General features: G+C 38.3%; 9 protein-coding genes across 16 annotated transcripts; 5 read left to right on the forward strand and 4 right to left on the reverse strand.

The window, feature by feature from the left end:
* Window positions 1-826: 826 nt before the first annotated feature.
* Window positions 827-6,213, forward strand: LOC108433610 (SH2 domain-containing protein 7). Of its 4 annotated transcripts, none has more exons than XM_017708293.2 (9): window positions 827-915; window positions 1,001-1,070; window positions 1,542-1,678; window positions 2,438-2,604; window positions 3,125-3,214; window positions 3,438-3,603; window positions 4,003-4,167; window positions 4,771-5,484; window positions 5,984-6,213. In XM_017708293.2, the coding sequence occupies exons 2-9, from the start codon at window positions 1,028-1,030 to the stop codon at window positions 6,026-6,028; spliced, it is 1,527 nt and encodes a 508-aa protein (XP_017563782.1). In that variant the 5' UTR covers window positions 827-915; window positions 1,001-1,027; the 3' UTR covers window positions 6,029-6,213. The 4 variants fall into 4 exon arrangements, with proteins under 4 accessions (XP_017563782.1, XP_017563781.1, XP_017563780.1 ...); XM_017708292.2 differs by having other exon boundaries at window positions 840-915; window positions 998-1,070; XM_017708291.2 differs by lacking the exon at window positions 827-915 and having other exon boundaries at window positions 929-1,070.
* An 11,520-nt stretch (window positions 6,214-17,733) lies between these two features.
* cib2 (calcium and integrin binding family member 2) lies at window positions 17,734-46,857 on the reverse strand. 2 transcript variants are annotated; one of them, XM_017708353.2, is made up of 7 exons: window positions 46,728-46,857; window positions 45,603-46,135; window positions 42,053-42,087; window positions 31,348-31,459; window positions 28,476-28,623; window positions 28,080-28,275; window positions 17,734-18,704 (listed from the first exon to the last, which is right to left on the reverse strand). In XM_017708353.2, the coding sequence occupies exons 2-7, from the start codon at window positions 45,651-45,653 to the stop codon at window positions 18,683-18,685; spliced, it is 564 nt and encodes a 187-aa protein (XP_017563842.1). In that variant the 5' UTR covers window positions 45,654-46,135; window positions 46,728-46,857; the 3' UTR covers window positions 17,734-18,682. The 2 variants fall into 2 exon arrangements, with proteins under 2 accessions (XP_017563842.1, XP_037398741.1); XM_037542844.1 differs by adding an exon at window positions 38,591-38,655 and having other exon boundaries at window positions 45,603-46,804.
* A 169-nt stretch (window positions 46,858-47,026) lies between these two features.
* Window positions 47,027-51,000, forward strand: lrrc61 (leucine rich repeat containing 61). Of its 2 annotated transcripts, none has more exons than XM_017708351.2 (9): window positions 47,027-47,166; window positions 48,546-48,641; window positions 48,912-49,058; window positions 49,179-49,239; window positions 49,356-49,441; window positions 49,523-49,588; window positions 49,690-49,758; window positions 49,969-50,094; window positions 50,225-51,000. In XM_017708351.2, exons 1-9 carry the CDS (start codon window positions 47,139-47,141, stop codon window positions 50,329-50,331), a joined length of 786 nt encoding a protein of 261 aa, XP_017563840.1. In that variant the 5' UTR covers window positions 47,027-47,138; the 3' UTR covers window positions 50,332-51,000. The 2 variants fall into 2 exon arrangements, with proteins under 2 accessions (XP_017563840.1, XP_017563841.1); XM_017708352.2 differs by having other exon boundaries at window positions 49,972-50,094.
* A 1,676-nt stretch (window positions 51,001-52,676) lies between these two features.
* idh3a (isocitrate dehydrogenase (NAD(+)) 3 catalytic subunit alpha) lies at window positions 52,677-63,448 on the forward strand. Its single transcript, XM_017708350.2, has 11 exons — window positions 52,677-52,818; window positions 55,903-55,962; window positions 56,413-56,496; window positions 56,721-56,835; window positions 56,925-57,112; window positions 60,126-60,259; window positions 61,687-61,789; window positions 62,098-62,162; window positions 62,319-62,403; window positions 62,541-62,693; window positions 62,879-63,448. The coding sequence occupies exons 1-11, from the start codon at window positions 52,792-52,794 to the stop codon at window positions 62,960-62,962; spliced, it is 1,098 nt and encodes a 365-aa protein (XP_017563839.1). The 5' UTR covers window positions 52,677-52,791; the 3' UTR covers window positions 62,963-63,448.
* On the reverse strand, window positions 63,137-69,049 carry acsbg1 (acyl-CoA synthetase bubblegum family member 1). 2 transcript variants are annotated; one of them, XM_017708349.2, is made up of 14 exons: window positions 68,914-69,049; window positions 67,979-68,055; window positions 67,066-67,337; window positions 66,808-66,896; window positions 66,598-66,718; window positions 66,439-66,519; window positions 66,208-66,357; window positions 65,640-65,816; window positions 65,369-65,547; window positions 65,031-65,264; window positions 64,664-64,881; window positions 64,401-64,540; window positions 64,048-64,294; window positions 63,137-63,969 (listed from the first exon to the last, which is right to left on the reverse strand). In XM_017708349.2, the coding sequence occupies exons 1-14, from the start codon at window positions 68,988-68,990 to the stop codon at window positions 63,893-63,895; spliced, it is 2,139 nt and encodes a 712-aa protein (XP_017563838.1). In that variant the 5' UTR covers window positions 68,991-69,049; the 3' UTR covers window positions 63,137-63,892. The 2 variants fall into 2 exon arrangements, with proteins under 2 accessions (XP_017563838.1, XP_037398728.1); XM_037542831.1 differs by lacking the exon at window positions 65,031-65,264.
* A 6,449-nt stretch (window positions 69,050-75,498) lies between these two features.
* On the forward strand, window positions 75,499-79,178 carry dnaja (DnaJ heat shock protein family (Hsp40) member A). Its single transcript, XM_017708348.2, has 8 exons — window positions 75,499-75,644; window positions 76,025-76,173; window positions 76,582-76,765; window positions 76,990-77,094; window positions 77,432-77,659; window positions 77,821-78,051; window positions 78,142-78,242; window positions 78,347-79,178. The coding sequence occupies exons 2-8, from the start codon at window positions 76,042-76,044 to the stop codon at window positions 78,560-78,562; spliced, it is 1,197 nt and encodes a 398-aa protein (XP_017563837.1). The 5' UTR covers window positions 75,499-75,644; window positions 76,025-76,041; the 3' UTR covers window positions 78,563-79,178.
* Window positions 79,179-79,939: 761 nt separating this feature from the next.
* Window positions 79,940-81,436, reverse strand: rps27l (ribosomal protein S27 like). The gene is made up of 4 exons (XM_017708290.2): window positions 81,268-81,436; window positions 80,463-80,571; window positions 80,265-80,375; window positions 79,940-80,112 (listed from the first exon to the last, which is right to left on the reverse strand). Exons 1-4 carry the CDS (start codon window positions 81,271-81,273, stop codon window positions 80,084-80,086), a joined length of 255 nt encoding a protein of 84 aa, XP_017563779.1. The 5' UTR covers window positions 81,274-81,436; the 3' UTR covers window positions 79,940-80,083.
* Window positions 81,437-84,906: 3,470 nt separating this feature from the next.
* LOC108433638 (ras-related protein Rab-8B-like) lies at window positions 84,907-92,731 on the forward strand. The gene is made up of 7 exons (XM_017708347.2): window positions 84,907-85,154; window positions 88,582-88,642; window positions 89,436-89,496; window positions 89,601-89,678; window positions 90,255-90,344; window positions 90,498-90,614; window positions 90,799-92,731. Exons 1-7 carry the CDS (start codon window positions 85,031-85,033, stop codon window positions 90,889-90,891), a joined length of 624 nt encoding a protein of 207 aa, XP_017563836.1. The 5' UTR covers window positions 84,907-85,030; the 3' UTR covers window positions 90,892-92,731.
* On the reverse strand, window positions 92,650-119,359 carry LOC108433637 (transient receptor potential cation channel subfamily M member 1-like). Of its 2 annotated transcripts, none has more exons than XM_017708345.2 (27): window positions 119,092-119,359; window positions 111,153-111,229; window positions 110,333-110,534; window positions 109,832-110,045; window positions 109,545-109,669; window positions 109,243-109,414; window positions 108,457-108,631; window positions 108,212-108,335; window positions 105,763-105,847; window positions 105,567-105,667; window positions 104,978-105,160; window positions 104,220-104,354; window positions 103,974-104,024; window positions 103,716-103,856; window positions 103,597-103,626; window positions 103,191-103,480; window positions 102,772-103,000; window positions 100,849-100,971; window positions 99,902-100,033; window positions 99,662-99,790; window positions 98,570-98,821; window positions 98,156-98,330; window positions 97,215-97,235; window positions 96,969-97,113; window positions 96,575-96,777; window positions 95,295-95,427; window positions 92,650-95,182 (listed from the first exon to the last, which is right to left on the reverse strand). In XM_017708345.2, exons 1-27 carry the CDS (start codon window positions 119,167-119,169, stop codon window positions 93,778-93,780), a joined length of 5,130 nt encoding a protein of 1,709 aa, XP_017563834.1. In that variant the 5' UTR covers window positions 119,170-119,359; the 3' UTR covers window positions 92,650-93,777. The 2 variants fall into 2 exon arrangements, with proteins under 2 accessions (XP_017563834.1, XP_017563833.1); XM_017708344.2 differs by having other exon boundaries at window positions 98,138-98,330.
* Window positions 119,360-131,440: the final 12,081 nt, after the last annotated feature.

Below are 131,440 nucleotides of genomic sequence, written 5' to 3' on the forward strand. Positions count from 1 at the left end.
GACTGGAATAAAATGTACTGTAATCCCACACTGGTGGTCTAATTTGTGGAACTGAGGTGTGTCTTGGTGCTGTACGGCCTTGGGGTGAAACCTATGACACATTGGCTCTGAAGAGGTTGTTGTCCCACTCATGGAGGGAAAAGGTAGGTCAGGCTGTCACAAAGCAGCAGTAAATACAGATTAATCACAATGTTTGAAAGCTAAATTACAGTAATGAAACCGGTATTCTACCAGTTAGTCCACGTTGGAATTTCAGCAGTGGAATTCACCGGAGGGAAAGTAGATCTTTCTTGAAAAAGATGACATGGACTTATTTGGGTGTGAAAATTCTTGCAGTCAGATTTATTGCAAAAAAACATTGGAGTAAATAACAAGCTTTTTAAATCCTAACGCTTACAATTCACTAACTATGTGGACTACAGAGCAAACTGACTCTTCATAAGCATGGTAAATGAACATATAATCTAATGATTACAGAGTTGCAGCATTGTTTTCATTAAAATGCCTTTGTCGTGGCCATACCAACTTTCTAGCCAGAGAGTTTTAATGATTTCTAATTGAGGCTTTAGGAATGAAAGGTATTACTGTAAATTACAGACACTTGTTCTCACATCCAATTTGTCTTCCTACAGGTACATTATCCACTGCTGGTAGCAGTCGCACTGTGATTGCGCACACAGAGACCACATCTCTTTCCTCTGCTTGCTTGGTTCCATTTCTCTTCAGGAAATTCTAAGATGGTGAAAACCCTCAGATGTCTCTGTGAGAGAGAGTGTGTGTGCGTGCATGCGTGTGTGCGTGTGTGTGTGTGTGTGTGCTTTTTTTCCTCTTCACTTGCAGTCTCATTCACCCAGACATGAGTTGTTCACTTTACCCCTTGCACAACACGTTTAATTTTCCAGGCCCCATGGAAAGGTATGTAATGTAAATGTCAACAACGTATATCAGTCCTGTAACTGTGTGTACACCCTCAGAACGCCTTTTCTTTCCTCTGAAGCAGCTGAAGAGAACCTCTGATTTCAGCAACATGAGGCTCAAATCATATCACATGCAGCAACGGTCAACAACAGGTATGTCTCCTCTGGTCCAATGAGTTGCTTTCAAGAATTTCAGTTTATTTTAGTTTTTAGATTTTTCAAATAATCATTTGATTTTGGATGTTAGCAGATAAATATACACAACTTTTTGCCCATATCAATGTTTTTTAGCATTGCAGTACATTAGACAGAATATGCATGAATGCTCATTTTTGATGGTCATAGTAGTATAAATATATATAATTATACATTTATGTTTTTTTTTTTCATTTTTACAGTTACATAGGCCTATGTTTTAAAAATGTGTGTGTGTGTGTGTGTGTGTATGTGTGTGTGTGTGTGTGTGTGTGTGTGTGTGTGTGTGTGTGTGTGTGTGTGTGTTTGTGTGTGTATGTATGTACGTATACCTTTTTTTCATTTAGAATGTATCAGGCCTGGGTTGTCAGTGAAAAGCCAATGTTTGATATATATATATAACTATGGATTTATTATATTTGAACTCAGAAAATCTATGGCACACTCCGCAGTGCCTTGGACAGCGTAACTTCAAGTCTCAGCTAAGCTGCCTCACTGGACGCCGCTCAATGGAACAGAAGAGGTCCAAGCACAGGTTCCATTCCTGCCTGATGTTTTGCCTGAAGGTAAATATTTTGTGCATTCACAAGTCCAAAGGATTTTAGAAATGTTTGGTTGATGTTTGGCTCATTGTGTCTTAACCACGTACACTGCAAGGTTATGAGTGTCCATGCTTCTGTTCTGTTCCGCTCTCATTACATACCTTCTATATTACTTTCATTATAGTTGGCAGTTACTGGATTATATGACTTAATAACGGAATAACTGAACTGAAGTTTACAATTTCAGGGTTTAGCAGTATTATAAAAAAATAATTTGCATCCGAATGCCTAAATCAGATATAAGTATGTATTACATGTCATTACATTTATATGTATTTTTCTTCACCTGCCAGGGTTTGGTTCTAAAGCTGTGAAGTGTTAGCATTTTAATGGTGATACTTGCTTATCTTACAATGATTTTTGAGTTATGGCACTTTCTGGGAAAAGCCATTGCAGTAACTGTTATCATAACCCTAACCAGAAGACTAGAGAAACAGCAATGACTACTATCTATGCTGAATTTACTTAGGGCCGCACTCTCTTACCTCTCTGGGTGGGAGCATGGGCTGTGATAGTAAAATGTAACCGCATTGCTTTGACCAGCTTGGACAAGATAAACAAGAACAATGACCGTGTTGAGCCGGCCAGGGGCATTTTATGACGCCAGGTGGAAAGTAGGCAAATTAGAGCGACAGAGTGGATCCACTGTGGTACAAGCGTAATGCTAAAAGCAGGTTGAGCTCAGAGTCTGAGTTAAAGCCTCTTCTCTCTGCTTGCACCCAGGAGCGAGTTAGGATGGAGCAGAGACGGCCTGCAGCCGAGAGCAAGCTGGACAGCACGGAGAGCAAGCTGAGGGAACTGGCCCTCAAATGGTTCACTGAGACACAAGCTCCACTCATCCTCCACGAAGGAAACTTCCCTGCGTGGTTTCAGGGCTTCATCAGCAGAAAGTAAGAATCACATAGAGAGAGAGGAGAGTGAAATCAAAAACATTCCAGACTTTGGAATATTTATATCGGTTCAGATAAAAGATTAGAAATGCTGGCTGCTGAATGTACATGTCAGCATCTGGTAACTATTGTTTGCAGATATTTTGTAGATTAGCTGTTTAAAAAATGTAGGATAAATTTTGTCTCTAAAGTGCTTGCTATTGTAACTATTGGAGTCATTTCATGTCTAAGTGACAGCTTTAACAAAATTTATATAATTATATGTTTAACCAGCTTCAGTAACACATTCTTTTTAATGTCATATTGATATTTCATGAATCTTCCATGAATAACGCAACTCTGTCGACCATACAGTAAATACATTTATGATGAAATTCAAATCACTTTAATTAGAATTTTATTTTTTTCCAGTTCAGCCACATTGTAACTCATTTTTAGTCCTGTGATAAAGGCAGGGCAGCTGAATATGTGCTTTAAAAATATGCTACTAGAAGATTTTTCATTGGTATGTATTGCACAGGGATGCAGAAGATCATCTGAGAGACAAAGAAGTGGGCTGTTTCCTCATTCGCCTTAGTGACAAAGCCACTGGATATATTCTCTCATATCGGTGAGTTTAAACTTATTTCCCATTCTCACAATTACCTGCACTTTAGATTGGAAATCATCAAATAAAGGCATTGCACTTCAGCTATTTCCTCTTGGTAATTACTGTGACACATTTGCTATATGATTTGCATGTCCCTCATGCAAAAGAGGAAATTGATGTGATGTCCTAAGTTCAAATGAAATCTTAGAACCTTCAGGAGAAAAACATTTTCATATTATTTCAGAGGACGCGACCGGTGTCGGCACTTTGTCATCAACCAGAATAAGGAGGGGCAGTTTATCATAACGGGAGACACTGAGATGCATGATACGCTTACCAGCCTGATCAAGTATTACAAGAGCAGGCCCATTGAGCCATTTGGGGAATATCTGACAATGTCTTGCTTCGAGGTACGGCACACTCAGCACACTGTTTACCCAAGATATTTCTAGACCAATTTTTGATCCCTAGGCTTATCATTTTGATATTATTCTCATAAAACTTATCACTATAGATAATTCTAAAAATCACTTCTTGTGGTACTTTATTTGAGTTGAATAAAACTAGTTAATTTGCTTGTTACCAAGTGAAGTATTTTTTTTAGTTGAGATAACAAACCATTTTTTATAGTGTATTATGAAACTAATGAGAGTGATAAGAGAATTTACGTGCGGTTTGGCAAACAGGTCTTGAGAGTTTAAGGGCACAATGCTTTTATAATATGTGCTATTTAGTATGTTCTACAAGTGTACATGCTGTACATTTGAAAGCTGTTTGTCACTGAGTTAAGTTGTCTGTTTTTCCTGTAGTCATCAACGAGTGATCTGTATGATGTAGTGCAGTTTGAGCCGAAGGGTAAGCCAGGAGTGAATGTCAAGGCAGCAAGGAGCATGTGGGGCCAGCACACTGAACAGCCAGCCAGTCAGCCTCAACAGCCTCCAGCAGTGCCATCCAGGGGCAACAGAACCACACAAGTATGTTACAAAGTACTACATAAAGACTAGTAGTCGTTATATGAATTCAAGTGAAAAAATAATTGTTAAAATAAAAAAAAAGGTTTTGACTTGGTTTAAATGTATATGCCACTTCCATGTGAATAAAATATATTGACATATATTGTCAATATACACGATTGTTGTGAGCTTAATATATATTTTATTCATTTGGGAATAATGTACACATTTCAGCCAAGTCAATTTAATATATTTGTTTTTTTCAATGTACTTAATATAGTTTAATAACAATTTGAATATCAAAAACAAATGCATTGTTTCTGTTACATCAAAAGCTTGTAATTCATTTTTGTTTTTTTGTTTTTGGTTGTCTGTGCTTTACACCTTTTGCAAAAAATCAGCTGCCCTTTACGCTGTACAAACCTTTCATGATGAATGCACCAATAGTAATGGTCCAAAATAATTTGGTATAAAATCTTTTTATCTTAACATACACTAAAAATGTTTTTATTCTCTTATTAAACTGTTTCTGAGATACAAGGTTTTGGTCCGACAGTGATGACACTACTAGTATTACTGCTATTTTTATAGTTTTCTCTAAATGTTCATAATTGCTCTGCACAGGCGGTCCCTCCGGTTCCAAAAAGAACCACAGCGCACAAGATGAGCTCACTGGAGGAGAACAGCTCTGAGGGAAAGGTTCTATATGCCCAGCTGGAACAGCCAAAGCCCAAGGACAAGGAGATTGAGCCTAGAACTCCATGGGTGAACGACAGATGTGCACCCCAAGCGTCTGGCCCGCAGAGGGTCCGAGCCCAGAGAAGACCTGCTCCGGGGCCAGGCACTATATACTCAGAACTCAACCTGTCGGACTGCAGGAGCAGATCACTCCCCCTCCTGGATGACAACACAAAGGAAGACAGTTCATACAAGTTAAACACACCCTCGCCTAGCCCACCTCAGCTATCACCTAACCTTCAGATAGATCATACCAGGAGGCCCCCTGTTCACGCACCGCCAGGCCAGAGCCACAGTCTTGATAAGCTACATGATAACTCTTTCTATCAGTTGGCCGGCCAGCCTTCCAACTCCAGAGACACCAAGCAGGCTGTGACCATGAAGAAAGAGCAGAACTGTAATGTTACATATGCTGAAGTGTCTCGTGAACACATACCGTCTCGTGAGCCAAACCGTTTCCACGCGGAAGAGAATACATATGAGCAGATTCCTGAACCATGGCACACACCCAATCTTAAAGGGTCCTCTGTGCACAGAAACACCTATGAGACGCTAGAGGACTGCAAACCGAAGCCCAGTGAGTCAACATGGGGCATTAGGGTGAGTGAGTGACTGATACTAATGTAATGCTGATGCTAATCTAATGCTGTATTTATGGGAGTTGTAAACTGAACTATGCATTAGTATAGCTATGACTACACCAGAAGCTCTTTTAACTGTTCAGTAAAATCTGAAGGCATTTTGTTATATGTTAAATGCAAAAATAAATAAATAAATAAATAAATAAGATTTGAAAGTATATAATATAAAATGTATACTATCACTTCGAATTCATATAAACCTAGTAGAGAACTGTAAAAAGTAATGTATTGAATTTACTTGATTGTATACATCAACTCCATACAGACAATTAATACAGTTACTGCCAAAAAAAAACGAACAGTAAAACGAAATTGTGTAGATGTAATCTACACAATGTTATTTTGGGGAAATGTACACATTTAAATGAAGTACATCATGTTTTTCAGTACACATTTACAGGACAGGTGAATAATCATTACCCTAAACTGTGTAATAACTGACTTATTCCTTTCTGCAGGGTGACAAATGGAAATGGTTGCTCCCGGAACACTGGAAAAAATGACCTATTCCTTACTTTCGAAACCAGCTGTAACAGAAAAACACACAAAATATGAATTACACTAACAGTTAGAAAACAGTCAGTCAGTTTAAACACTTTATTTATGTCATGCCTATTTCTGATAAATTACAGTGAAAATGTGTATGTCTTCATCTGAAGACATTTGTTCTTAACTGTGTAGAATTATTTTACTGTGTATGTTTTTACATGAATATTTATTAACTCAATAATAAAACTCTATTGTACATAAAAACTTGTCTGTGTTCTTGAAAAATCTATTGACAAGTTAATCTTCTCTCTGCACTGCAAAATATCCAACTTGTGTTTGTTGGTCTATGTAACATTTTTGTTAAGTGAACAACTTATAGTAAGTTAACAAAACCATGTGTCTTAAATTCTGTTATGTAAACTTATTATACAATGTTCAATGAATTTGACATTTTAAGTCAGCTATTTGAATTACTTCATAAAGTTAAAATAATTTTTTTACAGTGTATTAGAGAATTTAAGCCAGGGGGTCCCCCCAGGGCTGGTGTAACTGCAGGTTTTAATTCCAACTGACAAGAAGCACATCCAATTCCACTGATTTAAACAGTTGGTCTCAGTCTTCAAACAACTGCTGCTTAGTTTTACAAAGTGTGCTGTTGCTTTATTGGAATGAAAACCTTGCTGGGTAAGACTGGTACCCCCAGTCTAAGCATTTTTCCCAATATCTAGAAATTATGTTAAAGTTCATGCCCTGGTGATGCCACAGCCATCCATAACTTTGAGCCCAAGAGGTAACTAAGTCCCAGCTAGAGGGGAAACTAAGTAAGGTTCACTGTCTTGATAGTATTTTGTTTGTTTTAACTATATATTCACCTGTGCCTTTGATTAAAAAGACACACATTCATTAGATGCATTGTTTAATTTAGACCCCTGGCTTCACCTGCTGATGTTTAAGAGGCATTATGTAATTGGATATGATAATTACATGCACGAAAAAGGTGACACACTGAATTGCTTGATTCAAACGTGTACATCATTTCGACACAAATAAAATACATCGATACCATTAAACCTTCCAAGTTGCTTAGTTTTAATAATTATCATGTTTATGGCATATATTTTATTCATGGGGAAATGATGGACATGGTTAAATCATGAATATTCAATGTAGTGCTTCTTTCAGTGTACACAGGGTCAGTGAAGATGGAGGAAAAGGTGCATTTCTGGTACAAAAGAGTTAAATTTACAATTTCTTTTCAGTTTTTTCTTTTTCATGACCCATGATTAAGAAGCTTGATCTATCAGTTTCCCCCCATTCCAAATATAAAGCAAAAATGCCCTTTGATCAACTTCGAAGAGCATCTTTTATTTCTTATCCTGAAAGCAGGGGTGGTTTAGTGTGTCAGGAATAGTCAGCAAGATTCATGTGGAGGTGGGGAGCAGCCCTGCATGTGTAGTCAGCTCACTGCCTCCCACTCTCATTAGCCTGGGCGTAGTAGCTGGTGGGCCGCTGTGGGCCCTATCCTAATAGATGATACTATCAGTCACAACCACACAGTGTCTCCAAGCATCATGGTGAACAACTCTGAAACCTTTTTTCCCCAGATGTCTGTATTTTTGAGTGTGAAAATGAACTTGTCTGCTCAAGTTTAAAAATAAAATTACATTTTAAATGATCTGTCTCAAAGGTTCTCGATGACAAAAACGTTGCCAACTGCGATAAGAACAGTACGTGGGAACATGCATGAGGGTGAACAAATGAGGGTGGAATAAATTGTGCAAGTGTCTTTGTGAAGGCACTTTTAGAAATAGTTTCTCTGTAGTTCTTGGCCTAGACCTATGATTTTAGGAACAACTCTTAAATTGTTTCTAAAAAGGGAACCCAAAAGTGGTTCTTCTTTTGTTTCACTCCAAAGAACCCTTTATAGCATCTTTAGATTTAGGAGTGTGGTTTTTACAGTTGTGTTACAATTTACAATGTCATAAACCTAAGCAATAGATAGATAAATAAATAAATAAGAGGTTATGATATGCAAATTTTAATGCAACACATTACACAGTCACATTTGTATAATTACAGCTCCATTGATAGGAACACTGTAACTGACCTCAAGAGTGAGGATGTTAAGTAAGTCCACACTGTTCCACTGTGGCTGTATATTATAATGTTATATTACAGTGATCATCTGTTGTGGTATGCTACATACATGTATATATATATATATATATATATATATATATATATATATATATATATATATATATATATGTGTGTGTGTGTGTGTGTGTGTGTGTGTGTGTGTGTGTGTGTGTGTGTGTGTGTGTGTGTGAGTGTGTGTGTGTGTGTACATATGGTATGCATAGCTATACTGAGTACTTACGCTTTCTGCTGTTACCATGAGGTAAAGGACTCATCACAACATTTGTGATTCACCCAGTGTGTTATGGGTAGCACATATGTTGTGTCTTGAATGAATGCCGTTAAATGTGAATCATGTTCAACAACTAAAACTTTCAATGAAAATATTAAAACAAGGTTATTTCTATCTAAAATTCAAGCCACTTTGTAAACAGTCTAACACCGTGTTAGGTCACAGGCATAAGTCTGTAATAATCAAAAGCTTTCGCGATAATTTTTCCCTTGAACACTGACTTGATTTGTCTTGTTAAATTTATTGAAATTGGTTCCGTTGTAGGCTGAAATATGATGTGCTCTGTGAGAACTTTCCTCTGTGTCTGGGGAATGTTACTCACCATAAATAGGTAGATGTCATCGGTGTCTGCATATCAAAAGCCTGTGCTATTTCCTGGCATGGAGAGAAAGTATCTATGTGCCAGGCAATATTCATGTTGTATTATCAGTACTGTAGCCCTATTGCTTGCAGTGGCATATGTATATCCTCAGCACATTATTCACTCAAATACACAACTAACTCATTTGTGTATTCTTAATAAATGTCATTGTGTTACATGAAAGCTCTAAAACACTAACTAGCATAAGCACAATAGCTCAACGTTGATTAGACAGGCAGATGATGCTACCATATCTATACCACTTGTTATAGGCTAACAGTAATCTCATTAGTACAAAGAAAACTTTAGAAGCTAACAGAGAAATGCATGTGAACGTATTTCATTACTTAAAAATTAACTGGTTTACATGTTCAGTGCAAACATGTTTGAGAAGCACTGTGCAATCTTTTTGATCATGCTAACTGTTATGCGAAGCAGCAAAAAGCTAACTTAGTTCATTAACAATTTTTTAACATGACTTTGTAGTATAGTTTGTAATCAGGCATCAATTTAGTACAAGTGACTGAATGACAAGTTGAAAAAAAAACATGAAATTTGGAATTTGGCAAACCATGTTTATTCAAACCAGGGTATCTTTTAGCCATTAAAGTGGTAGGATTTTCCTATCTAATAAGGAGAAGATTTGAGCTAAGAAAACTGCCTCTTCAGATGAGCTTAGGCTAGAACTAATGCTAAACACTAGAGCTAGTAGGATCAAGATAAGGCACATCGTCTTATACACGTCTTTCAGCAAACTTCAATGAAACAATAAAAATGATGACATGGTTTAAAAGTGCATTAATATTTGTCCCTGTACATTTATTATATACAAAATGCTTTTGCATAATAACATATGAGCATTGTACAATCTATTTAATCTGGCTGATTTATCAAGCTAACTCCAGCAGCTAAGTTATGCTAAAATAACTAATCTTAATATTGCTTTGTAATGTTATTTGTCATTTGATTTCAAATTGAATTGTGCATTAACAAATATAGTAACCCAGATAAAGTTGGTCTTACTTTTAGAACCAGTAAAAGTCTGTCTGATAATGGTTTTGCCATTGAGTCAACTGTGATCTTCTATATAGGTGAATTTAAAATGTTCTCAACTTCAGCAGCACAATTAAAACATTATGACCCAGATAATCATCACAGTCTGTGTTCTACTTACATGTTCCTCAGTAACATTTTACCATTTAGCTTAATAATTATGACGAATTTGCTAGAGGTGGAAAATTCAGGTCCAGAAAGTAAAAATCTTTTGCAGGATATTGTTCCAACAGCAAACCACCAGCAAAGATGTCCAAGTAGTTGGAACAAAATCCTGGGAAGGATTTTTACTTTCTGGACCTGAATTTTCCACCTCTGGAATTTGAGGCCATTTCCATTCTCACAGCAGGTTTGTTCTGGGTCATTTTGTGAAGTTTTTCCTTCTCTTGATGGAGGAAGTAGCACTCACAGATGATACTGATTGGCTTAGAGGGATATCAGTCATTTCTTTGCAAATGGTCAGTCATAATATCTTTTACAATTTGTTGCCATCAAAATCAAGATTAACTCTCAAATCAGCTTTCTGTGCCTTATAGTTGTGGTACTTTATTGGGATGCTTGTTTTATAGATTTGGCCTGCAGATACAGACTGGTGCAGTATCATAATCAAAAAATAAATCCATCTTATTTTCAAGCATTGACTGAAACTTAAAACATCAATTGTGGAGACATCTATCTTTCAGCAAGTGTACTGGCACTGTCTGTAAACTGAAGTGTGAGCCAAAGGTGAGTCACACACTCTTCTGTGTGCACATGATCTCTTGTCACAGACATGAAATGTTGTCGCTGTCAAGTAACCAATAAACATGCTTATGGTGACATGGCATTGAAATGACCAATCAGTGGAACAGAAGTCAATTATTAATAAAATGACAACTTCTATAGTTGAGTCCTTTCCCTAGGACAACATTAAAAACAATAAAATGTTGGACATCTACCCATAAGACCAAAGATTGTGCAAGCACACTCACTTTTCATGCACAGGAACAAGCCACATCATTGTATTTCATACAGCATATACACAGTGTAAATGCAAAATAATATAAATAATGCAAAATAATAAAATTTTAATATATTAAATACAAAATAATATAAACTGAAATACACATATAGGCTAATGCTCATTGTGTGATTCAAAACATGTGGTATACTCCTATACCACATACAATACTTTGAGTTCACTTTACAGGAACATTGATCCACTGTTCTCATCAGAGGACTACACATTTAATTTAATACCAAGTTATTATCACTTGAAAATCTCAGATTAGTGCATCAAACAACACTATACTCTTTAATGACTGTAAATGAACTAACATCAAAACATAATTGTTTTATACAATGTCTATTTATTGATGTACATGTTATTTTTAGACAATATCTACAAATTCTTCTCTGAAGAGATGAGTTTACTGAGTTGGACACAAGCACAGCACATGTTGAAGCACATGTCAGAGTTCAGTATTGGAGAGTGGGGTTCAGGAACCTGTGTTTTGGTCCAAACTTTGTGTGTGTGGGATCAGAAGGGGGGGAAGGGGGGTAAAGTAGGGAGAGAGCTGGGTTAATCGCCATGTATTATGCTTGGTGAACACACACATATACAAGTAAAGCATGCTGTGAATAAACAACTAAACAAGTACAACATGCCATGATAAAATAGATCTTGCATAAATTTATGTACAGGAAAGTTGCTCACTCTCTTAACTAGTTGATCACATCCTGCTTTAGTCAGCAGTAATTGATTTAAAAATAGAAGACTACATGTTGACCCTATTGTCAGAAGATCCCTGGTGATGTCAGAGTCATTCATGGCTGGGAGTCCATGGCAGCATCATTGGCCCTGCTCTCTCTAAATGAGAAAATACTGAAGGTGGTTTGTAGATCACATGATGTCAACTGAAAGTAAAGAAGGGTCAAAGAGTTTGACCGTAATCAACCATAATCAAGGGAATATAATCAATGATATCAAGCCCAGTTAGACTGCTTGCGTTATATAGATGCAATCTTGAGTATGTCTGATACTTCAAAGTTGAGGAATAATGTCACTAAGAGTTCTACTGTTTACACACATTCAAACCAGTGACTGATGAGTTCTAAATGGATTACATTCCAGAAAGAGAAAACTGCACCAACTCTAAGTCTGTGTGAGATTATTATTTTAGAAGGCAAAAGCTATTAGCAACCTGAAGAAAAGCATAATGTAGACGAAACATGATTCAAATGCAATATCACAATATACAACCCCAATTCCAATGAAGTTGGGACATTGTGTAAATCATAAATAAAAACAGAATATGATCATTTGCAAATCCTTTTCAACTTATATTCAATTGAATACACTACAAAGACAAGATATTTAATGTTCAAACGGATAAACTTTATTGTTTTTTGCAAATATTCACTCATTTTAAATTTGAGGCCTGCAACACGTTCCAAAGAAGTTGGGACAGGGGCAACAAAAGACTATAGACTAAAATTAAACAGGAATGCTCAAAAAACACCTGATTGGAACATTCCACAGGTGAACAGGACATGAGTGTCATGACTGGGTATAAAGGGAGCATCCCTGAAAAGCTCAGTCGTTCACAAGCAAGGATGAAGCAAGCAAGAACCTGGGGCGAGGTTCAGCACTTTGTGAACAACTGTGTGAGCAAATATTCCAACAGTTTCAGAATGTTTCTCAATGTGCAATTGCAAGGAATTTAGGGATTTCATCATCGACAGTCCATAATATCATCAAAAGATTCAGAGAATCTGGAGAAATCTCTGCAAGTAAGCAGCAAGGCAGAAAACCAACGTTGAATGCCCGTGACCTTCGACCCCTCAGGCGGCACTGCATTAAAAAATGATATCATTCTGTAACGGATATTATCACATGGGCTCAGGAACACTTCAGAAAACCATCGTCAGTGAACACAGTTTGTCGCTCCATCTACAAGTGCAAGTTAAAACTCTGCCATGCAAAGTGAAAGCCATATATCAACAACACCCAGAAACGCCACCGGCTTCTCTGGGCCCGAACTCATCTGAGATGGACTGACGCAAAGTGGAAAAGTGTCCTTTGGTCTGACGAGTCCACATTTCAAATTGTTTTTGGAAATCATGGACGTCATGTCCTCCAGGCCAAAGGGGAAAAAGACTGTCCGGATTGTTATCAGTGCAAAGTTCAAAAGCCAGCATCTCTGATGGTATGAGGGGTGTGTTAGTGCCCATGGCATGGGTAAGTTGCACATCTGTGAAGGCACCATTAATGCTGAAAGGTACATACAGGTTTTGGAGCAACATATGCTGCCATCCAAGCAACGTCTTTTTCAGGGACGTCCTGCTTATTTCAGCAAGACAATGCCAAGCCACATTCTGCATGTGTTACAACAGCGTGGCTTCGTAGTAAAAGAGTGCGGGTACTAGACTGGCCTGCCTGCAGTCCAGACCTGTCTCCCACTGAAAATGTGTGGCGCATTATGAAGCGCAAAATACGACAACGGAGACCCCGGACTGTTGAGCAACTGAAGTTGTACATCAAGCAAGAATGGGAAAGAATTCCACCTACAAAGCTTCAACAATTAGTGTCCTCAGTTCCCAAACGCTTATTGAGTGTTGTTAAAAGGAAAGGTGATGTAACACAGTGGTAAACACGCCCCTGTCCCAACTTCTTTGGAACGTGTTGCAGGCATCAAATTCAAAATGAGTGAATATTTGCAAAAAACAATAAAGCTTATCCGTTTGAACATTAAATATTTTGCCTTTGTAGTGTATTCAACTGAATATAGGTTGAAAAGGATTTGCAAATCATTGTGTTTTGTTTTTATTCATGTTTTACACAATGTCCCAACTTCATTGGAACTGGGGTTGTAGGTTAATAATACATACATGTACATAATCATTATAGGATGTTAGCCACAATGTTAGCCACATCTTAAACATAGTTCAAAGAACCTCCCTTGCCTAGTACATGTCCAAACATATGATTTATGTATGAAGAAATTTATTGTGTCCTCTCTGTCTCCCTTGAGAGGCAGCTCTGTATGATTTGCACAGTAATGCACAAACCCAAGAGACAAAATAGTGTCAGACAAGATTTTCATGTAAAGGGGGCAGTAAAACTGTCAACAGTGATGGATCCTGTTTTTGTGAGAAGCTGAACTCATAAATAAGAGAGTCATCACTACATCAGAGCAGGCCGATTTAACAACTGTGTCCTCAGATGTTAGTGTGTGTGTGTGTGTGTGTGCGTGTTTGTTTGTGTACATTTTCAGGACAAAAAATGTTCAAAACCAGAGATAAACAGGCCTAATCTACAACAACTAGCCAGAGCCAACATAATGGCCCTGACCTTGTGAAGCTCCCCATTTTTTAGAAAAAGATTCAAACATTTAATTTGGCTGCTGAGATTAAGATTAGTCTTTCTTAATTCAACAAGATAGAAGACTGGGACTTGTATGGCTTCAAACAACTGTCTGATGGCATTGCAAAGATGTCCTCTGAGTGAACAGACTTTCCAATAAGGACTGTACATATGCACTCCCTATTCAAATTGCTGTTAATGTAATACTCACGTCAACGGGAATGGATGGAGAAAAAGGGCTGTAAGCTGAGTAGGCAGATGCATGTAAATGTGTTACTGTTCATGGCATCACAGAAACACTACATTCAGGCTGCTTTGTATATGTGAAGAGAGCGTGGAGTATGTTTTGAAACTTTAGCCATATTTCTATACAACTCGTTTAAAAAATTCAATTTTCTGCAATATGGGCCCTTTAAGTCACTCTGGTTTTAAAGTCTGACGAACATCATTAATAAATGTAAAAACAAGATCTATGACCTCATATTCAAATATTCATGCCATGATAATTACATTAAACAATAGCATGTGCTATTAAATACAGGGAGAAAAACAAAGAGAGTTTGCATCTGGTGTAGAAGCCAAGCTTCACTGACCCCGAATAAAACAAACACGCAGAAGTATAAATAAATAAAATGTGAATGTAAATATATGGGTCAGTTCACAGGAAGGCTGTCCTGGCACTGGGAACAAAGGAACACTGTATTATGTCTTCATCACATCTTTACTAGGAACATCTATATTTAGATACGCACCTGCTTTTTTTCTAGGTCATTATTATGCACTAATTGATGCTTTTTGATGACCTTCCAAACAAGAGAACCAGCAACTGGAGAAAAAAAAAACTTATTTGTACAACAAAGCAATGACAGCATGAAAGACCCTGTCTCTATCATATACCCCTTCACTCAATCTTTCCTGAATTGTTCTTGGTTTATGTGTATGGTTCTGGGAAAAACCTATAGCATAGAGCCTTTACATTATGTGAAAGGTCTAGATTTTCTAAAAGGGCCACAACCTACACTTTTCTTGCATTTCATATTTTCCCCTGAGGTCTACTTATAACACATGTGTTGTTTTATGAACCACAAACAGCCATAAACAATTTTGTGGTGACCGTTTTCAAACTATCTTTATCATTTAAAATTAAACAGGCGTTTTTTTACTGTGCATTTAAGTCTGATACATTTAAATGAGCTCTATTGTGATTGGCTGTCATGTAACATGAAAAAGCAGTTTGGGCTGAAACACTTCATATGACTTCAATATGAATGGATAGGGCAGTGTGAATGGGTATGCCAAATAGGTGGATATAAGTCCACATACAGACTGCATGGGATAGGTAGAAACTTCAACGTTAACATCAAAATAATTTATTTAAAAAAAGTGCATAAAATTCTGCTTTTAATGATATGAGCCATTTGAAGAACCGCCCAGTTAAAGGTTCTTTGGGGAACCAAAAAAGTTCTTCTACAGTGTCTCCCCAGAGAAATCCAATTTTTGGCACCATTTCCAATAAAAATGCAGTTCTAAGTGCTATTGAGCTGCTTTTACAAACCGCAGGTTGATGGCTGCCAAGGCAATATCATGCACCTTCACAATGGTCAAACGAGATTAGAGGACAACCAAGTCCAGCAACACTGGCCTAAGCGTGTGTGTGATCACCTGAAAAGAGACGCTGACGCCCTGGTTTGCACCAAAGGCCAGGGAATCAATACTCTAATGGCCACTTTACAGTCCAGCGGGCTTGGTGGCTGTATCAGACTCAAACAGAAGCTCTCCTATTGGGATCTAAATCAGCAGCTGCTCGGGCTGAGGAGCGTAATTAATGAAGCCGCATCATCAGCACTTACATCCCCCCCACAGATTTTAACACGGGCCTCATAAAGGGAGCTGGAGGTAACGGCAGGAGGAATTAACGGCATATTAGTATGGGCTGCCTTCCCCTAATGAGTGCACACTGCTCCACACTGACTCCAAAATGCTCCCTCTCACATCTTTCCACCAGCCATTTCATTTTTTATGTCTAGAAACTCTTGCAGTGGTGAAGCAAACCAACAGTGTGATCTTCTAGAACTAGATTTAGCTGAAATATTTTTAAATTTGAGAATCAAATTGTGTTTTCCTTACTGTTGGGCAGAGGTGTGTCTTATGGCAAAGCATACTGAATACATATCAAAGTAGTAACTGTACCCTTGGCAGCCATTTGGAGGGTGTTCTTGTATGTTAAAGAAAATTACATTTCCCTTCTCCTTCTCCTGCATAATACATGTTATAGGCAGCATATTTTAGAGTAGAGTACAGTGCAGATGGTGGCATACATTTTCTTTAAAATGTATGACGCAACATGCAAAAAATGACAGCGTTGTTCCTTTACCTAACCATTATTAATACTGAAGTTCAAGTTTTACTAATGTTAACTAATACAGGTGTTCATTATTTAGTGAGCTAGTGAAAGTGTCAAATACTTATGGTGTATTGATGCTGATTAAGTAATGCAGTAAACTATGTTAAATTACCCACTTTTTTTTTTACCAAAACAGTCAGAATTCATATCTATTTTTTCATTTGTAAATCACTTTGAAAAGCAGTAGTGCATGAAAAGTGCCATGTAAATAAACTTAAATTAAACATTATTACAATTAAACATGCTGTTGTTGTTTCTGTGCCTTTAAGACTGATTCATGTAAAGTCTATATTCTCTAAGAGAATTTTAATGTAAATTGTGACCAAAATGAGAGATATTCCTGAATTGGACCAGACAACACCTCTTTTTTTCCTTTTTTCATACCATTTTTCCCCCCACTTATGCAACCAATCTCACCCCTGACTTTATTTTGAATCAATTTCAACTGTTCTTTTAAGTGGGGGAAAGATTGCAATAAATCATCAGCCCAGCTAATATGGCCAAGGACAGTTGCCTGTGCATCTCTGGGCCCAGATTTACCGCGCTCCAGTGTGTCGGTATAATCATGCTGCTGGGTGCTGAGACAGCGCTGCTCCTAACGATCTCATTCAACTTAAAAAGTCATTACAGGTTATACGACAGGAGGTGCAGAGGAATAATCACTGGTCCATCTTTATTGGGAAGGCTGGTGGGTGTTAGCTGCAGGAGCTAGGGATTTAGGCTGAGAAAGGACAGTAGAGAGACCAATATGCAGTAGTATGTAATGAGAGTGCATTTTCCCTTTGGTGTCTGACAAGGAAATCAGTTCCTGCCCATAACTATTATGAGAGTTAATAATTTTGTAGTCACATCAGATCAATACAAAAGTTCTGTGTGTACAACTTGATGTATAACATATATTAAGCCAGAAATTATATCACAACCATTCTTTAGGTTTTTCCTATGAGCAACCCATGATGATATACTTCATTCTATAGATATAAATACTCAAGCTATAGAGAAATTCAGGCTTGCCACTGTAGACCAAAATTAATATTATACAAACTGGACTGTATGTCATTATCACATTCTTCTAATTGGTGCAAAAGTACTCAGTCAGCATGAAACAGATGCACACAGTCAACAAACGACAGAAAATTGTTTATTCAAAGTTAAGTCAAATGCCCTCTATAACATCAAATACTGGAAAAAAGCCTGAAGTTAAGAGACAGGTGATGCTATCACATGTCACGTTCATACTAGAGAAGGGGAAGAGCACAACAAAAATGTATGGTGGAATATAAGACAAGATGACAGAGCCCTTCGTTCAACTGGAGAACAGTTTGATATGATTGTCGTCATGCTCCAGTCCTATAAGCAGTACGAGAAACAAGATAACCAGACACACCAAAAGCAATTTATAGCAGGGGGCAAACTTAATGCAACTCATGCATTTCATGGAGAAAGATTGCATAGCTGTATAAAAAAAAGTTTTTTTGACTGTGATGCCAGTGCTGTGCTTTTAGCCCTCTTTTTCTTTCCCTTGCTTTTTCGCCCTTTCTATCCTTTATACATCTCTACATTATGCCAGTCTTCCCTTCTTCTTCCGTCTTCATCTGTCCACCTCTGCACCACATGTATCTTAATCCTAGGTGAGAAGAATCATCAGGAGGAGAGTCTGACATAGAGGAATAAGACTATAAGAGCAGTCCATACTCTAGTCTTCCTCAAACAGCACACAGGTGCAGGGGCCACACAGACCCTAAGCCTCCAGGTGTTTTTTCTTCCATTCTGAAGATCAGAAACAGCAGTGCAACTTTTCCAGCAGGAAAAAGTCATGCATTTTGTTGGTATTCCTCTTTCTAAAATGTGCTTCCTCAGAAAAAAAGGTAAATACAGAGCCAAAGAGATCCAAAATCCTGTTTCCCCAAGTGAGCACTGTTTGAAAAGGTCTAGGTAAGAACTCTTCAGAGCCGTAGAGGACAGGCACTACTATGGTCTCTATGTTTCCAAGGTTTTCAAGAAGATTTCAAGTTGCAGTCAGGAGCTCCAAAGAAGTGTGACTGAGTAATCTCTCATGAAGAAGAAAGCCCTCTTAGATTCGTATATGGAAGGTGCTGCATTAGAGAAAGGGAAAAAGAGAAGAGGGTGGGGGGAAGAAACAATTTATTAAGAAGAAATACTCTTTTTCAGATGTATTCATAAAGTTGGCACAACTATGGCTTTTCTCAAAGAAAATAAATCAGAACATTGCTGAAAAATGGGACATAATGTGTTCCAGTACAGTAGCAACAGCACAAAAAGGAACAAATCTGTGCTACATTCTGATTTATAACCTTGCATTAGACCACCATCAATGCTGTCTGAACCTGCAGAAGACTGCAATTGTCCATATGTCTGTCTGCAAGTACAATGGGATATAAAGACAAATGAACAATGGAAAGTGGAACAGATGGCTTTTGAATACATTTTCCCTGTGAACAGAGAATAATATTAAAAAAACCTGACATAAACACCAGTAAAATACTCAACAAAAGGTACTGCTGCATATTATGCTTCTCTGATTTTGTCAGTTAGAACAAGTTCTTAGGTATTACTTTTGGATGCTAAACTAACCTTTTTTACCATAACTTTGACTGACGAATAATTCATAATTCATGAATAGCAAATAAATAAGCAAAAAACAATAACATTTATCACTTCTACAGAACATTAAACAAAGCAATTAGACGAGACATTTTAAAATGGCTTCTTCTGCTTTTCTCTAGACTTTGTAATATATTATTTCCCCTTCATCCTTTATTTCCCATTATCCACGATGGATGTGTCTGAGCAGCAGGATTCAGTGGAGGTTTTGCTGAAGCACCCTTGCACTATGTCTGAACCATCCTTCACACTCCATTGTGCAATACTTCACAAGCAGTGGCAGATTGAATCTCCAGATCGTTCCATGTATACGTGGCTCTCTCTCTGTCCTAAGCTCTTGGCAGCCACTGCCCCCTACACTGCTTCCTCTCCGTAACGACTTTTTCACTGAGAAATTTAGCACAAACTGCTCAAACAGAGCAGCTTACTGATAAGACTGATAAGGTAACATTGCACAATATGACAACAGTGAGAGTATGAGATACCTGCCTATATGACTCACGGCAGGAAACAATCCGGTTCTGAGCAAAATTTAGTGACTTTGTGTATATTTTATATACACACACACACACACACACACACACACACACACACACACACACACACACACACACACACACACACACACACACACACACACACACACACACACACAGGCCACTTTATTAGGTACACCTGTTCAATTGCTTGTTAACACAAATAACTAATCAGCCAATCACACTTGTTAAAGTGCAGACCGAGCATCAGAATGGAGAAGAAAGGTGATTTAAGTGACTTTGAACGTGGCATGGTTGTTGGTGCCAGACGGGCTGGTCTGAGTATTTCAGAAACTGCTGATCTACTGAGATTTTCATGCACAACCATCTCTAGGGTTTACAGAGAATGGTCTGAAAAAGAGAAAATATCCAGTGAGCAGTAGCTGTGTGGACAAAATGACTGGTTCGAAATATTAGAAAGGCAACAGTAACTCAAATAACCAACCAAATCTCTGAGGAATGTTTCCAGCACCTTGTTGAAAGTATGCCACGAAGAATGAAGGCAGTTCTGAAGGCAAAAGGGGCTAGTGAGTGTGTGTGTGAATGTGTGTATACATATATATATATATATATATATATATATATATATATATATATATATATATATAAAATTTCCCCTACAATTGGTGTACATTTTTACGATTAGTGTTTAGTGTTTTTTAGTGTCTATTTAAATTATTTAAATTCCCACTTCCTGTTTACAGTCTTTCTAATGTTATTGCTACACCACGGGGTCTGAGAGTAATGCAATTTCAATACTCTGTATGTCCTGTACATATTGTAGTACTGACAATAAAGCTGACTTGACCTGACAAGACAGAATTACAGTCCAGAACAAATCTATGTTACTCTGGATAAATGCTACAGTAAGTTCAAAACATTTTCACAATAACAAATTTCTCTGCAAAGTCTCTAGTGCTGAATGAAGTTAATTAATATACATTCAAAATCAAGAGGCCATATCCTACATTTGTCTTGGATTTTGTCCCCTCTCACGCCCAAAGCCTTCAAGAAGCAATCTAAGTTGTAACGCTATTTATAGCTAAAATATGAATTGTATGGTTTAATCTGTGTTGGGCTGAATATGCAGATATATGTTGGTAACATTATGACATTATAAACAATTACTTTAAAACAGGCTGTTCTTGCAGTTAAGTTCCATATAATATATGTTTTAAATATTGCATAAAATTCTATTGTTTTATTTAAAAAAAAAAGACTTTTTATGACATGGCACTTTAATTTCAGCTCATCTAGGTCAATTTTCCTGGTCATTTTCTTGTGTATCAAAGACTCAGTGCTTGGGTTTTTGCATTACTCTAAACTGCAGAGCAAAGACATACTAGCCTTCTGTCACTTTCCCTCCCTTTGTGGCAGTGAGGCACAGCTGTGTAGTCCCAACAGCTTGTAAATGTCGAGCAGAGGAACGGCTGCCCCATAAAATGCATTGGAACGCTTCACAGTCAAATTACAGTAGGACGCAGTTCAGGGAGTGCAAGCAAGATGAGCTGGCTTTAAAGATTCAGCACATACTGGCTGATTAAAGAATAAAATGGGCTGACTGTTCCATGTTGCTAATTTGGACAGTTATGCAATATACACAATGTATAACATATAGGATATACATTTCTTGCAAACACAAGTTCTGTTTAAAAGTTCTGAAAATGTGACTATTTCTGACCTATTCCAAACTATTGCAATAGGCAAGTAAAACTAACTAAATAAATAAAAAGAAAAACTGTTTTGAATAATTGTCTCATAATCAACAGTGTAAAAATGCCTAAACTATCAGCAAATTGCCCTGTGCTTTCATGATCTGAATATGTAACAAATAGAATGCCTCAGAAATGATATGTAGAAAACTAATATACACTCACCTGCCACTTTATTAGGTACACCTGTTCAATTGCTTGTTAACACAAATAGCTAGTCAGCCAATCACATGGCCGCAACTCAATGCATTTAGGCATGTAGAGGTGGTCAAGACAACTTGCGCTGAAGTGCAGACCGAGCATCAGAATGGGGAAGAAAGGTGATGTAAGTGACTTTGAACGTGGCATGGTTGTTGGTGCCAGACGGGCTGGTCTGAGTATTTCAGAAACTGCTGATCTACTGAGATTTTCATGCACAACCATCTCTAGGGTTTACAGAGAATGGTCCGGAAAAGAGAAAATATCCAGTGAGCAGTAGCTGTGTGGACAAAAATGCCGAGTTGATGTGAGAGGTCAGACGAGAATGGGTAGACTGGTTCGAGATGATAGAAAGGCAACAGTAACTCAAATAACCAACCAAAATCTCTGAGGAATGTTTCCAACACCTTGTTGAAAGTGTGCCACGAAGAATTAAGGCAGTTCTGAAGGCAAAAGGGGGTCCAACCTTTTACAAGCAAGGTACGTAATAAAGTGGCCAGTGAGTGTATTGTTGCGTCAAAAAATGGGAACTTTACAGGAGAAAGAAAAAACATTCAGGCCTTTCAGTGTAAATTCATGCAGAGATTTTACTCCAAGCAATTTTTGACCACTTCTGTTTTTTCTTACAATGAAAAAGACAGCTGGAGATGCCTTCAATGGAGACACACGGTTTCTACAGCAACAACATAAAGGCCATCATATTACAGATATATATTGATATATATTGTTGATGTCTTACAAAAACCTCATTCCATTTTTTTGCATTTTTATTTTGAAATGGCAGCTGCTTTTTACATTGCGTAAATGTTTCATGGTGAATGCACCAAGAAAAAATTTAGTTATGAGTCCAAAGACAGGACATGCAAGCAGCTAGAAAGCATATTTCATGACACTGGCAACTGTTACTTTCCAGCATCTAAAGTGATGATTATTATGTCTAGTACAGACATACAGAACAAACATCCCTACTGTCCCTGTTTGTGGCATCCTATTTTTTGATGTTGTTTTATAGATGATCATCTATAGTACTGGTGTTCATCACATACTTACATTATGTACATTATGCATCCATCCCTAAAATGTGGCTAAAATTTATGAAAATAAACAAGAGACCATTCAGCCTGACTACATTTGCATAATACTAACTGACTCAAACTAGTTTTCATCCATTATTACAAGAGTCACCAGTTTGGGTGAAGTATTTCTAACCATTAGCACTGATTTACAAGTTAAGTATCAAATTTCACTCCGTTCCTCGCATTACTCTGGTAGTAGAGTCTCTGGTGATAAATGTCCAGTGTGCAGGAAGCAGCTCTGCCAGCCTGTCTGCACTCAAATGAGAGGCCATGGTGGCACTTCAGTGCAGCACTGATGAGGGCAGAGTGCCTCTAAAATGATTAACATCACTACTAACCAGGGTAACATTCTGCGTCCATCAACTAGCCAGGGACAGACACTAATGGGAGACAAAGTCTGATGGATAGGAAAGGAGAAGCTGTGCTTCTTCTGTTCAACCTTTCATTCCTTTAACAGTGCATTTCAAAGGCTCTTTTTTCTCCCTCTTACAATATATCTTTTAAGCAAGATCAAACACTGAAAAATATAATGCACTGAATTTACTTCAAATCTCTAGATCAATTTTACATGAACAACATATATTACATCAACACAATTAATGCTAAAGTAAGAAAACCAAAAGACAAAAAATTTTGCTGCGCAATATACTACTATAATATACACTCACGGGCCACTTTATTAGGTATAGGTAAAAGGTTGGCGCCCCTTTTGCCTTCAGAACTTCCTTAATTCTTTGTGGCATACTTTCAACAAGGTGTTGGAAACATTCCTCAGAGATTTTGGTTGGTTATTTGAGTTACTGTTGCCTTTCTGCCATCTCGAACCAGTCTACCCATTCTCCTCTGATCTCTCACATCAACAAGGCATTTTTGTCCATACAGCTACTGCTCACTGGATATTTTCTCTTTTTCAGACCATTCTCTGTAAACCCTAGAGATGGTTGTGCATGAAAATCTCAGTAGATCAGCAGTTTCTGAAATACTCAGACCAGCCCGTCTGGCACCAACAACCATGCCACGTTCAAAGTCACTTAAATCACCTTTCTTCCCCATTCTGATGCTCGGTCTGCACTTCAGCAAGTTGTCTTGACCACCTCTACATGCCTAAATGCATTGAGTTGTGGTCATATGATAGGCTGATTAGTTATTTGTGTTAACAAGAAATTGAACAGTACTAATAACTGTACCTAATAAAGTGGCCAGTGAGTGTACAGTCATATGCAAAAGTTCGAATACACTGAGTAATGTTATGTTTTTTCTAAGCAATAAAGTTATCACCCCCAAACTTAAATATGGCATTTTCTTGATTACATAAGTACACAATTTATTTGCTGAGTTTAACATATTAGAAAACAATAAAACAAATTATAAAATGTCACAACTTTTGCACAGGCCACATTTTAATATGTATGTCTTTTCAATGTATTAAATTTAGGAATTAAACAGTAACTGTGAATCAAAATGTGCAGAAGTGTGTTCTCCGTAGAGGATGTATTAACTTATTTTTGCTTAGAAGTCAAAAAAGTATAATTTGACTGGGGCACCCCAACCAAAATGCTAAGGCTGCATATATAGCTACTTCATTAGGTATTAGGTACTTTTTTAGCCACCACCATGTCAGTGCCATTGCAGTGCTGAGGATGATTCATTAAGCAAATAATACCATCTCCGTTGCGATCCAGTGGTGGTCCTGAATGATGAACCATGTGAAGGGGCACTCAGACATTGTACAGAGAAACAGAGAGACTACAATCTGTAATTGCAGAGCTACATAACACACATATATGGTAAGTGGACATGATGAATTGGACCATGAGTGTGGGTACTAGACACCTAATAAACATAATAAAATGGCCAGTGAGTTTACAGTTATATGCACAATGATCCCTGATCACCCCTGCTCAAATTACATTTTTTTGTTCCCAACTACATGGCCAAAAGCCCATGAACACACCTTTTAGTTATTGAGTTCAGATGTTTAATTGCTAATAGATAGCACATAGCCATGAAATCTCCATAGACAAACACTGGGGTCATACTAAATAGCTCAGTGACTTTAAACATGGCACTGTTATAAGGTGCTACCTTTGTTACAAGTCAGTTTTTGACATTTCTGCCTTGCTAATTCTCCCCAGTCAAATATAAGTGCTGTTACTGTGAAATGAAAGTGTCTAAGAGCAACAACAGCTCAGCCATGAAGCAGCAGACCACACAAACACACAGCTATCTATGCTGAAGTGCATAGCATGTAAAAATTGCATCTGTCTGCAAGTACAATTGTCTGTTGCACCCACTCACTATAGAGCTCCAAACTGCCTCTGGAAGCACCATCAGCAAAAGAGCTTAATGAAATGGGTTTCCATGGCTGAGCAGCACACAAGCCTAAGATCACTATGTGCACTGCCAAGTGCCAGCTGGAGTGGTGTAAAACACAATGCCACTAGACTCTGGAGCAGTGGAAATGTGTTCTTTTGGGCAATGAATCTCACTTCCACACTTCACTATCTGGTAGTCTGATAGATGAATCTAGGTTTGGAAGATGACAGGAGAACACTACCTTCTAGAATGCACAGCGCCAACTAGGGGTGCAGGAAAAAAATGATTCTTAGATGCATCACGATGCAGATGTGAATGATTCTGAATCGATTCACAAATGTCAAAAAATGATTTTCTAAATTTTAATTTATAAAGTAATGTTACATTACATTACATTACATTTACATTTAGCAGACGCTTTTATCCAAAGCGACTTACAAATAATGTGGTACATAGAACAAACATAGTCAGGCCTTAAAAGGAGGCCAAGGGGTAATAGCGGGGTAGAGAAGGGAAGGAGGGCAAGAAGGAGATGAGGTTGGTAGTGGCTAGATTTGCAAGAGGCGATTAGAGTAAGTGCTCCCTGAAGAGCTCTGTCTTCAGGAGTTTCTTAAAAATAGCGAGGGACGCCCCTGCTCTGACAGCGGAAGGTAGCTTGTTCCACCATTGGGGAATCAAGTATGAGAACAGTCTCGATTGCTTTGTGTGAATGTTTGGCAAAGCTAAGCGACGTTCATTGGAGGATCGCAGCGGCCGGGCGGTGCTGTAAGCCTTTAGGAGCGAGTGCAGGTAGGAAGGAGCCTGCTCTGTTAACACCTTGTAGGCAATTGTAAGAGTTTTAATTTTATACGAGCAGCAATCGGTAACCAGTGGAGCTCAATGAGCAGTGGGGTGACATGCGCCCGTTTTGGTTGGTTAAAGACCAGACGCGCTGCAGCATTCTGAACCATCTTCAGTGGTTTTACAACACAGGCCGGGAGGCCCGTCAGTATGGCATTGCAGTAGTCGAGGCGTGAGATGACCACTGCTTGTACCAAGAGTTGGGTGGCTTGTTGTGTTAGCAACGGCCGTATCTGTCTGATGTTGTACAGCACAAAGCGGCAGGACCGAGCCACTGAGGCAACTTGGTGGGTAAATGAGAGTTGGTCATCTACCATAACCCCCAGGTTCCTAGCAACCTTTGTCGGGGAGAGTGAGAGTGAGTCGATGGTTATGGTGAAGTTGTGTTGAATGGATTGTTTAGCTGGTATAACCAGAAGTTCAGACTTGGACAGGTTTAGTTGAAGGTGGATGTTGATGGAATGCAAGGGGCGGAACTTGGAAGTGGGTAAGTGCAGCGCCCGGACAGTCTGTGATGTGTACATAATAAAAACACAACTGGATGAGCGATAAATTTGACCGGCACCGTCTGCATTAAAAGCTAGTTTAGGTCAGGAGTCACAACCCAAACGTTAAGAGAAGCCATTTTGTCCTTTCAACAAAAATCAGACCTCCTTGGCAGCCACAACATTTAATGCCCAGTATGTGCTAATGTCCTAGTATAGGCTAAAAAATCATGAACAAAAACACAGACTTAATTTGCTCTGCTTCAAGCTTTAGCTCAGCTATAGCTACTTTCCTTCCATCTCTGCCAGAAAACTTTTTCTCAGTTAGAGCAGCTTATTGTAAAATGTCTCTCAACGTTCTGCTGTTTTACGAGGCTGAAGTCGCTTCTTGTTCGAATTTTTCCATTCCATTTTCCGTTCCGGCACCATTTAAGGTGGAAAGGGAAAATTTGAAAGAGAAGCGACTTCTGTTTCACAACTTTTTAGTGTTTGAAAGTCTCTCATTGCAGATTTAACGTTCCAGGAAACCAACTACACTACTCAAAAATGCGAATAGGTGCATTCATCTCCAAATGTTCATCTTAGCTAAATCTCTCTCTGCCTTTTCATTCACTACTAGCCAGGAGACTGAGTGTTGCTAAGTGACCTCATTGAGAAACAGGGCTTTCATGCTATGTTGCACACGTCCAGTCTTGCAGATATTTTATTGGTACAGTGACCCCTGACTCTCTGGAACAAAACCAAACCCAAAGTTATAAAATCACTAAAGAAAACAGGCAGGATGGCTGTGACGTGCTGCCTGGACATCCACTGCCACTGGATCTTATTTCACCATAACTGTGCATTTTATCACAGATAAGTAGCAGCAGCATCTAATGTGCTCCAAACAAAAGCATTGAATGAAAGCCTTCCAGTTCACTTGCCACATCACTTCCATTTGTTATTTTAATAAAACATATTGGAAGTAAATTCATTATGGATCATTACAAATACTTTGCTTTAAAAGTAACAAAGCCCTCACACAGAAAAGAGATCCTGTATAGAAAAAAAGATGCATCAAGATGCATCGATAATCGTTTTACATCACATCTCAGCCCTCTGAATCGTAATCGAATTGAATCGTGAGGTGCCAAGAGATTCCCACCCCTAGTGCCAACAGTAAAGGTTGATGGAAGGGGCATAACTTTCTGGGGCTGTTTTTCAGGACTTGGGCTAGGGAAAGGCCCTTTCTGCTCCAACATGACTCTGTCCCTGTGCACAAACCGTAGTTTCAAGACAGGGTTTCAAGTTTGGTGTGGGGGAACTCCAGTGGCATGCATAGAGCCCTGGCCTCAACCCAGCTGAACTTTTGGGATAAACTGGGACAACACCTGTGACCTCACAAATGCTCTTTGGATCGAATGGGCAGAAATTCCCAAACACACTAAAATCTTGTGGAAAGCCTTTCCAGAAGAGCAGAGCTGTCCATATTAGTCCATAACAATGGTGATGGTTTTGGAATGGGAAGCTCATATAGGTATGATGGTTAGGTGTCCACATACTTATGGCTATATAGTGTAAGTTAACATGTTCTCTACAGGAAGAAAACTTCTGCATACAATCATGTACATGTGCAAATTACATACACATTTGAATATTTTTTTTCAAGGCACAACATTCATATTAGTAAGTAACATTCTGTACCTTAAAAAGTCAGGAGCCCTGGAGATCATGTTTTCAAAGTCAGCGAAGGAGAGCTTACTATCACCATCCAAGTCAGCCTCCTCAATAGCCTTCTCACACACCAAGTTCACCTCTTCTGGAGTCAGTTCCTCCTTCGTCAGCTTGTTCAGAGTTTTCTCAAGGTCCTCCTTGCAGATGTAATTATCAACATTGAAATCTGCAAATGAAACACCATTAGGAACATTCAGTTAATGTCTGCCTTTTTTGGTCTCGTATAATATAACAGTATCATTATGAAGGCTATGAAATAAATGCAAGTTTATTAGGCCCACTAAAGCCACGACACAGAGTAGTTAAATTTCTATAAGGAAATACATTACAAAATTTATATGGGCTAATGAAAGGAGGCTCTGTTACCATATATTTTGAAAGCATAAATGGCTTTTAGCTCTCTAGGGGCCATCTCACTCAGGACCGAAAACATGTCCACAAAGTCATTGAAGCTGAGGTTCCCTAGGCCGTCTTCTGAGAAAGACTCCACAATCCTGTCCCGGAATGGGTTTTCCTATAGAATACACATTGATAAGACCACTGCAATAAATCTTCAAGTAAAAGCATAGAAAGGGTGAAAAACAGATAAGATGTTGCAGTATTGTGCCATTTGTCAGATATTTGCCAGTGCAGGATAATGGATGCTAAATCGTGAGCCTAAAACATTGCAGTAGGTAGGCCTATGCCTAAGCACTACTGTATGTAGCACTTACAGTGCCTAAGTGTGTGCATAACAGCCAGTTCTGCTGAGTGAGAAGCGTGTAAAATGGAGAAAGGCTGACTCTCTGTGCTGCTGCCCATATATTTCTCTCCCAGTGAACTCTCCAATGGCTGCAAGGAATTTTTATGCCCCACACAATCGGCTGACTCAACAGCTCTGGGTACAGTGCAAATAGTGCAAGGAAGAGAGGTCAAACCTATAGTCTAAGCTCTGGCTCTAGTTCTCTACAGCATGCCTCCTGTCTAGGATTTTCCTGGATTGTCCTGGATTTCAGAGGTCTGTCCAAGAAAAAAAAAATTCTTTTCCTGGATTCAAAATTTCTCAGAACACAAGCATTTTTATATAGTAGCATTTGATTTGGACTACCAGATAATTGCCCAAACCCCACTCCATCACCCAGTAAGAGAGCAAACACATTTTGTTATTGCATTTATATTTTTGTGGTGCTCACTACACCACAAACAATGCAAGTGGCCCCCCAAGACACAGAGAGAGACAATGGCCTTAAAGCAATGTTTTTTGAAAAATCTAATTTACCAAATAAAGGTCTATGATGCTACTGTTGCTAACAAGTGATGCAAGCTTATGACCACAACTTAACAATATGCAAACTGCACACCTAATTCATCACATTTTTGTCTCAAATTGCAGCAAACAGGCCTTTCTTATGTGGTTTCTGACACTGTATGACATGTTCTTTTCTATAAAATGGACAAAAATATTGCTGAAACCAACAGCAGCCTTTTCCATTTTCATAGATATCAGTATGTCATACAGTGTCAGAAACCATGTTAGTATTTCTTATTAAGTGTATATATTCAATCAAAGAAAGAGTTTGATTGGTTTGGAATAATCTCAATGTAGCAGCAACTCTTTCAGAACAATGCACTGTCAGCGGCATAGGCTGAGGTGGCAACCCTAAGTATGAGCCTATGCATTGCTAACAGCTCCTTGTGTTCCAGCATTTGATGTGATAGTAAAATGTTTCTGAGCTGTTGAATTTGTCATAAAGGACATGCCTCATAATGCAAGGCCTTAACACAACTGGGGGTGCAGTTGTTTTTCATTAATATGAATAGCTGCCCTTTATATCTTTACACTGTATGAACATTTCATAATGAAATGGTTCAAATTGCTTAATAATAACAAATTATACAGTGTACACACACATTCATGCACACATATTTTCTAAACTACTTATCCTTCTGGGTTAGTGGGGGGCTGTGCTGGAGTCTATCCCAACTGTCATTGGGCATAAGGTCATGTATCCTCATTCCACACAAATTATAGTCAATAACAACTTGTCTTTCTTCTAAAACTATTTCAGAGATACAAGAGTTCATTATGATAATGACCTTTTTCTATTATGAATACAAAAGAATGATAGCTTGAAATTTGTTAATGACACTGTAATTGGAAAAGCAATTGTCCTTGTATGAACAGAGATTTTCTCCTAAAACAGCTAAACATAGCGTAGCTGATCTGAGGTCAGAATTAGGTCAGTACAGAAAAACCAGTCTGTAGACTATAATGACAGGTGAACAGCCTTTGGACTGGGTTATGTGTCATGAATCAATTCACTTTAGCACTCAAGGGCTAATTTGCAGCCAGGGAGGAAGGAGAGGTTGGTAGAGATTTACGTTTATGAAGTCTAGAAAGACTTTTGGAGACTAGGTGCTGTCAGGGGCTCATCAATTCCAATCTGAGTGGTCTCCATCAGGATCTGCCACCTCTGACAATGACATTTACTGCCCTTCTACCCACAAGACGTCTTTACAGTGAGGAGCAATTATATCATCGGCAAGGAGACATTACAGTGGCCCTGGCTGAGGTTATAACATCAGATGAATCTGGCATGGCAGATGGCTTGTGGCAGGTCAGGAAGAGTTTACCAGAAGGTGTGATACTCAGCCAAATTCAGTCTTAGGCTGGATAAACCATAGCCCATAAAGAATGTCTAAAATGACGTCATATAATTTTAAAGAATAGTTCAAGGATACAACGTCCTACACAGAAGCAGAGCAACAAAAGTTTATTTTATCAGCCGACATCATGATGATCTAGTACACAACAAAAATGTATTGGCCAATCCACTTATTTTCACCACCATAACCAATCCATTTGCAAATAAAGAAGCTTTTCCCTAAAATCAGAGGCTTCAAGATTAACCGTATGCCTCTTTACAACCATAGAAAATCAGAAGCGCTAACATAATACGCTGAAACGCATCATCTCATGGAGTGTTAACTTTCACAAGCTTAGTGGTGTAATCTGCCCTTCCTCCCACGGGCTGTGCTTTGTCACATAAACAGCAAAGCCAGGCTGCCCATTAAAAACCAATTTCACACTATAAAAGCAAGTGTCTATTAGATTTGATATCATATCTAAAGTGCAGTCACAGTCATCAAACAAGTGTCTTGGTGTTTTAACAAGGGTAACACATTTTGTACGGCATGCACTTGTTGAATTAAATGCAAGACTGGTTGTTATTCCAAACTGTGTTACAGGTCATATTACCTTAAGTTCTGGCATGTTGACTATGAGAGCTAAAGGGATTTTAACATCAGGATCATCTGTGTAGTCCATCGGAACTAAATGTGGAGCCAGTTCATGGAATCTTCCATGTAACCTAGAAAGAACAGAACTGTAGGTTACTATAATTTTCATTTTGTTTATATCGAAATTGCTACCTTCTGTTTAACTAGAAGCAGAAATAACTAAGCTTAAATATCTGAATACATGCAACTGAAGGTGAGTCATAAAATAAATAATGCAAGTAATACACAATGAGATACAGAATCAAGAATGTGAGAGCTAGTTAGGTGCTCACAAATTCATAAGGCCCTGTTTAAAGGCCAGTCATGTCTTGCAACAACGTATCGTGGATCTTAATCAACTGAGTCTGCTAAACTGCCATGTCTCTTTAATCGTTAAAATTGTTATTTTCCTACAGACAGTAATATGCCTAGGAATGGCCAAATCCATAACAATCTACAGTACACATATACAATTTATTGATTTGTGAATCGATCTTCTAATGCTGTATATACAGGAACAATTATGCTTTATATTTGGAAGCAGATGTCTCATGGATAGCTGTGAAAAATGCACTTCTCATACATTTGAGAAATTCAATTATCAATGACCCCAACCTAATATAATATATCACTGGGCAAGAGGGAATATAATAATGTGCTTGGCCAAAGAGGCAGATTTCACAAGGCTATTTTGTCCATTTGCACCACAGAGAGACTTGGAGACCTTCCAGAGAGCTTTGGACTGATGACTCATTCTGAGCTTGGCAGGCAGTGAGAAAGAGAGGCTTCTACTTTAATGAGATAGGAAAAAACATATATTGGCACAATTTTTTTTTCTTACAAATGAAGGCTGTCAGGATACGTAAGCACAAGCAGGCATGTACCTGCACCCACACACATCCTCACACCAATACGAGAAACGACAGTGTGCAAAACAGAACAAATCAGACTTGTGTGGCCAAGAAAACTGCAGCATGTAACCTAAATCGAGGCTAATCAATGTCAAACTCTGGTGCTTTGAGGCCCTACAAATTGACAATTTTGATGCCTGAAACAAACCAACGGGCACTTGGAGAAGGTGTGTCAAAATAATTGATTCCATTTGGTTGACTGGAAAGTTACATTAAATCAGTTCCACACCCCCATGCCCTCCTACCCCGTTAAATCCTGCCCGTTCAAGGCCTTACACTGTTGCCATGGCAGCTTAATCTTTTCAGGCCATTCATCAGTGAGCACAACAATATGGTATGTCAATGGTATGTCAGATTGCAGGCAATTACGAATAAATCGAATTAATGGTTTCTTCAAGACAGATTTTGCTTTAGTACCTGAGACATAAATTCCAGATACATAAAACATGAAGTAATCAAAACTATAGTGATCTACGTATTGTTTGTACATTATTCAAACTGAATTAACAAAGAACTGGGCTTATTAAGATTTGCACTGGAGCTATAAGGCTAATATAGCATACAAGTGACACCACTTAGTATCACACACACAGCACACCTAACTCATTACACTTTTATCTCAAATAGCTCAAATAGACTTATACAAGGCATTATCTGTAAAAACTGACAAAGGTGCATCACATAGATAAAACAGTAGTAGTCTAGTAGTAGTAATTTTGTCCAGTGTTATAGATAACAGTATGTTAAATACTGTCAGAAATCAGAAGTCTATTTAGGAGTACTTAACCTCTCACCACTGTTTGAGGCAGGTTTGTGATAATGTAGCCATGCAGTCTGCATGATATTAATTTGTTGGGGTATGAGCTTTAACTTCTTAGCTAGACTTGCAGCTCCAATGCAAAATGAAACAAGCTAACTTTAAATGCCAAGCATGTCTTGACTGATCAGTTACATTTAGAGTAAGGGAAATATTGTGTAAATTAGATTTTTTTGCTGAACTCTTGCTTTTAATGCACCTTCTGGAACCAAATTAAGATGTTAGAGAAAGATGATAACCCATAATGATTGGTGATAACCCTTTGCTAACCTTGCATAATAGTGTCACACAGTGTGGTAGCATGAGAGCTGGACAGGAGGAAGAGTATGTTTTATGAAGGTCATAAAGTACAGGACTCCATTAGGTTGGGAGCTGATTGACCATTTTGTTTCCTGTGCTCCACTGGCCCTGTTATCAAACCCAATCTCAATGTCATTTGTGGAGGGATGATTCATCCACATGGATCAAGGGAGGCTTCTCTTTTCTCGCATAAGAGCTTGGTAGCTGGAAATACTGCTAAAGAACCTCATTACTGGTAACCAACAATGAAACAAAAGCTAAGAAAACCATAACTTATCAAGGAATGCTTGCATGTTCTGCAGACAGCATACCACAGGGTATTTTCTACAGGCTTCCTGCCATATAAAATGTTGACTAATCAATTGCGTTAACCATATGCAGTGCTAGCTTTCTGAAAAGTAGCTCTAGGGTTTCACAGTGCAACACAATCTTTAGCACATGGCTAGCACAGAGCAAAGAGAATATGGATGGTGCAGTAGAGTATACCTGCATGCCCTTCTCTTATTGTGCCCTAGAGCTTAGATGCAGCTGTGTGTTAAACATGAAAGCTTGATGAAACTTCAAAAGATCACACAGGGTGCCTTGATGCATTACAGTGCTCTCCATGAATGACTCCATCTGAGGAGCAATGAAAGACGTGTGTGATGTAGCGCTTGGAAGACAGGAGATAAAAGCCTGCAATGGTTCAGTGCTGAAGAATAAGCTCAAGCTTTAGTGGCCATTAGCAGCTAATATATTAAACATCTCATTAACCCCCCACTCCTTGGAAATTAATGCAACCTATTTTTGCAAGCAGACAAGCTAGTTTAGTATGTAGGCAGCTATGATTATTCTAATATATTTTTAAAATAGTGATGACTATAATTAGTTAATTATTCTACTTAGATCACTTTAATTATTAGAAAGTCATAACTTTAATCGGAATGATTATGTCATGTATCATCAGCATATTCTACTGTATGCGATAAGGGATCACTTGGCCTCTACATTAATGTTAATTATCTTTACCAATGAAAGTATGATCCATGACCCAAGATGAGTCACACTGGGATTTTAGAACAACAAACTTGATGCCATTACATTAGCTAAAGTCTACTGTCATAGTTTCTTCATCAAGATGTGCATTATGGTGCTATTTCAATTGATAACAATTAAAGATCATTTAAATCCTATATGTCATTGAAAATGCTTCAAAGACTACATGTCAAATGTTGAAATTTTATTGTTTTTTGAAAAATAGCTCTATATGCCCATTTTGAATTTGATGCCAGCAACACGTTCCTAAAAAGTAAGGATGGTCGCACCAAAAGGCTGGTAAAGTTGAGCAATCCTTAAAAGCAAAACCTGGTGGTTAATTGACAACAGGTCAATAACATAATAGGGTATAAAATGAGCATCCCATAGAGGCTGAGTCTTTCAGGAGTAAAGATGAGGAGGGGTTCATTACTCTGTGAAAGACTGCATGATCAAATAGTGCAACATTAGTCTCAACATAAAATAGCAAAGAACTTTTGCTTTTCATCATCTAGAGTGCATAAGATCATTAAAAGATTCTGAGAATCTGGAGAAATCTCTGTATGCAAGGCACAAGGCCAAAAACCAGTATTGGCTGGGTGTGATCTTTGGGCCCTCAGGCGGCACTGCATTAAAAACAGAAATGATTCTCTAGTGGAAATTACTGCATGGGCTCAGAAAAAAACTTCTGAAAAACACTGTTTATGAAAACAGTTTAGTGCTCCATCCACAAATGCTAATTAAAACTCTTAAATGCAAAGAGTAAACCATATGCAAACAGGGTCCAGAAATGCTGCCACCTTCTCTGGGTCTGAGTTCATTTAAAATGGACTGAGGGGAAGTGGAAAGTGTCCTGTGGTCTGACAAATGAAAATTTTTATATCTTTTCATAAATCATGGACACTGTGTCCTCCAGACTAAAGACCACTGAGCTTGTTATCGGTGTACAGTTCAAAAGCCAGTATTATAAGGGTGGATTTGCACATGGCACGGGTGACTGGCACATCTGTGAAGGCACCATTAATGCTGAATGATACAAAGATGTTTTGGCAACATATGCTACCATCCAGACGACATCTATTACAGGAAAGGCCTTGCTTATTTCAGCAAGACAATACCAAACCACATTCTGCATGTATTACAACAGCATTGCTCTGTTTACCAGCCTTTCGGTGCCCCCATCCCAGTGTTTTTTGAACGTATTGTTGTCATCAAATTCAAAATGGGCATATATTTTTCCATTTTTTTTTTTTTTTTTTTACACTTTGCACAACTTTTCATCCTAAGTTTTTTGGAAATGGGGTTGTATAAGTGGGGAAGGAATTGTCAAGCATATCCATTATCAACATCTGCAGTGATATAGTGACCGCAGTTCTGCTAGTCCTCTCTGTCTGTGGCTTAGGTTTTTAAAGTCTGCATCACAGAGAAACCTCCATATTACTGTCCATCATAGCTCTAGTAAAAGGTCACACAACTGCTAAACTGAAAAAAAGGCTAAATCTTGTGTATGATCATATCATACTATTAGTTTCTTGTTTCATTGTCCTGTCAATGTGTTAAACCCTCCACCTCTCACATAGTGCTGGAAAATTCCATCCTATGGAATCCAATACACCTGGATTAATTAACAAGAAGGTCTAGTCAAGTCTAGGCTAAACTCCAATGCATAATCAGGACAATAGAGAGGATCATTGGATGTTTTTGGCCAATGTTTCAGGACATTTACAACAGCAGGGTGATGAAGCGTATTGGCAAAATAACAGCTGACCCCTCTCATCCTGGACATCAACTCTTTGAGCCACTTCCCTGTGGTAGAAGACTCAGGGCCATCAAAGCCATCAGAGCCAAACATGTTAACAGCTTTCAACCACAGTGGACACTTTACACTTTAAACTTAAACTGAATCAACAAATCTTACACTATAAAATCTTACACTGCCTCCTGTAGCAAAACACTTATTTCCATTCATTTCTGCACATGTAAAGATATCCACACATTTCATTTGTACATCTCGTAAGCTCTGATCACATTAGCTGTTTTTATTATTATTATTCTTTATTCTGTGTTCTATTTATCGTATTTTATCTTTTATTTTACTTGATATTTGTTAACAGTATCTTTGCTTATCTGGTCTGTTTAATATGCAACAATGTAAGTATGTATGTAAATTCCTTGTAAGTTTTACATACCTGGTGAAATAAAGTGATTCTGATGTGATTTTGGTTCTAACTAAAACAAGAGTGATGAAATTCCATGTAGTTTCATCCTTGGCAGCAAAGGTGACAGAGCAAAGGTAAAGCACCTTAAGAGTATTCCAGGGAGAATCCATTCTTGTAGAGCGTAACATCACTATCCAAAAAAGAACCTTGTATCTCCATTTTTTGTGTTTTTTAACTTTTTTTTCTTTTTGGAAAAAAAAAAACCAACTGCCATTTACACTGTGTCAAATTTCATGAACATGCCAATTGAAATGATCCAAACTGTTACATTAACTTACAGTCAAAGTTACATTTGTCGTTCTGTAAAGTTACTTTTTGGAGGTTTTGTTCCAACAGTGACAACAAAAATGTTCCTTCTTATTATTTTCAAAGAAGACATGCATGAGTCAATCAATCATTTTTCAGGTCGAGCTAGTGCATGTGAAATGTGTAAAATGTATCTTTGGCAACCTAAAAGATGGAAATGATTTAACCATCTAAAATAAAATCAAAATTTCCCTACAGAAAAACCAAATGGAATACAATGTACTCTTAAAAGTTTCACTTTCAATGAGAAAATATGACCAGCACGTTTTAGTACAGCAGTGAAAATGTCCTGCCAGTGACTCAGACTGGGGGGAAGTACCACAGTTTCAGCTGAGCAAATCAGAGTACAGCGTTGCGCTTCTTTATGACTATAATTGGGTCGTTTGACTGTAACCCAACGCTCTGCCTCATTCCCCTGTATCTGCTTTTAATTTCTTTGAGTAGTCACTTGATCTTCGAACAACGCCGATTAACAGCATATCCTGGAACCTGAGAGCAGTATGTCAATTCCATTAGAAAATAAAGTGAGCAATTTGTTTTATGTATGTCTTCCCATTGCATCTAGGATAAGGATGGATTGCAGCCAGAAAAACAAACAACTCAAGAAGCACTACTGCCTCTTATGGCCTAATCTTGCTGCTCAACCATAAATTAAAGGGAATGAAGGCAGCATGTTTCAGAGCTGACACAAGGCTTTGTGTGGGGGCTGGAGGTTTGGGATGTCTGCCCCTAATCAGAAGATTGGGTTCCAGGTCTGTCGAAAGGGCTGCAAAGTGATCCATGCCCAGGTGAGAAGACCAACTCAAAGGTTAAAGAGTTTCAGGGAAAACATAACCACTCTTCTCAGAATACCAAAACATAGCCTTTGTACAACATTCTAGTATATGGCAGTTTTACTGCATTCCTAAAACTGAAATCCACTGAGAACAGCACTGAATTTAATACTAAAAATATATGAAGTATAGGCCAAAAAACTAAAAGAGAAACAGCTATTTTGTAAGAACGCTCTGGCTTAACTCTCATAAGCTATAACTAATGAATATTTATGTCTAGAAGCTGTAAATAACTGAGTCAATAGCTCTGACAGAAATGACACAGCAAAAAGGAAGGTAAGAAGACAAAGTCAATCTGGACAATAAAACCAAGAAACCAAAATTGCTCTAAAGTTTGTGTTGCCTCCTTCTAGAGAACAAATAATGGTAATCAAGTACTGCAAATAAGCACAGCCAACTGCAATCAACTACTAACTAAGGAATTGACTGAAAGTGATCCAAGGTTACATGTCAACATGTTCTTGGGGCTGTCAGATAGAACAATGTAAGAAATAATACACTTTTATTGTTTCAACCTCCCAGTTATGCTGTTGATTACTAATACAAATATTAGACAAATGGGGAAAAAAGTTAAATGTTTATCTGGAAAATTTACAATTTCACAAGCTGCGACTTTCATGTTGAACTGCACCAAGGAGTAACTATACAGTTTACATTAATTTATGAATATTATAATTTATGAATTTGCTCATAACCACAATAATTAATCCAGAACACATCTTACAGCTCATTTTAATTATGACAAAACTACTGAAAAACTAGTGAAATAATTCTATGTGACTAATGAAGTACAACAGAACACTAATTACAAAATAACCACTACCATGAAGGATACCCATCAACAGCAAAAGTCCACTTCTGGAGAGCTGCCACAGATCCAAATAGGGCCTGGCAGAGAAAGTGAAGGATTAGTTCTTCTGGCCCTAGATCTCATTGTTCTGGTTGATAAATCTGGGACCTATCCAAATAGAAAGCCATCGGTACAGCTGAGTTGGCTGAGTCTCAACAGCAGTGCTGCAGTTGGGCCAAGAACACTGCATCTACACAGCAAATACTAAAGGCACAGAGAGGGCTGAATCTTTGTGTATTTGCAATGACACAACGGCTTGTAACTGAGACAATATCGTGTTAGTGGTTCAGCCAATTACACGCATTGCTGCCTGGCCTGCTCCAGGGGAAGATTTTAATAGAAGCACATGGAAATGGAAAAAAAAGACACAAAGACTTGGATATAAATTGTGGCTGGCTAGGATGTAATCTCACTGTTCCCCTTTACTAAGACACAGTTATTCTTAGTCAAAATTAATTCCTGATGACTGTTTCTGGTACTGCATGGGGTAATATTTTAATTTTATTTCTAAATACATGAAACACTCAGGCTTTGTAATTCATCTGTTAAATGAAAATAGTAATTCAACATATGTACATATTTAACATATGCACAAATAGGTTAATGAAAAATCTGTAGACCAGAACCAAATTGAAGCTAAGTAATGTCATGATTGTCCCCTCCCGGTCCTGTCCATGTGTTCGTGTTTTGTTTTGGTCTAGTCCACGTGTTTTCTTTGTTTTGGTTTCCTAGTCCGGCCCCTTGTTTTGTGACTCCGCTCCTGATTGTCGCCACCTGTTTTCCGCCTGTCCCTCGTTATGCCTGTTTTGTAAGTCCCGTGTTTGCCCTTTGTATTCACTGGTCTTTGTACTGTTTTATCATGTTTGTATGTTTGTTTGGTGTTTCTGTGTTTATCATGTCTGCACCCCAATCTGTTCGCGTTGGGTCTATGACCCTGGAATGTATTGACCATGACCCTGGATTTGCTCATAATAAAAGTCACTTATCTTAGCATTTGCCTCCGTCTCCTCGCTCCCCGTTACAAGTAATAACAGCCTTTCAACTCATGACATTTACAGACACTTCAATCTTATGGTAATCTCAACAAATAAATAAAAAAGCATGAGCTATTTCCTACATATACCATTTCAATAAGATTCAGCACTGAGAAATATAATTGAAACAAGACCTGAATATGCCCCAAAACACCAGAACAGGGCTGTTCCTAACCAGAGCAGGTGTGGCAGGCATGTAGGTACACATTGCTGTTTCTGCTAGGTTATGATCAATACGCCTAAACAGTAAATCCTTGTAATGTAGCCATTTGATCAGCCCAGCTCCAAAGTGCAGCTTGAAATGTAATGGAGGAATCCATTGTTGTGTGCTAAGGAAGGTAAACATGTATGTACATTAATGTGTGCTGAAATATCAAAGTTAACTTGGAGATTGTGATAACAGAACATCAGTGGTCTGAATTTTAGCAAAGATCAACGATTAGGACTGTTTCCTCTCAGCAGCTACTGTGTAAGCATTGCAACAGTGTTTTATAGATAAGCATTCACCACAAAACAACTAAACAGTTGCATAACAACCTGTTTTTTTTCCATTTTGTACAAGCCTGCTCTGTGTACTGTTTATTAATGTATGACGTCATGCAACGTATTCATGAAATGCCAGTGCCAGTAATATCTCTGTCATATGTCACATACTGTAAAACAAGCCTTGTAAAATTTACAATAAGTTACTGAAGCCTAGTTTGCAGTAAAGCAAGATAAATATACAGTACATACAAATTAAAATGGCAGAGGTTTTGTGTAATTTTAATATCACAGTTACTATTGTACTATAGATTCTGTAAAATAATCCTAGAGGCATACAGGAGTACAGAACTGATATGGTAAGACTATAATAAACTAGGCATATAACTATCACAATGTCATGGCTACTACCTAAAACACTACAGACAACTACAACAACACTAATAACAAACAATGTGCCGATTCACTGACTCTCATCTCTCATAACTACACTATACAGCTAAGACAACTAAGGCACTACACATAACAACCTACTAATTTACAAACAACTATAACATCACACAGCACTTACATACTGATTCGCAACTACACCTCTTATAACTGCAGATAACTATAACACAATACACATACATCTATTAATTCATCAACTTCACCTCTTATAACTACACATAATGTTTCTATGTACAGTCTACAGATAATTATAGAACTACCCACAATAAAAATCTACTGATTCACTGGCTTTATCTCTTCTGTACAGATAAGTACAGAAGAGATAAATGTATGCTGTACAGATAAGTATAACACAACACCAACCTACTGATGTACTTACTTCAGCTCTTAACTTCACTCAGCTAACTATAACACTAGACGTGGGCGATTTAGCAAAATGTAATATCACCACACTTGAGATTGTTTTTAAATTGGATTACAGTATTTTTAAAATGTGGCTCCAGTTTGTCTGTTCTAACTGATCACGTCAGAAAAAATAAATATTGTTACACATCGTGTAACGTGAAAAAAAAACATCAATACAACACACACTGTGCTGCAGCAAATCAAATTAAACAGAACTATTTATGCTCTATGTTAATGTAACATGTAGTTGGGAAGTGATGTTAAGTACTGATGATATCCACAATATAGTCAGAGAAGCATATTGTGACACACTGTGATGTAATTTACCATAATAATGTTACATATGGTCACACTGCCCAGCTCTGCGCTATACATGAAAAACCTTTCACAGACTCCACTCTTATAGTTGCACTCTACATATAACTATAACATTACACACAATGATTTACTGCTTCAATGACTCAGTGTCTTATAAATACACATATGACTATAACACTAACACTAACAACAGCCTACTGCTTCACTAACTCCATTTCTTATAACTATACATATAACTGTAACACTACACACAAAATCAACCTGATGATTAACTGTCTCCATGTCTTATAACTGCACTCTACAGACAACTATAACACTCCACACAACAACCTACTGATTCACTGACCACACATATTACTGTAAATATACACAATATCTCATATATTTAAACATACACATTAAATACACATTAAATGTACTTTTAATAAAGTACTGCATATTTCTGTTAATGTTGTAGAATTGAAAACAATGTTTTTTGTTTGTAGAGACTTCTGGTAATTCTGAGGATACAGTAAACTGTTAAAAATGTACAGCAACTCCCAGAAATAACTGCAGCATACAATACCATACTATAATTAATAAAACAGAATATTATCGCAAATATTTACTGTCAAACTACAGCAACTTTTCAAAGTGCAGACAATGTATTTTCATAAATAAAATAAAACTTCACTAAAATGCAAAATATTTCACTTTTACCCACTTTATGACAGTGCTATCATACAAATCCAGACTTACAACTTACCGAAGGATTTCTTTGCGTGTGAAAAATGTGCAGTCCTGCAAGAACAGAGAAAACATTTAATTTATAATATTGGATTACTGTATGTATAAACAGTATTTTTTATAGACACCTTGACTGATCTCTCACCTGTGTTAACTATGTAGTTAAGCTGAGTTTTACATTTATATTGCATTACTGCACACAGGTGAACACACAAGTCCATTGTTACCTCGGGGAATTTTGTCTATGGATACAGCGGGGTTTAATGTATCACTCAGACGATGATGCTGTGTCTGAGAACCACTATCTATCATGTACACGTGATATGAGACCAGGCAATATTATCAGGGGGAATGGCCGTATCTATCTGCATGCTATGTCTGTCTGCATGCTATACAGCACTGCTGTCCTCAGTCCTGAGATTGCGTTCTTACCTCATACCCACACAATGTAGCAGTGCCAGTGTAAGCGGACAGTTTTATTGGCTAGTAATTAATCTCTCCTTTATGATGTTTACCCTGCTTTCGCCTGCACACTTGAGAAAAAAGAAAACACATCCCTGAATTCCCCGGAGACGCTTGAGAGGGAGCGCTTTAAGAATTTATGGGCATTAGGCTTTGAATATTGTTAATTGCTCATTAATTTGAAATATTGGGCCTTGAATGTGTGCAATGTGAGGTAAGGCCACACAGCTAAGAATTATTAGCACCCTGGATAGACGAGAGAGTGCTTAATTATTGCCAGAGACAGAACGCGGCCCACATATCCAATAATGATTACATGCTCAGAGAAGAAAATGGCTGTTTGGTAAAAGGCATCATTTCTCATAATCCTCCCATGCAGGCATGGTCTGAATACTGCTTTGAATTTCATAGGTCTGTAAAATATCCTTCAATAGTGCAAGTTACATAACAGTACAGATTATGTAATCTGACAATAAAAGAATGCAATCAGCTCAGTCAACCAAAACAGGCAAATGACCTTTAAATTGTTACCATGATGTTGACAGCAGCACTAAAATTGATATTAAAAAGGCGCAAAATATGCCAACTGCAACAGTAACCAACTAGAAGCAAAGGAAACAATTTCATGACACGCTCAAGAGTGGTTATGTAACTAAGGAAGACTCAGCTGATGAAGTACAACTGACAAAGTTATCCTTATTCAGACAAATGGTCAAGCGCCACTAGTCAAGAACTGCCTGATGTTGATTACAGAGCATGCCTTCATGCTCTGTAATCAACATCAGGCAGTTCTTGACTAGTGGCGCTTGACCACTAGTGAAGAAGTGATAGATGTTGACACTAGTCATTTTTCTACCTACAATTAGCTTGAGATGTTTAAAGACATGCTTCAAGAGGCCCATGGTCCTTGACACTCGTAACTGTCTCATTTACTAGAGCAACTGTATCATATTTCCCCAATCATCTTGATTTTTCCAGTTTAAAGTTTTATTCTTCCAAGGAGCAAACAAATGAGAACAGCAGAACTGGATATATACAGAAATTACCATAAAGACTGTGCTGACTGGAAAAGAAAAGAAGAACAGCATTTCAAGGCTTCCTCTCAGATTGGCTTGGTATTAATTATTAACTGAATGGCTTTAGAACTTCAATAGGCCAAGATGATGTTTCTCCAGTACACAACACTACAGATCACTGTTACAATGGACAAAAGCATGTCCTTCTTGCATGTTCATACACAAAGACAAGCTACTCTGCTCAGTGAAACTATATTTCCATCCACAGGATATGTTGAAGTCCAGTTATTGCATTGATTAATACATAAAACAAAGGAGCCAAACAGAACACACAACAACTCCACACATATGTAACTAGGATATGGTTTAAGTTACAAAAGACAAAAAAGTTGGTTAACTTATTAGGAATTTCTTTCATTACAAGTGATGTTAGTGTGTGCTGTGTTCAAATGCTTAAGACATAAGATGAATAACTTTGTCAACTTTTTCTTTCCTGCCTGAGCAGCCAAGTCCCCAGAATTAACACCACGGTGTTACATTAAAGCCTACAGTGTTCATCGAAGTCCTGCTGGACAAAAAATAACAGTGTAAAAATTTAATACTACTTTACACTCTTTAAAAAGATGGTTCTTCAAGGGTTTTATACAGAACTATGAACACTCAAAGAACCCTTTGCATGATTAAAAGGTTTTGCTTCATGAAAGGTTTCTTCAGACTGATGGAGAATGTGCTGTAGATGGTTCGATATAGAACCTTCCTGAAAAAGCATTTTATATGTATGTATGTATGTATGTATATATATATATATATATATATATATATATATATATATATATATATATATAGCATCTACTGTTCTACTACCCGCGACCCTGACGGAGAAGCGGCTTCTATCTTCTACTATTACAATGTGAAGCTTGTAACAATAGAAGAACCATTTTCTTCACTAAAGAACATTTGTGTGTGGCTGGGATTGTTTCAATTTAGCTTGTTATTGATGCTATTTCTGTTTTTTGATGGCTTTCCTATAAATTACAAACAAAAGGTGGGTGTGGCTTATCCAGAAAAGAGTGACAGGTGCTGAAAATGGACTGCTGACTAATCAATAAGCGCTGACGTGATAACATGCTGGCAGAATGTATTTTCCTGGTGTTGAAATTGGGTATTAAATGACACTATTCTACTATGTAAGAGTTCCTTCAACACTGTAAGTATTAATTGAACAGTGGAGAGTTTACACTCAATGCTATCCTGCACACATTGTTAAGTCTTCAGTTTAACTTTACATTTGCTTTAGAGCCAAAAGGCTGCTTCTGCCAGCCTATTAGGAGTGTCTTGTGTCACAGACAGTGATCACTGATAGAAATACCTTGAGAAGGGAAGACAGAGCTGTATCCTCTTGGGTCATGAATGACGTTACATCCACCCCATTTTGATTATTGGCCACAGGATGGATTGATGCTTTGTTATCATTACCTGACCTTTGCATGTTTAGAGATTACTTGACATTTATTTGCAGCCTACATATACCTTGTTGTTGAGAATAGCATATTGAATGCTTTACAGAAAAATTAAAGGATGCCTCATGCAAAAGCCTTACCAATACTGGTAAGTACACTATTAATAACATATTTTCTGTGCAGGATAAAATATTTCTTGACTTTTTAAGCCATTTTGAATCAAAGACAATTTCATGGTGTTGAATCACACTGGCATTACATGATTAATTTGACAATAAATAAGCTTACATTTGTGATCAGAAACCATACCCTGCAGAAGACAGCAATATAAACAATCGTAGTGCGTTCTGAAGTACTGCCTTTGATTCATTAAAAATATATATATTAAAAAAAATGAATAAATTAATTTTCTCCAGTGCAGTAGGTTCTACAGCTTTAACCACAAAGTCATCCTAAAGTAACATGAACTGTGAAAACCTATCACTCTCACAGCCATTTAGACGAACAGCCTTTGTTAGATACCTGCTCCCTGTTTTCCTTGATTACTGAGACGGTAAAGAGTTCTCTCAGCTGGCTTTCACTAAGCCTACTGACTAACAGGAATGGGAAAATATGTATAAAAGTCTCTTACCTGGTAGGCATCTAGCTGTTCATCAGTAAATATCGTTTGCTTATTACCCATCTTAGTCGAGTGATTTTCCTCTTGCACAGATGCATCACATTGGAAGTTCGAGGACTCCTCTCTTTTCTAGGCATTTATGGCATGTATACGGTGTGGCCAGACGAGAAAACTGTGACCACGCATAGAATTTCTGACCCCCGACTTACTTATGGATGTTTGTAACGTAGACAACGCTCTCCATTAACACTCTCCATAAATACTTGAGTGCAACGTGATCGACGCTCCTCTGCTCCTCAAGTGTAGAGGTTCATGAATAGCACAATACCCTAACAGCCCGCTCCCTCACTCCTGTTTCAGCACCCACTGCTGTTCACCATCGCTAGCCATGCCACTTTAGCACTGACAGTGAAGAACTGCAGGGAGAGACAGTCCCACGGTGGTGCCACTAGGGGGCGCCGCTCCATAGTGTAGGATAGAAGTGCCAGATAATACAAGCTGTCAATGCCTTGGAGTCGAAATGGAGGTGAGGTGACGGTCCTGAGCTGAGGTGACAGTTCAAGTGATAGACTTTCAGTTGAGTAACATTAAAACACAAAGTTAACAAATAACATCCGTTGATCAATATCAACACGCTCGTGTGGATCTAAATGTAACATCTGGACTCCTTAACACAACTCACAGTTGTAGCCGAATAACAAGTAAAACGAACTTTTCTCAGTATTTTTAAATAATAATAAATCATTTTGCTTAAAGCAAAATTGTCAGGAAAGTATTTTTTTTTCGTCTGCAATTCAGTAATTAACATTCGGTTACTGAAAAATAAGAAAAAAAGACAAAGAGGGCCTAAGTTACAGTTCCTGGGCTGAAAGATGCCAGATGTACTTAGTAGCACTGCAGGATCTGTAGCTAAACTGCTCAAAGTAGTTTTTTGACCTGGTACATTCGTAGCTACACCTATGTTACGTATTTTCTTTTAATAAAGACAGTTTTCAGTCGCTGTGTTACCACTGGAGTAACAGTTTTTACTTGATTCTTAAACAGTAAGTTAGCTAGCCTCCCATCAAACCAGCGTATTCACTGAAAATGTCAAAAAAAAAACCCAGTGAAATTAAAAAAATAAAATGAATCTCTTACTGTAAATCTGATGAGCGGCCTTGGCAACACCGCCGTAACCAATGAGAGCTGCAACATAACAACAGAAAGCAGGGCAACTTCCGGGTGCGCTGAATTTAAAGTAGTTAGGCACCTTTAATGTAGTTTGTTGGTTTGTTAAGTGAATCCAGGGAAATGTATAAAGGCGTGGCACCAAAAATCGCTTGGGCAAACAAGAATCTGAATTAAAACATCCAAACACTCCAGTAAGACTGGCGCGCTGCTAGTACAGTTAGCAGCCCTGTAGTCACTCGCTCGGTCACCTGCACGCACTGCTGCTGCTGCAGCGCCGAGTCGGCTCCGTCTCTGTCAGATGACGGTACGAGAACCTTCCGCCGGACTTCGCGAGAGCATCCTCGTGCACTTCGAATGACTTCATACATTTGAACAGTTATGGAGTCTAAAAGGGATAAAGACCACGGTGAGTTGTTTACAGGTCTGACGAATTCGTTCGCTGTGAGAAGATGCTGCGGATCACGCTAGCTGAGGTGTTAGCTCGGGTCTTTTTTGTAGGGCAGTAGCTGTTAGCTGTCCATTCGCTACGCTGCTCATGTCCACTTTATTCGTTACGAACGGGGTCATCTCGGTGGTCAGTACTGTTTTTTTTTTTCATTTTGTTTACTATACACGATCTCATGTTAATGAACGGTGTCTCTTTCATAGTCCCCTTTAAGCACAGCTTTAATTCAGCGTCAGCTTGTTGCTTTCTCTTTCTGCGGTTTTGGTTTAATGTTTAATGTTAAGGCCTGTGCTGCTGCGGGCTTTCTCGCGGAAACCAACTGTTGTTTACCCTCAATTGTTTGCCATGCAATGCCTTAGAGCTTCCATTCTATCTTGTACAATAGCTTGTGCTGCACGGCACAGTGCTCCTCTCATCTGGCGTTTCCCCCATGTGGTGTCAAGTTACATTAAGCTTGATCAAAGTAATATCTAAATTTAATTTAATCGAGGTAGGCATGATTACGTCACATGTTTCTAAACCTGTCATGTTGTATATATGCCTTGAAATATCTAAAGTCAGATAAAATAAATCCAGAAAAAGAAGGATCAACAGAAAAGCTATTTCCCAGGAGCTCTCCCAGGCTCTGCATTCACTACCAAATATCCCATATCCTACATAATATTTAAATGACCCATATCCTACGTAATCCTACGTAAAGTCCACTAATGGCATTTGGGTGGATTTGTGTACCAAAACAGTCATAATTCATTCAACCATCTTTGAACTTCTGATTGTCCTTTACAGTTAAACATTGTGTTGTTTATTTTGTGCCTTCAAGTCTGATGTATGTAAATGAGCTCTGTTCTGACTGGCTGCCCTTCGAGAAGCAGTCTGGGCTGAAACACTATAGCTTCAGTGTGAGCAGGGCTAAAATGCTGTCGAATAGGCAGATGGGCAGATATATTTTTGTGACCGTACAAAAAAACAATCAAAACAGGATTTTTTTTCCAGCTAAGTTTCCATATATGGACACTATGTACTGCGAAATGGACAGTAACATTTTAAACTGTACCAGTGTTTACATACTACATCATACTCTTTTATTCAAAAAAGTAAGGGAAATTCAGCCCTTCAAGAACAGCAGCCATCAGCAGCAGTTGTAAGCTAGTATTAAAGGATAAAGAGCAGAGACGGATCAAAAAGACACAATAACAAGAACACAGAGAGATAAGCTTTCTCTTCTGAACTGAGCCTGTGCTGCAAAAATGAGTCACCAAAGAGCATGTTATTAGGTTGTGAGCAAGTGAACAGGCTTCGCCACACTCACTGTAATCATGCATACTTTCTCTGTCTTACAGAAACAGAGTGTGCAAAGATCACAACTGGGCTTCTGAAGTCCCGAACAGGGGAATTTGATTTGGAATCCATTTTATTTCTCAAACTGAAGAGTCTAGGTATGCATCATTCCTTTTTCTCTGGGTATCAACAGTGGCTTTTGTTTCTTAGCAGTATCTGAGCTCAGGACTGGCTCTCTCTAACCTATTGGTAACTAGCAAAGATACTTTCTCTAGATAGACAAAGCACTTTTTGTAAGTCACTCTGGATAAGAGTGTCTGCCAAATGCTATAAATGTAAATCATACTGAAGTAATTATTCTTAAGTAAATGCACAGCCTGAAGTTCCTGTAACGGTTACAACATATTTTCTTTTATTTTATTTTTTAGGAATTTATGATCTTGGATGTATTGGGGAATGTATAAACCTGGAGAGACTGGACCTCTCTGGAAATAATATCACAAATATAACACCTCTAGCATCACTCAGACTCCTTGTTGTCCTTAACCTGTCAGCTAACAGGATTTCTAACTTAGGTAAGTGAATTGTAATATTTTCAAGTAGATCTTGTCATTGAGACTGTGATGATATACAAAGAAAAAAGTATGATAAACTGATTTTTGTATTTATTACCAAGAAATATGTCCTTTTTATAGAACCCATTGCTAGCTGTGAAAGCTTACAGAGTCTCAACGTAGCTGGCAATCTTGTATCCAGGTAATGACAAAAAAAGTCTGCATTTAGGTTTCAAGGTTTTGGGGTTTTTAGGTTTAGTCTGTATTTTTCTTTTTCTCTTTGTATAAATGTGTGCTTGCTCTATGTCAAATCTACAGCACTGATGGCCTCCATGCTCTGAAGACTTTAAGAAAATTAGAGAGTATTAGACTGAAAGACAACACGTACAATTATACAAATCCAGGTTTGTTTTTCTTTGTACCTTGGCTGTGTTTTGAATGTACTTTTTGAATCTGTTTGTTTAACTCATGTTTTAATCTCTCAGTTTGCAAGAACGCCTCATACAGAAACATCATCCTTGAAATGTTCCCAAGCATTAAAGTATTAGATGGTGAGTGCTTTTTTTTTCCTGGCATTTCGACCTACAATAAAAGCAACTAATTTTGGAAATTGAAGCAGTTGGAGTGATCCCTTTTAAATGCGTTTCTGCAGGGGAAAGGGTAGTTGGACGCGGAAGTGATCTTTACCAACTATGCAAAGACATTGACGACACAATAAAAGGTGCTTCTAACTGTCTAGTCTTATATGCTATGTTAAAAACATGAACTAAGTGCACTACTATGATTGATTTTCCCGCATGGAACTGATATTAAAAACAATGTTTGTGAAATTGTCTACAGTGCCTATACTGTTTTCTGACATACATGTGCACAGATGTTGAATGCATGTTGAAAATGAAATGGACTGGTTTTACATCTTAATTTTTCACAGCAGGCATGTATAAAAATGGTCAACTGCCAGAAATGCCTGACTGTAAGCCATGGGTAGAAGATGGTTTCTGGGAGATAAAAAGATCAAATAATGCCATTGTTGATGAAGCCTACAAACAGTTTAATGGTAATCCATTTTTCTACTCTTGTTAAGAGTACTGTTAGTAAGTTTTACTGACGTACACAAAATTAAATGTCTGATAAAAGACAAAAAATTCTTTCACTTAATGTTGTAAAATCACCTTGTTGTTTGACAGATGTTCTTCATGAATGCAGGCTGCTGAACAGCAGAGCAGCTCATGCAATCACACAAACGGAGAGGACCGTTGGCCTCAAGAACCAACCAAAGCAGTATGCTGTTTGAAATCAGCAACCCAGCTGCAATGAATATGTTATTATGGTTTTCTGTTTTATTATTATTATTATTATTATTATTATTATTAATGCAATTGCTACAACACAGCTCTTTCTCTGTGTGTGTGTGAATGTGTGTGTGTGTGTGTGTTTTAAGATCCATATGCTTGATACATCACCAGTGCCAGAACTCCTGAATATTCAATGTTGCCTGTAGTGTGAGGGTTCAGCAACTTTAACTACACCTCTGTCCTTTCTGACTATCCACGCTAGAAAGGACCCCTACATGTAGAAACTTGTCTTCATTCTGACTGTCGTCTCAGGATGTTCAAAATGAGTCCTCTTCGGACTTCTAACACTAAACTATACAAACTGTTATTGCTTTAAACTATGCTGCTATTTGGACAAAAAGTGTGTTTGTGAAGTACTTTGAATGCTTTTTCTTTATTGACCATTGTTGAAGCTTCCCCATGTTGCACTTTTGATTGCAGGGTTTTGGGAGATGTTTTGGACTTTATATCATATGCTTTATATGAATGCGTATTGTTTTTGTAACCTCAGTGTATTTTTGCATTGTGCTATGCTTCAATTGTATAGATTTTTATCACCCCTGACGCTGAATTGCCCCATGCTTTGTAAACATGCATTAAAATGGATAAAGCACAGTCTTAATAGTAAAGAGTTTCTTTGTCCTGTGTAATCTGCCTTTCCTACATTTATTATGAAGATCCACATCTGTCTTTTTCCACCCTGAGTAAACTGAGTGGAGGCTCAACATTTCCAATATTGGGTGGCCATCATGTGGCCTTTTTTTGGTACTACTTCTGTTCTTAAAAAGGTTAAAAAGCCCTCTCTGTCCTTGTAGTTATTTTTTGAAAAGCACTTTTTTATAGTAATAATTTTAGCAATATTTTATGCTATTTTATATATAAGGTTGAAAATAATGCTATGGAATTAATTCTTCAAATTCATACACTGCATTCCATTTTTGCACTGCTACATCCAGTCCAGTAGGGGAGGCAAGTTTTGCAAACCTATTACTGGAAGCTTTGTTGTCTCTCTCTTTCCTTTATGCCTACTAGGGAGTTGGTGGTGCCTAGGGTTGCCAGTTTAATGAGAACTCCTCCCTGCCCAGATTTTAATAAAATCAAATTTAGCAAGCACACAGTTACCCATCAGCATATCTTCTATATCTCAAAACATTTTAAGATGTGCTAAAATGTTATAAAATTGCACCTGACATTTTATTTGTTCATTTATTTTGTTTGTACAAACTTAAGTAGAAATGCAGTACACTGCATATACAAAAAAGATTTGTAGACAGTGCTTTTCTCAGTATTACTCATACCACTCTGTTAGAATAATGATATTGAAAAGCAAGTACATAAATAAATTGTTTTTACTACTTTAATGCAGTTATCTGTTCTTACAAGAGATTTTAAAACATGCTTCTGAATTCAGGCACAGAGTACAGCTGCTCCAATCTTCTCTCTGCTCCAATTGAGCTGATTCTCCTCAATGGACAGTTAATTAAATTGATTTTGTGCAAAGCAAGAGGTACCCTAATACTGAAGCTTTTAAAATTCTTTGTTTGGCCCAGCTTGGGTAGCAGAGCTTTATAATGAGATCTAACCTTATCTTACTGCTTGTTAATAATGGGTTATAATGCAGAGAAGAACATGGCCTATGCAATGCTGTCAGTTAAACCTGAAGCCAGATAACTATAGACTATGACAGCAGAGAGCTTTACCTGTGATGGTCTAAAACTGAATGATTTAAAAAAAAATATTTATTTAATGGATTTGGGTCTCCAGATCTGTTTTGAATTTATATCCTAGATATAACAGGCTAAGACAGGCATGTCAAAGTGGAGACCTTTCAGGTTGAAGTACTGCAGAGATTAACGTTTACTCTCATGAATTCAGTTCACAAAGGCCTTGCTAATTTGTTGAAGAGCTGAATGAAGTGTGTTTAATGATGCAGCGTATGTATGAAGCTGCAGTACTTTGGCCTGCGAGGACTGCATCCTGACACATGTAAGGTTTCAGTTTAATTCAATGATAAAATCTTATAGCAATTTCCTATAAACACCATATAGGCTAGTGAAGCATTGTGAGCGTGATTGTAGTAAATTCCAAGCTTAATATAAAATATTGAGTATAAAATATTAAGATTGTTGCAAATAATAAGTGAATAAACTGGAAATTAATCATTTACAGGGCATTGTCACTTCAAATCAAGAACTGGGCTTTGTAGGGATGTGTATTTTCAAGACTAAATAAAAATATGCAATGTACGCAATTATATTTGAATGAAATCAGTCTGGAGAACATGAACAATTTTGCAAGCTTGAAAGTGTATTAGTGTGCGACTTGGCAACCCTGTGAGACTCCACTTGGTGAAGCGAAAGGTTGGACGGGTTGGACAGCAGTGTAAAGCCGAGACGTCTGAGGCGGTGCGAGCAGAGAGGATGGCTGGTAACGCGTGGAGGTCAACGGTAAGGAGTGACTGACAGGACAGTTTAGAAGTGCAAATCAGTGCTAATTACAAGGCTCTTCGCCCAGCCAAGTCAGAAACTTTGATAGGGATGTGATAGCTGGCATGGTTTCAAACTTTTTGGCTTGCGGAAGCAGGCTTTGAGGCTCGCAGGCCCTCTCTCTCTCTCTCTGTGCTGTATCTGTGCCCTTCATACTTTGCCTTACACTGATTAGAGCCTTCACTCACAGGACTGCCTCTGTTGTCTAGCATTCCGTTTAGCACAGTTAACCTTAATTTGCCATGAAACCACTAAAGCTAAGTCCCTTAAGAGCTGTTAGGTGTCTAACTGCTCTGCTACGTATCTAGTTAGCGAGACAGCTAGCTGAAAGTTAGCTAGCTTAGCATGCCTGCTCTTGTCACATACCGGCTGGATTAGCCAAGGTGCTAACTGGTGAAAACGTTCCGTACAGTCAGTTCAGTTTTCAGCTCACGACCTGCAGCTGCACCTTGTAGTTTTGTAAAATAACCTTCAGCTCTCTTGTAGCATTTTGACCAATGCGCTGAGGGTTACATGGTTGTAATACCAGCTTCTAAAGGCCGTCGATATCACAAAAATATAACATCGCGATACTGACGGAAAATGCATCCCGATATTTTCTCAAAACAGTGAAGCCAGACTTGTACAAAGGTTATGGAAAATTATTAGTACAGTGTGTTTTTAACTCAGTGATTGCAAAAGAAAATAAATTTAATGGTAAAGACGGCTGATGTTATATCAGCTAGCGTTACCTGCAGTTTAAGCACTTACTGTTCACTTGCTCTTAAAGGCTCTCTGTAATTGGTCCAAGTCTGTATCTGTATTTTGAAAAACTGTATTTTTTCATGATAACGATAACACATCATTATACTGCCCACCTCTACCTGCCTGCTTTTTGCAGATTTGTAAACTTCTCGAGCGATATGGTGCGTGGATAAGTGGCCAGAGAAAACCCAAAGAAGTAAGATCTTTAATTGGTGCCCTAGATAGAGAAGATGCCTTTGTGCTGCTGAGCTAAATTTACCCCTATAATTATATGTTGAGCAAGCTGCCCCACAAATTTGTATATGCCGCGAAAGGCAAATCTGAAAGTGGGCATTTGGTGGTCAGACTGTATCTTAATTTGTGAAAAGAATGTGTTACATTTGAATTAAAATGACTTGAAAATCCGTTTTAAACACCCAGGTCAGGGAGAAGTGATAAGATCACAAGTGGATCCAGTCCTGGCTGCACCTACATGTAATATGAGGCAAAGTTGATTACTGATAATGAATGAAAGGCAATCATTCATGGTGCGCAGATTTATTTGCCTAGTATTTTATTTGAGCACAAAAGCTATTCTTTGAACCGATAAAGACCAGAAAGCAACACAGAAGTAACTGTCCTGTGGGATTACATACTCCTAAATACAGCAATGATTTTTTAATGATTGCCCATTAAGGCAGCTTTCATTGATTTCAAAAGTCAAAGTGATTGCTATAATCATACCCCCCCCACCAAAGTTAATGTAAGTTGGTGAAAGTTTGGTTCGCCAAACCGGCAATTGTCCCTCACAGATCTGCTTGTTATTTTGAGGGTTTACTTCAGAGATCTTGGTGTTACCAGTAGCCAGGTTTATAATAAAGCTTTAATAATATGGACTAATGCCTTTATATGTTAATGATAATCAAATAGACAGTCATATGCAGGATCTTTGAAGCTATTCTCATATCTTTACACCAGGGATTAATGCTACTGCCTGGTGGTTAACAGAATATTTAAGTGATGTGATAGCTTTACTGTAAGGCTCTTAAGTAGTCATGGTATATAGTATTAATCCCTGGTTTTATCTGCCATTTTCATTTTACTGCTGAATGCATCACACCACTTGTACTTGGGGCCTGTCTCACGAAGTAGGATGTAGTTTGCTAAATCTTAAGGTTAGTTCGATGTAACTCACTGTTTCACAACAGTGGATCACTTTTATCAGGCTACATCACCATGCCAGTTTATACTGCTTGTTTAACCTGCTCCAGGTCTTTCCGATCATAAACAGCTCTTGGACCAATCAGGGACTGACAGAGGTGGCGTCAATCATATGAATAACATCAATTTTATTTAGCATAGGAAGGAAATTATACTACATTAATATAAGAATAAAAAGCAATGACTGCGGTAAGCACTAACATGGTGGCAGTGGAGACTTTTTCTTGTAACAAGTGTTTTACTTTCCATATATTTATGCAAATTTCTTCCTGTTTTGAGAAGCCGACTTCTTGCGTTTCATGCAATTGACTATTTATCATAAACGTCATAAAGCTGAGACTTGGTCAGGAGCCCTGTCTAGGCTGAGCTTGCTTTGTGAGACAAGCCCCTGATATGAAATGTAAAAGGATATTTCAGTCCAGTGTTTTGATATTAGCTGTTTGCTAGGGTCATCAAGGATCCCCTCCGCCACAGTTGGGTTTTACCCATGCATGCCAGGGTGTGTCGGTGCTTATCTTTTTCCAATAGCTACTTTAAAGAGGCTCTTTATGGACTGTATCACTGCTTTAAACCTTATGTTTATGCAGTCCTCACAGATACAGTGTTCCTTCAGCTCAAGTATAGTTGTGATAAGGAGAATTGCAGTCCTAATTTTTGTTGATAATAGGCTGTGATGTACAAATGGTGATAATATATACACATTTTTAAGACAAACCAGCAATACTAGTCTGTGGGCAAACAAACAGTAGCCTGCGATGTGTTTATTAGCGAAGTCAGCAATATTCTACATTTCAATAAGTGACGCTTGTTTCTCTTGAAACAGGGTGTGTTGATTGAAAACCATGCAGTCAGACTGCATGAGCACAGCGAGGTGTACTCTCACAATTTCAGTTAATCACAGGCTTGCTTAGGCATGCACTGGTCTTGCCCTGATGAAAAGATTATACTATATGTACTATAAGACATTTCTTAATACAGTATTAATGTGATAATTTGAAATGTTACAGTCTATACAGTATCTTGTGTCCTTATTTGTTTCTTTGAATAGCTTTAGTTCTTGCGCCAATGTCATGTTTCATTTTTTGTTGTTTCTTTTTTCAGGTTTCCCGTATCATGGGCGCTGTGAAAAGCCAAACACAGCCTAGAACGTTTTCTAGAGGAGTAAGTAAATAAAATTATTTTCTATAACTCTGTAATATTAGGTGTTTTCCCTTAAATGCTAAATTCACATTGATAAGCTCATACTTTGTAAACTAAGCATGTTTCCCGTATTAAATGGTTGACATAATCAAGGTAAATTCCAGGGCAAACACGATATCTTCATTTTTTTTAAATCCTCTCCGAGAGCAGTCTGCTTTATATTCATTAGTTTCTTAAATAACTTCTGCCTTCTGCCCACCATAGAGAAAACAAAATGTTATACAGCATAATTAAGTCCACGAGTGACCAACTAACAGTTTTATCAAGGTTGTGCTTTTTAACATGAACAACAGTAAGTCACTTGATTTATTAGAAGTATGTGTTTGTTTCTAAACTCAAGCGATGATGATACTTCTTGTTTTGAAATGCTTAAGCCAGATAATCTTTTATTGCATTTGTTTTGCTTTTCAGATGCAAACTGTAACAATAATTCCAGGAGATGGAATTGGTCCAGAGATCTCCACTTCTGTAATAAAGATATTTGAGGCTGCCAAAGTAAGAGCTTGAAAAGAAACGCCTTTGTAATCCACCCTGTGTTTTTTCTGTTTTCTACAATCTCTGGTATGTTTGCCTGTTTATACATGTAATTTGGAACATATGCATTAAGCAAGACTACTTCCCAATTTTTCCAGAGAACATGGCATGAGTAATTGATTCCTTTTGTGTATGCTGCAGCATGTGAGACTTTATCACCAAAAGCCCACTGTTTTCATCTGCAGGTTCCTATTCAGTGGGAGGAGCGAAATGTTACAGCCATCAAAGGACCTGGAGGAAAATGGATGATCCCTCCTGAAGCCAAAGAATCAATGGACAAAAGCAAAATAGGATTAAAGGGTACATCAGCTCACTTTCTTATACCTTGATTAAATTTGTTTCATATTACAGTTTACATTATTGTTCATAACTCGATTGTTAATGCTTAGGACCTCTGAAGACCCCTATTGCTGCTGGCCATCCCTCCATGAACTTGCTGCTTAGGAAGACCTTTGACCTGTATGCCAATGTGCGTCCATGTGTGTCTATTGAGGGTTATAAGACCCCTTACACAGATGTGGACCTTGTTACCATCAGAGAAAACACTGAGGGAGAGTACAGTGGAATTGAGCATGTGGTATGTAGTTATGAATGTTTGTGCCCTCAATATTAATTTCACAGATTTTAGTTTTGCATCAAATCCATCCATCCATCCATATATGCAATATAAAGTACTGTGCAAAAGCCTTAGGATTTCTGAGAAAATATAAGTCATGAATCTGGCCAGTAAGCAAAGAAACACATTACAGTAAAAGCAATTGTGAGTATTTGTCAGTGTGTTAGCTTAGCAATTTCAAAACCCCATCTGAAGGGAGCATTTTATTATTTACCATGCAGTATGTGTTTAAATCAGGTGTGCTTTTCTATTTCATGTCTAAACACAGCTACATGAACACATTCCAATATTTATGTTTTAGAGGGGCTCACTTACTGGCATGAGAGCTCACCAGCAGATGGTGCTGTAAGAAAGAAGCAAAAAATCAGAGCCAGGAGAAACAAAGCATGGTAGTAGCACAAAGACTGCAGACCACAGAACATGTCTGGATTCAGCCTCCATTCTAAAACCAGTCACTTGAATTTATGCTCTCAGATATCATCTAAACAGGCATCATTTTAGCATGTCGACCCATTTTAGCTGGAACCAAGCCTGTTCCATGTGATGCATTTGTCCAATCAACTCATTAGCTTGGTCAAAAGGCTACAGTCTCAAACAAAACAACAGGTTTAGCTTTGTCACTACAGCACCAGGACTTGACTGTGCTCTGTCAGTCGTTAGTTTTTATCATATGCACTTGTTTCAGCAAAGCACCAGTTAGTCAGAATCAAATGTGTACTATGATGTGTTGTACAGTTTGGGTCCATAGCCCACTTGCTAAGCTAAGTTAGCTGATCAAGCTACAGATCCAAACAATTTTTTTTAAACTGCCAACTTAACATGTGTTGGTGCTTTAGCCAGCATCAAACAAGTTCTGTGGTGAGTGGAACTCTTATCATGCTGGCTAACGTAATGCTAACCAACTCCTCTCTATTAGTTTGACACACTGCATAACATTTAGCAGTTTGATGTCTGCTTTGAAAATTGTGTAACTTGTTGATGACAATGTATTTTGCAGATTTTTTTCCCCCAGTTTTGAAATAATGAGACAGCAAGAAAATGTCACAGATGCATTTGTCATTGGCAACAGCCCCAGGCGCATATCCCCAGAAATACCATAACATTTGAAAATATTTTGTAAATGTTGTTGAAAATTTTATTGGTTTTTGTGTTTATCATCATGTTATATAGTGCTTCGCAGGATGAGATAAATACTTCAGACCTTTTTAATGGCTGCTTAACCCTATGACTTTTGCAGTGTACATGTTGCACGTGTGTGTCTGTGTGTACCTGTCCAGATAGGTGACAGATTAAAGGAAAAAACAAACACAAATGCCTTAGTACGTTGTTGGGTCACCAGAAGCTGCAAAAACTGCCCTAGTGCACTTTAGATTAGATATTGAAAGTTGCTGAAACTGTACTGAAGAGAGTCTAAAAGATATTTCCTGCCTTGGCGGTGATGGTGACTACCACTGTCTCATGTATTGTAAATACATTGGTCTGAAATCTTCCATAGTTGTTACATCAGGTTGAGCTCTGGTGAATGTGAAGGACATGGTATTATTTGTCTCCTATATAACAAAGCCACTGGACCCACTTTAGGGTTCAAGCATTTAGACCTGTATATTTTTCTCTGTGTAATCTGCACATGCACTTGTCCGCTTGCTGAGAATATGCTAAGGGATGACTCATTTGTCCGTTTCACTTTTTCCCCACTTTTCTGTAGGCAAGTGTGTGTGATAAATGACACCACAACTCAAATGTTCAACTTTGTCATGTAGTTGTGGACAAACTGTTCTTGATGACAGTCTGATCTAATCTGCATTGACATTCTCAGTTACTTGTGGGACAGTTGCTCTTCTGTTTTTCTTTAAATATTGCACTAATGCATGAAAGCTACAATCATTTAATGTTTTTAACCACAACTTCCAAATCTGTTTACTAAGGTCTTTCCCATAAATCTTAATACAGATGTCACTTCAGTCACTGTTTCTTTTGAAATACTTGGCAGTTGAGCCGTTTTTGTGCTTTGATCCCAACAAAGTCACTCACATCTTTTCCTCTTGCTTGATCTAAAATCCAAGTGAACTGGTCCTGCTGAGCATTTTCCTGCATAACACACAGCATGCTAGGATGTTAATTGCGATACATCTTGGAAGCATCTTCACTCGCTATGTTTCTTCACTTATTCATGTATTCAGATTTTCCTTTTAATTTGTCTGTATATACTGTTTTTTGTATTTTTTTTAAAACATGATGGCTCCCTTTTGTCTCTCAAATTATGTAGCTCCTCAACATCACCCAAAGCTTGTTGTTGAGTTGGTAGAAGTAGTGCTGATCGCCACCTGCTCCAAATTTCTCCTTGTATGGGCACTAATACACAGCACAATGCTGTTACATGCTTCAGTAGAGCCTGTATCTAGCAACCAGCCCCTGCCTAGTTACCAGTTCACCTTAGTGCACAAAGGTTAAATTTTGCCCTATTATACCCTCCTCCTTCACTTGTTGTCTCAATCTAATATTTTCTTGACCAGATTTCCTCACAGTGCTAGCAGGATTTCAGTGGGCACACACTGAAACTTGTTTTTCAGTGTTTTTCTCTAGGTAGGTCCAGAACACCAGTTTTATATCAGATGTATTCTGTGTCTCACGCCATTGTTTGTTGGTCAAGTCTTATGTTACAGTTCCTCTGGTCATTACCTTGCATCCATCCTCTCCTCTCTCTGTTTGTATTAAGCAGAATGTGTCATTGTGTATGGAGCTGTACACTGACTGGCTAATAAAACTTAGTGTTCTAAATTTTAATTAATTTTAATTATGATTCAGTCAGAGTGGAGCAGTCATCACTCCCTACATGTCCTACTAAAGAAAAGCAAAACAATGTCTTGAATCCTCTAGAAGTGTATGTTTTGGAATTATTTGTGATGACTGTATTATGTGACTAGTCATCTCAGTACCTTTATTCTTATGTGCTTTATTCTCCTGTTTGTCTCAGATTGTTGATGGGGTCGTGCAGAGTATCAAGCTGATCACAGAAGAGGCCAGCCGGCGCATTGCTGAGTATGCCTTTGAGTATGCCAGGAATAACCAAAGAAACAGTGTAACAGCTGTTCACAAGGCCAATATCATGTGAGTCATATTTGGACTGTTTGTGTCAGTGAACACACACCCTTAATTCGCATTTGCAAAACATTGCAAAAATCTCTTTCAGATGAGTGTGTGGAAAAATGACATTAGTGCAACTGTTCACTGTGTTAACTGATGCAAACATAAATCATAAATGCACAATGTCCCCTTAACAGCATTGTTTCAGTAATGCCTTTTGTATATAATATTTTTTTTAAATAACAGACCAAGTCTGTTAAAAATCTGATTGGATTTACTTGCAGAATTTTATAAAGTAATAAATTGTTTGTCCAACATACCAACCTAAAGTAACAATTTCTGAACTTAGTCTTGTGAATTGCATAAAAGTAATTTACTGGGTTTCATACTTAGCCTGCACTGATACTAACATGGTGGTGGCATGTTGGTGCGTGCTGTGCTGGTCTGAGTGGATCAGACACTGGAGTTTTTAAACACTTCACTGTCGCTCCTGGACTGAAAATAGTCCACCACCCAAAAACTTACTGTGGACAGCATGCTGTGTACTTTGATGAAGGACTAGAGGATGGCTAAAACAAACTGTGCAGCAAAAGATGAGCTACTGTCTCTCTACCATGTGGACCAACAAGGTGGGAGTGTCTAATAGAGTGGACAATAAGTTTGATAGAGACACAAAGTTTAAAACTCCAGCAGCACTGCTGTATCTGATCCTCTCTTGCCAGTAAGACACACTAATCCACCACCACCATGTCAGTGTCACTCCATCTCCAGCATTCTTTGACCAATAACTGCAGTGCTGATATTGATCCACCCAAATAATTCCTGCTCTGTGGTTGTCCTGTGGAGGACCTGGCCATTGAAGAACAGGGTAAAAGGGAGATAACAAAATATGCCAATAAACAGCAGAACTAGTCTGTAATTGTAGAACTAAGTGCACCTATATGGTAAGTGGAGTTGATAAAGTGGAGAGAGTGTAGATACAGAGTAATTGTACTTAATAAAGTGTCTGGTCAGTGTATGTCAAAATGAAATACCTTTGCACTCGCACAACTTTAGTCTCTTCACTTTTTAATACCCTTCTGTCCTACAAAGGTTCCACTTAACTGCATGAACTACTATACACACACACACACACACACATTTTCTAAGCCGCTTCTCCCTCAGGGTCGTGGGGCATGAACTAAGTTAAATTGTTGGTAGTTAAGCTGTAGAATTGTAAGTTGCAACAAACCAGTAATGAGCAAAAATAAAATACAGTTTCTATGGCTTGGTCTTTTTCAAACAAGAGCAGTAATGAAACTGTGATTACATTGGTCCCAGGGATGATCAGACTGCCCTTTGTAAGCTTAATGTACCTAGGCTGCTATTAAAGTAGCAGGAGTTTATGCATCCAGCTAGTATCTAAAAGCTCATTTGTCATGTAGTTTGATCACTCATTGTCTCTTCTACAGGCGCATGTCTGATGGCCTGTTCCTAAGGAAGTGCCGAGAGGTAGCTGAGAATTTCAAGGATGTGAAATTCACTGAGATGTACCTGGATACAGTGTGTCTGAATGTGAGTATCATTTCTTTAACTTGAAATAACTATGCATGATCAATAGTAATAAACATTGTTATATTAATAGTAAAACATGATTGATTAGCATCAAGAAATTGATATTTTTTTTGCTTTATGTGTATTTGCATTGGCTATACTTGTGCTATCTATCAAAAGTAAACCTGCAGTAACTGACGGTGTTTGAAAGTGTACAGTGCATAGCTGAATGAAGTGAAATAATTTTACCCACTTTTGATGATTATGTGGAATTTATTCAGTTTAGTTGCAGCTTTACTTTGTCTAATTGCATATATCTGCTTTTTCAGATGGTGCAGGATCCCACTCAGTTTGATGTGCTTGTCATGCCCAACCTTTATGGAGATATTTTGAGGTGAGTTCAGGAATTATTTGTCATCTGTTATCTATCATTTGAAACTGTTAGTCAAGTCTTACATCATGGCAATAGAAGTGATCCTCTGGTATGTGTAGAGTACTGTAATTACTGGCCTGCCTAGTGTTATGCTGACACTAGATGCTTGTGTTGCAGTGATCTTTGTGCTGGTCTAATTGGCGGTCTTGGAGTGACTCCTAGTGGTAACATTGGGGCCAATGGTGTTGCCATATTTGAATCGGTATGTGAGGGACTCTTTTGTATCAATAGCAACTAAAAACACATCCACTTTAGAAAATGATCTGTTCCCAAATGTTTTATTATCTTGCACAGTTGTATTGTTTTAATAAACTGATATGAAAAATGGCTCTTTCGTAGGTACATGGAACTGCACCTGACATTGCTGGTATGGACCTAGCCAACCCTACTGCCCTGCTATTGAGTGCTGTTATGATGCTGCGGCACATGGGACTGCATGGACACGCCAAAAAGATCGAGACTGCCTGCTTCGACACTATCAGAGACAAGAAGGTATGGTGTATAATCTTCTAAAAGATCATAATGCATTAGCCATTAGTGTGATGGTTTCTTAATTTATGATGGCAAAAATAAGAGGAATTTCCCATTAAAACGCTTTAATGCCAACTACATGTTTCTAATTTTATTTTGTGTTCTGCTGATACATCATGTCAGTGTTATGTTCTTCATTATTCTAGGTCTTGACCAAAGACCTTGGAGGAAATTCCAAATGTTCAGAGTTCACTGCTGAGATCTGTCGACGAGTACAGGACCTGGACTGAGAATGTCAACATTTGTCTGTGTTTGGATTTCTGCCCAAACTCACATAAAAGTTGTTTTCAACTTCTTACCATTCTAATATCTGCGCACAAGTATACTATAAATGTAAATGTGTCTATGAAAGCAAAATGTCTCAAAGGGTTGACTTGTTGAATGTTTATTTTTACTCCTCCAAAACACACACATCTTTAAAATCTTGTCTTGTTGTTGTATTCATGTGAGGCCTTTTCTGTCTAAAGGAAATTGCATAGCCTAAGATATCTCTTATTTATTGACTGGAAATATTCTCTTGTCCAGTATATTTTATCATAAGTTTACAACTTCATCATTCAGTTAATAGCAAGCATAATCTTGTTCAATTTAAGATGAAAAACATTAAAGTTACTGACATTTTCAATGTAAACATTTGTTGTTTTTTTAAGTATAAAGAGTGATAAATGGTATATTGAATTGTTATGGAATATTAAAAAGGGTTTATGAATCATCCAGCAAGCTCACTGTGATTTCCCCATAATTTAACCGGATTAAAACAGCTGTTCCTGTGCTCAACGCATCATTATTTGTTCTCATTCAGATGTTAATGTATTTTGGAATATGCATTAATAAATCTCATAGGGATGCAGCAAGTGCTGTACTGCACAGTGTTTCCAGTAATGCAAGACCAGTTGTATCCAGTGTGACCATAGCCACAAAAAGCACATATCATATTAAATTTGATGTAAGTGTATTTACTTGATAATTTGTTCAGGTATAGACATGGAAAATGAAACAGGAATATTTCACATAATGAAGATACATCTAACAAACAGATTTCTGGCTTTTTGAAGTTAATGGCACTTAGTATTACTGGTATATAGCTTTAAGTGCTATTTCTGTTAGGTTTGTTAGAACCAGTGGTTGCTTCTAGTTTGTAGTAAGCTGTGACTAATGTTTTATTCTCTATAGAATGTTTCTATTTCATCATTGTGCTTCTTTAGGACTACTGGTCGTCGCAGTTTCATTGTTGGACCTAAAATGGAACAAAATACGCTATTAGGGGTATTTCTGAACAGGCCAATTTACTATCCAATTTAAAGACGATACTCACCAAGCTCTCCTCCAGGTACTGAAAAGTCTTTCTTTAAAATTGTCCATTTCTGAATGCGCTGGGCATTGGAGATGGCCTGGGCATTGACCCGAGCAATGCCTTCCTGAATAGCCTTGTTCACCAGCTTGTCTTTTCCACCAGTTATATCTGAAACTTTTGTTGCCTGGCTACCAAGCTGTTGACAGTATTCCACAGCTTCTGAGCTAAGATCATCAGTGGGCTCCATGGTTTCAATATTGGTGACACACTGATCGAGACAGGACAAAAGCAGAAGCAAGCTTCATCTAGAGTTCAGGCTTATTTGCACAATTGGTTGGTGTTCAGACATTGCAGATTTCTCATTACAAAATTACCTTTAGTGTCAGCAGCATAGACAGAAACTTCCTCTTGTCCCCTATCAACATGGCATTGCTGATAATAGGAAGCTCCCTTTTCACCGCATCCTCTATGGGAATTGGAGGGACATTCTCTCCACCAGCAGTAATTATTAACTCTAAAGAGAGGCATGTACAGTGGCTTTGCTTTAAAAATGTATGAGAATAAGTAGCATAACTGCAGCATAAGCAAAATAATAACTAATTAATATTTACACATAGTAAGGTCTACAATTTTTTACCCTTTATCCTTCCAGTGATGTAAAGGAAACCTTCCTCATCTGCTTTGCCCAAATCTCCAGAACGTAGCCAGCCATCCTCATCAAAGGCTTCCACTGTCTTGTCCTCCATATTGACATACCCCATAAAGACATTACGGCCCCACAGGCAAATCTCCCCACAGCCATCCGCGTCTGTGTTGGCTAGTTTGTGCCTACAGCCAGGAAGCACTTTGCCACAACTAGAAGTTGAATGTTGAGAGTAAATTACACTCTGTAAATAGTGCTTACAACAATAAACTTAGAGTGGTGAACTGCCCAGCCAGAGCTGACTAGGACAGGGGTGTCCAAAGTCCATGCATTAATTTCATGCTGACCCAGTGAGACTAACCTTGACAGTTTGTACGTTTCTGGCCCAGACATAAAGTGAGGTCCGGTGCTCTCACTCATGCCATAGGCCTCATATAACCGAATGTTGAGACCAAGGAGAAACTGGACTGTATCACTTCCGAGAGGAGCTGCCCCAGTGAAGAACTTCTGGCAGCAAGAGAAGCCCAGTTCGGCACGAAGTTTCTCTAGGACCAGGGAATTTGCTAGAGTGAAGAGAAATGACCTCTCCTCATCCCTGTGCCAAAAATGTACAAATAAACACTAAATATCTTAATAGCAGCTGATAATAAGCAAGAGTAACTAATAGTATCTGTGCAATTACGTGAGTAATCATCTTACTTTGTGCATTTTTGATTAGCCTCCAAACCAACAGATATTGCCCAAGTCACCAGTTTCCTTTTCAGATATGCACAGCGTGAGATTTCCTGCTTTACTTTCTCCATTATTTTTTCCCACACACGAGGAACTCCCATGTGGGACGAAGGGGTAGCCTCTCTTAGAGTGCCCACCAAACTTCCCTGGAACAGAATCATACCACACAAAAATTGACAGAGATTATTATTAAGTCAGCCCCTTTCAATAAAGAAGAAGATAATTCTCTGTTCTGTACCTTCAGGGCATCAGGCTGGGCAAAGTACACCAGTTCCCCCCATTGGATCCCTGTCCACAGATCATAGATTTGAGCTGCAATATGACTGAGTGGTAAGTAGCTCACTAAGGATTCCTGTTTTATTTCAGCAGGCTGCATGTCTCCAGCCCTGCTTGCATGATGAGCCGTCCATGTGATCTACCAAAGTGCACAAAACAAAAGCTTTGCTTATCTGCAAGAATACATGAGTGACATAACACTTAACATCTAGTGCCCAAAACTATATTAATCTAAATAAGCCTTGGCTCCTGAACTACATGTTATTTAAAAAACTTTGGGGATGGTTTTCGAGATACAGATAGAATTTAGATAATGGCTATGAGGTATGAGTACCCTTATTTTAAAAAAAAAATGTATGTGAATAATTCTATAAATGTGCGTTTTCTGTAACACAGAAACAGATATGCATCAGATATGCATTCCATAAAGAGTAATGATCAAATGGAGAAAACCCACAGAATAATGCACAAATACACAGTCATGGTTGCTTTCCCAAGTGGAGCATCCATAAGCGTTGCGGCCCACCTACGTTGTCATGGCTGAGCATAACTCCTTTTGGAATGCCAGTGGTTCCAGATGTGTAGATAAGCACACAGCACTGGTTGGCTTTTTGGCTGCTGATGATATCATCGAGTGCTTTGTCAGGAATGTCCAGGCCAAGACCCATAAACTCCTCCCACTACACAAAAACACAGTAACATTTAGCTGTCAGGTCCAGATAGTCAGCACATATGCATGTGAAGATTGTCATTTGACTCACTGAATAGAGATTTGGAAATTTCTTCTGCAGAGATCCAGAATACTGCACAATGGCTTTCAAATTTGGCAGATTATCTTTTATCTGTGAACAAAAAGAGGCAACATTAGAGAAGATTTATGTGTGCTGGCAAAGAGAAGAGGACACTAAAAACTTTATTACCTGCAAAATTTTATCCAACTGCTTTTGGTTATCCACAACAATGATATTTGCTCTTGAATTACTAGCCACATAAAGGCAGGCCTCTGGTGAGTTTGTGGTATAGATTCCTGTTGTTAAACCCCTGTTGGAATTACAAACCATAAATAATTGTATGTATATAAAAAATGGTTTATTCTCTTTCTATGTTTTACCATTATATCTCTCTCTCACCCTGCAAAGATAGCTCCAACAGCAGAAATGAACCACTCTGCTGAATTGAATCCCAAAATGGCCACACTGTGGAAACGTTCTAGGCCCAACTAAAACACATAAATAGAATTTTTTGGATTCAAAATGTGAGAATCTCAAGGACAGCTCATGTTGTGATATTTAGATGTTTATACTGAATTAGGAACATGGTTGTGACAATACAGTGTATAAAGTAAATCACCAATATATAATTAAAGGAGATTTTATCATCTATATCACCTTCAGAAAGCTCCTGGCAGCCATCCGACAGCAATTGTAGTATTCAGAGAATGTGATCTTTTCCCATTTGTCTTTTCTCTTGCTTGCTAAAGCAGGCAAATTCCCATATTTCTGAACTGAGTTCATGAACATCTGATGCACTGTGATGGGTTCCTGTGGACAGAGTTCATCTATTCGGAGTTGAACTGATCCACTGGCCTCTGTGGTCCAAAGGGATTGAGCAGGAGCCAGAGACACACCTGCCAGCACACCTTCAACACACTTTTTCTCAGCTGTGAAGAGTACAACACAAAGATGATCAAATGCATTATCTTCTTTTGATCGTATGAAAAAAAGAGATCCATGAAATAGTACAGTAACGCTGGGAAGTGATGAGGCGGACGGATGTGTGAAGAGAAGCGAGATTTATTAAGTGCAAATCCATAATCAGGGTCAGAACAGTCCATGGTCAGAGAGCCAATACGGAGAGCAGGAGGGACAGACGTGACAAAAACTCTGTCACAGACATGACAGAACTCCAAACAGGCCAGAAAACTCTTCAAACAATACATACACTTCAAACACAAACCTTACATCAAACAAAGACCAGCAAACACAGGGCTTAAATATAAAACAAGGATAACAAGGGACAGGTGGAAAACAGGTGGGAACAATCAGGGGCGGAGTGACAAAACAAGGGGCCGGACTGGGGATCAAAACAAAAGCACACTACAGGACTAAAAGGTAAACAAAAGCACATGAGGAGACTGGGAGAGGACAATCGTGACACATACCATAATAACTACTATAATAACATCATAATAGAACACAGAACAGCCTATTTTACAGATGTAACTAGACCTCAAAATGTTTCACAAAAAATTAGTTTAACATAGACAATAAAAGCTGCAATAACTCAAGCAGGATTACTCACATGCTCCATTATCCTTGATCTGCTCTTCACTCTCTTTTATCAAGTCGGTCATAAGCTCAGCAGGCAAGTGCTCCATGCTGTAAGAGAGGGGACACAGCCTGTGAGTGGAGAGAGCTCCAGCTCTAGTGTTGCTGCTGCACCAGTGGACCACATGGCTCCAGTGCAGCATTGTAAGCTCATACAATGTCTGGCTTTAGCTATCAAGTGCCAAAGCCCCTGCGGCTTTGTTAGAAAGTTCACAGTATGCATGAGAACCACTCATTCTCATCACTTTTTGTTTTATTCTTTAATTCACCTGTTATTAATAAAAGCACACCAGATTACTTTGGTTTCCTTTCAGAAAACTTGTCTGAATGTGTGACATCCTTCTTTTCTCTTTACAGGCAGTGTAACTTGCACTAATTTTCATTTCTGCCTCTCATTTTGATTCAGATCATGTTTTAATGGAAGGCACAAATATGCACTGAATGTTCCAGTGCTTTCATGCTCATTAACACAGCCAAGCTGTCTTCAAACAAGATGCAGTGCTCCCAGGTTAACATAACTTACTGGTTTGGACTAAGAAATAGATTTTTTTTTGCCCACAGTTCAATGTAATGGAAACCAATACAAGTTGCATGCATGTAGACTGTTTATCTGTAGTCATTTTTCATTAAAAACAAATTCCTTTTTTCAATGAACAAAAATGTATTTTCCTTCTATGAAACAGTTCGTTCATCATTTCATTTTATGTTACCTCGACAGGTTTTATTTCCATGCTTTAACTATGTCAGCATGTTATGCAAAGTAATTTCTTTGACACTGCATCAATGTCACAAAGGATTTTGAACCATGACACTACGTATTTGGTGAAAATACACTGCATTACATTGCCTTTGTAAAAATGCACTGCATTACACTGCATTTGTGAAATAGCACAAGGTGAATATACACACCTGTTTTGAACCTTTTCTTCACAGTCATGTTGTCTTTTGCTGCAGGCCATTTGCTGGGATGTTTCATCACTGCTCATGCTGACTGTTCTGGTGGTATGTGCAGACTCCTTTCAGTTCACATTATATTAAGGAGAAAATAACCCCCCTCCCACCCCTCACCCCTTTCTGAGAGAACATGAGGCACCAGCAAACAGAGTTACAACTCTCTGTGGTGCAAAAAAGGCTTTGTTCACACTTGTTCACTTGTGTAACCCCATAATCACAATTAGCACAGTTGTTGATGAAATAGTGTAGTCATATTTTCTGCTAAATGTAATGCTTATTAACGTTGTTTATTTGATTTGTGTTGTCGATTGTTGTACCTTTTCTTCTTTAGGGACCTCTGAGTGAAAACATGTTGTGCATGTCAATGACCCTGTGGCCACTTTAGTAGGCTACTGACGGGAGACCTGTTACAGTCACTGCGGAGTGTCCTTGGCTGTGGATTGGCCAGATATATTCGTAAGATCTGCTCAGATGCTGATTGGAGGATAAATGGATGCATTTGACTTGGAAGTTAGAACAAAGTCCTTATAGCAAAGTCTGCCTACTCAGCAATAGTCTTAGCAACGTCCCCTGGGCTGTTATCAAATCAAATCAAATCAAATCAAATTTATTTGTATAGCGTTTTTTACAAAGCAGCTTTACAGAATTTCGGAAAAGACAAAGTTTTAACAGGACTGTAAGAATGTACGACCCCCCCCCCCCCACCCCCCCCCCCCCCCCCCCTGGTGGGCAAGCCAGGGGCAACAGTGGCAAGGAAAAACTCCCTCAGAACTGAGGAAGAAACCTTGGGAGGAACCAGGCTCACCAGGGGGGACCCATTCTCCTCTGGTCAAACTACCTACAAGTGATTATACTACTAATATTAATAGCAGTAGTATTAGTAGTAGTAACATCTAGGAGTCTATGAGAACATCAGTGTAGGGTGGGCAGCTCGTCCAAGGCAGGTGGCAGTAGCTGGGGCGTGGGCAGCTGGTCTGAAGTGGGTAGTAGGAGGGCTCGGCAGTCGGTCGTCCTTCAGTGTCTGGCCGGACATATGGGTGATTGTATACTCGGAAAGAAAGCAGGGAGATGGACTTAGTTTTATTCTATCTGTCTGTACATAAACAGGGAATGTAAACATTTACAGAGTGAGGCTAATGACTCCGGCAGATCTGACTATGACAGCTTAACTAAAAGGAGAGACGCAGAAGGGCACACAGACACGGCAGCACTCTGAAACAGTTTGGCATCCCTCCGCTCCACCGTCCACAAACTTGAGTGACCGCGTGCGAGCAGCGGGACGACAGCACCAGCGTCTCAGTTTGCTATAATTCCCTGTATCCATGGACCCCTGGATCTGCTGCCTTTATCTAAGGGGGAACTTTACCTACCAAAAGCTAAACTGAACAATTGAGTTTTCAACCTAGTCTTAAAGATTGAGACTGTGTCTGAGTCCCGAACATTTTCTGGAAGATCGTTCCAGAGTTTGGGGGCTTTATAAGAAAAAGCTCTTCCCCCAGCTGAAACCTTCTGAATTCTGGGGACTATTAATAAGCCAGCACTCTGTGATCTGAGTGGTCGTGATGGCTCATAATGAGAAACAAGGTCTTGTAAGTACTCGGGAGCAAGACCATGTAGGGCTTTATAAGTCAATAAGGGCAGCCAATAAAGTGATGATAGCACTGGACTAATATGATCAAATTTTCTAGTTTTAGTGAGGACCCTGGCTGCAACGTTTTGGACTAGTTGGAGTTTGTTTAAATTCCTGCTTGTGTTATCTCAAGTCATCAAGCCCAGGATCCTATCTATGTCAATGGGGGGAGAACTATAAACCAAAGATATTAGGCAGGGAAATTTTTCAAATACATTTGAACTCATCAGCAAAAAATAACAATATTCAGTTCACTTGGCCCTTTTTATTAAAGGACAGGACTTGCTGTAATGCTATGATCATTTTGGGAGTTACAAGCTATCGTATTCATGTTTCAGTCAGTCTCCTCCTGATGCACTTAGTAATTGGTTCTGTTTATTGTTAGCTTTGTGCCAAACTCTTTGGTTTTAATGTTTAGTTTGGCCTGTATAATTTGTCCATGTCAGTTGAAAAGGAAGTTATTTTGTGTTAGGTCATCCTTATTTTTATGGGTTTCAACAAAGTCCACAGGGTCCTTGACCACCTGTTGCCCTCCACACACTTGAAAAAGATGATTCTTAAGTAAAGAAAATGCCTCTATATAGAACTGTGAACACTTAAAGAACCCATTGCATGATTAAATCCCTTTTTGAAAAGGGTTTACCAAAAAACGTTTTTCTATTGTTATGCTGTCAGCCTTATAACAATAGAAGAACAGAACATTCTCCATCAATCTGAAGAACGCTTTTATAATGCAAAGAAACCTCTAAAGATGGTTCTATATAGAACCATTTTCTTTAGTAAAGAACCAGATCTAGTGAAAGGCCTACAAACAGGTTAAATCATCTTTAATTGTATGTAAATTACTAAATACATGCAAAACTTTGAACATCCTGGGTCAAATTACATGTTTTGCTGATTTTCTAAGGAAAAATAAGTTAACACATCCTCTACAAGGAACAAACAAAAAAAAATTTTTCTGCAGATTTTACTGCACAATTTATAGTTATTTGCTGACTCTGACACATTGTTAAAAAATGAAACATAAAATATAAAATGTGCAATTGCTTTTGCACAGGCCACATTTTGTCACATTTTGTGTTTTTTATTATGTTAATCACAGGAAATAGACAGTAATTGTGTATTAAATTGTTCAGCACTATGTTCTCTGTAGAGGATGTGCGTGTTTTTTATTTTATTTAGATCTATTTAGAAATCAACAAAATGTGTAATTTAATCAGGGCCACCATATTTTTGTGTCTGACTATCTATGCAGTTCTTGACAAATATACTTATTCAGATAAAGCTTGTCATGTAATACATCTGAATTTGTGTATTCTGCATGGTACATAATCTATTCCTTTTAACTGATTATAAACTCAACCCTACCCCTAAAGCCATCCACTCAGATTGCATTTTCATCAAACAGTGTCTCTAGTTCAGTCCTAGTTGACACCTGCCCTTGGTCTACACCAGGCCATTTACTAAAAGATCAATAAAGGATGACGGAATTTAGGGATGAAGTTTAAGACTCTGTTAGTCATTGTCTCTTCTGAGTTCAATAGTGGTGCAAAAGTATGTTGATCACAACATAATAGTTTATAGCAGCATATCATGTACAGGTGTAGTGTTCATGTACTTAAATAAAGTCGCCAGTTTATAAAAGCCATAATGAGATCACACTTTTTGTGCTTTGTGTCCAGAATTATGCTTTGCATTGCATAATGCAAACCATTGGAACCAGATTATGGCAAAATTATCTGAAAACCACCTCAAGCTATACTGTTTTGGTAACATCATTTATACACAAAACTAAACAAGATCTTCTCCTTTTTTCCATGTACGTTACTTCTTTAAAAACATAGGCCAAATTGTATTTATTATTTTAGTTTCTACTATAAGGAAGTCATTTCTAAATGTCAAATTGGTAAATGTATATGGATTATATTGTAGCAAATTATCAAACTACATAATAATAATCAATAATGTCAGGTGATCTTCATCAAGGGGCTTATGAATCAGCCACTCATCATGATTCATTAGGATTTATCCACCTGTTCCAGGGTCCAGAGCAGAGTGATTTGTTCTCACTGAGATGTGATGGTTCTAGAAATACACATTCTTAAATCTCATAGGAATACAGCCAGTGCTATACTGCATACTGTCTCCAGTGATGTAAGAGGAGCACTTTGTAGCAGACACCAACTAATTTACCTTAACATATAAATAACAGATATTTGCTTAACAAGAAAAAAATATTATAATTAAATAAATAATATATATAATATAATTCAAAGGATAATTCATGACATTATTGCACTCGAGAAGAGCATAGTTTTATTATTGTCATATTAAATATTGTGTGTTATTATTCAGAATTATTGCTGGGTTGACCAGTACAGTTACATAGTAATTGTAAAATTACACAGTAGTTATCTTCTGAAATAAAAGTTTTGCTTTGCTTTACAGTTCTTCTTCTTTTGATTATTATTATTATTAGTAGTATTATTATTAATTTTATTATTAGGGTTCAAGCACGTAGTGCTCATTGACCCCTATGTGAATTGTCAAGATTTTTCTTATTATTCTTTTTCTGCAAAGAACGGAACGCACAGCCCAAACCGAGTCCTAGAGACTTGAAACTTGGTCAATGGGTAGTAGTCCCTCCCGCTACTCAGGCGCAAGAAATCAGCCCAGTGGGCCACAATGGGGCGCTATTGCGCAGGTCAACGCGTTTTGCCCTATAATTCCTAAACCAGATTTTTGCCTGTCAAGCCATATTTTCGTAAGGTTCCTTGGGTCCAAACAAATCCATTTGAGCTCCGACCACTTAGAATTTCAGCTAATTTGCATAATATGCGAAACCTACTTTCGAGAACTAGTCTTAAAATATTTGCCCCACCCTCATGTATTTGGTGTCAGAAAAATCAGAAGAGCCTGAACCGCAATAATTATCAAAAACATGTAGAATTTTCTAAACAGCATGGCTGCCATATGCAAATAAACCCTTCTGGATAAATTAAAAATAATTCAGAATTCATTTAAAATTCTGTAACTCGACAATCCTTCAGGGAAAAAAATGTCAAACTTGACACTTTTACAGTCAATTGCAAACTCTAATCCACATATTGTTGGCAATGCTATTGTATTCAGAAGTTAGCTGACTGATAACATACTGTCTTTGTTCTGTCAACAGTACAGGTGAGGTGCATATATTTTATGTAACAACACATTTACACATAAAACGTTGTACAGATGGTGGTAAATTAAAAGAAAAAACAATCTTAGCTGCAACCCGTACAGCTCTTATGCGCCTTGAATTGATTCTACAAGTCTCTGGAATTGTACTGGACTAACCCATTTTTTCAAAAAGATTCTCATCAGTGACCCCTAGTGTCCTGTGGATAAGGAACCATATTGAACATATGTTTACTGTTGTGCAGAGGCTAAACAAGACTACAAAACATACGTATGCTTATATGCTATTAAATTTTTCAGAATGCATCAGTTGTCCATACAAGTTAGCTTGCTTAATCTCACTAGAAAGCTAGCTACTTTAGCAAGTATCCTACAAGCTCCATTTGATTAGAACTTTATGTCCTGCTCAAACCATGTAAACAGTTCTGTATAAAACCATACTTTTTTATTATCATTCTAATAATCACGGATTTGGATAGACATGGACAGATACGTTGTTTTCCTTTCTACTTTCAGAGAAAGTTATGCTTGAAATCTATGGCAAAAACCTCCAGTCTCCTCGTGATCACTTGGCTAAGCGCAGTGTAGCGGCCACATTCATTAGCACAAAGTTGAAAACTACTAAAGTTTCTCGCTTTCTCAAACCATCGTGCATTGCACAATGCAGCAGAGCTCTCTGTTGAAATGAATAGGATACAGCGAGGAAGTTGCAAGTGGACCCCAATCATACGTGAAAACCACACCTACAGCATCTGTACTGGATGGATGGAACACCTTTCTTCCAAGGGTCCTCTGACCCTTGGCTATGCTCACTCAATCAACAGCGTAATCTAATGAAGTACAGTATTGCACTGACCTGTCTTCTGTTTTCAATAGAAAATCTTGATTGTAGGGACTTAAAATCGAAGGATTAACTGCAGTGTTTAAAAATAGATGTAGTTCCTTTAGTCTGATCACTGTAAAAGTTTGCCCTTTGGTAAACACAACCAGCGTTTACTCCTCTAGTTAGCAGCATAGAAACTGCAAGGCAGGGAGGTGTTACAGCTTTTATGCCAGTGTAAACATGCCAGATACATAGATCACAAGCTTAGCTTGATTAGTTAGCCTTTTAGTGAACTCTACTAGCCTACTTAGTGCTAGTAAAGGCTAGCTGCAGAACGTAGGTGCTACAGCTCTGTCTAAGAACTAATGTTAATTTCATCAAATTTATTTTGTAAGATATCTGTTTATGCTGGAGTCAAATTACATTAAAAATTTAAAGGAGAGGGAGTGGGCGTGGCCAACGGTCAGAGGACCGGTCACTCTAAAATAGTGGCCCAATAGACACTCAAGGTGACTGATGAATAAAACGCATTTTAGCCATAGAATAGCCTTTGAGTGTAATTCCAGGTCTTTGTCTCTTAACTACTTATCACCAAACTATGCAAAATGTAACTCTCCTCTCGAGATGTTCTAGAGGTCTAATTGTATGTTAATTAAACTTTACTGGACAAAATTGCGATCAAAAAAATATATTGACCCTTATTCACGAGGTGAACAAAGTAAACTGAAATAATAAGCTACGCTGGTGATCTGCAGGGTAACAGTTTGCACTGCCTCGTGTCATTGCAACACTGTTTATTGACCAGCACGTTTCAGAATTACTCTCACAGCTGTTTTTCCAGGACTGTCGGAGCCCTAGTTGGGTGCTTCTAGACTGAGAGGGGCGGGCCATAGAAATTTCCGGCGTCGCTGCTGCTCAAGATCCAGAAAGTTCTCTACCGCAGCTCATATATACAGGCAGCCGTCTTCTTGTTCCACACAGTGAGCAGCTCCGGTCAATTCGCTGATGGTAACGGCACAAGAGAAACAAGCCGACTCTTACTGAAGGACATATACTGTAAGTACTGTTACTCAACCACCCTCGTTTAGTCTCACGACATAAATATAACAATAGGTGCTTAATCGCTTAACCTTAAGAATAGCTTGTGTTGGGACGAGCGGCTTGGGCATGTTAACCTAGCTGGCTAACGTTAGTTCTGTTTTTTTAGGTTAAGCAATCACTTGTCACGCGTTGCCATGTGAACCAACGTTTACTGTTAACTTGGCCACTGCACTAAACTAGCTAGTTATTCAGTTGCTTATCTTTTCTTGCCAATCTTATTTGTACCAATCAAAATAGCTAACATGATATTAAAGTTACCTAGCTAGAACGACGTGTGGATGTCTGTTAGCTTTGTACCTATATATGTAAGCTAACGTTACGTGAATGCCCTGTAGCTCGGTCTTTGCCGAAAATGGTTCGAGAGACCGGTTACTACGACATTCTCGGAGTGAGCCCGAAAGCCTCTCAAGATGAAGTCAAGAAAGCATACAGAAAACTGGCGCTGAAATATCACCCGGACAAGAATCCGAATGAAGGCGAAAAAGTAAGTTGCCGTATCCATGTCTGTGTCTATTTTCAACAGCAAGTGCCACCTTGTAGCACCTAACTGACAGCGACAGAAACATGTGGAACTTTCTGGAATTACCATGAGCTCTAATGTTAGCCTGCAAGCCTACAGCGAGCAGCTGCTGTGACTGCCCCCAACCCTGCACAGCGTAAATGAATAAACGAATATTCTTTAAGTTAGTCTTTTTTCTCTCAGAATTTATGCTCAGTTTGTGTTTAAGGTTTAGCGCGTTAGTGTTAGCGTTAGTGACTGGGCTGAACACACTCAAGAGCGCGGAGTTGGGGCAGTCAGCTGTTGGAGAAGGAAGACGGTTCACAGCTGTTATAATGATCTGTGTACTAGTCACATTATAAATGTAGTATTTGTACGATTTTTCTGCCACAGTTCAAGCTTATATCCCAAGCCTACGAAGTCCTGATAGACCCCAAAAAAAGGGATTTGTATGACCAAGGAGGTGAACAAGCCATCAAAGAAGGTGGCATGGGTGGAGGAGATTTCTCCTCTCCAATGGACATTTTCAACATGTTCTTTGGTGGTGGTGGTGGCAGAACACAGAGAGAAAGGAAAGGTACATATCTTTGACTCACAAATCCAAAGGACTGGTATTAAATGTAGCATAATGCAATTGAGAAGTGTTGATATAAATAGAATCAAGTTGGTTTGTCATTACTATCCATTAACAACCCCATGAATGCACAAGTTACTGTTCTGTAGTAATCATAAGCAATGACTTGTGTTTGAAATATTTCAGTATAGCACAAATACACGTTTTGTTCCTTTCAATTATATTAGGAAAGAATGTGGTACACCAGCTTTCCGTAACACTTGAAGAAGTGTACAATGGCTCAACCAGAAAACTTGGTCTGCAGAAAAATGTCATCTGTGAGAAATGCAATGGTAAGTAAAGACATGTCTGTATACTTAATTGTGCTCAATGAAGTTATGAACATATGTGAGGCTCATATTTTGAGTTCAAAAGCACTAAAAAATCTTAACAGCACTTTATGCGGTTCTGTGTTTAGAAAACAAATGCATTTTCTATATAAAAAAAAAGTATTTACAAACTTGATTTATTTGAGCAAATCTCCTCTCCAGAAATTCGCTGGTCACATTTTTCAAAAGCTTACATAAGGCAAGACAAACCTCTTTACATCTGACCAAATGTCAGCACTTGAAACAATATGAACTACCATTGACATAAATTGGCTTAAATTGAGGGCAATTTCTTCCATAGGGTATGGAGGAAAGAAGGGCTCTCTTGAAAAATGCTCAAACTGCAAAGGCAGAGGGGTTCAAATCCAGGTGCAACAGATAGGACCAGGAATGATTCAGCAAATACAGAGCATGTGCGCAGACTGCCAAGGACAGGGAGAAAGGTTCAGTGCTAAGGACCGCTGCAAGAACTGTAACGGGCACAAAGTGGAACGCAAAAAGAAGATTCTTGAGGTCCACATTGACAAAGGTATGTGTACTACTGATAAAATTTCCAGTATGTTTTTTTTTTTTTACGTATCTTCTGCACAGTCTCACGTTTCTGATGGTTTACTTTGGCTACATGCAGAGACAAAATGAACTGTTTAAGTAGGAGAGTCTTGAAAATTTATTTATTGTTTTGTACTATAGGTATGAAGGATGGCCAGAAAATCACATTCCATGGAGAGGGTGATCAGGAGCCAGGTCTGGAACCTGGTGATGTTGTCATTGTCCTGGACCAAAAGGACCACCCTGTATACCAGAGACAGGATGACAACCTAGTTATGAAGATGCAGATAAAGCTAGTTGAGGCACTCTGTGGTTTCAGAAAGACAATACACACACTAGACAACAGAACGCTAATCATCAATTCACCTCCAGGTACCTAAAATATTTATTTACCTTTTGCCCTAAACTGTTAACTGACAATCTGTATAATACAGTTGCTGACATGCTTTCCTGTTTTCCAAGGCCAAGTAATAAAACACAATGATTTGAAGTGCATTCAGAATGAGGGCATGCCTGTTTACAGAGATCCATATGAGAAAGGCCTGCTTATCATTCAGTTTGAGGTGAGTTTTAAATACACATTGAGAGTTTTTTGCCCCCTCTCTGGCCCATAAGAATGTTATTCTCATAAGTACTTCATCTGACAATGTTGCACACTTATCCTCAGGTCGAATTTCCAGAAAAACACTGGCTCCCTGAAAACATGTTTCCCCAGTTGGAGCGACTACTTCCCAGAAGGGATGATGTAATGGTGACTGATGATATGGAAGAAGTGGATCTTTGTGAAGTGGACATTGAATCTCAGAGAAGAAAATATACCAGAGAAGCCTATGATGAGGATGAAGGTCCCAGGGGCCATGGAGTACAGTGCCAGACTCAGTAAACTCATTTTCAGGGCAACGGTTTATGCAGCAGCTTTTTCAGTCTTTTTTCTGCTTTGTTTTGTGCTAATTCTTTGCAAGAGTTGACCTGGTTTTGGAAGTTTGTCTCTTATTTGGATATTCTGTTATCAAGCTATTATTGGATAACATGAAACATTGCCCCCATATGCATATTAACTGGGATTTCCCTTCCACTGAAGCCTTAAATTTTAAATGGAATGGACCAGCGCTTGTCTAGTTTTCAGTTCTAAAGCACCTTAACAAAAGGACTTCCTGCTACCCATCATTTTGAAAAAACAATATAGTATACTTAGTATTTTGTTTTATGTAAAATGACAAATGGATGTCGAGAGGAAATCTAGTCCTCAATAAATTTCAAAGTGGCAGTTTGTGCATGTATTTTCTAAATGCGGGCATGTGTGTTTTGTTCATGTTTATATGTCCACTCCCTAAATTATTTATTTTTTGGCTATTTTTTTGTTTTGTTTCACATGTGGAAAAGCTGAAATTCTGAAGATGGGTATTTGTATGCTTTCTATGAAGGTAACACCTCCCTCATGACTCACATCTTTGGAAATGTGCTTTTTCTCAAATAAAATGTCATCTTCTTTCCCTGCATTCTTGCAGTTTTTTGGCAACTTTCATTTCAAACTGTGACTAAAATGATGACATTGATGCTGTAAAAAACAATTGATTTTCTATCAAGATTTTCACTGGATAATCCTTGAAATAACCATTGGTGTAAATGAGATGGGGGTTAAAGAACTTCCACATAATGTAAAGGTTCCATACTGATACAAGGTTTTTCTAAGAACTGTACATTAGCCAGGAACCATGATCCCCCCCCCAAACCTTCTTGCCATTTTTGATTACAATACCATTATCAACATTAAACATATCAGGCAATTCAATGAATAATCCGTGTCTGTGGTTAATGCACAGAATTTCCTCCTGTAGATACATAAAACAAATTTCTAAAATCCTTGATAATAGTGCCTGTTACCCTTTTGCTTTAAAGAATTGTTCATAATTCATTATTGAGATAAAGGAATACTGCACCCCAGATTCTAACTTTAAGGCAGATCAGTAGTATGAATGAGACCCTTTGTCAGATTTGCCATCCAATCGACTGTGCTTCTGGGAAATGCAGTTCACTTGCAATGGGTTTGTGCTTTGTACTGATATTCCCAGAGTGATGGGGTGAGAAATTTGATGGTCTGAAGGTCTTAAAGTTAAAAACATTAGTGGCTTTTGAATTATATAAAGAGCACCACAATGTGTCTGAAATTGCTGAGATAACTGACTGTAAGCAGGGTTTAGTAGAATTTCAGTAGCCAAGAACATGTGTGGTTAAAAAAAACAACGCATTCCAACAGAGATGCAATGCTATGCCTTTATTCTGAAAAGTACGGTAGAAATAACCTTCCGTTTAATCACTGTAGTCACAACACTCATTGTAATCAATGAAAAGAAGAAGAAACTAAAAATTTCATTTGCAAAAGGTCCATTTTCAGTTCTTCTCGTCAGTGTTGCTTTCTTCTGAATGAACAACCTGTTGAAAATGTAAATGGTATAGCGTCAGTGTACAAGTATGTCTCAGTGTCGCTCATGCAATGCAGCTGCAGAGTAGCATTAAATGAAAAGCCTAATATACTTAAATGAAGGATTCTGCTTAGCTGCACAGTAAATGTTTGAAATACCCACCCTCAGTCAGCCTGGCCTTTCCTCCTGTGGGCTGGCACAGCACTGTTGAGCATCCCACACACAACACCACTGTCTGGGCATGGCTGAAAACTGTTGTGATTTTATAACAACCTGCAGATAAGATATACACACACAACATCACTCCCAAGCATGACATACTGCATGTCAGAGCAATTCAAGTGTAGGTGTGTATTATACCTGGGCATTTCACATCCATGAAGTAGGAGTTTGGACTCTGCACAAGCCTCTTCTTCTTGTGCTGTCTTCTTTCCAACTCAAAGGTGGGATGCAGTAAATCTTTGGCCAGCTGTTACAAAAGGCACACCAAAACCAACCCAAAGTGACCGGTTAAAGATTCGGTTCAGAATTTACAATTAATATTTACTAGCATGCACTTCATTAACAAAAACTACAAACAGTGAGAAACCGCACACAGTGTAATACAAGCTTTTACACAAAGCACACAGTATCAGGCCACGTCAGATCACACCCCACCAAAGGAAAATGAAAAGAAAAGAAACCAAAACAAAGTGTCACCAAATGTATTTGTTAATGTATAGTAGTATTTCAGTGATCCCAGCAAAAGTGGTAAAAATAAAGGCGGTCGTTTTCGTCTCGTGTGGGCCTACAGGAGTTTAAAATATGCACTTAACATTACTTCATTAGTCTTTACGTCTTATATTTTACCCAGTCTGAAAAGTATTGACCCGAGTCAAACACTGTCAAACTTATTTTCATATTAATAAAATACACGTCGAAAAACTCCAGCAAAACGCGAAGATGTGTGCAAAAACCAACAAACATGTGCAAACAAGGCCCCCCACACAGCACAGCTCTACTGAAACACGCCATGTGCAACCATAAAGAAACAAGCCAAAATCACAACGTCGGTTTAAGATTTCACTCTTCCTGACATCAACAACCAGATAAACACGCTCAGTTGGTGCAACTGTGAACACCGAATGTTTAGGTCGGATTCAGAAAATAAGCAGTGTGGACTTACAGGCATTTTCACAAGCGAGCGATTTTCTCCTGCGTAGAGTGTTTGCTCTCCTCGGTACCTGGAGCACAGTGAGCTAGCGTCGCGGTTGCCACAAGCGCTTCACAAATCCTCGGAATACTGAAGTGAATGTGCAGACATGCCCAGGCATGTCACCCCACTGTTGTGTATGAAATCACTGATAGTTCACTAGCAAGCTGTGTCATACAGTGTGACCTCATCGTGATGTGACTCATTACAGCAGGGTACATCCTGGCTCTTTTGTTTAAAGTTTTATTATTGATAATATTAAATATGTTATAATAGTACATAAGGGGGATATGTGGGTTGCTAAATATCATTTTCAGCTAAAAAAACGTGGCATCGTAGCCTGAGTCAAAATTCACATGTGATGTATTTCAGAATACTTTAATTCTCCAATAAATTTGTATAACATGGACATTTGTCTTTGTTACTGGCATTACATACCATATTGAAGAAATGAAATAAAAAATTCTAACATAAAAAAAACAAACACAATGACTAAAAAGAACACCAAAAGGTATTTAGAGGACACTGGAAAGTGCACATAAGACAGCAAAGCTCCTCAGACTTTGTCTGTGTGTGCTTTTCTAGGTAGCAGAGCCTTACCTTTTTAATGATTAGATACGAAAGAGACAACAAATTGGTTTAATGATGGACAAAACTATTTATGACACTGCAAGAAGGACAGAGAGAAATACCTCATCCATGAAGAGCTGTATATAGATTGGCACGTTGTAAACTGTATTCACATTTGCGTCCAGAGCCTGATGCTAAGACTGAATGCATTTTGCCTGTAATGAAAAGCTTTCTTCCACCAACTGAACGCAGCGTCTGAAGTCTTCTTTGAAAAGCTGAGATAGAATATACTTGCTAGAGGTAAGAATTATAGATAAAGTCATTTGTTTAACCAGTTTGGCCTGAGTGACTGGTGTCACTTTACACTACGATAGTATCACACACAATGCACACAATATTCAAATAAATGGGATGAACTTTTAAACTGAAGCAAGCAGTAAAAAAATAAATGCTGAAATATTTCACTGCCTTACACAAACTTTGCACAAGTGTAATCGGCCTATTATATCTGTTCCTCTGCAATCCCATAAAAAGTTGCTTCCTGTTTATTTAAAGTGCAAAAAACTACATCTCAGCAGAAATAAGCAAGGAAGCTGTTTCTGTCATCATCTGTAGTCAAACTTTAGAACTTCTCTTAGAGTTTGCTGAATAATTACTTTATTTATAAATATTGCCTTTGCACGTTTGCATTGCCACTACAAGTAAACATTTCTTGGTTTGGTCATTTTTTAATGTTGGTAAGTGACTTTAATTTGGAGTTGGGTTTTTAAAAAGTGACACGCTACGAGCTTTGATTACTGTTACGGTTTAAGGGGACTTATCTGGCAACCTCAGTGACAACCCCCCACTTCCTCAAACTACGCATTAGCTACACGAGGAGCGGTGGACGTAATAAGTGCGCCCGTGTAAATAAAGCACAGCCCCGAGAAACGTGGATCCTCTAATGAAAAAAAACGGAAGAGGCTCCTGAGTCTTGAAGAAGAAACTCCTGGAGCAAAAATGGCTTTGATTTGACTTTTTATTTGCATGTCCTCCATAATTTCTTAAAATGGACATTTAATTTAACATTACCAAACATCCACGCAAAACCTCAGGAGACACGTGTAGGTTCCGTGGTGGTTTTAGATAGTAAATAAAATCACTATGTGCTGTAGACATTGTGACCCCTGCTTCCTGTCACCACCGCTGTAAAGAAAGAGCGTTGCAGGAGGAAATATCTGAAACTGTAGCCCCCCAGAACTGGAGTTAAAGGGCCCACACCACAGTGTTTGTGTTGTTTATTTATTTATTTATTTCCTCTGATATCTGTTTATGATGTTTGTGTAGGTTTATTTAACCAAAAGCAGTCATAATTAATTTTTACATGACTGTTTCCAACCTCTCTTCACCCGTTAGTGCTTTAAGACCGACGCGTGTAAAGGACCTCTGCTCGGTGGACGGTCCTGTGTTGTGCCACATTCTAAAGGCAGTCCCTGCTGGACCTCTCCTCTTTACCTCTTTAAATGTAAATTGGTTGGTTTTCATGACATCACAAAAACAAGGAATTTAAAACATCCCGTTTTCGCGGCTTAGTTTCCTTAAATGGTTTGGGGAGTGAATGGTGCACAATGGATCAGAGTACATCAATACCTTTTAATACAAAAAGCGATAAAAGTTTGCTTTACCACGATATAGGCCCTTTAAGAAACTCTCTGAAGCGGTAGGTTGTCCTGCAGGTGGTGCTGTAGCTTGTTGAGTTGAAGTGGCTGTTAAGAGTAGGAAAACAAAGCATGTGCTGGGCAGGGGTACTGTAAACTGGATAAACATGTATGTATATATATATATATATATATATATATATATATATACATACATGTTTGTGTATGTATGTAAAAGCATTGGTTGTCCTGACATCAGGAAAACAATAAACTAAAAACTATACTTGGACTATATAGACTGGGGACTGAAAGGTAATACTTAAACAAAGTTTACATTCAATATTTACACTCAGTACACTCAATATTTAAAAAAAAAAAATCAGGAAAATAAGTTTTCTATGTTATAGCCCCTTCAATGTAATGTATTCTGTGTGTAAAAAATGTAAATAGTTAAGCATTAAGAAGAAGCATTATACACAGATTATACTAGCAATGCCTTATACCAAAGCTTTCTTACAGCCTCTGACTTTTCCCCCAAACCATCTTTTTATCTGCTGCCACTGTGGTTGCCATCTCAGCCCTGTACTGTAAAAATTACTTTAATAAATTTGCTCGGATCTTTTAGAGTTGACTCAACTTTCTATTATTTTAGGTATATTGAACATATCTAACGCACCTAGAACATACTTGAATAAATTACCACAGTACAACTATGTTAAGTCAACATGCCTTTTCCTTTTACCATCAACCCAAAATAATTTGTTGGAATTTTTTCAAGGTTTATAGTAACTTAGCTAAGTTTAAATAAAGGACTCTGAATTTAAGTTGTTCAAACTATACATTTAAGTTCTACCAACATAGAAAGATTAGTGTTTTTTTTTTTTGCTTTCTAATTTCTTAAAATATAAGCCCATACTTACTACTCCAATAAATCAATTTTCAGGCAGCAAAAACACTTACAGATGCCTTTCAGTCCATAAAAATTATAGTGTGTTTAAGCTAAAATAAAGATACAATAAATTACCCCAAAAATCATCAAATATGCTATGTTTAGTGTTGTACTTAAATGTATTTGTGCCCTGGCTATGAGTGGCAGAACTTAATCGATTAAACAGAAGGTTAAACATTAAGTGTGAACTGCATTAGTCTTGCCTTTAGCTTGGTGTCCCGCCACCATTCAACTGAGAGGACTGCTGAGAATGAAATGATCCATGTTATAAAGAGGAGTTACACACTGACCCCGTTTACACCTGGTCACTTCGTGCGTCTTGAGTATCAGGATTATGGCCAAGCCACATAAAAATGCAAGTGTAAACGCACCCACGTCAGACAGGTGGGCTTTCACTGCCCTTCGGCACTGAAACTACAGAGACCATACGCTACCACACGCGCGCCGTGACGTCACGCGGCGGAGGCAGCCTCCGTCGGCGCGGCGCTGTGTGAGTCGGTGTCAGTGGAGGAACAACGAAGACCGCCAGCCAGCCAGCCAGCAGCCTTTTGACAGTTACGGCGGAGCACCGGCGTGGTAAATGGCTAAAACCTACGACTATCTCTTCAAGCTCTTGCTCATAGGGGACAGCGGAGTGGGAAAGACATGCCTTCTCTTCAGGTTCAGCGAGGACGCGTTTAACACCACCTTCATTTCTACAATCGGTCAGTGCACCCGGTCGGTGGGTAGCTAACGTTAGTGGAAGGGGGGTAATGCAGCTTCTCTTCCCTGCATAGACTAGCACATATCTCACAGCACCACTTGATCCATAAGGTATGCTATTTACAAGAATCTGTTATCTGTGTCTTTGTCACAGCAATTCAGCAGAGAGATCAGCTTATTCAGCAGGCGGTCGCACATTGGAATATGTAGTGAATGAAACATCTGGATTCAGCCTGCAGGGTTTATCCTTATCTGCGAAACTGTTCAGGCCTGCGGATAATCGGAAACATAACGATTATCACAACCAGAGGGAACAAGACATTTATTATTTAGAGCGTTTATAATGGAGCCCAGAATGAACTTCTCATTTATGTAGAACCAGGTGTACTGTGCATTGTAAACCTCTTGCAGAAGAACTATAAACTCATGGATGATTCAAGACAGTCCAGTCATGCACAAATTTCAAACAATGAAATCTCCTTACAAATGCACTTCATTCTTTGTTTTTAAGAGGTCTTTCAGATACATAGGCAGTAGCTATGTGACATGCCAAAAGGTTGTAAATTGGTAATGCTGTTTATCCAAGATCCCAGATGTCAATTTCATCTGGAGTGTCACCGAACAGCTGGACCAGAGCAGCAGAGCATGCATTAAGAACTATCAGAATATACATTTTCCTATTTTTTTCTTTTAAAACAGCCCTTTTTATACATAATAATACACTTTCATTGTTCTATACCTGTTTGTTTAGCTACAGCATAATATACAGTTCCTGTGTTTTTTAATGTAGGTCCTATATTTGCAGTGATCTGTAGTCCAGGTTTCCGCTTCCAGTTTTCCACCCGATTTCAACACATTTAAATCATCGCCATACTGTCTGCCTTTGTTTGAGATGACGCCTGGAACTTGGTGGCCCAGGACTTTCCTGTGGCCTGGAAAGAGTTTTTCTATGTGTTTGAAAATGAGCAAAAAGGGGGAATTTTTTAATTGTCCCATTTTGTGCTTCAGTGCAAACCTTAGCGTTATAGGTCTAATAGTTCTGCAGTGTAGATGCTTGACATTCAGCAGAGATGTTTTATAGACACTGTTTTTCTGAGTTAATGTGTTTTCATTGCACTTCAATTTTTCTTCATGAACAATGTCATACATTATGTTGACAGGCAGACTTTTTGTGCTTGTATGACAACAATGGGCTGCAAGGTTCATGGCCAGTTTAGCTGGGAAAGGCTTTCTGTCCCACAGAATCAGGCCTGACCATGAACACAGAGCCGCACTGTTTAAAGCCACCTCTGGCTCTCGTGACATTCTGCGAGTTCACGCCTTCATTCTGCTGACAAGTCAGTAGGCAGAGGCCTGATGGGCAGCTACTTCCATGTGCCAGGAGGTGGTTGACCCTGGCTCTGGCCAAACTGCAGGCTTCCCTAAGTGCCTCAGAGCATCGGAGATATCAACCAGTGCTTCCCGTGACTCATTCGCTCCATCTGGGTGAACTTAATTTATCTTACATGTTATTCAAAAATTGTAACATAATTATCAAATAAGTGTTTGTTGTTTGAAATTTCTACATACAGCAATTACTACATACAGCAAGACAGTTGCATTCAGTTAAGCTTCTTTTCTAACATAAAGCTCCCCTTTGCAAAAGGAATTGTTTGAAAAGGATGGATGTGAATGATGTTTTTTTCCAGTTGCTTCCCAGTTAGTCACTGGAGACAAGAAGCTATGCTAACAAGTAGTTTTCTCTAGATATCTGTGTGCTCACACTTTCCGCTAGAAGGAAAACAAGACAGACATCTACCTAGCGTACCATTTTTTCTGGGCGCCTCTTTGGGTTTCCAACATTCTCAGCTTAGCAGTTACCTTAAAAGCTATGCTGCAGTTTTAAGTTGTATTAGCTTTAATTTTACTTGCACTGCATGAGCCTTTAGGAACTTTTAAAAGATATTTTTAAGAAATAAAGTATCCTTCTCAGATTGAAATGTCATATATGTTGCTTGTTCAGAGTCACCTTACAAAAATAAATAAATAATGTCGGCTTAATCAGAGCCTGAAGATATGCCAGCATGATGGAACAGAAGCTAGATTTAGCAGATGGGTATCAGGAGGTGGTTTGGATGGCATGTCAGACGTTGTTAGGAAGCTGTGGTATAAGACAGGGCTAGCAACTTGTCTGTCGCTCCCCCTTCTAACAGAAAGTATGCATGTAATGAATACATTGTCTGTTAAGAAAATGGTCATCCTTAGGAATTCTGTTACAAGTGTTTTGGGTGTGGGTGATATGACAATATTGTTAATGCAGGTAATTACAGTACATTATAATATCACAATAAATTGTTCTAAGTATATTGTGAATATTGTCTGTACTTAAATAACACAACTGCATGATTCATTATAAAGAGGGCGTGATCAGTTCTGCTAAATAAGATTTAGTGCAGCACAACATGCAAACCACTGAACAAAAATCATTGTACAGATTTTAAATGTGACTCTTTGGGTGCTTTCTTATCAGTTTATCAAACCTAAGTAGAACTAAGTATTGTGATATGTATCAAGTATTGTGTATCATCAGAATAGCTCCAAGTGCCATGATACTATATTTTTGCTATATCACCTCCCCATTCATAGCTTGGACCTTCCCAATCTTTGTGTGAATCATCCACAGATTTTTTTCTTCTTGTAAGGGTCTACCAATGACAACACTGTTTATGGAAAGCACGTTTTTGTCTACACTGAATATTTGAGTATTCTGTTGTGTAAAGTTTGCATGTTAAAGGGGATTTCTACTAGTTTTTCGAAATTTCTGCAAAATTCAGGCATTGCTATGTGAATAAAGTAATTCAGAGAGGTTGATGTGAAATTGTTAATTGCAGAGAAACCTATCAATTCAGATTTCTCTACAATGTTAGTAATAGGTACTAGGAGTGGCAATATCTACAACACAAATATAGCCATTTTATTTACTCTCCAAATCTACCAGTGGACCTACACATGTTTTTTGTTCTAAGTAGTGTTAATAATAGTGAAATAGTGGTAAATCTGAAAAAAATCTGTTCTATTTTTCCAAACAAAGCCCTGCATGTACCTCTTGTCAAGGATAATTAAAAATGCATTTTAGGCCAAAACATTTATCTCAGAACAGTCAAAAAACAAAGTCTTAGGTATTAGGCAGTGTATTCATAACAATTTCATGTAAGAACCTTATGTGAGCTTATAGAAACATTAAACTCTTCAGACGTCTGCTTCCTATCACCACCACTGTGGACATTTCTCTCTGTAAGTTTCTCTGAACATGAGCTGAACATTTCATGTCAAACCATTCTGAATGACCTTGTTTACATCTTAACAATTAATTCATGTAGAAATGTTGAAAAATCTGTAGAATTCCCATTTAAGTCTGCTGTAATAGTTTTTTTTTTACAATTCTTTTAGGCATTGACTTCAAAATCAGGACTGTAGAGTTGAATGGAAAGAAAATCAAACTGCAGATATGGTAAGTATTGTGATTTTCAGAAATTTACCTTTTTTTTCTTTCATTTAAATTTCACAGAATTCAGTAAGATTATACTCAAAGTAAGATCCAGTTTCTAAAATGGAACTGTAAACCACACTATTTTCAGAGTGATGTGCAAGGTGTTTATGTTTCAGGAGACTTCAGGGTGGACTCACTAAATTAGTGTAATCTGCTTATCTGTTACCTGAATGCTCAATTCTCAAGTGTTTGTTATTGACTAATGTGATCTTGCTGATAATTTGTGATGTTACTGTGATGTCGCCAAATAATAAGAAGCAATGTACACATTATTCAGAAGTAAAACAGGCAAAGAAACTATGGTGTGGAGCATACAGCATAATTTTTAAAGCGTTAGTTAGTGTAATTTCACAATGCGTGAGCGGTTTAGGAAGGAGTCAGTGGACTTCCAAAATACTGCAGAACTTTGTTATGATCCTGCAACCCACCACCCCCTAGTTTTGTTAGATTTCTGAATAAGAGTGAAATGATGTCAGAAGCGACAATAGTATTTCCTGTTAGGGGTCAATGCTTACATGCCCAGCCCAGTCATTAGGTGACTAATGTGGAGAAAAGGACATGCACACAATGTTGCAGTAAAAAGAGCCAGCCTGCTCTATTTACAGGATGTGTAGATTGGGAAGGGTGGGCCTGTAAAGCTCCATAGAGAATGCAGGACATGGTAGGGTTACAAACTGAGGAAGTAGGGTGAAGATGAATGGCCTTTCTGTCTGGTCCAGTGACGTAAAATGTACGCTGTCTGTCCTGATTACAGGGACACAGCAGGCCAAGAGAGATTTAGGACCATCACAACAGCATATTACAGAGGAGCCATGGTGAGCCCAAGTTGTCCTCTTCATCACATTGTGCTACTTCATACATCTGCAGTTGAATATAAGATGAAAATGTTTCTGTCTTTGTCCCTTCCTCTCTTTGCCAGGGCATTATGTTGGTGTATGATATAACGAGTGAAAAATCATTTGAAAACATCAAAAATTGGATTCGCAATATTGAAGAGGTGAGTCTGAGGAACCCTTGGCAACACAGTAGTAGCAAGATAATTTCCTCTGATCGGCATTATCTATCAATCGTGACTCATTTACTTAGGAATATGAAGAGCATATAAGTAGGATAACCTCTTAATATAAGTTTGTACTGCATGTTAGGAGTCATCATTTCCACTCTTTGAGGGCCAGTACCGTTTGGCTGAATTGATTACCTCTGCTACATGTGATTAACGTCCAGTAAAAGGTTTTATATTAGTTTAATGTTATGATCAAATCATAAAAATGATACGTCACTCTTCACCAATCCTGACGTTAGAATACCACTGCAAACGCTGAAATTTGCAGAGGTATTCTAAGCTCAAGGTTGGTCAACAGTGGCCTATAATATTAGAGATTGTTAATTAGATGAAGAATTCGGCCAGATGAATTGGGAGAAGGAAAAGCACTAAAATGTTCGGAGATACCCAAAGACCAGGATTTTAAAATGTGATTATATCACAAAATGTGATAAGCTGTTGTCTATTTATATCTGTATTTTACCACAAGTAGGAGAATAATTTGTGCTGCATGCTTATTACTGTCCCTAGCATGCATCGTCAGATGTTGAGAGGATGATCCTTGGAAACAAGTGTGACATGAATGACAGGAGACAGGTGTCTAAGGAGAGAGGGGAAAAGGTACAGCATTTCAAGATTGCTCACTGTTCTCTTTTTGCACTTATAAACAAGTAGTCATAACCAATTAGTATGATAGTAATGTGGGGAAAGACCTTTGCATACAGCTAGATTTTTAATGTTTAATGGTTTATTATGGCTTATGTTTTCTTTTAGCTGGCAATAGATTATGGCATCAAGTTTTTGGAAACTAGCGCAAAAACCAGCATAAATGTGGAAGATGCCTTTTTCACCCTGGCTAGAGACATTATGGCTCGACTGAACAGGAAAATGGTGAGCCATGCTGTTAACTGGAACTGTTAGCTAACTCTTTTTGAAGAACTTCAGTTCTTTTACTCTCTCTTAACAGCAGTTAAAACAATATAAACAACCTTAGAATGTACTTTACTGAGTTGCAAATGAATCCGTACTGTTTCATCCCTTCTAAATGATCTTTCCTCGTTATTGCCTTTTCTAGAATGACGGCACTAACTCTGATGGTGGGGCAGCGCTTAAGATCACAGAGAAGCGCTCTAAGAAGCACAGCTTCTTCAAGTGTACACTGCTATAATGTCAGGACACGTACATAAACTCTATCTCTGTAGCTGCAGAATTGCTCAGCTAATATAAGAGGTCATGTGAGCCTCTTAAGAGACCTGTGCACTCAGGCTTCTATGGCACGGGAAGCCTCCTCTTCGCACAGACCGCAGGGCAAGTTGGCAAAGTATGATGGCTGTTGGAAAAATTCAGCTGGTTTATGAAATTGGTTTCTTTGGACCATTTTTGTTTGTGAATGAGAGACAAGATTTTAGGGTTTGACTGACTTGCTTCAGTTGATTTGTTAAAAAAAACAAAAAAAAAAACAACAATGCTATAATAAGTTATAAATTTTACAATTATTCGACTTTTTGTGTTTTGTAAAGCTTTTATAAGCATAGCACATATACCTCCTAAATATTTGCATATTATTTCAGAATTTCATAAAGGAAGCTTAGACATTTGTGTCAGCGCGTGTTGGTGTGTGTTTTGTGTTCTTTTATTCTAACCAAGTGCTCCTCTGTTGCACTGCCATTGTATGAAACAGGACAGAGGATTATGTGCAAAATGTCTAGCCATTTGTGTATTAATAAGGGTTTGAGAGCACCTTATATATAAGTGGGGCTGACTAAGATTTCTTATTTTGAGAATATCTTTGAGTTCTTCCCACAGGCACATAACCAGGAATAGCACTGACAGAGATCCTGAACTCCCCTCAATGAGGAGACTCAAATATAGAACATGACAGCTGCAGAGCATGATGGGTAGATGTGCGCTTTACAGTTTGTCTATGTGTGTATTAAGCAGCAGCCAATCAAAACAGACCTATATAGCACACATTCTAGAAGAATAGTAACATTATTTACAAGTATTTCTGATCAATTAATTCATGTTCTGCAATGGACATTTGAGCATGAGTGGCAAAGGTCTAGAACATGTTTGTTGTGGAGTGGCAGAGAGGTGAGGTGGGGTTTGAAATATCTCTGTTTGAATGTATAAGAAAGCCACTAATGCATGCTTTAATAGTTGTACAGTGAGCTGTGTCTGTCATTTTTCATGTTGCCATGTATTGCTGCAATGTATCATAACAGGGCACCTCCTGTGCTTATTGTTGTTTGATGAAAGCTCAAAGAACATGTCACACTAGTACCTCTTAAAAAGTGCAGTTGCTAAAAGCAGTATTATAAGTTGTGTTTGTGGTGTGTGTTGGTGTGAATCCATATCTATACATTATGCCCACTTAGTAGTAGCATTCATTTCACTGGTGCCAGTGCTATTAAAACAGTTGAATTTCTGTGTTAAGAGTAAGTAGCCAAACTGTTTTAGTTGCTGTTACATGCACTGACGTTTCAGAAGAGGAAACAAGTTAAGAGACATGAGTCAGCAATAAAAAGTTCTTGTTAGGATCCTTGTTTCTTCCTGCCACTGTTCCAGTTGAGGCCTTGAAACTGTTGCCTGTGCATGAGTGTTTTGCTCTGTGGATCTTCAAGGTCAGTTTGACAGAAACTGAGGTAAAGTTCTGGAAGACTACTTTGAAGCTTGCCACAGAATACAGACAAATGTAGCCTATTATTCCAACACTGACGTTCAGATGGGACCGTTGCTATGCACATTTAATCCATACATATCTGTGGCAGTGTCCTGGTTTTACAGATTTGAAGGTTTTTACAGGTTTTGTGAAGTATTGCTGTCAATGTACTGCCATGTATCAATTCAGTAAGGAAGTGCTTTCTCAAACAACCTACCCATCTGGTAGGCTAATGGTTGTTTAAAAAAGAAAGAAAGTATAACCTATTTTAAGTGTGATTTTTATTAATTGTGAACTTTTTGTACCACATATAACCAAAGTAAATGTTGCATAATGTTGTGCTAAATGTGTGTTTTGTGTTTCCTGATTATTAAGTGCTGTCACGTAAGCGAACCACATTTATACAGTTCACCTTCAGAGACACCAGGGGGCATTGCAGTGCTGTGTGAGCTCTGCCGTTTCTGAAAGTCAGTACTGAACAGGAATGAACATTTGTGCAGGTGGATTTTACATGAAGGTACATTTAGTTCAGTTTTACATACTTACATATGTAAATGTACATCAAGTTGTCCACTGTAATAACAACATATTGAGAAGTGTGATTATTACTTAGCAATACTAAATGAGTTGCAAATGGAATGTGAGTTGCTTCTCTAATGTTTGTGGACTGACAGTTCAGAGTTTGTTCTATTCTTGAGTTTGTGGCAGGTTAAGTTACAAGTAATAAGCAGAACTTACAGGACTTACAGTACCCTTAAAGGCGCACTCTGGTGCAACAAGATCTAGATTATATTTTGGTTTAAAAACTAGTACAATCCTCTTTATGATGACATCCTGAGGGTGGGATACATCATGAAAGTGGGAAACTTTAAAAAGCTATATGTATTTTGGGGTGAATATGTGAGGGTGGGCTGCTTGATATTTTCTCCCACTTTTTGGCCAATGCAGAAGAAAGCCAGAGGATAGGACGTCTTTACGGATAGATATTATGCCTGTATTTATAAATACAAATATACATTTATTATAGTCAGCATTTTTATATTGCTGTGCGAGATTCCTGGTGGTTTTATGATGCATTTCCAAAATGTATACTGTGTGCTTCAGATTATTACATAACCTGACAAATTATATATTAAATGCTAGCTTTATGCCCCTTTAATTCATAACTGCAACTCAGAATCGTGTTGCCAAAAAACATTAGCATGTAAAGGTGAAATATAAGCAAGAACTATACATTGAGAATTTTTGCCTTACTCTTGTCTTAAAGATAATCAACATACATTACAAATCTCCCTTAAATATGAAGTAAATATACTGAAACCAAGTCATAATATGTCAGAGAACATAATAACAGCATAAATATTATGAGGATATACTGCAGCATGCCCTTCATCATTTCTCATAGCAGTCCGTCTGGTCTGCCGTCTTAAGGTCTATCTCATTCTTCAGCTCCTCCTCACTTGACTCTTTTGCATATGTTTTGTCAGCCTTGTCAAGGGAACCTCCGCTTGAGAGGTCTCTTTCACTGCAGGAACCACGGGGCTTGTCAATGCTTTTCTCCAAGGATTTGCGCTGTTTTTTGTTCCAGCTCTTGGATCTTCCAGGAAGGATCATTCTCTCTTCAGGAACATTAAGGTAACAAGAGTCAGGTACATTTTCATCATTCTCATACATTTTTGCAGCATTCATGTGTCCTTCATGGCTGTCTGTTTGGTCTCTGTCTCTCTCTTCAGGAGTGTCCTCCACTTTTAGATTTACATCTGTGCCATCACTGTTTCTGCCATCTTGGTTAGCCTCACTCTGCTCTTCCTTGCTTTCCCCATGTTCATCTTCCTGGGGTCTCTCCTCTGGCCGTCTTTCCTCCATGTGAATGGATGGAACTTTTAGTCTATGCTGGCCCTCGGCTTGATCTGCCTCATTTTGGTGTCCACTTGGAGGCCTGATCATTGATACTTTAGGTGCTTGGCCAAAAAGGCTGGGGTGAACTTTATATTCAAAGCCAGCACTCCATCGCCTTACATTCGAGGACCCATCAGTCCCTTGTTCTGGAGAGCTTGGGTCTTTAAAAGCATCATCGTCCCTGTTTGCTGGGTCAAACAAGATGGTGCTTCTAGACTTCCTTGCTGAAGAGGGTGAAGTGCTTAGTGTTTCTGATGGGTAGTATCTGAACGCCTTTACCTTTTCTAAGGGGAAGGAGATGGCAGCATCAAGCTTAGCCCTTTCAAATGTAATATCTCTTTTAGCTGCAGAGTTATCCTGACCAACTGGGACAGACTGAATAGGTTTTTCTTCTTGCACCTCTCCACCCTGATTCGTATCTTCAGGTTTCACATCACAAGGGGAAATCCGGATGTCCACACATGAGGGTGGGCGGCTCCTTAGTACTGGGACCTCTACCTCCAAATTCGGTCCATACTCCTTAGGATTGAGGGTTGTGATGCTGGATGCCTTGCACATTCTGCTCAGTTTCACTGAGGCCAGCTGGCCTGCTTTGCTCCCCTCTTTCTCTTCAGTCGGGGGGCAGTCATCCAGGTAGTAGCGATACAGACTGTACCCATCAGCACTGTTAATGCTGCTGGTGCGGAGGAGACAAGGAGGGCCATACACTGAAGAAGCTCCTGACCGTGTCCGGGTCAATTCAGCATGGTCAATCCCAGCCAGCTTCTCCAAAGCATTCATCATGCGAGAGTGGATGTCTTCTAACTGGGCCAGCCTAAGGTCTACTGTCTGCAGGGAAGCCTTCATCGTGTTCTCTCTCTCATTGACCTCCTCCAGACGCATGGACATGTTTTCCACTCTGTCAAGAAACATACAAGGCTTGTTCAAATTTACAGACTTTGAAAAAGTTCAATTCAATGCCTTGTTAATAGCAGTAGCAAACCCACAGGAACATCGTGTTCTGGCAGTACCTGTCAGATGTCACCCTTATTCTTTCATCATTTGAGTTCTGCTGCTCATCATCTTTCCCTCTGAAGTACTCTTCCACACACTGCTCCTCAAATTCATACAGAGACTTCAGCTCTTCAGTATTCAGGATAAGCTCTTGGGAGAAAAAGGTAAAACTGTGACCAGTCAATGTAATGTCAGTTTTTATTTATTTACAAACTTTTATTTGTATGTTGCAAATATGATTATTTTTTATATAAATTTCAATAATTATAATTATTAAATAAGTTTCAAATATTAATATTATTCAATATTAATAGAAATAAGCATTTCATGTATTTCAGTCACTTTCCAAAATTTTCCCAAAAAGGGCATTAAAACAAGTGTTTTAAACTTTATATTCTTTGTTGACCCTGTGCCCACCCTATATGAGAGTAACCCTCAACATATCGCATATTCACAGCCACCACATGATTGACAGCCTGTGTCAAATGTAAGTGTGCAGTTTATTTTCAAGTATGGAGCATCACACTAACGCAACCTTACATGAAGTATGAATTTGGTTACTTGAATATACATAAATGTGAACTCATCTTTCGAAAATAAAAGTTTCATAATGTATTAAACAAATCCTACATAATAATCAATTTTTTGTCTTTTTGTCCATCAGCTTGGCAGAAAAAGAGCTAACAGACTTTAAATATTAGGCCGTGTTAGATTATGTTAAATAATGTCCTTACTGAAGCATTTGGTGAAAAGGACAGGAATATGTAATTAAAATATTACATCCTTCAAATATCAGGTTACAGCTGCCATAAGAAGTAAAGAAAGGAAAGTGAACAAAAAGCTATGTTAGTTTACTGCTAACATATAATGGTGAATTCCATAGAGTCGCCGGCAGAAATAAGCATGCTGATATTGGGGTTAAAAGCAAATGCAGTTTTCAATGTAAGAAAGAAAAAACTTTCACTGTAGACCCATAAAGAAATTTGAGATTGATCTGACTCTCTCACGTAAAAACAAGTATTTGCCAACTGTCCAGTAATGTACTGTGGGAGGGTGACTTGATTATCATCACACAGTTTATTCTCACTGTATAACATACTGTATGTTGCACTGAGACAAAGGTATACAGATAATTGTAGAATTGCTACTGGGTGAAGTTTTTGAGTAAAAAGGGAAAATACTGTGCCTAGCCTCTGCGCCTGGATCTGAAATCTGAAATGTACACAATGTGCACATACATGTAATTTCCATGTCTTAAAGATACTAGCTCATAGATCTTATGTTCTGGTAAGCTCACTGAGTCCTTTGTCCTTCTCGTCCAGCTCTCCCTCCTTTTTCTTGCCACAGCGGCAGCAGACCCTTCTGAGGAAGATGTAGAGGTGGCTGAGGATGATGAGAGGGGGAGGAAGCACTGGCCTGTCATGAAAAGTCATGATCAGCTGGTATCGCTGGAACTTCCATACCTGGTTTGAGATTGACTTCACCTCAAAGAAGGTGTTGCTATTAGGGAGAGTAAATGTGATGAATATTGTATTACCAATTCCATGACTGCATATAGCACATATATGCCAAACACCATTCCAGGAGTTTAATAATGTATATCTATGAATAGCTTCATATTATGAAGATATACACAATACCCTAAGTCACAATACCCTAAGCTGTATCTATGTATTAATGTATACACTTACTTGAATACAGCAATGAGCAAGTTGACAAGGAGGATATTAGCCACTAGCAAGTAGCAGGCCATGATTGCTGGAGTGAGCCAGGCACCAGGAATGCAGGGTGGAAGTTTCTTTCCATCTTCATCATACATATTTTCTCCACAGGGGGCTGAGGGAAGACTTTACATCTCACTCCTGAACACTAGTGGTAATTTTTTTTTTCAGATTGAAAGGGTATCTAAGCTATACAAGTACTAACAGTTCACTTACGATTTATTTCCATGGCATAAACTGCAGAAATGTTCCAGAGAGATAAATTCATGGAAACAGAAAAAGAGAACAACAACAAAAAACAGTGCATGTTCAAAACAGCCACAGTTAACTAAAGTTTACTGTGCAACTCATATCTTCCTTCATATTTTAATTCTATGACACTATTGGGTTGTAAACTGGAATAGTATAATTTTTTATATAATTTTATATATTTTATCATATCATTTTTATGTGCTAAAAGGAAATCTTTAAAGGAGGCAACTTTTCCCTCTCAAAATCAAACATACTGCTCTCTCTACAACCCTCATCATATATTTTAACAACATTTGTACAACTTATATGCACAGATTACTTTTATTTACTGAAAATAAGTTCAATCAAATAAGCCTAGAAATTGTCTAGGCAATAATTTCTAAGAAAGCAGTGTTTCAGATAAAATTTCACATTTAATTAGAACGTAGCCATTCAGCAAATGATTTGACACCATTTTTTTCCTCAGGAGAGAAAATGGGGTTGTTTAAGGGCATCTTACCCTGGGGGCTTCTTCCCAAAAGATGCCTTATAATTCTTAATAAATCCTTCATCTCCTGAAATATACACTATCTATGACTCAAACTACAATGCGTGCCACGTTATTCTTCTCTTTAAAGTGTTGTTAGACTGAAAACATAGTGAAATATAGCTGTTTAAACAGAAACAAGAGCTGAGTAACAATAATGTCGCATTCAACGTTTTAAGTTGAATGACATACAGCTTTGTGCAGGGGACAATGTAATTTTAATCAAAAAGCAATGTATGAAAAATTATGTATGTAGTATGACACTATAACCAGAGTATACATCAGTTGGGTAAGACACGGGGAGGACAAACATGCTAATGGGACTCAATGTCCACCCTGGAGGCAGGAAAAAGAATCTTACTATCAATTCTAGTCTTACGGTCTATTGAATCCGCAAACACCTCTCCGTAGATCATCCAGTACGGCATGTAGAAGATGTTCCGGGCCAGGCGCCAGGTAGGCTCTTCATCAGGGTGCAGGATGGCCTGCCGTGCTACACCAAAACTCATCAGAACCACCAGCATGATCACCACAAAGTACAGCATGTCAATCATCTGAAAGACACAACAGCACAGGGTATAAGGTGAGTATAGTCAGACAAACCTGTTTTTTTACTATTTATTTGAAAGCTTAATCATGTAAATTCTCAAGGGTGTAAAGTTCATCATTTAAATGGAAAATAGAAAGTCTAAAGTGGATTGACCCGCTGAAGCCTGCTAGAAGAATCCAAATGCCAAAAGCACAGCACCTTAATCCAATATTATCGATTATAATTATATCGTATGTTTCTTACCATTTTTCCAATCATCATGACGTAAGGTCCGAGGTACTTGTTGACACCAAAAATATCGAGCACACGGATGTACCAGAAGATGATGTCCACACAATAGATAACCCTGCCATAGCCCATGTATGGTTCAGGCTGCAGTCTGAGGAGAAGACCAAGCATGAACGTAGAGATGGCTACCAGGTCAGTGATGTTCCAGTACTCCTCCAGCCACACGCTAATCTTCTGTCTTAGCTTACCAGGCTCCGACATCAGGATCTAGCAGATACCAGAATATTTTTGCATTACCACCTTAACTTTAATGTAATTGCTTTTTATTATGCCTTTTCTGCCAATTTAATTGTTTACAGTATAAACATACCCTTAGGTATAATACAAACACTGCTTGGTCAATCCGCTTTCTCAGGTATTTCTATATTTTTAGCTCTGGACCAGGTATTCAGTTCACAGCCTTCAAGGTCCAGTTACATACTTTCCATATTCTTTTCACCAAATTTAAAATGTGTGATGGCAAAGTGGCCAACCAGCTACATTGTTCAGTTAACTATAACTGCTTTAAACTCCAGTTTAAATCATGGTAAAAATGACTACAATAATTTAAGAGTGTTATGTCATTTCTACACTGTTACATTTTCACTTTGTTTTGGCTGTACAAATGCGTCATCTGTCCTGGGACAACAGATGAAATTTACCCATAATCGGACTCTGAGACAAATAATGCTCTGTCTATTATCGTTGTCTCCTAACAATAAAAGCAAACATAGATAATTAGAAAGCAGCCCTGTCATCCTTTCCTTCTAACAGAGTAATTGCATTTTGACACCTGGATGTTGAAGACAGCTACCAGCACAACCAACGCTAGAATAAAGACTTTTGCCATTTAAAAGCCATTGAGGTTTTTTTTTTCAGAGATGAGTTATACCAGAAATGTTGAAATTAGCTGTTCTATATGAAAAAAATATTTGAATATGTTGAATTAACTTTGTCTTTTTTGTCTACTTCAAGTCAAACTAGCCCTGCCGCATTGATTTTAACTTTGTGATTGCTTTACCTTTACTTTCTGCTTTTCAGTGCAGTGCAAATCTTGCATTGTCTCACCTGTCTGACTTTCTCCAAGCCCAGTGTCAGTATGTACGAGATAACTATCCACTCTTGTTGTGATGGCCAGCGTTCCATTTTCACCAGGACGATGTAATTGTACAGCATAAGATACACAAGGTAGGATATCTGCCAGAACATATCAAGCAAATTTACAGATATGAAAGTTTGCAGTTCTTTCTTAATGACATTGTATTTACATGAATGTTGGTTATTAAACCATATGAAAACAATACCAACAGTGTTAAACCAAAACTTGGTGAAAGGAGCATTGTAGAACTCATAGATCTTCCTTCCAATGGGCACACGCTTCAGTTTCTTGCTGCCTTCTTCTTCGTCACCCTTCTTAGAGTGTGTGTCTGCATTGGCATCCTGGAAGAACATTGGGCAGTGTTTTAGGAAGCTGGAATATTTTGGGAATTTTAACTGTTGTTATTGTTTTACATGAAGTAATGAAATAACCTTACAGAAGTAATTCATATCACTGAATGAAATAGATAAGAGTGTATATGCTTGTTGGACATCATGATATTATATTATGATACAATATTCACCTTGTAATTTCAATTATAAGGGCAGTCATGGGCTGGAGGTCAGGGAACCAGCCATTGCCTTGTGACCAGAAGGTCAGAGGTTCAATTCCCAGAGCTGACATGATATGACTGAAGTGCCCTTGAGCAAGGCACCTAACCCCTAACCGCTGCCCAGGGACTGTGGTTAAGGCTGCTTAACGCTCTGGGAATGTGTGCTTACTGCCCCCTAGTGTGTGCATTCACTATTGCATGCGTATGTGGGTGTTCTGCTGCATGGATGGGGTAAATGCAGATGTCAAGTTCCTTTGTGTACAAGCACAATTGGTCAATTGTTCTTTAATCTAATAATAATAATCTTTTTTACATAATACATTTCAAAACAAGTGTTGAAATTATTTTTAGTAATAAAGAAAATTATTATGAATTATTATGACTAATGCTCTGCCTATGAAATACACATAGGCCTACTAAATATATTGTAGTTAACCCCTTAAAATTCCAGGCTTATTGCATATTAAGACTATTCAGTACTTACAGGGATTTCAATGCAAATTGGCTAGGCTAATCTTAGGTTAGAGAAGTATGTGATAAAACTTTGAGCCTGCCAGTGGGTCCATGGCTTCATGTTTTTGAAGAGACAAACAGTGTAGTTACCCTGCAAGATTTGTTGTCATCGTCCTTTTCCTTGCTATCCTCATTATCATCTTGGTGTGCATCATCACCCAGACGGAAATCCAGCAGCAGGATAGAGGGAGGGAAAATGATGCCCGAAATCACCTGGACACAAAGGATTTTGAGAAATATGCCAGAAATTAGAAAGGAGAAAAACAGACAGAAAAACTACCTATGTGCCAAGATTAGCATTTAATTGCAGAAAACACTGTAATTCTATATCAGTGAAAGCACATAGATTAAAATCAAAGAGAAATGCTATTATTTATTTAAAAAGTTGGGATGTTGTGTAAAACATAAATAAAAACAGAACACAATGATTTGCAAATCCTTTTCAACCTATATTCAATTGAAGACACTACAAAGACAAGATATTTAATGTTCAAACGGATAAGCTTTATTGTTTTTTGCAAATATTCACTCATTTTGAATTTGATACCTGCAACACGTTCCAAAGAAGTTGGGACAGGGGCGTGTTTACCACTGTGTGACATCACCTTTCCTTTTAACAACACTCAATAAGCGTTTGGGAACAGAGGACACTAATTGTTGAAGCTTTGTAGGTGGAATTCTTTCCCATTCTTGCTTGATGTACAACTTCAGTTGCTCAACATTCCGGGGTCTCCATTGTCGTATTTTGCGTTTCATAATGCGCCACACATTTTCAATGGGAGACAGGTCTAGACTGCAGGCAGGCCAGTCTTGTACCCGCACTCTTTTACTACGAAGCCATGCTGTTGTAACACGTGCAGAATGTGGCTTGGCATTGTCTTGCTGAAATAAGCAGGACGTCCCTGAAAAAGACGTTGCTTAAATGGCAGCATATGTTGCTCCAAAACCTGTATGTACCTTTCAGCATTAATGGTGCCTTCACAGATGTGCAACTTACCCATGCCATGGGCACTAACACACCCCCACACCATCAGAGATGCTGGCTTTTGAACTCTGCGCTGATAACAATCTGGACAGTCCTTTTCCTCTTTGGTCCGGAGGACACGACGTCCATGATTTCTAAAAACAATCTGAAATGTGGACTCGTCAGACCACAGGACACTTTTCCACTTTGCATCAGTCCATCTCAGATGAGTTCCGGCCCAGAGAAGCCGGCAGTGTTTCTGGGTGTTGTTGATATATGGCTTTCACTTTGCATGGCAGAGTTTTAACTTGCACTTGTAGATGGAGCGACGAACTGTGTTCACTGACAATGGTTTTCTGAAGTGTTCCTGAGCCCATGTGATAATATCTGTTACAGAATGATATCGGTTTTTAATGCAGTGCCGCCTGGGGGATCAAAGTTCACCGGCATTCAATGTTAGTTTTCTGCCTTGCTGCTTACTTGCAGAGATGTCTCCAGATTCTCTGAATCTTTTGATGATATTATGGACTGTAGATGATGAAATCTCTAAATTTCTTGCCATTGCACAACAAACATTGTTCTTAAACTGTTGGACTATTCACTCACACAGTTGTTCACAAAGTGGTGAACCTCACCCCATCCTTGCTTGTGAAAGACTGAGCCTTTCAGGGATGCTCCCTTTATAACCAATCATGACACTCACCTGTTTCCAATTAACCTGTTCACCTATGGAATGTTCCAAACAGGTGTTTTTTGAGTATTCCTCAACTTTCCCAGTCTTTTGTTGCCCCTGTCCCAACTTCTTTGGAACGTGTTGCAGGCATCAAATTCAAAATGAGTGAATATTTGCAAAAAACAATAAAGTTTATCTGTTTGAACATTAAATATCTTGTCTTTGTAGTGTATTCAATTGAATATAGGTTGAAAAGGATTTGCAAATCATCGTATTCTGTTTTTATTTATGTTTTACACAATGTCCCAACTTCATTGGAATTGGAGTTGTACAAAGACTTATGTTTTGAAGTGTCATTTTCAAAACTACACAGCACCTTGAGTCCAGGGTTTTTGCCAACCCTCAGGCAGCCCATCCACATGTCAGTGAGGAGCATCTGGCTGCAGGTGTGGGCGATGAAGTCTCTGTGCTTGGCAGCTACAGCTAACTTCAGACAGGTGGAATTGCTCCAGTTCTTAAGCTCATAAGTCAGCAGTTTCATGGCCACCTGTTCATCATGTTTGTAGGCCTGGTCCAGAAGCTCATATGCCAAAGTTCCAAATTCCCTTAAAATGAAATAAGTTGAATATGATTTTGTGAATGGCCATGATACAGCAAGAGTGGAGGACAACATTGATAGTTTGATAAAAGCAAAGATTATAAATGTTCAGAGTGTTAAAAGTTCATGTTTTTTTCATTTGCATATTATTTCAGGAACAGTAGGATCAGTGAGATGGTTCCAGGTCATTTTCTTACTTGGAGCTGTTATCCATATCCTGAGAAATGTCATCCACCAGTTCACTCACTGAAGACTCATGGGCCATAGCTTTGTAGAGCTTGCATGCTACCAATGCCTTAGCCATGGCCTCCTCTCCTCTCTGCCACAGGAACAGAGCCATCTTTTGCCTCCTCATTAGCACTGCCCACACTATCAGCTCATGGAATGGGTAATGGAAACGGCTGACCTCAGGGTCATCCACATCAATGTCCACCTCCTCCTCTTTCTTTTTCTTTCGCTTCTTACCTTTTGGTCTTGGTTCGTCATCCTAGAAGAGTTGATAGTAAGTCTGTTATTGCAAGGAACTTAGAATTTGTCAACAGTGACATACTGTGACAAATCAAGAGAAGAAAAGAATAAGAAGGAGTGGAAAGTTAGTCGTACCTCCATACCAAGGAGTTTTAGAGCTTTTGGCTGTAAATATGAAGATGTAAGACATGTATTAGATTCTTCAATGTTGATAGTGAAGACATTTCAGTTATGTAGACATTTGTTTCTCTCACCCTTTTAAGGCCATAGAGGTTGTTGTAGAGGGAACGGAAGCTTTTCCTTGTGTAGTTACAGCGGTAGGCTCCACCCATGAGGTATTCTACCACCAGCCCTATGTCAATCAGTGTAATCTGATAGTCTGGTGGGAGGTTCCCCTACAAAATTATAAAAGACAGTCATAAATATTTTTGAGAGCTTTTCATATTTTGCAGTAACAGTAAAGATACAACCTTCATGTGAAGATTGTTTCTTAAAAATAACGAATTCCTTACTTTTTTAACTTCTCGGACTATAGCATTCAACGTGTTGGCAGGCCCAAGTTTCTGAAGTTAACAACAACCAGAAGAGCACACAAAAAAAAATTATTTTTGCAAATAATGAATGAAAAAGGGATGAACGAACAAATAATCCCCACAAAGCATTAGGGTTAGTAAATTCTTTGTGAGGATTAAAAATGTTAATTTCTATTGTGCTGCTTTTCCAGTAAGAGCCAGATGAGTGGTAATCAGCATACTCACTGTGTTATATAACTCCTCCAGGCGTGGGATGGTGAGGAAGTGGTGAATGTTGACCCCATTTTCGATCAGCAGCTTGACAAAGTCTACTCTGTCCAACACCAGTGCGTCCATCATTGCCTGCTCCAATGAGTTCACCTGAGGAGGGCGCCAGTGGGTAAACAAGTACATGTCAATTTCACTTTGTTTAACCTGTGGTATCTTAACCCATGGTTGTTGTTATGAGCATTTTATTAAAATTGCTATTGCGTGTTAATTAGTGTAATTACTTGTATTTTGAAAGCGATGTCTGGGATCATTCAATAATTGTATGTATGTGGTTGGGATTTGGCATTTTCATAAATATGGATTTTTAATTGTTATCGTCTTAATACGTTAGCATATTTTACAAAATTACAGTTACATCTTGGAAGAGCCATACATTTTGCACACAAAAAGATATCACTTAAAATCTAGCTTTCTAGGTCTTCTCTTCGCGCCTGATTTTGTGAAGTCTTCCGTCCTATTTTGCCAAATAAATAACTAACTGAATAAATAATGGCTTTTTGCTTAATAGCTAGGCAGAATATAAGCATGGCAAATAGAAATGTATTGTAAATATAATTGATATTTATTGTGAAATTGTTTATATTTGTGTTAGCTGCTGTTGTCCATTGCGAATGCAATTAGTCACAATTTGAGAGCTTTCACTATTTAAAAAAAAAGTTTATGGTAGAGTGTAATGCAGTATAATTTCATTTTATATTGTCTGTCATACCTACCCAGTTGAGTAATTCCAGCTTTCTGGGATCTGTTTCTTCTGGAACTTCTACCTTTGCCTTGCCCCCCTTGCCCTTCTTGGCTCTGCTCCTACTCTTGGCCTGGGGGCCTCGGGCGGCGCTCTTTGGCTTCTCCTTTATGGACTTTGCCGTGGGGGCTGTAGCACTGGCTACTGCACTTGGAGGCTAAAAAATCAATTAATCCATTGAGATCACTAATTTGGGCTTAATTAAAGGAAAGGTTCAATTAAAGAATTTTCTTCTTACTCTAGATGCTGATCAGCCAAGGCATGTTTGGTATCCTGTGTTTGTTTCTTTAGTAATGGAAATTGTATAAGTAATAGAGTAAAAAGATTTTGGGTGTCATAGACTTCTATCACTTGTTAGCTATGTTAGCTCCAGTGTAAAACTAAAAAAGTAAGGTTTGGACACCAAACATGCCTTGGCTTATTGACTATGTTTGGGGCGAGGAAAAAAAATAATGTAAACTTCAAGTTTTAGTGAGCCCGTCTTTTGAATGATCTGTGCATTCTTAAACATGACAAAATTGTAGGTCTGGGAGAAATCTTTGTGTCTATGTGTATTCACTCACTGGCAAGTTGTGTCCATAAACAAAGATTTGGTTGCGTGCTATGTCCACTCTGTTCCAGGCCAGAGCCAAGCTCAGCTGGTCTGGGGCCGAGGCATTTGTGCCTGAGTGGGCACAGAACATTGGTGGTTTATGACGTATCCCGCAGCTGTACTTTTAAGCTGTATTTGGAAGCTCTTTTGGGAAGTCTGAAGTGTACCTTTAAGTAAAGCTGTTAAGATGGCCATCTCGAAGTCCTGCTGTCCCTCTCGAAAGTCTGCTGCACCCATTCGAAAGACTGTAATCTGTGTTAAAGTTTAGATGAGGACAGTTTATGCTAGTGATTTTTTCTCTTGCAACATTTCTCCGATGAATGAAGAAATGAATGAAACAAATGATTCTCTCAGCAACAGCTTAGAAACAGACAGAGCTAATTAAATGTAGGCATGTCATGTCACGTAACAAAGCAAAATTGCTTCTCCAGAGCATCTCAAAACCCTCTTTAATGCATAACATACCCTACAAATTCCCCCAACTAAATGGAGAAAAAGGATTTCCTTGTTTAAGATGGCTTATATCACATACTATTGCTTCAGTGACCCAGTCACATGTCTAACAGTGTTAAGTGTGATTAAAATGGTGTGGATATAAGGCATTATGCCAATAAGTTCTAGCTTGCACTATTAATGACAGTCTTAACTGTTTATTCTGACTGGACCCTCATGGTTACAATGAGGTAGTGAAGGGAAAACTCTGAGTGAACCGTCTGTATTTAGTTTGGATCCTTTGGGGTTAAACATAATAGTAATACTTGATCCTGAGAAATGTAACCTTAATATGTTTAGTACACAAATAAAAATAAAGGTGCCATACATTGTTATCTGAAGTGATGCCATTGAAGCACCACTTTTGGCTCATAGAACAACTTTTCAGTGAATGATTGTTTAAAGAACTCAACCTAAACCACCCACGTTTAGGGCAGCGGTTCTCAAATCAGTCCTCAGCGTCCCCAGGAAGCTTCACATTCTTGCACTAAGGAGACAATTGTCCACTGAAAGGTTCTTTAGAGAAGCAATAGTGGCTTTTCTCATTCCAAATAACCCTTTTTATCACATTTTTTTAGGCATTGAAGCAAATAGTTTGAAACCATTTATCTCACTAGAAAGCATGTTGTGCCAGTAAAACTCCATAAAATAAACAAATAAACAAAACTCCATACATTAAAAGCCAACAAACATAATATACAGTTTAAAAAAAAAAGTAGCTATCATGATCTGGTCAGAAGAAACAAGGTTGGTTCCTTGCCTCAAGCTATTGCATAGATTTATTATATCCCATCGGTGTTGACGTCATTTGTATTTATTTATAATATTAGTGTTTCTGAGCCTAGGTAAATAGATTTTTACATATAATTATCTCAAGCACTTGAGACCTTTGCACAGTAGTGTATATAATAGAATGGTAGGTCAAGGGCTTTAAGAAGCACTAAGATTTTTTTTTCTGCAATGGTAACCCTCCTATTGCCCAGTACTAATACTTGAGCCTGGTGAAAAACGCCTCAGCATGCTTCATATCACCAAATCAACATTTTAAAAGATATTGTATGTATTTGTCAGATTTAATCTGGCACATAAAAATATATCACATTGGAATTTACTGTGCCTGAATTAGGCTCAGGTATTAGAAAGAGTGGAGGAGATGCTTAGAATGAATTACAGGGAGATGGAGTCCCACAATATGTGAGGGGCAGGAAGAGGATGAATGAACCTGGGCCTGGTGGTGGAGCAGGTGGCGCTGCGCTGATCCTAGTCCAGATGCATAGAACTGGTGATTATCTCTTGTCACAAGAGGTATTAGAAACTACTTATCACATCACTTACCATCTGCAAAATCTGCTGCAGTAGCATAAACACGGTTGCCGCAGTGTGGTCACCACAGAAGACCCCTTGGGGTTTAGCAAGCTGCTAACTGTGAAAATCACTAGATATTCCTTCCTCACTCTGGAGAATTCTTGTTTAAACTACTCCATGAAGTTCTCAATGTGCTTTCCTGAATGGATGATGTGTCAGAATCTATACTACATGAGAGCTGTAATCATGAAAGATGAATGTAGTGAATATAATGAATGCACACAATTCAGGAAAATACAAAGGGAAAGGGAAAATGTCTTTATTTACAAATGACTAGATCAAGAAGGTGACTTTATTTGTAAATGATTGCATGAAAAGAACACATGGATTGAAATGACAATGAACTTTATGATAGTATTTATTTGTAAATTGCTGAATGCAATACAATCGCATACCAATACTGCACAGACAGTTTTAAGTTAATGAAAAGTTATATTTAATTATATTTAATATATACTAATTACAATATCACATTGCTATTTTGTTTACCCATTTGCGCCAAATTCCTTTTCTCTGTGATTCTATGGACATAGAGCACTGCTGATGGCCCACTTAAATAGGTTCTTAATAGGTTAAATAAGGTATCTTAGATCTTAATCTATACAGTCTAAATAGTCTATAATTTAAAATCTATAAAACACCTTTGCACAATTGTGTTACACTGATATAGATCAATTATAGTAATAACACATTCCAAATCTAAGTAACTCTACAGATACCCCCTATTTTTCCTGATAATTGTTTCATGTGCATACTCACCAACTCTCTTTTCTTCATGCATTCCATGATCATGAGGTAGATCTGCTGGGACTGACCCTTGTTGTAGTTAAAAGTCTTCTGAATTGTGACCAGCAGCTGGTCTCGGGCATCATCAGTTATTATTCTAGAAATATTAACACCTACTTTAGTAAACTGACCATTCATTTATCGCCAGCAAGCTACTGGCTCTTACTGTTGAAAACTGACATTAAAGTCATGGTTTTAATATTAGGTGCCTGGCTTACCCTCCCTTCTGTGAGTGTTTGTGGGCAAAGGAGATGATGTCTGAGGCGCGGCCACTGCCATCACACACCACCACAGGCACAGGAGGCTCCTCGCGCAAGCTCTCCAGCACCACAGTGATCATATTCGGACCTCCTTCCACGATCAGACATAAGAGTGGCACTCCCTGACCTAGACCTGGGTGACAAGAAAATTATATATCTGCTTAAAATATGTACAGTCCAAATAAGAGTGACTGTTTCATTATGGTATGATGTTACCTTTGAATGTACAAACACCTTCAAGCATAATGTAACAGCATAAAGTTCCTTAAGTAGCAGCTTAAAAGCCTTGGCTATGCTGTATGTATGTATGCTATGTTGTAGATCTTTTTTTCAATAAATTACTTTTTTGTATTAGATGCCATAAGGGCACTGACAAGTGGGAACTGACATTAACAAAACATTTGTGGGAAAACTGGATAAAAAGTGATTCAGGAGGTGATGTGAGTGGTGACAGCTGAGCATCCCTTTGCTTTCCCTGCCTTATCCCAAGCTCCAGGCATAGGATGACAAAGGGAAACCCACAGGTCACAGATAAGAACATCTCAGTCCACTGATCAACCAGGAAAATATCCACCAGTACTTTCCAGCTGATTGATATAGAAAAAACTGAACCATCTATCAGCCATTTCAACATACGGCATCCTCAAGCTGTCAAAATGTAGCCATAAACAAAGATTTAAGTTGAGGAGATCAGTGCATTAGTGGGTGAGGCATAGCATTACTGGTTTGCCTGAATATACTTACGAGTGTTAATCTTTTGCAGAGAGATGTGCTTCTCCAGCTGCCTGCGCAGTTTGACCTCCGACCCATATTTACCACATGTGCCGTTATCACACAGGATGAAGTGAGAGTGGCTGCTGCTGAGCACAGCCAGCTTGCTCAGAGGATTGGACATTGCCTGGTAAGGTTTGTTCACCTGAAGAAGTCCAGAAGATATCAGTTAACAAGCAAAATGGTTGTAGATTTTGGATTTAGTACCTCCCAGAGAACACTCATCTCTGGAGTCACAGTCAAGAATCTGTATTGTGCATTGTACTCAAACTCACATCTCTTCCTAGGAGATCTTCCTTGCTTTCTAGGATTCCCCATGGAGCAATCCCTATGGCACAGACCTTGCCTCTGGATTTAGAGGAGTGGTCTTTCAATGCATCTCCAACATGACGCATTACTCCTGAAAAATGCCAAACAGCACAACATACTTTGGTCATTTTATCCATCTCCTGTGTGTTGAAGCCCATGCTTAACTATAATTCAGAAAGTCTTTAAAGAAAGCATAGTAAACATAGTAGGTTATGTAATGTGATTTGTTAGTTCTAAGTGTTAATTTGCCCACCTGTGTTAATTCCAGCAGTGAAGATCCAGGCTCCGGTAGTCACTGCAGCCTTTATCAAGCCTTTTCCAAACACCTGCTTGAGTTTTGGTTGCAGGTCAAAGTTCTGGAGGCCTCCATGAACAGATATGAGTAAAGTAGGAAGCTCCAGGTGCCAGTCTTTCACCATGAGGTGCAACAAGTTGTCTGGCTTAGTGTCATAAGATACCCTGATGTACTGGTGAAAAAAGGAGATTGTTATACTACTTGTATTTTTCAGGAACATTCAGTTTAATCTAAAAAGCAGGCTTAATCTGTTAGGTTCTAACACAGTTCAACTGATGCCCAATGTTAACAAAGGGTTGCATAGACTAGTTGACTTGTCAGTAATAAACCCTCTAGCTGGGACTGTGGGCAGGAGTTGACTACCTGAGAACAGTGCTTGAGTTTAATGATGAAATACAGCAAACAAAGTAAAACAAAAGTGTACAGACAGGAGACTCCAGAAAACAATAACATCTCTACCATGGCCTTGTTGATGAATCCTCCTCCCTGGAACTCAATGGTGCCATAAGCATCGGTGGGGAAAGCTTGTGTGTGCTTGGCCACAGACCACTTCTCCTGAGGAGGGTCCACCTGCACCAGCAGGTTGTCCACTGCAGGCTTGTTGGTGACAGCGCCAGATGGAATTGCCACATGCTGAGCCACCAAATTACCACAGACACACCTTAGAAAAATCAAAGAATTCTTATCATAACAGGAAAGTTTTAAGTTGAGAACACTAGACAATCCTTTTTCACCCTTTTCAAATTTTACTTCCTTTAAAAATTGATCTTTTCAAATTCTATTTTATCTTTCTCAACTCTAAAGGATTTTTTACGCATTTATATGCCAGAGGGAGCCTATTTGTGCAACCCATTTAGATGCCCTCCAGTTGCAGTAATGATGAGATTGAAAGTGTGGGTTCTCTGTATGTAGGCCGGCTGTGTCCATGCGGCCCTCTTTAATACGTGCTTCGGAGCACACACAGGCCATTCACTCTGGCAGCCCTCCACCTTGCTGGCTACGGGTGGCCAGTGGACCGGTCCATACCAGCCCCTTTGCCCCCACACAAGCAGCTACAAAGTATCCTGGCACCCAGTGTGCTCTCACAGTGATTCAGAACAGGGATAGTGATGTCAGAATTTCCTTTTAGTTATATAAGACCCACCAAAATGTTGTTGTAGCCTAAATCCCAGCTGAATTAGCATGTGATACATATATCTATATGCACATTATCACTAATTGTCTTCCTAAATCAAGAGCATTAAACTTCCACAATGCTTCATTAAACAAAGGGGCTTACCGAGTTGGATCCTTAGATGGAAAAATGTGGATGCACTCTCTTTTCTGAAAGGTCCTTTCAATCCAAGCTTTCTGGCCCTGTCATCAAAGGAGAAATATACAGTAAGTTTTATTTTAAATGTTGTCATTTCACTATTTAATTGACACTTTATTTCAGATTTGTAAATACTGGTACATGGTACTTAATATACATTCCCAGAAGCTGGAGGTCACTAGAAAAGTACAGTGTTGAAGTTGTTACATATGAAGCACTCTTTTCTCTCCCTCAGAAAATCCATGTGTTATGCCAGTTACTGTAAGAAGTGCTTTTAGTCCCTCAAGTTTTGTTGAGCCTGATGCATTCAATCCTCTTACTACTCCTAATCCTGACTAAACTATAAGCAGTATAATAGGTAGCCCAGTAAAATATACAACCGCATATGGTATATTTGACAGTATAAATGCACACACTGAAAAACTGTAAGAGATTAAGCAGACTGCATGCTGCTTTTGCTGAGTAAAAGGCATTTATTCACAATTACTAACACATTACTCTCAGATGAACGCACTTCTAGCAATGTGCAGCTCTACAGAGTTGGGTGTGGCCCACATTATACTGAGCCATCAAATCTCGGAAAAGCCACTGGCTTACACTGGTATTGAGTGAGATATTAGACAGAAACGAGAAACAAGTGGGAAAAGAGAAGACGGAGAGGCTGCCGATCACATCCACGCCATATTCTGTTTTGATTGAAATTATTAGTGCATAGCAAATTAGACCTCAGATCTGCTTTGAACCTTGGTCATTGGCCTCCTGTTCCCATTCTGAGAAAGTGCCAAGGAAAGCAATGAAACAAAAGTAGCTTTTGCCAATAGACATGTCAGATCCTGTGATGCCAGCTTTTTGATCTTGCTCCAGTGCTGGACGAAAATAACCTTCATTCAAAGCAATATCTGTCTGAGCTTTTGTTGTCGGTTCAGCCCTAATTAAGACGAAAGCTTTTGAAGCAAATCTCTCCAGGAAGTTCAGTTGGAGAGGACTGGACAAGCCACTAAGAAAGAGCTAGTCATAAACCCAACTAACCATGACTCACCCCCTGCTATTCTTTTATGCTGCGTCTTCAAGGAGAAATCAGTCTAGACTAATCTGCTGGGAAAGTTCTTCCAAAACATCATATCATATTTTCCACAATTTATTATTTTCCTCACTGAGACTCTCCTATTCACAGGAGTAATTCACTAGCTACCAATGAAGTAATCTATCAAAAATCTAAAATTACTCAGATTTATTCATCCAATAAATGCAGCATTATGTAATTCTAATGTTAGGAGAGAGCTTTTTGAGGATTAAAAATTAGGTTTGTCCATTTTAATTTACTCTTGCGCAAGAGCGAGTACATGTTTTAAAGTGTGTCATTAAACCTTGGTGCTTGAGGGCACCTCATCACTAAGAGGAATAAACAGTTTATGAATCACATATTTAATCAGGACAAACAAAAATGATACCACAGTCTCATTTCATTAGTTGAAATTGGAACCGTGAATGTTAGTGCAGCATATTTTCTTTCCTGTTTTCATCACTCTAAAGTCAAAATCACTTTCACATTAAAGAAGCTCATTTACTGCTGGATGTTAACCAATCTAAGCAGTGTTCTTCACTACAAATCAACTATTACAATACATATCTCCCACCTCATCTCAGTCACTCTACATCTATAAAGAAGGAATCCATAGGATCCTCAGCAAGCTCAAGTAGGTCCTACCTGTGGAGCCTATCAGGTCTGAGACACAGCGAGAGGCTGACTGTGGCAGCGTTTTGCGTCAGTGTCCCCTTACAGCTCCTCTGGCGAGGGGTGCTTTCTCTCGCAGTGTGTCGGCGCCCAATGAATCCCACGGGACATGAAACTTCATCACTTTAAGAGGGGCTGTTCATATGATGAGCATGTGAGCAGGCTCTTTGTTCAGGACAAGTCTCATGACTCCAGTTCAAGGTAATCCTTTTGGGAGTCCCATGACCCCTCTCTCCTTGCCCACAGGGTATTTTCATCCTTTGCTAGAACAAGAAGCAAAGCAAATCTGCTTTGATAGCCTCAACCCCACCCTTCCCCCCCTTAATCTTCCAATTCCTGAGACCCCTTTTTTTCTGGATTTGCATCTCAGCCAGGCTGATCAGCGCCAGAGTCTGCGATGGCGTGATTGCGAAGGAAAGCTCGTTCTTGAACCAAAGGAAAGGTAGAAAAGTAAAACCAAGAGAAGGACCTGTGCTCACCACAGTGAGAGGAGCTCCCTGAAATTTCGGTTTAGAAGTGTCACCCCCTTCAACTACTTTGACTTCAATCCCATTTGCATAATTGAGAGAATTGGGCCCAGGCATTCTTTTGAAAAGAAAAGGCCTTGTTAAGAAATGACTGGACTCCAGATGGGGGCAAGGTCATCCAACACTAATTGCAGTTAATCTCTATTTCCACCTACCATGTTATGGTGGCGCAAAACCATTCTGACGGATGGCAGTGTTGACCAGGCATGAGTGCCTTTGCTGACTTTCATCTATTAACAAATATTCCCCGTATAAAAGAAGGAGGTCCTCCTTTCTATGTACACAGAAACTCGTCCGGAACTTTTTTATTTTATTATTACCTATTCAGTACTTCTGTTATTTGATTAGGCCAAAGTCTCACATATCTTACTGTGCTGAAGGGAAATTAGATGAATATGTGACACAGATGCTGGGGCAAGAATTCAGAGCCAAGTCACTCTCCTAACCTTAACTTAGAAGAAGCAATGCTGGAAAGAAACAGCAAAATGTAGATAAATAGAACAAAAAAAAACAAAAAACAAAAGCTTACCAACCAAGGTAGTGTTTACTGTCTCACATTATTTGTTTGCTTGCTACTTGTTATGTGGCCAGTTCTTGTGGTAATTTCTGTTGTATTACCAACAAATTTGGGTACATGCATTTATCTTATATGTTCCATTTGTTGGCAAGCTCTGTTTTTTGGTGGCCTTTGATTTCATGAGTTGGTTCATCTTTTGCATTTTGTTTCTATAGGTCTGTTTATTCAGCCATTGAAAGCACTGACTTCTTAGAGGCACTGATATGATTCCAATCTTTCTGATTTTCCTTTTACGGTTTACACAGGAGAGGTGAGTTTTCAGTCTCTGGTGTGAAAGCTAGGTGCAATTAGCAAAGAGGATCAGCATGTGGACCACTCTGTGTTAGTACTGTGGTCAAAATGTGTTAATTAACGGTGCTGGCTAGTGCTAGTGTTCAACTAATGTGACACACTTATTTCAGCTTACTTACCCTCATTATCCCTGGCAATTAAAATATAAATCCTCTGAGAACTCAAGGTCTTGCTAGTTTCCTAAAAAATGAACAAAAGACCTCAAGAAGGAGAACTAAATGCTGAAGGGGAATTGGATTTTGTTGCTTCAAACAAATTAACAAGGCCTGTGGCAAACCTGGCAACCATCAATAGTTTATAATTGTTTCATAGCACCTTGGCCTTCAGTAAACCCTGTTGAGGAGGGTCTCAAAAGATTATTTGTACAGGAAGAAGACTGCCAGTAAGGTTTTAAGAGGAAAAAACAGATTATATATTTTTTGTTTTAAACTTTGCCTCAGTTCCAAAGTCTGTGATTTAACCCTATAAAAGCGAAACCCATTTAGAAAAAATGTTTTCATCCTTCAAGAAATGCTTGAGTCACATTAAAAATGAACACAAAGAGGAATTTCACCAATTTTTCAAATTTTCTACACAATAAAATGGTTAAGTAAATGTAATCAAAGTCCTTTGGAGCAGTTTATTATAAAATTCTCTGTTCAAGAGAAACCTAAAGAGTCAGAATTGTTCACAGCAACCTCAATAGAAACCATGTTTGAAGAGTATAATGTCTCTAAAAGCTGCTTTGCAAAATTATTCACTTTAATGATTACACATACACTGCTTAATGTTTGAGACATTGTTTTATGGTAAACCTTTTAAACCTTTGGGCTAAAATGCACTTTTTTCCCAAAGAAAGCTTTTTTCAGATATACCTCTATTTTACCATCAGCAGCAACATCTAACCATTCAGAAGACATGTGTAGATTCACTAGTCATGTTGTATAGTAAAAAATGGTTAGATTTGTGTTGTCAATGTTGTGACCCCTGTTTCTTATCACCACCACAGCAAAGAAATCAGAGTTGGTATGTTTCGTTACAATGAACTATTTCACTGAACCACTCTGACAGATTTTGTTCATATGTCAACCACAAAATTATGCAAAAATGTTTAAACTTTTGAAAAAACCATGGAACGCCCCTTTAACAATGACAACTACATTTCTGAAGGTGTTTTCTATTCTTTGTGTTTCCTGGTGAATGTGAATAGGAAAATCATCTTAAGGTGTGCTGTCAAAGTTAAAATATTAATTACTGTTAAGTAATTACTTAAGTAAGTAATACGTTCAAATATTAATTAATTAATTGCAAATATTAATATTAAATATTAATTAGCTAAATACAAGTAAAATAGACTGAAGTTAATGAAGTGAGTGGAAACAGTGTAGAGATAAAGCAACTTATTGCATGTGTATGTGAAACTGAACATAAATCCTTAGCCTGTTGGAAAATCTATAGTAAATAGCTAACATTTGGCTCAAAACTCCACTAAGCCTTATCTAAAATGCAGGAGAAAGTTATGCCTGGAGTGTCTGCAGCCTTGTTCCTCATCCACCCCCTGAATGAATACAGGAGCCATTGAGTCCGTGGAGCACAGGCCAAGTTTGCTTTAATTTGCCTAAACTCTTTAAAATGTGTTTCTCTCAATCTGCCTCTGAAAAGGCTCATTGTCTCTGTGAGTTTAAATCCAGTTAGCCATCATCATATGACCACAACATGTTACTGATTAGCCTCGGGATTTCTACAAGTCACAAGACACATTCTCGTCGAGAGAGAGAGAGAGAGCGAGAGAATGTGTCTTATATGAGAGTCTATTTTTTCTAGAAAGAGTAAGTATATTTCTTCTGTTATTTCTTTATATTTATATCTTTTTTAAAATGACAAACAACAATAGTATCAAGTTTGTGTAAAAATGTTTAATATCGCTTTGCTTTCTGTTTTTTAGGACTGTCTTGACACGTCATACAGGGTGAGAATTTAATTTTAGCAGCATTAGTGAATTGGATTTAAGTGAATTGTACTGCATAGATAAATTGCATTTTACTGCACTGAAGTTGATTTGTGCACAAGTTTACTCATGTGAGCAAAAATGCAGTGTAAAGGCAGGTATCCTCACTCCTACGTAATTTGTATATAGAATTTGGACTTTTGAATATTAACCTCCATTAAAAGTTAATAACATTCTTTTCTTTCCCTGGAAAATTTATCCAGGTCTTGTTTTCAAGCAGAGGTCTGGAATCTCTTCTTCAGAGACTTATGTATAATTATTTTGTAGAAGTATTGTTTTTTCCCCCCAAATAACTAAAAGAGTGAAAACATTGCTTTCTCTCTTCAGTGTTAATGGTTATAGTTAGGCTCAGTCATTTTATCAATGCAAGACCTCAGAAGTATAGTAATACACAGTAAACGTGTGTGTGTGTGTGTGTGTGTGTGTCTGTGTGTGTGTGTGTACATGCATATCTAGAGAAAGCTTCTATACCCTTTCTCATCAAAAGCCTCCAGTCTAGTGAATCCCATCCTTGGGCATATTTGAATATGTGCCTGCATCTCAGACCTCTGTGTGTTTGTCTGTTACATTCTTCTGTATGATATTTCACTATATACAACGTTCACTTCCTCGGGTCATTTTAAAGGCAGCATTTTTAGGTTTATTAATCACAGCGGAGCAGACATTAGAAAGTGAGGAAGCAGAGTGCTTAATCTCGCGCAGCTGCTAGAGCTCATACTGGGCCATTACAGAGGATTAGAGGCAGGGACGGGCCAGCTAGTCCTGGAGGTGCCAGTCTTCGGCATGACAGTCTAATCTGAGAACAGTTCTGCTGCTTCTCATATGGTCGAGGTTAGGATTTGCATTGGGAAAGAGGCCAATGCCCTGTCTGCTTCTCTCTCCTCTTCCCTTCGGGTGACGTTGTGGCAATCGATCACACACTGGAGACATTGCTCAGACTCACACTGTCACACTTTCAGGGACAGGTCTTCCCAGCATAGCACAATTTCCTCTTAATGTATATGTCTGCATCGGAAATAAAGCCATATTTACCATTTTGATTTCTAAAATTTTAAACCACACATTCCATGTGGATTCCATGTGGATTCCATGTGGATTCTATGTGGATTCTATGCAGATTCCATATGGATTCTATGAGAAGAAAATTCTTTTTTAGATCCAGAGTTCTGGACAGCCTTGGGACTTAATTTGCATGTCCAATAAAAAATTACAGTGTGTATTAAATCCCTTAAACTTTTTGGACCCTTTACTTAGTTCAGCTCATTTAAAATAATGACATAACTTGACTATAGATTCATTGTACACTCACATGAGGCAGAATATAATGGTATATAATGGTTATATGGTTATTACTGATAGTTTTGAGAGAGTATAGAGAACATTTGGTCTCACAAACATAAACTAGCTCAGCAATGTTTGTCAACTGTTTGACGCCATCAATGCTGAGTGGAAAAATACTGACTCTTCTCTCTGTAAAATGTTGTCTGCAAATTTACACACAAAACTTATTTAAAAACATTTAAGGAAATCAAAGGAAAAACTATCCCATTCTAAGTTCATTTATTCACTCATTCCTTCATTCATTTCTTTATTTGTTGTGAAGACCATTAATAGCTTAATGTTTTGCAATTTTGGGAGTGTAATAACCAACTAACTGACAATAGTTACTGAATGATGAGTCTTAAAGTTTTATTATTAGTAAGCAAATAATAAGCCTGGGGTTCAATGTGTTACAAATAATGCTCATAAATCAATAGTTAGTAAATAATATTATAATATTAAATATTCAAAAATAATATTCAGTATTAAAACAAATTAGTCAACATACAATAATAGTACTAGTCAGTATTTAAAAATAATCAGTGTTCAGATATAATAGATAAATAATCAATATAAATAGTCTAAATAGCCAATAACAGTCAAGATTTTAAGCTCAGTAGATGTTATTAAACTAAAAAGAAAAACATGTATGTTTAGGCTATTGCATAAACAGTGTTTTTTGTAGTGTTGTTTGTACTTGTTATTTTATCTGTCTAATATTTTACTTATTCTTCTGTGTGAAATACTTTAAGACTTGATAACCAAAATGAAACTTGCTTTTCAAAGAATATTAATATTATTATTAGTAGTACTATTTTCATTACTCAAATAGTCAGCACTCTGCTTTAAGGCTTTAAGCTAATGTTGCAAATGTTTAAAAGGATGATGTTGTAACAGTTAAAAGTAGATAAACAGGACATTAACTTCTTAAAGAAGAGTGAAATATGAATATCTAAAGCCATGAAAGTGAAGAAAATTCAAGCCTCTCCAGGATTTGTCTGAGGTGGGAGATTCCTGCTGCTGCACTTTTCACTCTAGAGGCAAACTGTATAATTAGAGAAGCTGTTATAGGGACACCTTGACCTGCATTCTTGTTTGTGCAGCATGCACTAATTCATTCAAGAAAAATAAAATTACAGCAATTCAGATGGTCAGAGATAATCAAGTTTCCTTAGAGCATTTGAGTAAACTCCCAGTTTCTCCCAGTAAAAAGTGGATGTAGCTTTGGATTTCCAACATCTAACCAGCCACAAGCTCCCTGACCTGTTCATTCTGAGCTTTCTCATGAATACACCCCTTAAACTTCACCATCACTCACATCCTTAGGCTCAATATTCAGCAACAGAAAGCAATGCAAAATGACTGACTTTTAAGTTTTAGAAGTGAGCTGTGGAGGTCTGGTCCCATTGGTGGATTTGTGAATGCAACTGCTACTGAGCAAGTTGTCAACTACAGCAACAAACTCTTACCTTCTGAGAGCCAGAGCTGGTGCGATTGATGGAGGCCTGTTTGAAGGAACCTCCTGTTTTCCTTCCTCCCCTCTCCATCTCTTTAATTGCAGCTTGTTCTTCATACACTCATGCCCATGCCATACAAATGAAAGAGGCTATGCCCTTTCACAGCCACACTGTACCACCATCTAAGCTAGAGCACCTATCACAGTTGCAGGATCATCTCTCTACTTCCTCTCTGTCCCTCTCCAGCTATCTCTCTCAGCTCACTGTCTCTTAACTGACAAAATAGACGTCGGTGAGGGATAAAAAATCATTCGATGACGAGCTTGACACATAGACCCCGTTTCCTCCGACTGGCACACTATAATCAGGCTTAATGCACCCAGCTCTTGGAAGCATCCGACTTTAATGGAGGGAGATTTAATAAATGGTTATTGAAGGTAAATCTACTTTAGGACACCATGGCCCCAAAAACGAGCTTGAAAGCATGCAAACTCAGGTTGTGGATGTCTCTTATGCTCAGGGTGTGCACAGATAGGAGAGAAGGGCAGATGAATTGGGTTAAGGAGAGGTGAAAAGGTGAATAACACATAGATCTCACTGACCACTATGACTTAGTTATTTGGTTAGAAGGAAATGGTCCTGGTTTTACAACTAACAGGCTACTGTGTATAGATTCACACATGGTATACATGGTGAAAAATGGAAAAACTATAAAATAAAAGTATAAAAATAAATAATAAAAATTACTATAAAAAAATGAAACCAAAAACATGTCAATATAAATTACAATTGTGTTTTATGTGGGGTAATAAAGTACACACATCCTGACTCTGTACGAGACAATGGAAATGTACAGTTTAATCACATTTTTAAAAAAGTGATATAGTGATTTCCTTTTCTAATTTTTTTTTTTGAAATGCAAAACTGACTCCTGGTAAATGAAAAGCCCCTTGGCACATGTTTTATTACATATACGCATATGACTTAAAAGACAATCCTACAGATTTTTCTAATTTTCCACAAATAAAACAATTAATATGTAGCTTGAATAATGTAATTCAAAGTGATTTGTTATCATGGCTGTATTAGACTTGTGAGCACAACCAGTTCATCTCCACTTCTATGCATATTCACAATCTCAATCTGAAACTAATAATGATCTAAATACAAACAATTCCGACTTTTTAAACATTCTCATGCTGTACTATGTAGCATGCATGTGCTGTTATGTAATCCAGACAGATGAAGGTTTAAAGGCATAAGTGCACCCTCTTATGGCCATTATGCTAACTGCAATTATAATGTGTGTGTTGCAAATGTGCCTGTAAGTGTATTGTAAGTCTTTATGGCTATTGCTATTTGTCACAGACAGTTACTTTGCAAAATAAAAGCATAGTGAGACATGAGTAACTTAAATATGTTGCTGAAGAAATCACTGGGGAACCACATTGCATGTGTAAACAAGGATTCTTAGAAGGACAAGGACATAACAGTGATTGAAACTGAGCTCATCCATATCATCTCATCTCGCTCTAAGAGGATCAGCCATAAGGTAATCCACAATAGCGTACTTGTCATAACATGCAGCCTTTTTAGACATATGTACATGCAAGGTATGGATTTTATCCTAAATAGGACTATTGCCAAAAACATAAACATACCAGACATATTGTCACTGTCAAAACCTTGCACATCCATTTTTGCCTTTTTAAATGCCAGCTGATGTTTACGTTGTGTCAAAATATCATGATGGATAGACCAAAAAAATAGTCTTGATGATAAAGTCTTGATTTATGTTGAAAGGTAAGATAGTTTTTCACTTTTGCTGCAAAGTTACTTTTTTGGAGATACAAGGTTTGGTTCTGATAACAATGACATGCAACTTAGCAATCACATAAATCTTCTGTACAGGGACTTAATGTACAAGGAAAAGCTGTATTAAAGGAACACAGACAACCATAAACAGTCATTTATGGGCCTCCATAGAACAACATCATAGAGGTGTATATACAATCTCAACTTGCCAAGTTAAGCTCAGAATTACATTGTCTGACGTTCATGCAAGTTCTAGACAAGTTTTTTTTTAAATTGTATTTTGTATGTTAAATGTCTTCTGTGTTTTAATTGTAAATATGGCCCAAATGACTTTTTGCAGCACCTACTCATCATATTTATGTTGATACAGGACCTAGAGTGCTGTCTATGGATGTAACCAAGTATGTGTAGCACATTAATTTCATTCATATAATGACAGACTATACAGTTATGGAATCTGAAAAACAGGCCAGTCCAAATTCAAGTCAATCTGAAGCAAATATCAGTACAAAACCCAAAAAGTCTTACCTGTACTGCAAATGGCAATAGGCATACTCTTCTCCATGTGTTCCTTATAGCAGTCCTAATGGGGATGGAGATCCTCTGTGTTGATATGTGGCATTTCCATTGCCTTAACAATAGATAATGTGTAATTTCTTCCTGTAAGCAGACACAAATGAGCTTTATGAGCTGCAGATGGCTCTTCCATTGTCACTCACACACCCTAATGCCCCACATGATGCCAGAGCATTGTGGTCAGCAGAGCTGTGTGCGCAGACACCCAAAGACTTCCATCACACTCGGCTCAGCTGAAGCACAGTGTGTCCACCGCTTCCTCTCATTCATCTAGTGTACAAACCTCTTAGGGAACACACTACCCTGTAAGACTTCTCATTTAACAGGCCATGTTTATGCAACAACAGCATGACACTTATAACAAAGAATGGGAAAAAGTGAGATATGTGTTTAATCTGAGTATGAATGACAGGAGAGATAGCAGAGGAGCTCAAGCTATGCTGATGATATAATTGATGATATTTTATGAGAAGGTATACTGTGACAAACAGGACTCTCATGTCATCTTGTGAATACTAACATTCATAAATACACAAGTATTGCTTTTTAATGCTATTCAGTGAAGAAAGGCCCTTAAAACATTCAAGTAAAGTGTTACTGAGAAAAAATACATGATTACATGACTTCAAAATTTAGTTCTCCATCTATATTTATTGACCATCCTTTGGTCATCCTCAATTACCTAGCCACCACATTTGAAAATTAAGCTAAGCTGACTAAAGGGTCATGTTTTTTCTTGGCTAAAACTAGTACCAGTTTGCTTACATTTACAAAGACTTTATAAAGATTTTTAATTTGACATATTTTGCTTTACTGGCGACCTGTCCAGGGTGTATCCTGCCTTCCGCCCGAAGACTGCTGGGATAGGCTCCAGCTCCCCCCCGTGACCCTGACGGAGAATCGGCTTAGAAAATGGATGGATGGATGGATATTTTCCTTTAGAACAAACAACACAGCAATTGGTCTTAAAGAAATTCACATTATGATCATTTGGCATTTTTCAACATCATGGTTATGCACTTTTCACATTACGCACAAGAGGGCGCACACGGGTGTAATTTCTCAGCTGTCTATCCCTCAAAGAAGCTGGCATGAACTTGTGATTCCTCCTTTCCCCTTTGTCTGAGAGCTTTACAGAAGTTTTCAGCATTTGGCCAGAAATACAGGCAGTTCACACCATGTTCTAGCCAGTCCATTATTAACACCGGTTGGGTGTTGATGGATGTTGTTGTATTCATAAATTCTTTTCATTATCAACCTCAAGAAAACATGAAAATGCTTTTGTCACTTGCACAGGTAAAGTGAAGTGAATTCAGAACAGTCATCAGGGAGAGGTTTTTGGGAAATCCTTCGCCTCTCTCTCTCCTTCTCTCTGTTTTCTTTTAAAGTCATGAAAGAGTCTGTTGTCATGAACAAACATATTAGCTTTAAAGCTTAGAAATTAAAGCTTTAATGAAAATGATGCATGATTTGCATTTTCTATTCTCAGTTTAGACAGTGAAGCGCTCATGCTGCCTAAAGTAGCTTTAGAGAGAAGAGAGAGACTGTTATCAGCTTGTCGTGACAAGCACAAACACGTATTAAAAGCTCTGTTGTTTTCTTTGTGGCCCGTCTTGCAGCTCATGTGCTTGTATTGTTGTGTTTTCTACTTGTTAATTTGCAAATGTTTTTCCCTCTGACATGTCTCATTGTTAAAGCACAGGGAGAAAATGGAGAACAGCTGTTAGGCAGGTTAAAACCCAAAATTGGCTCCATATGCAGTAAACTATGGAAAACAACACATAAGTAGGGCCTAATTTAGGCCATTTCAATGGCCTGATTTCCTAAGATGAAACAGGCAGCATTTTACCATCAAATCAGTGTACAGTACAATGAAATACGAGTAAAGAGAAGGAGGAGTGCTGCTGTGGGTTGGTTAGGTTACACTCAGCTGCAGGCCTGCATGGCTAATCAATAATGCAGCAGGTGTCTGCCTTACCTGGGAGAGGCGACAATTCCACCTGGTTGCTATGGAGACAGACTATAGCCCCTGCAGGGACGGCCAGTACATAGTGAGTTCAGTCGTGAATTCCGTCTCTTAGACTGTAATTGTGTGTCTGTGAGTGAGCATAATGCACATTAAGCTCAGGCCTCACACTTGAGACTGTAATGTTCTTGACAAGATAACAAAAACATCTTTTGGCTTTTGTTTCACTAATGTCGCAGTAAGAGACATGGGCACGTGGTAACAGTCAAGCCTGAGTTTGTTTGGGTTTCACAGTAGGATCATTTAGAATGTGTGTCAAGCAGCAGGCTATGAATCCAGCCTGGAGGGCCTCCAGAGGGGAAAAGGGTTTAGAATGGTGGTGATAGTCAGGCATGTCCAGACATGTCACAAATAGAGTGTTTTCAAGAACCCCTCTTGTACAGCCTGTCTAGAAAGCAAGGAGCAGATCGTGAACCTGCGCCGCTAGTTCAGCAAGTTGGTCCTGTGTTTACAGTGAAAGAAGCTGAAAAAATGCAACAACAGAATTATGAGGTACTGTCTGGACTAAAGTACATATCTGACAAGACTGGCTTTAACGTTCCAGCAAAAGGTTGTAGAGAGCAAACCACTTTCAGCTACATAACATTCTTAGCTTTTAAGGTAAGTTAATTTCATCATCAAGTAAGTTCATCATGAAATGTTTGATAGTAATAAGCTATGTTAAAAACGAAAAAATGAATAAAAAAGGTGATAATTTCTTCTTAGTCGGGAAAGTTCAAATGTAGTCTCAGATACATAAAAGACATGTATGATGGTAGTTTTGGCCATAATGTCACATAAAACCTTTTCAAATGTTTCAGATGTCTGTTTGAAAACAGAGCCAAACAGCATTGTTCTACAGGAGCCCTTTGTGGACTTTAGAGCCATCTAATACTGGGTAGAGCATTACAGTGAAGTCATTTAGTGATTTGTATTTTATTATAGGCCTGTTTGGACAATTACGTCATATATCATAATGTGCGTGTATGTGTACTAAAAGTGAAAAATGGTGTACACAGCATATCTGTACTGAGGTGCCTATGCCACAGTATCAGTATCTGGCAGACACTCCCTCTGGTGACTGCTACACTGTGCATACTTTCATAGTGAGTCCATCAGACACATTTCTCTGTGGCTTAGTTTTCACCCAGCATTCTCTTTTCACCAGCATTTACCTGAAAACATTTTGTTCTTCAGATATTGTTTGACTTGACAACATTGTGCACACAGGAGTATGTGGTCATTATTGGTTTTTGCATTTACATCTGCTAACATTTCCTCTTGCATTCTTGGCAACAATGAGGTATCAACATTTGGCAGTGTTTTACTGTTGTCAAGGAACTGACCAGAACCAACTATGTAACTGCGGCAAGTCAAGAACAGAAAAACACCCAGAGGGAAGTGTTACTTCAGCAGACCTTCATCATACAGTGTCAAACAATAAAGTGTAATGATCTTTTAAAAACAATTTGGAAAAGCATGTTCACAGCCACTGACAAAGAAGCTCTGGCTACCTAGCTGTACTCCTTAAATCCATCTAATGTCTTATAGAACAAATCAAAGAGTCATAAAGTGTTATAGCTTATTCTTTGCCTGATGTCAGAACTACAACGCTATTCAGAAAAGTTATGAGAAAGAGAACTGTGGATGTCTTTATGCAAGACCACTTCCCTTCAAAAGTCATGATTAAGATGAATGCTGCTTCAGTCACGTTTTAACTGGAAATTTGTTTTTGTGGTTGTGATAAGGAGGAGGGAGGACCCCATGTTTTCAGGATGAGGCTCTTCAACAGCTGGTTTTGTCAAGTCGCTGCAGCTCAGCAAGCCCAAACAAAGCAGTAAAAATCAACAGTGATGAGGATGACTGAGTGCTTCCTGTGAGGATTGATCTGGACAGAGAAGGAGGGCTAGAGAGAGAGAGAGAGAGAAAGAGAGGAAAAGGGAGAGAGGTGTGATATTAATCTATATACGCAGAAACAAAGAGGCCTGCAGTAATTATCAGCCTCTTGCCAAAGGGGTTTGAACCAACTGAACCACGCAGGTGTTCCGCATGAAGTGAAACTCATACTGTGATGGTGTCTGTGTCTTTATAGCTTCAAAGGTGTTGGGCTCTGCCCCCTGTTGCATGCTCCAGACGGAGGTGGGGGGTGGATTGGGGCTGCTGGGTATGTGACCAGTAGGGAGAAGTAGAGGAGGAACAGGCCACCACACAGCTCCTCTTTTGTGGCTTACAAAAAGGGGGAGTGGCCCTGGAGATCTATGGATGGTCAGGGAAATGCGCCACCTATGGCAGAAGCAAAGCTCAACCTACATTTCTGGCTGTTCAGTGCAGTATCCTTCCTCTTTTCCTCCCTGATCTTCCCCTTCTCTCTTCCTCTATCCTGGGAATTGCCCAGCAGAACCAGAGTAAACACTTCTTGGAAGCTTGCTCCAGGGTGCAAAACCATTGCATTAGTCCTCTTTGCACTGAAGAGAAGCCAGAAATAGAGACTTGCTGTGTTGTGTGACTGCTTGTATTTATCCCTTTTTCCTCAGAGGACAAAGATGAACAAAAGGTTACACACCTAGCAGGACATGCTGGAAAGGAGAATTGTTCTAAAATTATGTCCTTCTATCTAATTTACATGACCCTGGAGTACCATTAGCTAAAATCATGTACTCAAATAAGTATAGTAGTGTATTTGGTACTACAAACCGGTCACGGATCACAGTAAAAGACACGTTCTGATTAAGCGCACTCTTTAATTAGGAGTGCCGAAAAGTTGACAAAATGACCCATGGTTTTTAAACAGTGGGTAACTATGAGAAAGCTGTATCGGTGCATGCAGTACAAAGGTCTTAGGCACTTAAGCACACTGTTTAAAACCATTTATTTTGGCAGTAAGTGTGTTTTACAAAAAAAAAAAAAAACTCTTGATTTAATATTTAACATAATGAAGAACTGATTAGCCAAACCGGGTGTTGGATGTTAAGTATAAATAATACTGAAGTGCTTTGGGGAGAGGTTTGGAAATGAACAGTGTGGTCTTTAACTGGCCAGTTAAAGTAAGCACGGTCTCATACACATGAATTGCTTCTGCTATAAGACATGCTTTCTTAATCAACGGTGATCAGAGTTTAGAACTGGCTAGACTACTAAGTTGCTGGCAAAATGGATCAGCACGGCCGGTCTAATTTTTGATTACATTTTTATTTTTGTTTGTACTAATGGTAAGAACTGAATATATTACACTGAAATACAGAACAAATATGTCATTAATGTATTATTTTATATGTTCACCAACGTAAGGCAATGTCATCTTTTAAAGACATGGTATGCTGTTGCATTTGCTGATATACACTGTTTGAAATAAAGGTTCTAAAGGTACATTTTTTGTTCATCAAGGTATAAATGATGTAAATGTTCCCTCAAAGGAATAACAGTGGTTTTAAGGTCCAATTGTGAACCGTAAATACATTTTCCCAGGTGAAAAGGACATCTTTGGGCATTTTCATAACCTAATGCCTTAAAATAGAAAAATAAAAAAAAAGCCTGGAGGCAAGATGGCATGTGTCAATGCAACATAGAAAATATCATGTCAATTGATTATTGAACAATTATGTTCCCTGAATAATGGTACTGATGTGTACCCTTGAGGGTCCCATCCCAGTGACAAGAGGGGTACTGCCCCAGTGACAGTTTAGCACATTTTTTCTGAGAGTGTATAGTATAAGCTGGGTACAATATTTGCAATTATTTCACTTCACAAGCAATTTTGTGCGTAGTGAGTCAAATATCTACATGTTGGTCCTGGCTTTAAAAAGTTTGGGAGCACTTGATTTAGTTTTGGGTTGCTAAAGAGCCTTTTGATTAATGCTTTTTAAAGAACCATTTTAAATGAGGCATGCAGGTATAAAGAACCTTTGTGAGGTTTATTTTGACATGTAAAGTCTCTACTTGATTGAATGTCTTTTTCCTAGAACCAAATGTCCAGACCAAGAAACATTTAATGATCTCATTTTTTTAAGTGTGTAGAGAAAATTCAGGGCATGTGGTTCAAGCAACTTCAAGCTGTAAACCCAGCAGCTTAACATGACCTTTCGCCTGCCTCCACACTATTCAGCTTAACTTTGCAATTTATTCAAAAGAACAAGCAGGAACTTCTCTCTTTGGTGTGAAGGGTCCCATAAACCCTCTGTATTTTCTGTCAGTGGACTCCTCTTTGGTGTCAGATGGAGGTCCTTCTATGCTAACGAACGCTACTCCCAAGGTACAGTTGGGAAAGATTTGACTCACAGATAGGGGAGGGGAGAGAACTTCAAGGCCTTTCGTCCACATGTCAGCTGTGTAAACTTCCAGTATCAAACCACAATCCACAGTCCCCAGAGTCAGATGGTGGACCTGAGAGGCTTGGATTAAGCGCTTTATTTTCACGTTCTTTTCCCTCATTGTGTTGTTCCTCCTGAGGCCCTCCTGAAAGGGCGCCAGTAGAAACAGCCATTGAAATTTTCTCAAACACAGCTCAGTTATCTTTCGTCGTAGACACTACAAGTTTCGATGTATTGGCTGGGTGTTTGTGTGACCTGTGCACTGCTGAGAGGAACAATGGCACTGCCGTCGTGGCCATTTCCAAGTCTGCAAGACAGCAGAAACTAAAATAGACCCTGAGCTTGCAGTCTACTGCCTGTTCCTCTGAAGCAGCTTGTGTATCAGAGGCTGTACACTATGGCTTCTTGCCCTTCAGACTGTTGTTGGACCAGCTTCCCCAACCGAAAACTCAACCTCAGCTATTAGGCTATAAGAAAAACAATTTTTGGCATTAGCTGGGAAGACTAGACTGGATTCTTCCAGCACCCATCACTTCATACATATTTCAAATTCTTAAGCTTAACATGATAGTTCTACCATCTTTTCTTTAATTAGGTTTTTTCTAAAAAGCCTACGTGTTAGTCTTTGCAAATTCCCACCTGTTAACTAGCTTTCTGTTATTGCATGATAGTTATCAATCCAGGAGGGGGAGGTGCTTCTCTGAGACATGCAAATCAGTGCTCACACAGCTTCATAATGCTACTGAACACACTTGAAGAAGAACAATGACTTCCCAGGTCTGCACATGTTACCTAACAGACATACTTAATTGACTGACCTCACTCGGACTGACATGGACAGAGTAACTAAACCATCTTTCCTACCCAATAAGAGCATGGAAAACCATGCTGTCTTGGACTTCTGGCTACAGATGGTTTGTGTTGCATTTACAGATGGTAAAGTTTCACAAACTTTTCAATGTAGTTTAAGCTACGGTGCAATTTACTGTGAATATACACGAATATAAACAAAACTTCACCCCCAGCATATTCTGCTGTTTTTATTTATTTAAATACAAAGCTTCACCAATAAAAGTCTATAAAAAACGAAACAATGGAAATCACAAGTGTAATCCATAGTATCCATTTAAGGGGAAGCAGAATTCAGCAACTAACTGTACAATATCCAGCTGCACTGTATTGTTTTGTCTGTTATATGGTGCTCTAAACCACACTGACAAGTCTGTATGACCTTAATGAAGACCTGTACATGGTAAGTGGAAAATTTATTAAACACTTGATTTAACAACTGTGAATGAGTTTTAATATAACACAAATTCAGTATCCATCTTCATGGCCGCTTGATTAGTCCTAAATGGACATTGCTAGTCCAGCATACTGCATGTTGCATTTTGCTCACTGAAACTACTTTTGCTCCAGGATATTTTAACATGGATGTGACCTTCTGCTAGCTTTAAAGTCTAACATGAATACACTTTAAATGTGAAGCATGTAATTGTGGGTGCAGTGTGGAGCTTAAAACAAGGACCAATATGTCTGTGATCATGCAGGAGGGTTATTATCTAGCTCACAGAAGAACAGTGCTGGAACGTTTGGGTGGAGATAGGGCCGAGGACAATTGCTGTTTATCAGAGGAGCAAGTGCTCCTGACTCATTTGGTTACAGGCCACAGTTAAGATGCAAGGATAAGGCACAAGGAGAACAAAAACAACAACCTAAAAAAAAAAACCCTTGCAAAATCCACAAACCTCACACTGCCTAATTTGGAGTATGTTGTGTACTACTTTGTGACACTTTAATGGGAAAAGACAGACATTTTGCATTCATAATGCTTTCTTTTTCAAGTTTTCTGCACCAGAAATCTAAAGAAAAAAAAGAATATAGGAATAACAGCTTGATATTTTGTTTGCAAGAGTTAACAAAAGCAGCTCTTAAAATACTCCAAAAATACTTGATCAGTATTTTTGTCAACATAAACAAGGTTCTTGTTCTTGTCCAGTGCAGTGATGAGTCAAGATGTCTCAAGCTTTGAGAAGGCCCCTGTCAAAGACAGTCAATTAGTGTCTGTCTAATCTTGCTGATCATAGCTGTCTTGTACTGTATTTATGGGGTCTTATCTGTGGCTTTATTAATTGGAAGTGAGGTGGGTGATTTGAGGCACAGATGGTGCCGACCCCCAGCAAATGAGGAGGAGGTGAGATAATTGACTGTGCTCCAGATGAGTGGACAGTCTATAGGCCTACCTGCTCAAGCGGGCTTAGGATCAGAGGCAAGAGCAGATTACTGCATGCCACTTTGCACAAAGAAGTCATTAGGCAAGCACTAATTTTATGCAGTCTGTTCAGTTGGAAAAAATAATGAAAAAGTCATCTGTGGCTCTGAAAATTACCTAGTTGCAGAGACTTCACATGGCTACAGAAGGTAAATTACAACCTGTGGAAAGTTTGTGGCATCACATATAAACACATAAAGACACCATTTTTTTTATTTGGGTCTTGTACTCCTTTTATAAAGCACTGCAAACTCTTTTTGCCATCATATCCATTGATTTTCATAGCCTGCACTCCCCAACATGAACACTGTCCTCCAAATATTTCAGACATTCATACTCCTCAAACATTACATTTCTTTGGCACTGTGCTTTTTTGATGAGAAATGAGCAAAAACTAGTAGCACAGCATGTTTCAGACAGAGGAATTCCCAGCGGCACAGTTTATCCAGAAGCTGGGAGCTTCTGTGCTGTTCAGACTGTCACAGACAGACAGACACAAAAAAACAAAGACACAAATACAACACATTTTAGATTTGCTATTGAGCCTCCTATCTGGAACAAACTATAGATATTATAAGAATCCTGTAAATGATGTATGTATATAAAGGTCTTTTCTAAATTATAAGTTAAAGGCACACTATGCATCATTTGGAGATTTGGTGGCATCTCTGGTGGAAATGTATAATTTTATGTAACATATCAAGGAAAACTTTGTAACCTCTTTGTAAACTCTTTGGACCTCCAAGAGCAGATGAATCTGATGACTGTGAACATGCTGAAAGAGCATTCAAAAAGTACTCCATCAAAACTTGGTAAACAAAATTCCTTCTGAGGATGTAAGAGATTTATCAGTATAATTTAATAAGTTAATTTTGCATTTGAGACCTAAACACTGAGCCAGAACTTCTGACTTTTAAATTATTATAGGCTTTACAGCTTCGACAGCGCATACACGCCATATTTTAACATATTTTTTCTCCTGACTGAGTAGTGCAAGTTTTTGCACAGTTTAAACACAAAAACTTTTAGATTTGTCTACACACATGCAGGAACTGACTGTATTAGAACTGATTGTATTATTAAAATAAATTAACAAAACTATTAATCTCTTCACTAAAATCAGTCCAAATAAAAAAGTGTGTATTTTTTTATAGTCTTGCTAGACAGAATATCCAGTGATTCACTCTGATTCGTATTAATCCAGTGCCACTGACTTGTAAGTTACATATGAAGGCAACAACAAATATGAAATTACTGTTACAATGATTTTCAATTTACAACAGTCATATTTCAGTTTCAAGGCATCATGTGTTGGCTTTAAATCCACAAACTGCTTTACAACTTTTAATGCGTTTTCAACTAATCTGATATCAACCTATTTGACGT

The sequence above is a fragment of the Pygocentrus nattereri genome, chromosome 11 (assembly GCF_015220715.1).
Source record: "Pygocentrus nattereri isolate fPygNat1 chromosome 11, fPygNat1.pri, whole genome shotgun sequence".
Lineage (NCBI taxonomy): Eukaryota > Metazoa > Chordata > Actinopteri > Characiformes > Serrasalmidae > Pygocentrus > Pygocentrus nattereri.

Bases quoted from the DNA above. Each gene is read 5' to 3' on its own strand.
- LOC108433610 (XM_017708291.2), top strand. From the start codon at position 929: ATGTCAACAACGTATATCAGTCCTGTAACTGTGTGTACACCCTCAGAA. The intron at 1,071-1,541 runs GTATGTCTCCTC...ATTTGAACTCAG, and splicing joins GCAGCAACGGTCAACAACAG to AAAATCTATGGCACACTCCG. The intron at 1,679-2,437 runs GTAAATATTTTG...GCTTGCACCCAG, and splicing joins GCCTGATGTTTTGCCTGAAG to GAGCGAGTTAGGATGGAGCA.
- cib2 (XM_017708353.2), bottom strand. From the start codon at position 45,653: ATGGGTAATAAGCAAACGATATTTACTGATGAACAGCTAGATGCCTAC. The intron at 31,460-42,052 runs GTAAGTTGTAAG...TGTTCTTTCTAG, and splicing joins ACACGCAAAGAAATCCTTCG to GTTACATGGAAGATTCCATG. The intron at 28,624-31,347 runs GTAATATGACCT...TGTATTCTATAG, and splicing joins TCAACATGCCAGAACTTAAG to GAAAACCCATTCCGGGACAG.
- lrrc61 (XM_017708351.2), top strand. From the start codon at position 47,139: ATGGAGTCTAAAAGGGATAAAGACCACG. The intron at 49,240-49,355 runs GTAATGACAAAA...TCAAATCTACAG, and splicing joins GCTGGCAATCTTGTATCCAG to CACTGATGGCCTCCATGCTC. The intron at 49,442-49,522 runs GTTTGTTTTTCT...TTAATCTCTCAG, and splicing joins GTACAATTATACAAATCCAG to TTTGCAAGAACGCCTCATAC.
- idh3a (XM_017708350.2), top strand. From the start codon at position 52,792: ATGGCTGGTAACGCGTGGAGGTCAACG. The intron at 60,260-61,686 runs GTGAGTCATATT...TCTCTTCTACAG, and splicing joins GTTCACAAGGCCAATATCAT to GCGCATGTCTGATGGCCTGT. The intron at 62,163-62,318 runs GTGAGTTCAGGA...CTTGTGTTGCAG, and splicing joins CTTTATGGAGATATTTTGAG to TGATCTTTGTGCTGGTCTAA.
- acsbg1 (XM_017708349.2), bottom strand. From the start codon at position 68,990: ATGAGCAGTGATGAAACATCCCAGCAAATGGCCTGCAGCAAAAGACAA. The intron at 67,338-67,978 runs GTGAGTAATCCT...TACTCTTCACAG, and splicing joins GATCAAGGATAATGGAGCAT to CTGAGAAAAAGTGTGTTGAA. The intron at 64,295-64,400 runs GTAATTTTGTAA...TGTCTCGATCAG, and splicing joins CTATGCTGCTGACACTAAAG to TGTGTCACCAATATTGAAAC.
- dnaja (XM_017708348.2), top strand. From the start codon at position 76,042: ATGGTTCGAGAGACCGGTTACTACGACATTCTCGGAGTGAGCCCGAAA. The intron at 77,095-77,431 runs GTAAGTAAAGAC...TTTCTTCCATAG, and splicing joins CATCTGTGAGAAATGCAATG to GGTATGGAGGAAAGAAGGGC. The intron at 77,660-77,820 runs GTATGTGTACTA...TTTGTACTATAG, and splicing joins TGAGGTCCACATTGACAAAG to GTATGAAGGATGGCCAGAAA.
- rps27l (XM_017708290.2), bottom strand. The intron at 80,376-80,462 runs GTATAATACACA...TCTTATCTGCAG, and splicing joins CATGGATGTGAAATGCCCAG to GTTGTTATAAAATCACAACA. The intron at 80,113-80,264 runs GTGGGTATTTCA...CATTTTCAACAG, and splicing joins AAAGGCCAGGCTGACTGAGG to GTTGTTCATTCAGAAGAAAG.
- LOC108433638 (XM_017708347.2), top strand. From the start codon at position 85,031: ATGGCTAAAACCTACGACTATCTCTTCAAGCTCTTGCTCATAGGGGAC. The intron at 88,643-89,435 runs GTAAGTATTGTG...TCCTGATTACAG, and splicing joins AAAATCAAACTGCAGATATG to GGACACAGCAGGCCAAGAGA. The intron at 89,497-89,600 runs GTGAGCCCAAGT...TCTCTTTGCCAG, and splicing joins CATATTACAGAGGAGCCATG to GGCATTATGTTGGTGTATGA.
- LOC108433637 (XM_017708344.2), bottom strand. From the start codon at position 119,169: ATGGAGAGGGGAGGAAGGAAAACAGGAGGTTCCTTCAAACAGGCCTCC. The intron at 108,632-109,242 runs GTAAGTATATTC...CTTGTCACCCAG, and splicing joins TCTGCAAAAGATTAACACTC to GTCTAGGTCAGGGAGTGCCA. The intron at 103,627-103,715 runs GTGAGAGAAACA...TCATATTTACAG, and splicing joins ACCTCTATGGCCTTAAAAGG to CCAAAAGCTCTAAAACTCCT.